The sequence below is a fragment of the Pleurodeles waltl genome, chromosome 9, assembly GCF_031143425.1.
Source record: "Pleurodeles waltl isolate 20211129_DDA chromosome 9, aPleWal1.hap1.20221129, whole genome shotgun sequence".
NCBI lineage: Eukaryota > Metazoa > Chordata > Amphibia > Caudata > Salamandridae > Pleurodeles > Pleurodeles waltl.
The window spans coordinates 933414425-933558603 of NC_090448.1; the positions used below are offsets into that span (position 1 = coordinate 933414425).

General features: G+C 46.8%; 1 long non-coding RNA gene across 1 annotated transcript; it reads left to right on the forward strand.

Annotated features, from left to right (window-relative positions):
• The first annotated feature begins 10100 nt into the window (after positions 1–10100).
• On the forward strand, positions 10101–83205 carry LOC138258744 (uncharacterized). Its single transcript, XR_011198541.1, has 3 exons — positions 10101–10254; positions 10816–10945; positions 83129–83205. It is a non-coding gene; the product is annotated as an uncharacterized lncRNA (long non-coding RNA).
• Positions 83206–144179: the final 60974 nt, after the last annotated feature.

Consider the following 144179-nt stretch of genomic DNA (forward strand, 5'->3'; position numbering starts at 1 on the left):
GCAGCAAAGATCTGTTTTTCTTGGTGTGCGCACAAGTCCACCCTCGCCCTCCATCCCGCCAACGATGGACTTCTGGTTTGCCTCCACGTGCGGGCTATATCCCTTTTGGCTACGACGCATGCCACCGCTACAAATGTCCGATCTGCTCAGAGGCCACCCATTCCTCCGGTAGCCCCAGCAACGCCAATTTGGGACTCAAGTTATAGGGTGCCCTAGTACCTCTGCTATTTCTTTGCCGACCCCCTCCTAGAGGGGCCGTAACTGAGGACATCTCCAGATCACATGGAAAAAGTCTCCCTCGGGGAGACCACACCTGGCACAAGTGGAAAGCGTCCTGGCAGACATACTTGAAAGTCTTGCTGAGGTCAAGTAAGTTGCATGAAGGTAATTAAATTGTATCATCCACAGCCTAGCTGAGATGGCAAGTTCCTTGGGCGCCAGTGATCCCTCCCGCCAGTCGTGATCATCCAGCTCCACGACCCATTGTGCCCATTTCTGTTGCAGGTGGTCAAACCCATCAGGGGCATTCGTAAGTAGTGACTTATAAATTTGGGATACTGCTTTCTTACCCAACCTCTGTGTTAATAATTTCGCCTCAAGCGGGTTATAGTCAGGGAGTTGGGTGTCTGAAGGAATATGTGCCCCCAAGGCATGTCACAGCTGCAGGTATTAAAATAACTGGGTCTTGTGCAGTGCATATTGTTCTTTCATTTCCCTGAACAATCAATCAATCAATCAATCAATCAATCACGATATTTATAAAGCGCGCTATGTACCCGTCAGGGTTTCGAGGCGCTGGGGGTAAGGGGGGGGTGGAGGGGGGGGGGGGGTTGAAAGCTGCAAGCAGTTCCTAAACAAGAATACAATGTTTCCAATTGCGATTTGCTGCTGTGAGGATGAGATAAGGAAAATATCTGCCAAGGGAACTACTGTGTTTGCAAGTAGAAGGCACAATGTTTCCAAAGAAGAGAAAGCAGGCTTGGGAAAAGTGGCCAATGGTTTCCAAACTGAGAGATACAATGTTCTCAGGTCCCAGCATCAGCATCTGTGCTCACCCGTCCTCCCAGGCAGGGACTGGGCCCTACTGGGATGCCAAGAAGCGCTTGAGGCTGTGGGGGGGGGGTGGTAAGCGGAGCCATGGACGCGTGGGCCACCTCCGGTGGGGAGGGGACAAGCACATGATGGAGAAAGCAACATACAGGATGGTGTCGGGGTTGGGAGGAATACCGCCATTGTTTTATTGCTTTTATAGTTCTGTAGCGCCACGCATTCAAATGCAGGGTTTCAGAGCACTTAAATCACACAGGCACATTATACATTGACAATAAATTGTATGTGTGTAAATCAATGTACAGGACGTGTTGCATAAGATAGTGAGGGTTACCAGGTACAGATCTCACACGCTTTATAGCTCACAGCGCTATATTAGAAGGATCTAATCTCATCTGCGCCTTACATAAAGCGCTCTTCAGGGGACATATTAACACGCTATTCTACTTTGATTTAAAACGTTTAACCATTATTAATATTCCTTGAGATTTAGTTGGCAGACTAAGATCTCAGCAGCAGGTGCCTCAACCCCAAAAGGTGCTTTAAAATGCAAAGTTTGCAACCGATTGCGTTGAACCGAGTTACTGCCAATTGACTTCCTGCTGCCAATTTCTTTCTGTTAGAGTTTTAAAAAGTAAATGTTTAAGCTGAGGCTGAGATTATGCATCGGTCGCGTCACTTCTTTGCATATCCACGATGCCAAATCTAATTTGTTAAATACTGTCCTGTGTTCAAACGTATTGATGATAGACCTACTAAACCAATGTGGGTGGTCTTAAGCTCTCCTGTCACTTCTTGTGATGTCACTTCCTGTGATGTCATGGGCTGAGATGCTACTTCCTGTGATGCCTTGTGCGACGTCAGGCCCATACTGCGTACCTTGGGTTGTCCCTCTACTTCTTTTTTTAGGACCTGTGCGCGGGATGTTATTGCAAAATTGAAACGGGGGGGCACACGAAGAGTTCTGCTGCAAGGGCATTCACATGTTCATTGTTTAAAGGAGGCCTCTGTGGGCAACTGGGGAGCAAAGAACAGATTCGCCATCCCGTTTGCCACCTGCCACAGTCTTTGGGGCAGAGTTTACAAAGTGGTAGAATCAGCTTGGCTACGAGACTCCCGCAGTGGTTGGGGTCAGGAGGTGGAGTGTCCCCATGCCCAGCGCTGCCGGTGGTCCCCAACACATCCTAAACAGAGCCCCAGGTGACGGTCCACCCTCCCCGGATCCTGCCCCCTCTCACCCCCGCCCCCCTGCACATGCTAAGCAGAGCCACATGTCACGGTCCACCCTCCCCGGATCCTGCCCCCTCTCACCCCCGTCCACCAGGACCCTCTGCCCCCTGCACATGCTAAGCAGACCCCATGTCACAGACACTCTCCCCGGATCCTGCCCCCTCTCACCCCCGCCCACCAGGACCCTCTGCCCCCTGCACATGCTAAGCAGAGCCACATGTCACAGACACTCTCCCCGGATCCTGCCCGGGAACAATAGAAGGCTACCCCCTGTGTTCACGTCCCCCAAGTAGGTGATCCCTATTCATCCCAGCAAAGAAACCCCTTCAGTGTAGTAAGTTGGTGTTGCCATTCCCCATGCCACAGTGGGGTCATTTGAGTAAAGCGCTGGTCCCATTTTATTACTCTTAGAGCCGCCCTAGAGTAACCCACGGCAACCCGGGTACATGAAGCTGTTTGGTCAGGAATCTTGCCTCCATAAAGCATACCGAATAGGCTGCCAAAGCCCACCTCATGGATTTCCCTCTGCATCCCCCCCTTACCTCCAACAGAGTTGACTTGTTGGTATTAACTAGAACCCTGGCTATCTCCCCAAACCACTCCAATAATTCCACACATCAGTGCCACTCTATCTGCCACCCCATCCCATCATATCCAGCCCCACATCAGAGGGTCTCTCCGCAACAGGCATGGCAGGGGTTCAATAGCCAGCGCAAAGAGCAGCGGGGATAAGGGACACCCCTGACGTGTTCCCTGCTGGATAGGAAATGTAGTGGAGAGCACTCCATTTACCTGGAGCTGGGCCATGGGATGCTGATACAGGATACGGATCATTCAGCGTGGCAACAGCCCCAACCAAAGGTACCAAACTATAGAGCCCTCCTCTGTCAGATGTGGTAGGGGGTCTCTAGCATATAGGTCTTGGTAGTAGGTCGCAAAGACCTGAGCCATCGCCACAAATTCCACTTGGGTGTTTCCCTCCCTATCGCGCATGGAAGACACGACCCTGGCTGCTGCCACGTGCCTTTTTCCAGCCAATAGAGCAACTTGCCTGACTTGTCACCCATCCCATACACACTGCTGGTCGACGCCTGCCAGCATTGCTTAGCCTCCTTAAGGGATATTTGGCGTAGTTCAGACCGCGCCAAATCCAGTTGATGTTGCACCACCTGTGTATCAAAGTGCCTGGCCTGTCCCTCCAGTTCTAGAATCTTGGCCTCAAGCTGAACACATTGTGCCCTCTGGCACCGCTCCTGCCCACAGATGTAGCTTTTGATAATGCCCCACATTGTCAGTTTACATGCCGCCCACAGCATTGCCCCCGAGTCCACCGGGCCCTCATTGCAGTGGAAGAAAGCCTTGAGTTCCCCTTCAACAAAACTGCCACACTCCGGGAACTTCAAGTGCCATGTGTTAAGTCTGCAGGTCAGCTGCTGTGCCTGGTGCTCGTACCTCAATCTGCCAAAATTGGTGCACGATCTGATATGCCCCTGGGGAGGATCTGAACTGATCTGAAATTAATTACGTCCGTTGCTGGGACCCACACGAGGTCTATTCAGGCCTCGGTGTGATGGGCAGCAGAACGGTGGGTGTTGGCACGTTCATGCCTGTGCCAGACCTGCCACGGATCACAAAGGCCCCACGAGGCCCCACAGGCTTTAGGGTTTGCATATCGGAGGCATCGGGTGGGACTGGGTTCTGCAGAGACATCCCCAATTGGGTCCAGCACAGCATTGAAATCTCCCACCACCAGTGTAAAACAGGCTGGGAGTGACGCAAACAGCAATCCAATCACCTCACAGGTGTGCTGCAAAAGTTGTAGGGGAATATACCAGGACACCAAATTGTACTACTTGGCCTCTATCTGACCCTCTACACCAATGTACCTCCCTAAGGGGTCCTCGTGAACCTTTGTCACTGTCAGTGGTAGCGACTTGTGCAACAGCAGGGCCACTCCCCGGCACCCACCTGTGAAACCAGAGTGGTAGACACTGTTGTATCCAAAACGCCCCAAGAAGGAGCAGCGAGCCCCATTAAATGCGTCTCCTGCAGTAAGACCACCCCGGGGCATGCCTCTTGATGTACCGAAGTACTGTGGTCCGTTTAATGCGATCTAGGAGCCCATTTACATTCCATGAAATTACTGAGATCGTAATGAGTGTAGAAATGGATGTGTGCAGCCCATGAGGCACCCCAATAGACAAAGGGCAACGCATGGGGGTGGCGGACCATAAAGGCAGAGGCCCTTAAACAAACACTTACTCTACTTCGGTGTCCCGGAACATGTGTGTGTTGAGCAACAGTGTCACACGTAGCCTTGATTTGAACTTCAAAACAGCATTCGATAATAACTACTATACTAAAAAGAACAATTCATCTTCCCCCCAATTCAACCCTACCCCACAATTCCTCCCTAGAAGCATCCGTCGCCCCCATAAACATTTGAAAACTGTGGTAACTCGTGGAGGTGCTCAGCAGCCTACATCTGGATACCTCCTGCCTAGGTGCGGATGATCCACCTGACAGCTACATTCACATTAGCAGTGAACAAATAAAGGGAGGCAAGTATCTAGCACCATCGATCCTTCCCTTGAGTGTCAACACCTCTGCCCCCCCAAGCCTTCCCAGGATGGAAATGACCGACTACTGCAACCAGTCCTCTTCAGACATATAGCAGACATAGTACAGAGACAGCATCAGGTTCTTGGGTCAAGGACGCGCCAGGGAACCAATCAAGGTGAACCCCCATCAGAGTTAAAGATCGCTGATGTTTCATCAGAGAGGAGTCCTGGGTCTCCGTCTGTGAGTGATCCACTCCATGGGCCAGGCTCGCCGAGGCCCCCCCTCCGCCTACAAGCTAGGTGCGCCGCCTTTTAGACCTCCAACTGCGCTCATTGGCCTCCCTCGCAGGCCTCAGCGGTCGGGCATCAGAAACGTCCACAAGGCCCACCGCCGATCCACTCCAGGGGCGCAATTCCCGCTGCTCTCTCGCCCATTCCATGCCTGCTGCGGTGTTCCAAAGAATATGGTAGAATCTCCGTAGATAACCTTCAACTTGGCCAGGAAATGGCGCATGTATTGCATGTTCAGCGCACGTAGTTTCTGCTTAACTTCCTCATATGATTGTCGACGTTGTCGAACAGCTCAAGTGTAGTCCGGGAAGATCAGAATTTGTGTATTGGAGTATCGTACCTCCAACTGGGAGTGGGCCTCCCACAGAATAGTGTTCCGGTCTCAGTAGTTGAGGAGCCAGACCACCATAGGCCGGGGAGGAGATCCAGGAGGGTTCCTTTTTGCTAGCACTGTGTGCCCCATTCCACCACAAAGCAACTTGATAGTCTGTCCTCAGGGACCCAGGAGCGGAACCAGGTCTCCATGAGCTCATCCATTTTGCCTCCTGTTATCTCCTCCGGCAAACCATCCAGGTGAAGATTGTTTCTGTGAGAAGGGTTCTCGGCATCTTCGGCCCTCTCCCCCAGGCCGGCCACCTTTGAGGAAAGCTGAGAGACTCTTGTCTGGAGGGTGGTCCCCTTAGGTCCTGACGCACCAGGGAGAGGTCCAAACAGACACCATCCACCTTGGACTCTACCGCCTCCCTTGACTCCTGGATCGCCTTTGGAAGGGTCGCCATGTCCAACGGGTGGGGGTTCCCCTCTACCTCTTTCGCGATGCCTCGTGCCGAGCCTGTGTCCGTCTCACTGGGCGCAGTGTATTGGTCCATTTTTGTGTGTGCCGCCTTATTATGGGGGGGCTTGTTGCGCCCCAGATCCCCAGGTACGCTCAACTGAGCGGCCGCCTGCCAGAAGGAAAACGGGCCGTGAAGGAACAGAGGCAAGTACCCTTAGGACCGATAACTGCATCACCACTCATTTTATCAGTCTCCACACACCAAGGCCGCAGCATGACACCCCCGGGCCAAGAGGCCCCTAGAAGTCTTCACTGAGCTTACCAACTAACACTTGCCTGGCTTTGCCAGGATAATTGTCTGTGGACCTGCATGAAGTGCGCCAAAGTCGTATCTGTCTGACCCCCAGGCCTCCAAGGACGTGCCCAGCCACGCTGTGTCCCTTCAGAGATTAGTCCTGGCCAGCTGCAAATGTGGCTTCAATTCTTAATTGCAGGTGTCCAAGGTAGCATTTGCAAACCCCAGGGAGGGAGGCAGCAGGCCGGCCAAACTGCCGCTCCCAGGGGCAGGAGGATTCCGTCACAACCACAGCCAGCCAGGCCACAGCCCTTCATTGTCCCCACAGCACAGCCATGTTCCTTCTGTCAATCTGGCCACCCCCAGTGCGCTGAGTCCGTAGCGCTACTCCGTTCGTAGTCTTTATTCGGGGGGAGGAAGGGGGATCAGGAAGCCTACGAGGCTGCGCTTCGGGGTCCCGGGCCTCGAGTGCAAGGCTGAGTCCGGCCCCACACTTGGTGACACCTGATCCCCACTCCGTCTCTCCCCACCCCCTTGGGCAATGCCACCTCATGGCCCAAAGCAGGCCTCACTTTGCCGCAGTCCCAGGCCTCAACGCAGCTTCTGTCCTAGGCCGCCCCTGATCGACGACCTCTGCAAAGCCCAAACCAGCCATCACGGTCGGGGGCCTCTCGCGGTCACCGCTGGGGGCCACACCGCTACCTCCTCCGCCACCCACCAAGCAGCAGGCCTGTTTCCACTCTGCGCCTTATTCCGGGCCCAGGCTTCCCTCACTCAGCCCGGCCCGCTCCACCAGCCCCTTTCACCCAGGGACCACCAGGGACTCAGTCACCTCTTACCCGGCAGCAGCTCCATTTCACGCTGCATCGGTGAGGCAGCCAGCACGTGCCAAGCTGCAACCCTTTTCCGGGCCCCGGCCACTCCAGTCTGTCGGACCTAGGACGCACCTCGTCCTCAGCTCCCCAGCAGTCCTCTCTTGCTCCGTCGATAGCCTCAGCGGGCTCCCCCCGTCGCCGGGTGTCTCCCCCACCTGTGTCGGCTGGTGGGTATGGTCCGCTGTCAGGCAGGATCGTTCCGCTGATCAGAGGAGCGGGAGCCCCTTCAGAATGTGGCTGCCATGCTGGCTCGCTTGGTCACACCCCAGAAATGACAAACTTTGTGGAATGTGGATTCGATGATACAATTATTTGTGAATTGGCCAAGCAATAGAGATGAAGTAAGTTTCAAAATTTGTAAAAGAACAAAGACGAAGGACCTGATTACGAGTTTGGCAGTCTTGAAACTGCCAAACTTGTGGTGGTGGTCAGACCGCCGCACTCCTCGCGGGCCGAATGCCAGATTACGATCCTGGTGGTCGGACGACCAGGGGACTGCCGCCACCACCAGGATCATGGATCCTGATGGGTTGGCAGCAGTCGAAGTAGTGGTCAGCCACAGCACTGCTATACTGATTTCCTTTCTGACAGCCTTTTCATGGTGGGGTGACCGCCATGAAATGGCTGGCAGAAAGGTAGTGCTGGGAGCCACAGGGGGACCCTGCACTGCCCACAACCATGTCATGAACAGTGCCGGGGCCTCCTTGCCCAGCACCATCAGAATGTGCACTGTCTGCTACGACAGACAGTGCACATTCTGAGGATGCTGGGGCACACTCTGTATGATGACATTGGCCTCAGGCCAATGCCACCATTCTGTTTCCACCGGACTGACCAGCAGAAACCTTGTAATAGGAGGTTTCCACCGGTCAGCCTGGTGGAAACATCATAATAGGGCGGGGACAAGACCTCCAGTTTTGTGCTGGTCTCCTCCTCGTGGATTTGTCGGGCAAACAGTCAGCCCATCAAACTCGTAATCAGGGACTATGTCTGAATCTATTTTTTAGCTTAGAATTGACAATTCATCTAACTTGTGTGTGAATGTAGAGTGTTGGAGCAATGATATGCTGGAATTGATCAGTTATTGCTATCATACGTTAACTACTTAAAGCAGTAATGAATGCAACTATTGCAAAATGGATGAAGGCTGTAATGAAAGAAGCTTTGTGGTTTCTAGTAAAGTATATTTTCATATTGTTTGAGTGGTTCAATGCTTGTTTTTACATTGACAGGCAGTGTGATATACAAATGAGAGAATATAGAATGTAGGAGAATTGCAGGACCGATGTAACTCTTCTGAGATGTTCCTTGTGAGTTTATGTTTAACTTGGATGCTGCATGTTATGGATGGGATTCTCTCCAACAAAGAACCTACTTAATCATCACTTTGGAGGCTATCTTTACTACACTGGCAACAAGCGGAAGAACGGAGCTCATCTCACATCTACTTCCACTGTCCAGCAACCGTTGATGCTTCTATTACGGGAAATCTCCCAAGTCAAACAGGATTACTTTAGAAGCTATCCCAGAGTCATTGGATGATCATCCAACTACCTTAGAAGTCATTTTCTCATCATCCGACATCATCAAGCTCTTGAAGTCATCAGCAGAGTTTAGAAACTTGAGCCTGATGATCTGAGGATGACGTGAAAATGACCATCTGATTACTTTAGAAACTGTGGTGTTCCTGATGGTTTCAGGATGACTTTGCAATGAGTAGCTGATGACTTGACTTGACTAGACTATGGCCCTCATTCCGACCCTGGCGGTTTCAAACCGCCAGGGTGGAGGACCGCGGGAGCACCGCCGACAGGCGGTAAAGCCGCGGTCGGACCGGCAACACTGGCGGTCTCCCGCCAGTGTACCGCCGCCCATAGGAATCCTCCAAGGCGGCGCAGCTAGCTGCGCCGCCGAGGGGATTCCGACCCCCCCTACCGCCATCCAGTTCCCGGCGGTTCTCCCGCCGGGAACCGGATGGCGGTAGGGGGGGTCGCGGGGCCCCTGGGGGCCCCTGCAGTGCCCATGCCACTGGCATGGGCACTGCAGGGGCCCCCGTAAGAGGGCCCCTAAATGTATTTCACTGTCTGCTTCGCAGACAGTGAAATACGCGACGGGTTCAACTGCACCCGTCGCACAGCTTCCACTCCGCCGCCTCGATTCCGAGCCGGCTTCATCGTGGAAGCCTCTTTCCCGCTGGGCTGGCGGGTGGCCTGAAGGCGGCCGCCCGCCAGCCCAGCGGGAAAGTCAGAATCACCGCCGCGGTCTTTCGACCGCGGAACGGTATTCTGGCGGCCCCCGACAGGCCGGCGGCGACCGCCGCCGGCCAATGTCGGAATGAGGGCCTATTTCTGATGATTTGAGGATTATTTGAAAATGAGTATCTGATTATTTCTCAAGCACTAAATTGCAATGTGGTTTAGGCATGAGGCTCCCCCTCGCTGTACTAATTTTTTAATTGGCTCAGAAACCCCTGCATGGTGTGCAGTATGCACTATGGTGTATGTGGAGAACCAATCAAAAGCAAAGTTTAAGGCCCAACAAGAAAATAGTGATATTGTTTTCACACAATCTTCCCCATTCAAAACATGCTGATGCTTGTTGAAGTCTGGGGGTTTGAGTACATAAGAGTAAAACTACAAGTTCCGGAATGCAATGTGTTGTATGTAAAATATCAGGCATGACACATATCACAATATATTTCTATGTCGCTTTCAATTTACTCAGATTTCTTGTTTTGACCTACTTCCCCATTCCTGTGTAAACCACGCATGACACAACACAATGCAAATAGTGTAGACATTTACAAAAAACAATTGAAAAAAATGAATCAGCAGCTTAACCTAAAATAACTAAGGACCTTTTAGGTGGAACACGAAAAATAAGGGAACTTTAGAGAATGTAGCATTCGGTCAGAGTTGCTGACTTTGGTTCGAGTATCTGCATCAATTTTGCAGTCAGTGATTTCAGCGGCTCTGTCTTTGAACGCACTTCCGGTGGTGCCGGAAGTGACGTCACATGCCTGCGCCGGCCAACGTTTGTGGGAACACGCTAAAATACAGGATATCAATGAGGTCCGAGACAAGGAGAATAATGGCATTAATTTACACTTTCTATTACAGCTTATATACTACTTCAAGCTCTAGTCTCACCAGTCCTTGTTGCGTGAGTTTCTACAAGGTAAATTCATCAGCGCTAAGTTGTTTTCTCGTCGAGCGTATCCAGTAATGCGATTGTGGGACACCGTACTTTTCTTTGTTTTCGGGATTGATTCCAGTTTCAAAATACTGTTTAAAATCTGAAGCATTCTCGTGCATTGTTTAATATTGGCTACAATGTAATTAGAGGCTAACTTGGGAACGTACTTTTAGAAGCTCAATAAATGTTTACCTTTCTGAAAAGTCGGGCGCTGCATTTGGTCCTTTAAAAAGTACCCATTACAGTTCGTCACAGGTTGAGCTGTTCTATTTACTTGGTCGCACACACTTTATAACATCGGCTGCTACAAACTTGAACAGTTGCTGACTGGTATCCGTATTTGTCCACGGGTAACACAGTATTGTGTGTCTTTCACTTTTTCAACCTTTATTTTCTGAAAACAGCTGTACTGTCCAAAGGAGATTGTGTGATAACTCTCAATGCCTACACAGGGCAAACCTGCCCTTGCTACCAAGTTTATAGGCAGCCTTGCTCTTCCCCACACAAACGATCATCGAAATGGAGTGCTGTGGCTTTTTCCAGGTCCTGTCTTGCAGTCGCTATTTGCAGCACAACCTTCTGGTATTAGCATGTTTCTCAACTGGCACGGGCTGTGCCCTCGGCAAAGCTCCTACTCCTGGATTGTGGCTTCAGCACTGCAAACAACAAACTGGTGAGCAACGGTGGCAAAACAGTTTATGATTTTCTATTCATTCCGTTATGCTGGTACCTAAATATTTAGTGAGCTGTGTGGAGCCCTTTTATTGGGCTGATGTAATAAATTACACAGAGGGCTTAGCACCTTGCTCCATACTCGAGACCTTTGCCTCAAAAATATGCTATTTTCCAGTCTTGCCGGGGACAGTAGGGCGAAGCGGCAGTCACCAGTTCCTGGCTATTGCTGCAGCCCCAGGTACGTTTTCACAAAATAAACCAGACAGCTGTTTGTATCTCCTAATCTTTGCCATGAAGTAATTAAAATGCCAATGTGTGCCAAAACACTTGGTTAAAAGTGTGAATGGTCCAGTGATTTAAAAAAAGTGTTGGAATATTTTTAGATTTGTACACAGTAAATATAGATCCTTTTTACATGTGTGAGCTCAACTTACTGTTCCTCATCTTCATATTTTGTTTGCGCTTTCTGTTCATGTCTGTTAAGCAACTTGTTTTAAAGATATAGTTGAGGCCACTGGAATATTGTGATTTTTTTTTTCTGCTACTTTGTTTGCTGCATAAGTATGGATTTGCCACATAATCCATAATCTTCCACAAGGGTTGTAAATTTTTACCAAAACATTTTCTTCTAGCTCAAGCAGTTCAAATGTTACTAAGAACATAGTCAGTTCTGTTGCCACACAATAGATAAGCCCTTTGCAAAGATTGAAGGCCACCTTTCTGTTGCTGATTGCTGCATTTGACAACAAACAAGTACTAATAATCTGAAACCTTTGCTCAGATAGTGCTACCATCTATAAAGTGACAAAATAATGAGATATTACAAAATGTGCTGCATTATGCCACGTAACTTGGATTTTCTTATCGCAAAACTTTGTCCTTCCCACGACTTAATTCCAGTGGCCCGAGGTATAGTATGCTTTGAAATATACAGGTTCACATGAATAGATAAGCCCATGAAACTTCTGAAAATGTCTTGTACATAAAAATAAAAAAATGTAGAGCCCGCCCATAATTTACCTTTACTTAGCATTGGCTGGCTCCCACGTCACTTTTGTTTCCTTGCTTAGTGGTGGTCAGCTCCTCCTTCTTCCTACTGGGCTTCAAGTCTTCATCCTGCAGTGGAGCCTGGCAGTTACTGTCTACAAGACATTCTTCTGTTCACTAAATGCGGAGCCCTAAGTACTCAATTGTGACCAATTCATGACGCAGAGAGTGCCCAAATACAACAGGTTTCAATCAATCAATCAATCACTGCATTTGTAAAGCACGCTACATACCCACGAGGGTCTCAAGGCGCTGGGGAGGGGGGTGCTACTAGTTGAAGAGCCAGGTCTTGAGGAGTCTTCTGAAGGCCAGAAGGTCCTGGGTCTGTCGTAGGATGATGGGGAGAGTGTTCCAGGTCTTGGCGGCGAGGTAGGAGAAGGATCTGCCGCCACCAGTGGTTTTTTGGATGCGGGGGACTGTGGCGAGGGCGAGGTTGGCTGAGCGGAGGCTTCGGGTGGGGGTGTGGAAGCTGAGTCGGTTGTTGAGGTAGGTGGGTCCGGTGTTGTGCAGTGCTTTGTGTGCGTGGATCAGGAGCTTGAAGGTGATCCTTTTGTTGACGGGGAGCCACTGCAGGCCTCTCAGGTGGAGTGTGATGTGGCTGCGGCGGGGGACATCGACGATGAGTCGGGCCGAGTCGTTCTGGATGCGTTGGAGTCGTCTAAGGAGCTTGTTTGTAATTCCTGAGTAGAGGGTGTTCCCGTAGTCGAGTCTGTTGGTGATGAGGGCCTGGGTAACAGTTTTTCTCGTGTCGAGGAGGATCCATTTGAAGATCCTGCTGAGCATACGGAGGGTGTTGAAGCAGGAGGCGGAGACGGTGTTGACTTGCCTGGTCATGGAGAGAGTGGAGTCGAGGATGACCCCCAGGTTGCGTGCGTGGTCCGTGGGTTCCAGGGCTGTGCCTAGTGACGTGGGCCACCAAGAGTCGTCCCAGGCTGATGGGGTGGGTCCGAGAATGAGGACCTCCGTCTTGTCTGAGTTCAGCTTCAGTCTGCTGTCCTTCATCCAGTCCGCTACGGCCTTCATTCCTCGGTGGAGGTTAGCTTTGGCGGTGTGGGGAACTTCAGTGAGGGATATGATCAGCTGGGTGTCGTCAGCGTAGGAGATGATATTGAGGTTGTGTTGTCGTGCGACGTGGGCGGGGGGAGCCATGTAGATATTGAACAGTGTCGGGCTGAGGGAGGATCCCTGTGGGATGCCGCAGATGATCTCGGTGGTTTTAGAGCAGGGTGCGGTGGCAGACCGTGTCAAAGGCTGCTGATAGGTCCAGGAGGATGAGGGCGGCTGTTTCTCCTTTGTCCATCAGGGTCCGGATGTCGTCAGTGGTGGCGATGAGGACGGTCTTGGTGCTGTGGTTACTGTGAAAACCGGATTGGGAAGGGTCCAGGATGTTGTTGACTTCGAGGTAGCGGGTCAGCTGTTTGTTGACAATCTTCTCGGTCACTTTTGCCGGGAAAGGGAGCAGGGAGATGGGCAGGAAGTTCTTGAGGTCCTTGGGGTCCGCTTTAGGCTTCTTCAGAAGGGCGTTGATCTCGGCGTGCTTCCAGCTTTCTGGGAAGGTTGCTGTTTCGAAGGAACAGTTGATTGTTTTCCGGAGGTGGGACGCGATGGCTGCGCTGGCTTTGTTGAAGACGTGGTGAGGGCAGGGGTCCGATGGGGATCCGGAGTGGATGGAGTTCATGGTTTTGATGGTGTCTTCGTCGCTGACGCTGGACCAGACGGTCAGGCGGCTGGTGCGAGTGGTAGTCGCAGGGGTGGTGGACTCGGTGGTGGGTGCGGGGGGGTCGGGGTTGAAGCTGTCATGGATGTCGGTGATCTTGCGGTGGAAGAAGGTGGCCAGGGAGTCGCACAGGTCTTGAGATGGCGGGATGTCGTTGGTGATGGAGCTGGGGTTGGAGAGTTCTTTCACGATGCTGAAGAGCTCTTTGGTGTTGTGTGCGTTGTTGTCTAGGCGGTCCTTGAAGGCGGTCTTCTTGGCGGTCCTGATGAGTTGGTGATGTCTGCGGATGGCGCTCTTGAGGGCTGTGTGGTTGTCTGGTGTTCGGTCGTGGAGCCATTTCTTCTCCAGCTTCCCACAGGTGTGCTTGGAGATCCGGAGGTCCTCGGTGAACCAGGCGGCTTTCTTGTTGGTGTGGTTGGTTGTAAAGGTCTTGAGAGGGGCGAGGTTTGGCCACCTCTGTAGTGATAGGATACACACAGGGACTTCTTTCAGTAGCACCTGAGACTGCACGAAAGTGCTCAGAGGCTCTAAAAGCCCCCTGCACATCTTCAGTCATGAATCTCATATATAGCATCATATAGCAGTAGGTTGGGGACAGTGGCATTAATCATAAGCCTGTCGTAACAGTGGGCGTCCTGACCCAGGACATTGGCCAGTGGTTATAGTGCTATCACAAATAATACAGATGAGAGCTGGCAGCTCCTACCAACCGCATAACAGAATTGAAACCACCAGTTTTCATTCATGCCATCAGGTTTATGTACTGCAAGTCCATTTGATGAAGCCACTTCCGCAGTTGGACAGAACTGTTATTGGGTTTAAAAAAAAAAAAAAAATTCAACTCTTTATTATTTATCAGTACATTTCTCGTTGACACTTAGGGAACCATAACATTATGACAGTTTTTTGGTAATAATTTAGGTTCCCAGTAGCACTCTATCCTCCTCTGCAAGGGAACACATATTTTGTCATGTAAGACAAAGAGAAATTAGTGATTTTTCCTTGGTGTATTATGTCAGCACCCTGAATGGTAGTATCCAAAATCATCATTTCTTTGTGTTGTGTTATTTTATTAATCACACAGTTACTCTGGAACTTCAGGAAAGTGAGTTATTGTGATGGAAACAGGTTTATGGTGTTGTGAATTCACTTCCTGACAAGATTCAGGGTCAAAGGTGATAACATATTTTTCTGTGAGGTCACTGAAATTAAAAGGTGTTGAATACTGCTTCCACTACCGATGGCATTTTGGCGATTCAAAATCCACTGCACAGTGGTGAGCAGCAGGAACAGTGGGTATAGGTGTGGAAGGGAGGCACAGGAGGCATGGAGAGAGAACTAGTGGCAGGGAGAAATAATGAAAATGGACTGGCAAGAAACAGCAAGGTGAGGCAGAGTAATCATAGGACGATCTTGAGACATCAAGGCATTAAAGCTCAATTGAAATATTAATTTAATTGCTTCATATAAATTGATACAGCTGGGATCAATTTTGGGGTGATACAGAGTATGGGTTTTGTATTGTGCCTGCACGTTATGCTTCTAAACACAGCAGACTTCAGTGAACTCTGCGTTGTGCAGCACTAGAGTATTGAGGTAAGAAAGTGGAGGTCCAGGGCTCCACTCTGATGCCAGACGTGCACAGGAAATGGCCTGTGTGCAGAAGTGCCCCAGCACTGCATGCATTACTTTAGTTTCTTTTTTGCATGAGCGAGATGTCAACCCACCTCCACAGTAATTGACACCATAAGCATCTATGCAGTATTACCTCAAGAGTCCTGGCACCTGTAAAATGTATAGCTTGAAAGCTGTGGTAAAGTTCATCTAAAAGACTTCAAAGAAACTTCTTCTCAGCTGCATCATTTTGAAGGCAGACGAGCCATGCATGTGTGTACCAACAACGTGACTCAGCTGCTTTTTTTCTTTTTAGTTACTGATCTGTGTTAGATTGTTAAAAAGGCAAAATCAATCAAAAATGTTTTTTTTAAAGTATTGGGGAGGGGCAACAGAGGGGGGGGCAAAGCAATGGAGGAAGGAGGATGAGCAGGCAGAAGTACGATGGGAAGCATAAGTGGGGGGGGCAACACAGGGGGATGCAAGCGGAAGCAAAATAGGGTAGTTCAGGAAATTTGTGTGGAAGGGCGATAGCTACATATGCACTACACTGTTCACACTTGCTGTCCACTGTGTGCATCCACTCTCTACCCTGTACATATGTCCTCTGCATCCACTCTTCAAAATATACATACACTCTCTGACACTCACATGAATTGTCCACCCTTTGTCTGCCCTCCATCCACAAGATGCACTCTCTACCCTATTCATGCACACCCTGTACACACACTCTCCATCCTGTATTTTCATTCTCTGTTGTCTACACTCTTGTGTTCTTCACACCCACACAACAAATGCAGTGCAGGCTCTACCCTGTAGATCCACTCTCAATGGTCTACGTCCTCTCTCTACATTGCACATCTACTCTCCTAACCATCTCATCAGGCTGCATAGCTGCTTTTATCCTCATTATCTGCTTAACCTTGTACTCTTGGTGTCAGCCCTATACCTACCCTCTCTATGCTGAATATCCACTTTCTAAACTTTCTCTTCACTTCCATATGTGGTCTTCACATGCACTTTCAACAATACATCTATTGTCCACTCTCTAAATCTGTTCTCCACCCTTCACATCCATTCAGAGCCATCTGCATCCACTATCCAAGTCTCACCTCAACTCTCCATGTACTTCTGCTATCTACATCCTATCCTTCCTCTCCTCAAGCACTACCTTAACTCTCCACTCTATACATTTGCTTCTTACGTTAGATTGCTCATCCATAATACTCTCCAGCCTATGCATTTGACCTCTAAATGTACTTGCACTGTGCCCTCCACATTCTGTACTCTTCCCTCCAACATCTGCATGCCAACCTGTGTATATGGCCACCACATTCCTCAAGTTCGCAGTTGCTCTCTTGTCAACCTTTGCTCCCTGCATCATACAGCCACTCTGCACTGTACATCCACTCCACTCCCTGCCCTGTACATGCACTCTACAACCTGCACTTGCCCGTTTTATCCTGTCCAAATGCTCTCCATTTCTAAGATGCACTCTCCATGTTATACACCCACTTTGTTCCACATGTATTCTCCATACCCATTTTCCTTGCAATGTAGGCACTACCATCTCTCTCCACCCTATTCACCTGCAGTCCACCTCCACTTTCCAAACCCCTTAACCACACAGTATATCAGCTCTCCACCATGATCATCTACTTCACACTGTACCTCTGCTCATCTGACTACTAACTGTGCTCCCCTCTGTATCAGCTGTCCACCCTCTAAATAATTTAAATTGACCTACCATATGCAGCCTCTACGATCCATGTCTGCTCCTTTCCCTCCATTGTGCATTCATTGTCCCTCTCTATTTCCACCCTCTAAATGTGTTCTCCATCCTATACATCCACTGTAACCCCTCTCTTATCAATTCTCTAAGTCCCACCTCTGCTGTCCATCATGTACATTGGCTCGCCATGTGCAAGATCGATTTCCTCCATCCTCTCTCTTCCCCCATCCTCTCTCTGCAAACCATATCTTCACTGCAATACATAGGCTCTTGTCCCTCTACTTCCTACACCAACACCGTACATTGGCTCTCCACCCTTGTCATACATAAACACTCTGCTTGACATATACACTCTTCACCCAGCACATTTAACCCCTACATCTGCTCTTATATAGTTCTCAGCACATGCCCTCTCCAACCTCCAGTTGTGCTTGCCACTCTGTACAAAACTCATTAGCTTCCAAATATGTTTTATACCCTCCCTGTTATCTTTCTACTCATTACTTGCTATCTTCACCATTTACATTCTCGGTACCCAGTAGTTCCCTTTCCACCCTCCTCATGCTGTTTCTACTATGCACATGTACCCTCTTCCTTCTATATGTCTGCCCATGAGTCACATCCTTCTGTCTATATTGGCTGTACAGACTCTACATCCATTTTTCACCCTATACACCTGCATTATACAGCTCGCATCTACCATCTATGTGGCATTGCCACTGTTCATATCTGCTCATCACATTAACTTACTATACGTTTTATATCAGCTTTGACACCTGCTCATCCACTCTCCTTCAGATATCTCCACTCCACATGCGTGCTACATTCTGTACATGCACTCCCCACATTCACTTTTGTTTGCATGTTTGATCTCTACTATCCACATGTGTATTCTACCCAGCACTTGCACTGCTAGTTTATACACATTGTTCACCCACTGTATCCAGTAGAAGTGTGAAGTGGAGAAGTGTGGCTCAATGGTTAGAGCAGCAGACCCTGAAGCAGAGATCTGGCTCAAGACCAGGGTTCAAGTCCTGCTTTGGCAGGTCTTGGGCTCAATTCCCCTTGACCAGATAATTCTCGCCTCGGTGCCTAATCTAATTCATGGGTCCCACTCTGCAACTCTGGGCAATAGCTTGCTTAATCTCCACAACAGCCCCAACAGTGCTTGGATGCCTGGCTTCACCCTGGGGGTGCTCAGGAGTGGGCACCTCACAGGGAAAAGGCAGGAGGGGTTCCATAGCGGTATGAGTACAGCGCCTTGATACCCTAACGGGTGAGTAGTGCGCTATACAAGTGCTAATTTACATTTTACATTTACGCTATATACATCTGTTGTTTACCTCGCATATCTGATCTAAGCTTTCTGCATCCACTCTCCAAGTTTCATGTCCTCTCTGAATCCTGTACATCTGTTCTCGACGAGCCACTCCAAACACCACTTCTACTCTCCATGCAGTACATCCACCTTTACACCACCTTATCTGTTAAATACTAAACTCACCGACTCCTAGCCCTTTTCATTCTCTCTCCCCATTACAACTGATAGTAATAGCATTTAAGTTCCCTCTTTGTGAACTTTCTAACCTTTAAATTTACCCTCTACATCCACTCTTTCCCACTATATCAGCTTTCCATCTTCACTAAACATCCATTGACACTCCACTTTTGCTCACCTATAGCTTCCAAAATAACTCTATATTTATCTCTTGAAACTGCTGTATAGCTGCTAGCTCCCACTTCAGATCTGATCTTCAGTTATGCTCTTCGCAGGAGCTCTCCTTATCCACTTTCAGCATCCACTATGTCTTGGGCTCTTTACATGCACTCTTCACATCTCCTATCCAAATCTGCTCTGCACAACACATTTCACACACCATATTCTTACTCTTCCGTCCTGTGCTCTACTGTTCTACCATCCACAAACAGGACTCAACACTTGACGTATGTGGCCTTAGCATGATATTCTTACACCTGCAGTCCCATGCTTCCCCCCACTACGTTAGTATCTTCTCTCCGCAGTCAGCCTTTGCTTTCTACATAGACTTTCCACATGAATATCCTCTTACACTGTGTAGTTGCAGAGTTCAATATCCATTTACCCTTAAAGCCCATTCTTAGTCACAACAAAAATTGTACCACTTCCAACTGTGATTTAGAACACTTCTCATTGCTTGCCTTACTAACTGTCACACATGTAACTGCCACTACTTACAACTCCACAGTCCATTACCCACACTAACTTATAGTACTCAATCATCAAAAGCAACTGAAACCATAGACTTATAAATACAGCACAACTTAAACCGCTCTCACAAGCACTTGCCAACAGATAATTATAATACCTCTTGGGACACCCTGTACTCTTTGACTACCACTGATATCAGTTATTCAAACTTCATTTGTCATAACATTATTCATAGGAAAGAGCCATTGTAAAGACCACCGTTTTCCACATTGCTCACACCTACTCAGTACTCACATTGTACCAGTCACCTACACAACATCATAAACGTGCAAACCCATACACACCAAAGCCATTCACAATAAAACTCTCAGGTGTCACCCTACTGCATAGATTATATTGCCCACTCACCCAACTCAGAACTCATATGAAGTCCACTCACAATACTTAGTAACACTCTCTCATCCTTAAATCCTCATGTGCTGCTCTACGCCTCTGTGAAATTAACATAATAGTTTCAATTTAGAGAAAATAAATGATACTATGCATCACAGAAACCTGCTGCAAATCCCTTTAAAATAGGAATGATGTATGAAAATGTGATTTTTCTGTTATTTCTAAATGTATGGTATATCAGTTAGTAGTTGCTGTGATATAGTTGCTGTGAAATTTTATTAGAATTGTAGTATTACCACTACATTGTGTCTGGATGATGTTTGATATACACTAATTGTTACACCTGCAGTCCCATGCCTCCCCCCCCAACTACATGTTAATATCTTTTTGCTTACTAGTATATTCCATTGCTATTCAAGTCTACAGGAACTACTGTGGGAGGGAAACCTATCAATCACAAAAAGTGACAGTGACGCAAACATCATGGGAATCATGTCGTAGTAACCTATTCAGAAGCACTTGGGGCGCTAAAGTAATAAAGTGACATCCAGAAGTGGTCATAAAATAATTTTGAAGTAGTACAAAGAAATCCTGAACTAATCGTGAAGTCCTCATGGAGTAATCTAACCCATCCCCTAGGTGTCGTGGAATCACCATGAAGTAATCTGCTCTTACCCCGTAGTTGTCATGGAGTCATCATGAAGTAATCTGCACTCATCCCCTAGCTGTCATTGAGTCATCTTTAAGTAATCTGCTGTCATTCTTTTGTTGTCATGGAGTCATCTTGAAGTAATCTGCTGTCATCCTCTCGTTGTCATGGAGTCATCATGAAGTAATCTGCACTCAGCACCTAGCTGTCATGGAGTCATCCTGTAGTCTTTAAAGATAATCACACATTTTTCAACGAAGTAATCAGAAGGCCATCCTGTAGTAGTTACTGTGATGACTGTGGAGGATCTTCCTTTTTGACTTGGGCTCTGGATGTATTAATTATTAAGCTGGGGACACCATATATCTAGGTCTACATTTTGCTGTACGGATATCTACTTCACTGCATCAAGATTCCTACAGAAGAGTTCAAGGGTTATTCAGTGTCACAAGAAACAAGGTCACAAAATTCAGGGATCACTACAGACTGAACGCTGTGTAAACTGCAGACTGCACATAGTGAATTTCATTATACAGCACATTCGACGTATTTACTGTTGTGGCTTATTGCGGGTCAGTATTAGTGATTTTTTAAAAGTATTTAGACATTGCCAATGCTGCGAGTTTGTATCAATCACATTATTCAACTTTAAAAACGTTACGAATTGAATTTCACTCTATGGGGCATATTTATACTCCATTTGCGCTGAATTTGCGTCGTTTTTTTCGACGCAAATTCGGCGCAAAACTAACGCCATATTTATACTTTGGCGTTAGACGCGTCTAGCGCCAAAGTATGAGGATAGAGCGTCATTTTTTTGCGTGAACGCCTTCCTTGTGTTAATGAGATGCAAGGTAGGCGTTCCCGTCTAAAAAAATGACTGCGACGCAAATGCGTCGTATTTATACTCCCGGGCAAAAATCACGCCCGGGAGTGGGCGGGGCAAAAAACCCCGCATTTGCGCCGGATTTTAGCGCCTGGGTCAGGGCAGGCGTTAAGGGACCTGCGGGCTCAAAATGAGCCCACAGCTGCCCTCCCATGCCCCCAGGGACCCCCCCTGCCACCCTTGCCCACCCCAGGAGGACACCCAAGGATGGAGGGACCCATCCCAGGGACATTCAGGTAAGTTCAGGTAAGTATAATTTTTTATATTTTTTATATATTTTTTTTGGCATAGGGGGGCCTGATTTGTGCCCCCCTACATGCCTCAATGCCGAATTACCATGCCCAGGGGACATGAGTCCCCCTGGGCATGGCCATTGGGCAAGGGGGCATGACTCCTGTCTTTACTAAGACAGGAGTCATGTAAATGGCGTCTGGGCGTCGTTAAAAATGGCGCAAATCGGGTGGAGGCGATTTTTTGGCGTCAACCTGACTTGCACCATTTTAAGACGCCCTAACGCCATTTTCCCCAACGCCGGCGCTGCCTGGTGTACGTGGTTTTTTTCCACGCACACCAGGCAGCGCCGGTCTGCTAGCGCCGGCTAACGCCATTCAATAAATACGGCGCCCGCATGGCGCTTCAGAATGGCGTTAGCCGGCGCAAAACTTTTTGACGCTAAACTGCGTTAGCGCAGTTTAGCGTCAAAAAGTATAAATACTGGCCTATGTATTTCCATTATCTTCAGGAGATTCCATCAATGTAGAGACGAGACAGACTCCACTGAACTTTAAAACCAACTTCCCTTGGAAACTGACGTCTTTGTTTAGTTGTCATGCTATGTGAGCAAGGCCTATCTCCAATTGAATCAATGTAGAACAGGTTGTGGCGGCCATTTTGCCTCTGGTTTTCAGTATTTTACAGTGCTTAATTTGTAAATAAAGAGGTGTCGGTGCTCAAAGCCCTTCTCTTAAACACCAGGCTGCTGTAATTAAATATGCCAGCACTGAATACTGAGGCAGCGTACTCCTGAAGCCGTCTCAGGCCTCTTCAATCCATTTACGGCCACCGCTGCCCTTTCAGCTCATCCTGCAACTTTCTACTTTCTCCCTCAATGACGCTTTTACGTTTTTCCTTCTTCCGTCTTTCCCATATATGTCTTTTGCTACAGCAAATTCTTGAGGCATAAGAATAAGCCCTGGCCCTCACAAATAAGTGCCAGTGCTCAGCACCGGAAACAACAAGCACAAATTAAGCACTGGTATTACAACAGCGGCGAACATGCCATTCTTGTCTGTGTCAGTTTCCAAATTTCCATCGGCAACAGGCACGCACATGCTTGTCTCTTTCTTCCTTTCATCACTGACACGCACTCCCATCATAGTTTTTACATCGGTGACAGGCACACCAGGTAATTTAACCTGCACTTTTCCATTTCTCTGCAATTCGCATGCCTTAAAAGATAACTTGTGCTATTACTGAGGGACTATTTATTCACAGAACGCTTAAACTCACACATTTCTGCAAGTAGGAAAGTAGGAGTTTTGCAACTTATCACCAGCATTTGCAAAAAACGTCCTTTTCAAACAATTTCTGTGTCTGTACCATCTAAATTTCACTATGCAAAATGTAACCGGCCACCTTTCTTTCTCACTTCTCCAGGTGAACCACCTATTTTGTGGTCTAAATAGAAGAAAATATTCTTAGATTACTCTAGAGTTTGTTGGACTAGTATTTCAAGTGAAAGAACACCTTCCCATTTGTTACACTGTTTGGGCAGTGAAGGTCAGGAGGTATTTGAAAATCTTCCAGATTTAGGTGATGAAAGTGCAGATTTGAATGAATTTGAAATGTGTCTGAAAAAGTTAGATTTACACTACCTTCCGAAGGTTAGTACTATACTTGAGAGATACCACTTTGGAATGGGAGAACAGAGATCTAATGAAAGAGTGGAAGAGTATGTGACATGCTCAAGAAAATTATCTTCCACCTGTAAATTTGGTCCTACCTTTGAGAAACGCATCAGAGATTAATTCATATTGAGATGTCGCAGTAATAAAATCAGATATGAATAGGGGGTGAAGGATGAACCTCCTTTACATGGGGTAGTTTCCTTTGCAAAACATGTTGAACGCACGTTAGCTTATGTGGAAAAATTGGAGAAGACTAAAAATGTTTCTGTCAGTAAAGTAAATGTAAAAGGAGATGAGAGCAAGATTAAAGATGATGATAAGGGTGACAACAAAGGTTCACAAAATCAACCTGCCAAATTCAAGAATGGTGTATGTTACAGATGTGGGAATACAGGGCATTTTGCCTCATTCAAAAAATGTCCTGCGTTGAATGTCCTATGCAAAATTTGTAACCAAAAGGGTAATTTTGCCAAGCGCTGTAGGTCGTCCAAAGCACTACTCAAGAACCTATGGAATTTTTAGACAACTGTATATTGACTGTATTCACTGTTGATGAGTCTGAAAAACATCCCAAGGATCTAGTGGTTATAGAAGATTTAAAAGCTGAAACATTGATTGTGGTGCATGGCTCAAGTTAATTTCAAATGACTTGTTTTGAAAAAGAACTCAGTGACAAAATCAATTTGAAGGAACCTGATAGTGTGCCAGGAGCTTATGGTGGGCAAACAATACATCTTAGAGAGTATTTTGAATCTGAGATTAACTTCAAAATGAAATCTATTGATGGAAAGATTTTTGTTCCAGTGAAAGGAGACAGTATGTTAAGTTGGCCACATCAAAGAGACTTAGGGATCATATTCGGTACGAACTCTCCCACTCCTGTAATGATCAAAGAAGAGGATATTAAAAGATTACAGTTAGATAATGTACAAGAACTTAAGATTCAAGAAGAGGATCATGCTGTCAAGTTTTGTGATGAATTCCCTGAAGCCTTTAGTGAACAAAATGGATTGCTTGAGAGGGTATATACACCAAATAAAATTAAAGCATGAAGCTCGGCCAGTTGTTGTGAAATACACTCTATTCACATTTCAATGAGGGATGCTGTAGAGAGTAAAATTAAGAAATTGTGTAGCGAGGGGGCGATTGAACCTGTTGAGAGTTCAGAATGGGTTGAACCCATGGCGGTTGTGCTGAACCATTCTGTCGAGATCTGGTGGTGTGTAAATCTAAGAGCTCTCAACAGACGTGTAATAAGTGATCACTTCCCTCTTCCCAACATATCTGAGATGGTCTCACTTCCACATGGTGTTAAGTACTTCACTACCTTGGACTTAACCGCTGGTTATCATCAGATCAAACTACATCCTGACTCCAAAGACTACACCACATTCATTACAGCCCTTAGGACTTATCATTTTGTGCAGATGCACTTTGGATTAGTATCAGCAGTTGCTGTTTTTCAGCTTGTCATGTACCGGCTGTTTGGAAGCATGTGGGGTATCAAATGTTTCCAAGACGATATTTTAATCTATGGTTACACTAAGCAAGTACATAATGAGAGAGTCAAAGACTTTCTGAGAAAATTGAGAAACAGTGGTTAACCCTCAAGTTGAGTAAGTGCTCTTTTGGGAAAACTGAAATTGTGTATTTAGGCCGCTGAATAAATGCTGAGGCCCCATCCCAAAAAGGACCTAGGGGCCAATGTAATGAATTTACATAGTCCTGAAAATAAGGATGATTTGTTGTCATTCTTAGGTATGGTGGAGTTTCATGCAAAATATTTGCCAAATTTCGCTTCGAAAACACTTGAGATGAGAACATTGCTAAAAAAAAAGGGGTTGAGTTTGTGTGGGGTGAATGCGAGAGAGAATTTTCAAGTTTTAAAAAAGAATTAGTTGAAGCTGACAATTTAGGTTGTATTGATCCCACCAAGGAATGTGTCATAAGGGCAGATGCTTGCACAAAAAGTCTTGGTGCGTATTGATGCAAAGGAAAGGAACAGAAACTGATCTTAGGCCTATTGCATATATTTCCAGGTCATTACGGGGAGACAAAGAGAAATATTCCACGAATTAGAGAGAAGCTTTGAGTGTATTCTGGTCAGTCAAGAGATTTAAGAATTTTGTATGGGGGAGAAAATTTGCCATATATACTGATCACAAACCACTGCTTGAAATGCTTACTAAGAAAGGACTAGATATATATCCATGATGATTTGTAAATGGATTGCGGGTCTTCAGGATTTTTGTTTTTAGTGTGTATTATGTTCCTGGACCATGCAATAAAATTGCAGATTGCTTTTCAAGACTCAGTTCTGTGGTTGAAAAGGAGCTTCAGGAAGAGGTGGAAGAAAGGAAAGTGAGTAGTATATCGGAAGGTTGTGTGTCACAGGAGGAATGGATCAAGGCTGTTGCTGGAGATCTAACATTACAACAAGTGAGTGAAGGGCTACACAAAGGGGGGAAATCGAAAATGAAAAATGATCACATGATAAGAAGTTACTGGAAAGTGAAAGATGAATTGTCAGTAGGCCCAGGCATAGAACTCCGCTTCACTGGGAGAGTTTGAGGAATTCGGGCACTTCTTGGAGTATAGCGGAGTTCCCAAATTCTGCACTCCGGCATGGAGTGGAGTTTGTTTGCACTTACAAGATTGGGTTTTGGCGCTCTCTCGCAACCTGCTAGCGTTTGCGGTCAAGACTTCACTTTCGCTCTCACTGCTTCGGGCCATGCCAGCAGCCAAAACCGCCGCCCGTGAGCGCAAACTAATTTCTGGAGGAGATTTTCTACTCTAGATGCCACTAAATCTAGTCAAAACCAGATTTTTGACTATAAATCTAGTCAAAAAGAGAAGAAGAATGGACCCTGAAATTTGTATTTCAGATTGAGAAGCCTTTTTTTATCAAACAGGAAGGAAGTGCGTCAAGTCTCCAGCCTACTGTTCCCGTCCAGAAGGCTCCTCCCAGTGCTTTGTCCATCTCCTGGTCACTCTTCACTTGGATTTCGAGGTGGCAGGTTCACTCCCATTGTCTCCTGGATATACCTGTGGATTTAAGGACTTTGTTTTTGTTGAATCACACACGTAAGTTAAAAAACTATTGTAGAAGGTTGTTGTTTCTTTGCTTGGACATGCACCAGTATTTCTTTGTACTTTAATTAGATTTTTACATTTTATAGTGATGGGTGGCATGGAGTTTTAGTATAGGTCTAGTTGTTGTTTATTTTGCATCTAATAGATTTTACTCCTTCTGCAAAGGAAAATGTTTGCACAGCTCAGTAACTTTTCTACATGTTTGTAACATTTGCAATATTATTTTAGTATGTAGCCTAGATTTCCAAAGGGCCATCTAGCCATTAGGAGCCAGCACTTGTCGTCATCAGTGTATGAAATAAATGTTTCAGTGGTATATGTTTTTAAAACTTTATTTAGGGCATGAATGGCATTGGATTTATTAAAAATGTTGACTATTGTTTGCATTTCATGTTTTGTTACAAAAAGTGTATATGTTCTGTTAATATTTGATGGTATAGGTGGATGTAAGTTGTTGTGAAATTTTTATAGCTCAGTTAATTTTCATGTTTTGCATTACCGAATTAATGTTGGTCACTTTTCTTCAGTGTTACCATGACCATGCCTCTTTATGCACAGTGTTTCTGTGTATGTCTGTGTTTGTCATCGTCCTCCATTTCTCTTTGTTCTCCATGCAGTGTGGCCAGGGGCCACTTTCTGTCCATAGGCTTGCATGTTTTCTTTGTTCTCCATGCCTCCTTATTCGCAGTTGTTCTATGACCATGTGACTTGCGGCCATTTTGTTCATCCAGCTAGTGTCCTTTTGCCATATGCTTGCATGTGTTCTTTGTTCCACATGCTTCCTTGTTTGCAGTTCTTGTTTGACCATGTGGCTTGCAGCCATTTTGTTTATCCAGACAGTGTCCCTTCGCCATAGGCTTGCATGTGTTCTTTGTACCCCATGCCTCCTTGCTCCTTGTTGTTTGACCATGTGGCTGGTGGCCATTTTGTCCATTAAGCCAGTGTCCCTTTGCCATTGGCTTGCATGTGTTCTTTGTACGCCATGCCTCCTTGCTCCTTGTTGTTTGACCATGTGGCTGGTGGCCATTTTATCCATTAAGCCAGTGTCCCTTTGCCATTGGCTTGCATGTATTCTTTGTACCCCATGCCTCTTTGCTCCTTGTTGTTTGACCATGTGGCTGGTGGCCAGTTTGTCCATCCAGCCAGTGTCCCTTTGCCATAGGCTTGCATGTGTTCTTTGTTCCCCATGCCTCCTTGCTGTTGTTCTTTGACCATGTGACTGTCTGGCAGCCAGTTTGTCCATTCAGCCAGTGTCCCTTTATCATAGGCTTGCATGTGCCCTTTGTTTGCCATGCCTCCTTGCTCCTTGTTGTTGTTGTTTGACCATGTGGCTGGCTGGCAGCCATTTTGTCCATCCAGCAAGTGTCCATTTACCATAGGCGTGCTTGTGTTCCTTGTTTGTCATGCCTCCTTGCTGTTGTTGTTTGATCAACCTAATCCCAAGACCACATCTGTCAGTGAGGAAGCCACTGCAATCATGGCGACGCCGATAAGCAGTGACATTGAATTGGATTTATCCCTTTCGCAAAGTAGTACCCAATCGTTTCAGGAAACACAGCAAGGTGGCCAGCAGCCAGAAATAGTAGATCTTCCCAGAGTTGGAGCAGAATAGGAGGTTGTGCTTCCTGCCGAGCAAGAACCTCTTCTTTTGGAATCAATAGCCCCCAGATCTCCAGCAAGAAAAAGAAAGGGTACTACTCCCTGCAGAATCCGGGAGATGCAAGGAGAGGAAAGGGAAAAGAAAAGTTCCAGAAAGCCTTAGAATCATGGAAGTGTATGATGATGTGGAAGATGATGACAATGAGCCCGTCATTATGGAAGCTGGCACAGAGGAGTCCGACATTACTATCCAACCTGCTCCATGAGATGTGGCACAGGTAGCATTGCTAGCTCCCATATTTGTAAGGCCCGGGCAGAGACCTGCACCAACGCGTACCTCAGTAGAAGTATGCACTGCAGAGGAAACCAACACACCCACCTACCTCTAGTTCTTCTTCAAGCATTGGCCCAAAAAGAAAGTACTCTTTCCCAGTTTGGGACTTTTTTACGATTAGCAAACAGGAGGAGAACATTGCCATATGCTTCATTTTCCACACAAGTGTTCAGCGAAGTAAGCCTGGTTTACGTTATGGTACTGGAGGCTAGCCGACCCATATGAAGAAACATCACGCAATCCAGTGGGAGGAGCACCTTAAAAAATGGCTGAACGTGGTTGTGGTGGTGAAGGTGGGAGAGCCAGGAAGCATCGGCTACAACTCATCAAATCACAGTGAAAGGTGATGAAGAAGAGGGTGACATCCTCACACAAAACAGCCCTTTCCACAGCAGTGCACCAGAATCATCCGCCTCAGTGACCTCACAATGGCACAGGAAGATTCAGAGTCAGATTGAGACACCATGGAATATGGTTACTGCACTATGACGCGCATTGAGTCTACCACCACCTACATCTCAAAAGTCGCCTGTGTCAGTGGCCCCACAAAAGAAGAAAATCAAGGCTACAATTACAGTCATATTTAGGCAGGAAGGGTCCTATGACCACAACCACCCAATGGCACATTTGTACAATGGGAAGCTGGCAAAAATGTTTGCGCTGGGCCTCTTCCCTTTTTCTCTTGTGGAAGGATTGGGATTCTTAGAGTTTGTGGCAGCCATCTGCCCAAAAAGGAAGGTTCCAAGTTGGACCTATTTTGCCAGAATTGCTGTTCCGGTGCTGCATCACGATGTGCTGCAATTGGTTGGACAAGTTTTGCATCAACGTTGTGTCCACACTATCCACCTGACGACAGACAGGTGGACCAGTTGTCAGGTGACTGATTACATGCGCATCACTGCACACTGAGGTGGTCATTATGACATTGGCAGTGAATGTTAAAGTGGCGGTAATACCGCCAACAGGCTGGTGATAATTACCGCCAAATTATGACCCTGGTGGTGATACCTCTGGCTCGATTGTCTCTGGTGGGGAGTGTAAAATCACAGTTTCTGAAGTGGGGAACATGCTCAATGGTTCTGGAGGGGGCTCCTTGCCCAATTGTCCCTGGTGGGGAGTGTAAGGCCACAGTCTCTGAAGTGGGGAACATGCCCAGTGGGTCTGGATGGGGCTCCTTGCCCAATTAGCCCTGGTGGGTGGCCTACATGTCCTCTCCTGGAGGTGGGGGCTGCTGTGCCTCTGCTGGAAGTGAGGTCTCCTTGCCCACTGCTGGTGGAGGTGTTACCCTGGCTGCCTGTGCTGGAGGTGAGGGCTCCCTGCCCACTGCTGGTGGAGGGTGCCTCTTACCTCTCTTTGGTGGTGGAGTGGGATCCTTCCCTTTCTTGGGCAGTGGTGTGGGATCCTTCCCTTTCTTGGGTGGTGAAGTGGGATCCTTCCTTTTCTTGGGTGGTGGAGTGGGATCCTTCACTTTCCCGGGTGGTGGAGTAGGACCCTTCCATTTCTTGCCTCCATGACTAGGAGGTGCCTCTACTGTCCCCGTCTCTTGTCCCTTGGTTTTCACCACCCTTGTCCTCCCTTTCTGAGGCGGAGGTGTGCTCACAGTAGGAGTGGCAGCCATCACACTCTAGGGTCCCTTTGTGCCAGCCGCTGTTGATTTGATCGGAATGGTGGCAGACTGTTTGGCTGAGGTGCCGGGCTGGGTATTTGGGACCCTGCTCTTCCGGGCAGGACGGGGGGCAAGAGGTCATGATGGGCAAGGAAAAGCTTCTTAGTGATGTTGGGATGGGATGTGGGAGGAGGGATGGGAGTGGAGTTTGAGGGAGTGGTTGTCGGAGGTGTACATCTGCTGGACTTGGGTGCAGGTGCATTGGCAGTGTCCATGTGTGAGGTGGATGGCAGTTGGGAGTCTGAGTGTGTGCTTTTGTGTCTCTTAGGAGGGGGGATAGACAGGGTGGGAGAGGACACAGGGGACGCGTGGATGGATGTTGTGGAGGTGTCTGCAAATGCGGAGTGTGTGCTGCTTGATGTGGTGAAGGTGGTGGCGGCCGTTGATGCAGTGCATGCAGGTGTGAGTGCTTATGTGACGGTGAGGGAGGAGGGGGAGAAAGTAGATGTTGTTGTGTGTGCAACTGTCTGTTGTTTGTGTGAATGCCTGTGGCCTGAAGTGTGCTGCCTGTGTTTGACTGTGCTACTCTGGTCTGATGTTTTGTTTGCATGCTTGTCTGTATGTGTGCATGGGATGGGTTGGGGTTGAGTAGACTGGAACCGGGAAGTGGTAGTTGGAGGGGGGACGGTAGGAACAAGGACACTGTCTGCCATCAGAGAGGAGTTCAGAGACTGAAATGGTCTCTGTAGGGCCGCCAACCCACTGTGGATGACCTCCAGGTACGCATTGCATTGCTGCATCTGGGATGCCAGCCCTTGGATGGCATTCCATATGGTTGACTGCCCCACAGAAATGGATCTAAGGAGGTCAATAGCCTCCTCACTGAGGGCATCAGGGCTCACTGGGGCAGGGCCTGAGGTGCCTGGGGTGAAGGAGAGTGGACACAGGCAACCTGGTGGGGGGCTACTGGGAGGGCAATGCTGGTACGGGGGTGGCGGCTGTACTTGTAGCTGGGAGGGTTCCAGAGGTGTCCACCACCACCAGGGAGCTACCATCTGAGGAGTAATCAGAGTCAGTGTTGTCACCTGTCTCTGCCGTGGTGCTCCCCTCACCCTCCGTCCCACTGGTCCGCTCGGCGTCAGTGGACTCTGCCTCCTGGGTCCTGTGGGATGCAGCTCCATCAGTCGCCGTTGCCCCGGCTCCTCCGCCAGATGATGCTAATGCACACATGGACAGGATGACAGAAGAAAATAGGGGGTGGATAGAGAAAGGGAGCACTGGGTCAATTACAGCACCAACACAACAGATGGCATACATATTACCATCACACACAGGGATCAGGATTGATCACTATGCATCGCACTGGCATTCCATTCTTAGGTCCCCCACAAGATGAGAGCCAACCACCGCCAACTGCACCCCTCTTGGGACCCACTAAGCCCTGTCTGACCTGGAATGCCACCTAGCAAGATTACAAGATTTTGCTATACACCCATTTACCTTGAGCTGGGCCACGCAGCAGTGTTTGAGCTGCCATTAAGGGGTACCCACTAACTGAAACCCACCACCAGGATCCTATGCCAGCCAACAAACATGGTTGTTATGCTCACTGTACTTACCCCCTTGTGGCTGCTATGCTACCCTCAAGCGCCCATCCAGCTCTGGGTAGGCCACCGCCATTATACGGGCCATCAGGTGGGTCTGGGTCCCATGGGCATCCCACCCTCACTGGGAGGCCATCCCCAGCTGGGCTTCCGCGGTCTTCCGGGCCCAGCGTCTCGGGTCCTCCCACCTTTTCCTACAGTGGGTGCTCCACCTACCTACCACTGCGAATGAATAGGAGGAGGAGGCAAGACCCTGTGCACAGACCCCTTGTGGACTTGGCTACACTGGAGGAATGGCACATAATTATAACCTATAGACTGGACAGGTCCACAATCACAGACCTGTGTGCTCAATTGGAGCCTGATCTGATGTCAGCTATCCATCATCCCACTGGGATCCCCCCTCTTGTGCACGTTCTATCACTGCTCCATTTCCTGGTAACTGGTTCTTTCCAAGTGACAGTGGGCTTGACAGCAGGAATGTCACAGCCAATGATCTCAATTGTGCTGGTAAGGGTTTTGTCTGCCTTGGTCAAACAGTGTGCAGCTACATCGCTTTCCCCCAGGTGGAAGATTTGGCCAATGTGAAGGCGGGATTCTATGCAATGGGACATATACCAAATATTATTGGGGCGATTGACAGAACACATATTGCATTTGTCTCCCCCCCTGCGGGCCAATGAACAGGTGTTCAGGAATGGGAAGAGTTTCCACTCACTCAATATGCAAATGGTGTGCCTGGTGGACCAGTACATCTCCCACGTCGCTGCCAAGTATCCTGGGTCGGTGCATGACACCTTCGTCCTGAGGAATAGCGGCATCCTAAATGTGATGGCACAACTACAGAGGCACAGGGTGTGGTTAATAGGTGAGCCAGAGTCCCCACCCAATGTATGCAAGTGAGTGCCTTCAGGAATCATCCCCATACCATCCCCATACCATTGTGTAAGGGTAATGTTTGTCCCTCAATACTTGCATGTGACTCTGGCCACCCAAACTTACTGTGGCTCCTAACCGATGTGAGGAATGCCAGGACAGGGGCTGAGAACCGGTATAACGATGCACATGGGCAAACCAGGCGAATCATAGAACATACCTTCGGCCTCCTGAAGGCCAGGTTCAGATGCCTCCATCTGACAGGTGGATCCCTGTGCTACTCCCCTGCGAAAGTATGCCAGATAGTAGTAACATGTTGCATGTTGCACAACCTTGCCCTCAGATGAAATGTGCCTTATCTGCAGGAGGAGGAGATTGGAAATGCCCCTGTGGCAGCAGTGGATCCTGAGGACAGTGAGGATGAAGAGGCAGAGGATGAGGATGTGGACAACAGAACATCAGTTATACGTCAATACTTCCAATGACACACAGGTGAGACAGTGGAACTGACCATTCCACTAATTATTTATGTTTTCAGTGTGGCTGTAGCAGGATGGCATTCACTTCCTTTGCATCTCAGCTGATTGTCACCTATACCTTCTCATTTTGAAGATGTTGGTGTTAGAACAACTGCGTACTGATGAGAGACGACAGACAGATTCAGGTCATTATTTGTATGCTATCACAGTGTTCAGGTCATTTGCACAAGATGTGACTGTTTCCATAATTGCACATTTTCATCACATAAAACACTAGCCCTCGAGTTGTGTTCAAGGGTGTTTATTGTAGTGAAAGTTATGGACAGAAAAGTGCAATGGAATGGGGTGATGCTAGAGGTACGTCCAGGGTATTGGTCCAGACTGCTTGTAGCACAAGTCCAGTGTCCAAGGGGCCATAGGAAGGGGAGCAAAGGCAGTTCAAAGTGGACAAGATGACAGGGTAGGACACAAGGGGAACATTCAGGTAGGCCTTATTTTCTGGCGGTGGTCTTAGTCTTGGCTAGTGTCTCTGGCTTCTGTCTGGATCATAGGGAACGTTAGTGGGGTGGTTCACCTTCTGCAGGGGGAGGGGTGCAGGTGGCCTGTGAAATCGGTGGCAGTGCCTCATGTCCACTAGCCGTAGCAGATGTGGTGGGCTGTTCAGTTGATTGTCTAGTGGAAGGGGCCCACTGGTGTGCTGTCCATTCCCTCATGATGTTGGCCATATCAGCCAGCACCCCTGCTATGGAGACCATGGTGGTGTTGAGGACCTGCAAATCTTCCCTGATCTCCTGATGGTGTACCTCCTGGAGCCGCTTGTTCTCCTGCATGTTGTTAAGGATGTGGCCCATCTTGTCCTGGGATTGTTCGTAAGCCCCCAGGACATTATTGAGTGCCTCCTGAAGAGTTGGTTCCCTGGGCCTGTGCTCCCCCTGGGGCACAGCTGTCCTCCATGTGCCCTTGTCCCCCTGTGCCTGAGTCCCCTGAACGGCCTGCCCACTACCACTGACGCTAGGACCCCGACTGTCTTGGCTGTGAGGTGTGGACTGTGATCCCCGTACAGGTGGGCACACTGCTGATTGACGTGCCCTGGGGACAGAGATGTGGGGACATTGGGTGGGTGCTGCGTTGTTGGATACTGAGGGGGGAGGCTCTGTGGTGGACTGGGAGTGGTCTGGGGTGGCCAACTGACCAGTGGTCCCTTATGGGCCAGGTAGTTCATCCAGATCCAGAAGTCCAGAGTTACTCTCACCAATGGGGGCATCTTCTGTTGTGGGACTGCATAGTCATGGCACCTCCTCGCCACTGGGATTGACTGGGGCTCCTTTGGGGATGTAAGTGATGTATTATACTTCATGTCGGTGACATTTTGTTCCTCCCTAGCTTCCCCTATATCGTTGCTGTTGCGCTGCCACCTTTGTTTGTATACGGTGATATATTGTGGGATTGTTAGTTATCCATGCTGTGCATGCTTTGGTGATGGGTGTACATGCAGGGCTAGGAGGGCTGTGCATGCATTTTTTATGGCATGCAGGGCTTGGCATTGGGGTTAGTCACATGTGTAGGTGCTCTGTGTGGGATGGAGTGGAGTGATGGGAGTCAGGGTGAGGGGTGAGGTGGCATGCTGGTATGGGGGTGATAAGTAGCATATATTAACTCACCAGTGTCCTGTCCTCCGGCTACTCTAGTGAGTCCCTCAGGATTGCCAAGACTTGCTCCTCCCATGCTGTGAGCTGTGGGGGAGTAGGAAGGGGTCCTCTGAATGGCGAGCTGGTGACTTGCTGCCACTGAATGTACCTTCTCCTATAGGTCATTCCACCTCTTCCTGATGTCGTCCCTTGTTCTTGGATGCTGTCCCATGGCGTTCACCCTTTCCACGATTCTCTGCCATAGCTCCATCATCCTGGCAATGTATATATGCTGTACCTGTGCTCCAAACAGCTGTGACTCTACCCTGACTATTTCTTCCACGTGACCCGCAACTCCTCATCTTTGAAACGGGGGTGCCTTAGTGGGGACATGGGTTTTGTGTGGTGTGTGTTGTGCAGAGGGTGTTGAGTAATGTGGTGGGTTGTGGGATGTGGGGTGCGTGGCGGATGAATGGGTGTTTGTGGTGTGTGTGTAGTTGGCTCTGTAATTTGTGTGGGTAGCTATTGCAGTCTTTTTGTGTTGGCAAAGGGTTATGGGTAATGTGGGTGAGTGTTTTATAGTGCTGTGGGTGGGTGGGTGTGGTGTGTGTATCAGTGTCAGGTATGTGATTTTAATTTTGTCCATTGTTGTGGTGTTTTCTATTTAGGTGGGCATTCTGACTGCGCCATTGTGTCCCGCGAATGGTCTACTGCCGTTGATTGTCCACCTTGGTGATTCGTGGGCCATAATGTGGTGGGCGTAGTTTTGTTGGCGTAATGGTATGGGTTACACTTTAACACTCACATTTGGTTTGGCGGATATGTGTTTGTGGTAGTATTCCGTCAGTTTAGTGTATGTGTGTCATAATATGTTGAACAGATGTTCGCCTCCGTGATGGTATGTTGGCGGCCGTCACCGCGGTGGTAAGCGGGATTTACCGCCAATGTCATAATGAGGGCTTGAATCTCTTTTGTGGGGGTAAAGCAAAGACTATCCACAGATCATGGCCCGGAAGAAATTTTTCAGAGTGTTTGGCAGTAGTCATGTTCGCCATGGGAAAATCACACACAGCTGCAAACATCTTGAATGAATTTAATAGCAAGGTGTCTGAATGACTGCAACCCAGAGGTCTTCAAATTGGATTTGTTGCCATGGACACTTGCAGTAACATAGTCAAGGCCATGGCAGATGGTGGCAATTTCAGGGTCCTGTGTTTGGTGCACAGTATCAACCTGGTTGTGCAAGACTTTTAAAAAACAAGAAGACATAGTCAGCAACATACTGACCACCTGCTGACACATATTTAAAACCTGGAAACAGTTGCAGATTATTTAGAGTGGTAACAGAGTACCAGTTAAAGCTGTGATACAGGAGGGCCAACACGTTGGAACTCAACCTATTATATGTTGCAACATCTGTTTTGAGTAGTACAAGCAGATCAATTAATATGTCATTCAAAAAGGAGGGGATGCAATTGAAATAGCTATGACCATGACCATGGATGGAGACAAACGGAGCCTAGTCAAATGCCTCACACAGATGCTGCTCCCTTTTGAGGTTTTCATGAGTGAAGATAGCAAGGAGGACATTACAGTGGGCCAAGCTATCCCGTTATTGCATCTGCTACAGGAAAAGCTAAAGAAGGTGTCTAAAAGGTTCGCATTCAGGGGTGCACACGAAAACCCAGAAGTGCAAGCCTTGGTTGGGAGCCTAAGCTATCGCTTGGCTTCTAATGCAAGGCTGCAAAATTACATTATCTCCTCCAAAGAGTATATTTGTGCCACCCTACTTGATCCACACCACAAAACAATTGTTTTCTTTTGCTGAAGGGGATGTTTCACAATACAAGAGGTGGATTGTTGAGCAAGCAGGAGAACTGGTAGAAGGATGGCTGGAACTTAGCGTCCCAATCCGCAGTTCTTTGGTGCGGCTTTCAACTTCCAAAGAGGGCAGTCTTGTCTCACATCCGCCAACCCCACCAACAAAAAAACTGGTGACAACAGCAACAGAAGAATTGGACTCTATCTCTGCATTGGCTTGGTTTCAAGTGGCAGGCGTTAAGTCTAGTGCAGCGGGTAAGGAAAAGGCGGTCGAGCAAGTGGCATCCCTTAATTGAGAGCCTGAGATATCGCTTGGCTAGTAATGCAATGCTGAAAAATTACATTATCTCCTCCAAAGACTACATCTGTGCCACCCTACTTGATCCACGCTGCAAAACAATTGTTTCCACTTTCATTCCTTTTTCTGAAAGGGATGTTTCACAATATCAGAGGTGGATTGTTGAGCAAACAGGAGAACTGGAAGAAGAACGGCTGGAACTTTTCATACCCCCTCCGCAGTTGTGGGGTGCCACCTTCGACTTCCAGAGAGGGCAGTATTGTCTCTCATCCGCCAACCCCACGAACAAGAAAACCGGCCACAACAGCAACAGAAGAATTGGATCCAACTTCTGCATTGTCTTGGTTTCAAGTGGCCGCTCTTAAGTCCAGTGCAGAGATGAAGGAAAAAGCGGTTGAGAAAGTAGCAGCACCAATGACCATTCAGAGGATGTTGCAAGAGTATCTATATGACCCAAAAGAGGTGTATGTGGATCAAAACCCATAGGTGTATTGGTATGGGAAGATGCTTCAGTTGCCAGAGCTCAGAAGGCTGGCAGTAAAGTTTCTGGCTTGTTCTGTATCCAGCGTGTCTGCTGAACATGTGTTAAAGGCAGCAGGTGCAGTTGTTACAGTGAGAAGGACTGGTCTCATGCCTTAAAACATGGAGCGATTGACCATGATCTAAGTGAACCAGCATTTGATACCACCTGATTACACCGTTCCAGAAAACACCACAGAAGACTGAAGAAGATGATTGGTCAGAATCAAGTGTGTTAGCTGACCAACCAGAGTTTGAGGACAAACTCTACCTCCTGGACAGAGTATGCCAGTGCTGCCATAGAACCTTTTAATTATTTCTCGTCTAACTTCTTTTTTTCTTTCTATATTTACAAACAAAAATGCTTGTGCAACAATATGCTTGTGTCAGATTTATGCTGCCCCACCAATTTAGAGTCACATATAAGCCCAGATTGGAGTTGGACCCATGTGGAGTGACGAAGCCCCCACATAGCCTTCAGGACATTGTAGCCGATGCCTGCCTCCCTCACATGCCATTGCCTATTTATTTTTTTACATCACCTCTCAGGGCTGCCCTAGAAGATCATTGATTGAAAGACTGCCAGTGCCAATAACAAATTCCAATGTGTTGATAACATCAAAGAGGAGATATTTTGTTCAACCATCGTGCTTGGATTAGAAGAGGTAACTACTTAGTAACTATTGCACCAATGAGTGGTGATATATTGAGTGATTGTGAATTTGATGAAAGTGGTTGCTGACAGTGAGGGAGGGAGTTCAAAAAAATTGTAAACTTGTTTCTGATAATTTGCAATGTTTGGGGGCTGATGGGTGATCATTTTATCCTGAAAGTGATTGGCCTTTCAAACTTAGTGAAATTTACCTGCAGGGTCCACTCCTATTTTTCTACTTCCTCAAAAACAGACCAGCCACTTTAGTTACTAATCGCAAATATGCACAAAATACTCCAGTAACGTTTCTCTATTTGGTCTTCAACAGCAGTGCACTTCACAGGTCTACCTTTAAAAAAAAATTAAAAAATATATTTTTCAGATTTTATTATAACAAACAACAACGGACCATAATAGTTGAGCAGCATGTTCATACAATAACTAGTTTCCCCTCAAGCATCAGGCATCTCTCATCTATCCTTCGAAGAGGAGTATTACTGAAGCATATTACACATTACAATCATATAGGTTCTGTCGACTAAAGGAAAACCTTTTCCTAATCAGTGAAATCACTGTTAGACATGCATCTTAATACTGATGTCACACTGCATCAAACCATAGGGCGAAAGGAACAAAATTAAGAAGGTGTGGAATCGGGAAGGAGAAAGGGACCACAACTCCCATTAGTGCATATCTCTTTCCTGGTGGATACATGGTACAGCGCATCTATTCAGCAGCACAATTAAAGTATTAAATCCGCATTTCAGGGGACATTGCCACATCTAATTTCATCACAATGATTCCAGAAAGGAATGTAAGGGGGCCCAGATGTCACGCGGGTGAGATCCCTCCGGGCCCAACTCCCAGTAAACAGTCAGCTGCTCCTGACAGAACACAGCGACTCTGAGCCAGTCAGACTCACACGGAGCCCCGCCGCATCCCCAGCACACTGCCACTCTGCGCTTAGCCAGAACGATTAGCAAGCCCACCAGACGTCGCATCGCTATCGGCCATCCATCCACTATTCCAAGCAGCACCATCGTAGGCGTGAGAGGCATCGCTACGCCAGTCACTTCCTCAATCACATGTTCCACCTTCATCCAGAAATCTCACACCTTTTCACAGTTCCATGCTAAATGTATAAAGTCTGCGCTTGGTGAGCAGCACCTCTCACAGTCCGCCAGGTTTCATCTGAGATGTCCTCCCCAATGTCCACCTCCCACTTCGCTCTAGCAGTCACAACTGAGGTACTTTGCTGTTCCTGTATACAGCCGTATAGTTTAGTGATGAGTTTCCGTGGAGACTGCGCTTTCCACAGTGTTTCCAGGTCTTCGGAGGCGATTCAAGTTCTGTGAATCGTGCGCGGAGCATGGCTCCAACTCGTAAGACATATAGGCGGTGCAGTGAACTATCAGTTCCCCTCCCAATCGCAGATTCCAAGGAGATCAGCCTACCTCCCTCAAGCCACTCCCCCAGGGTTGTTAATTCCGACCCGGCCAGGAATTCCCTCAACTTCCCATCTCGGGACATCCTCTCATCTGCTACAGCAAGCACCGGCATCGAGGGGGCAAATGGCTCACTCATCCCAGATCTACGCACCAGTACAGCCCAGGCTTTAAAGGTGAATGTCACTGTGTTTATATCACGGGTCCGGGGGTGGGTCGGATTCCCAATGATTCTCGGCAAATCATCCAGCCAGATCATCTCACTTTCAGGAGCAAGATGAGGTAAGTATCTCTCCGGCCGAATCCAGAAGTATGCAAACTGTGCCTGTGCACAGTAATAGTAAAGTCCCATATCTGGTGCAGATAATCCCCCCATCTCGAAGGGCAGCGTCAGCTTCTCCCAGGAGATCCTGGGCTGTCCACCCGCCCAGACCAATCTTATCATAGCTGAGCGAAGACGTCTCAAAAAACTCACCGTTAGCATCAGGGGAAGGTTCACGAACAAATACAAAAATTTTGGTAACACTATAATTTTGGCTAGTGCTATTCTTCTTATAAGTGACAGCGGCAGGGACCGCCATGCCTCAACTCTGTCCTCCAGCCAGGACATCAGTCTCCCATAATTGGCAGACCATAGCGTGTCCATCTCACAGCTTAGCCAGATGCCTAAATATCTGACCGGACCGCTGGCCCACCCAATCGGGTATTTGGAAGAGAATCTTTTTGTCTCCTCAGTGAGGGGCAATATCACTGATTTTGATCAGTTTATCCTGATGCCGGAAAAGGAGCCAAGGCGAACGATCTCATCCAGCAGAACATCTAAGTTTGCCCCCGGGTTCCGGATGTACAACGCAATGTCGTCAGCGTACATTGAGATCAAAACTGGCCGTCGCCGATACTGCAGTCCCCTCTCGCTGTGGCGCTGCCGAAGGGAGGCCACCAGGGGCTCCATCGCCACAGCGAAAAGCAGAGGGGACAGAGGGCAGCCCTGGCGGGTCCCCCGCAACACAGGGAAGGGATCAGACATGCTGCCATTCAGCTGCAATCGAGCAACCGGGTCCGTGTACAGTAATCGTATTAATTTCACAAATCGCGTAGTCATTCCCAGTCTGCTCAAAAGCGCAAATAGATATTTCCATTCCAGTGAGTCAAATGCCTTCGTAGCATCTAAAAACACCGTCGCAGCTCTCGTATCTTTGTCTATCGTGCCCATGGTCGTGAAGAAAGTTCGCAGGTTGTGCATTGTCGACCGACCAGGGATAAATCCCGCCTCGTCCGGTAGTACTAGGTTTGACATTAGTGGCTGTAATCTAGTCACTATCATTTTGGCTAAAATCTAATTGTCTATGTTAATCATTGAGAGAGGGCGATATGAATCACAGCTTTGCGGGTCCTTACCAGGCTTAAGGATAGTGACTATCAGTGCTTCCCATTCTCCATTGCTTCAGTGTAGACCTCCAACTAGAGTATTCTTTGTAGAATGCAGAAATGAGGCCATCGAGACCTGGTGACTTTTCACTAGGCAAGCTGCGAATTGCAGCCTTCACCTCTTCCAAGGTGAATGGGGCATCAAAATAGGCTCTATATGCATCGTCGAACCAGAGTAGACTGATTTCGGAAAAATAGTTTTGTGCATCGTCTTCACTCAGCTCGGTGGTTGTGGAATATAGATCAGTAAAAAAATGAGTGAAGACCTTCATAACTCCCTCTGTGCCCGTTACCCACTGACCCCTTGGTCCTTCTATTTCAGTAATATAGCAACCGGCCCACGGCCTATGTACCATGTTAGCTAGTGTGCGTCCCGCTCTATCGCTCTCCCCATAGCGTCTCGCTCTGGCGTGTTTCCCCAAAAAACAGATTTCTCGCATGGCGGCTTCCTCGTATTGAGATACTGTGGTTCGCATCGCTACCAGTGTATCCCCGACCACTCCTGAGTCAGCTCTGACTCTAATTCCACTATGGGCGCTGCTATCGGAGCCAGTTCCCCACGCAGCGAGCGCAGCACCCCATGTTGTTTTGATAAGCATACCCCATGAATTACCACCTTAAAGGCCTTCCAGAGCACTGAAGCAGAGTTCACCGACCCCCTGTTCTCAGCAAAATAGTTAACTATGGCTTTGCGCACCTCTTCGCGGAATGCCGCATCTCTGAGCGCCCCCTGCGGCAGTCGCCAAGTAAAGGCTACATTTAAGCCTCTGGGTATCGCTAACTCCAGCACCACCGGAGATTGGTCGGAAAGGGTATGCGCCATATGTTTCACCGATCGTGTCCAAAGCTCTACATCTCACGTGCCTAGCCATCGATCCAATCGTGACCAACTGTTATGTACATAATTTACACAAGTGCCTTCTCTACTATCCCAGTGTTTCGCTCTCCATATGTCAATCAGATCTCCGTCCTCCATTATCGTCGCTAGGGCCCTAGCAGCAGCAGTGTTCCGTGTCCTAGCTGCGCTCTCTTGATCTTTCTTTTGATCTAATATCACATTAAAATCTCCACCCCAGATCACAGCCCTTGAGCCTAATGTATTTATCAAACGCCATATTTCGCAGAAAATCTCAGGGTTATCTATATTAGATCCATATATCGAAACAATTCTACAGGGCCTGTCTAGTAATGTTCCACTCAGCAATACGTAGCGCCCATTCGGATCCGCTATTACCCTCTGCATTCCCCACTGCAATCCCTTTCGTATAAGGATCGCTACTCCTCGAGCATATCGCGAGAAAACCGCATTATGACATTCCCCAACCCATCCAACCTTTAAATTATTCAGAGTCTCTGTTACTAGATGGGTCTCTTGCAAGAGGCATATATCTATATTTTGGCGCCTGGCATTTGCCGACATAAGACGCACCTTGCGTCTATCATTCAGGCCGCATACGTTCCAGGTAAGGCAGCGAACCGATGTCATCCCCACCATAGCCATTTAAGTCGCCATTTCAGAGCATCGCACCCTCGTCCCACTCCCGAAAATCCAACCGCACATAGGTACAACAAACAAATAAACATAAATTGAAAAGAAACCTCAATATTTAAGCAAACTGCAAAGAACTCCTTCCCCCACCCACGCAGACCCCCCAAATGGGTCAAAGCTGAAAACCTCCCTCCCCTTCTCAAATTTCCCACTGTGAATAACCAAAAAAGATTAACAGGACTCATCCAAGGGCCGTAAGGCTAGCGACCATCCCTCCATCCAATGGTAGAGGGGAGGTGGATCGAGGGGCAAGCGCTAAATGTATAATCAGGTCGGCAATAAGAAAGGGTGTATTGTCTTGATACATCTCTGTGTCGGCCCTGGCCGCCGGCATTACAAGTCTCTAGTCATTATCGCTGAGGTCGGCGCGGGCGCCCCCTGGGCCATCCGCCCTCTTAGTCTCAGCTTTCCGCGGAATAGTCTTGACAAATTTGGCAGCCATTTTAGGGTCTGTAAAGAAATGAAGTGTACCACCATGCTGTATCCGAAGTTTAGCAGGGTAGATGAGAGAGAAACGAGCGTCCGTGAGTCCCAGCGAACGTTTGATCGGTAGGAAGGCCTTCCGCGCCGCCTGTTCGCCAGGTGTATAGTCCGGGACGAAGTTTAATTCAGTGTTCTGGCCAATCTAAGCACAGTATCCCTGTCTCGGTAGTTCAACAGGCGAAGAATTATGGGCCTAGGCAGGGTCCCGGGGGGGGGCCGGGGCCCAAGTGATCTGTGGGCTCTCTCGACCACCATCAATTGGGACAGCTCTCCCGGGAATAAATCAGTTAATAGTTGTTCTATTAAGTCCTCCATCCTATCCATATCTGTGGATTCCGGGAGGCCAATCATTCTTATGTTGTTTCTTCGTGATCTTGCCTCTAGGTCCTCATTTTTATTGCGTATCACTTCTAATACGCGCTCCATCTGTAACAATTTTTCTGGTTCTCCATTGCGTTGATCCTTCATCTCCGATGTGCGCGACTCTAATTGTTCAAAACGTGAGTCATGGTCATCTACCCTTGCCTTGATGCTGTCCATTTCTTCAGTTAGGTGGTCTAGTTTAGCATCTATGTTCGTCAGGCTGCTTTTAAGATCCAGGAACATAGCCTCGACCGATGTGTCCTCTAGGCCCTCCTCCGCAGGCGGATCCCCTGACTGGGAGGCAGTAGTACCACTCTTTTTCTGGCTCCCATCGAAGGAGATCTTTGCCTGCCTTTGTTCTGCTTTTCCCATTTTTGGGGTTCACTTATGTCATCCATTCACGCTATCAACACAGCAGGGGGCCCAGGCCGTCGCGTTTAAATTAGTATCAGCTGTGCAGTAATTTCTTTCGTGCCAAAACTTCCTTTTTAGGAACTGGGGGACAGCTAGTCGCAGTAGACAGATTTCCACTGTCAGATTTCACCCATGTGACCGTGGACTGCCCGCAGTCTGTTATAAAACTAAGAAGTACCTTGGGTGGGTCGCAACTGTCCCCTTACTTCTTCCCGGCGTGTTCCCGTATTCAGGCCTCATCCAACAGGCCTTCTCCTCCGATGCAGGGGCTTCTCCACTCCAGCCCCACCAGGTCCTCCCCAGTCACCTCGGTGTGACTGTCCGTCCGCATTCACTAGGAGGCGATCCCCCCTCTCTTCTCACCAGGCGGGTCCGAGCTGGGTGCCCGGATTCAGCTCCCTGGCCGGCCCAAAGTTGTCCGATCCGCTGTCCGCGGCTCGATCAGGAGGGACGGGCCTCCCGCAGGGCCTCCCCCCTCTCCTCGTGCTAAGGGTACCCCTCGATCAGGGGTCCCAGGTCCCAAGTACCGGGACCGCCCCGGGGGAAAGGATCACCTCTCGGCAGCCCCAGCGTGACGCGGGCGCCCGCGGTCAGGAACGCCCACCGCAGCCGCGGCCCAGGAAGGTCCGGAGCGGCCGATCCGCCCGCCGAGGCCAGGCCCGGTCCAGCACCCTGGGTCCAACTCCCAGCGATCCTGGGTCACCAGCACCCCAGGCGGCTCCGCAGTCCAGAGAATAGGATTTTCAGCGCCCGGATAAGGATAATTAAAGGATACTGCCCCTCGATCGGCAGAGCCGCACTAAAAGGCGGCCATCTTGCCGCAGGGCTAGCCACGCCCCCTTCACAGGTCTACCTTGCTCGGTTTGTGACTGGGACGGAGTTACTCAGAATCTGGAGGAGGAGGAGGATGGAAGGACTCAGGCCAGGATTTCTCAGCAGCTACAAGGAGAAAGTTATCAATCAATCAATCATAGTATTTATAAAGCGCGCTATGTACCCGTCAGGGTTTCGAGGTGCTGAGGGGGGGGGGGGGGGGGAGGGGAGTGCTGCTGGTTTATCGGTCGAAGAGCCAGGTCTTGAGGAGCCTTCTGAATGCGAGGAGGTCCTGGGTCTGGCGAAGGGATGTGGGGAGAGAGTTCCAGGTCTTGGCGGCGAGGAAGGAGAAGGATCTGCCGCCGGATGTCTTGCGCTGGATTCGGGGTACGATGGAGAGGGCGAGGTTGGCGGATCGGAGTTGACGTGTTGGGGTGTAGAAGTGAAGTCTGGTGTTGAGGTAGGAGGGTCCGGTGTTGTGAAGTGCCTTGTGAGCGTGGGTCAGGAGTTTGAAGGTGATCCTCTTGTCTACCGGGAGCCAGTGGAGTTCCTTTAGGTGAGGGGAGATGTGACTTCGGCGGGGTATGTTGAGGATCAGTCGGGCGGAGGCATTTTGGATACGTTGGAGGCGTTTGATGTCTTTGGTTGGGATGCCTGTGTAGAGTGCGTTGCCGTAGTCAAGTCTGCTGCTGACGAGGGCCTGGGTCACCGTCTTTCTGGTTTCTGTTGGAATCCACTTGAAAATTCTGCGGAGCATTCGGAGGGTGTTGAAACAGGAGGAGGAGACGGCGCTGACCTGTTTGGACATGGTGAGGGCGGAGTCCAGGATGAAGCCGAGGTTTCTTGCGTGGCTGGCAGGGGTGGGTGGGGGTCCGAGGACGGAGGGCCACCATGAGTCGTTCCAGGCCGAGGGGGTGCGTCCGAGGATGAGGACTTCCGTCTTGTCGGAGTTGAGTTTCAGGCGACTGTTGTTCATCCAATCGGCGATAGATTTTAGTCCCTCGTGGAGGTTTGTTTTGGCGGTGAGCGGGTCTTTGGTCAGGGAGAGGACGAGCTGGGTATCGTCGGCGTAGGAGATGATGCTGAGATGATGTTGGCGGGCCAGTTGAGCGAGGGGGGCCATGTAGACGTTGAACAACGTGGGGCTGAGGGAGGATCCTTGGGGGACGCCGCAGATGAGGTTGGTGGCTTTGGAGCGGAAAGGGGAGAGACGGACTCTCTGCGTTCTGTCGGAGAGGAAGGATGAGATCCAGTGGAGGGCTTTATCTTGGATGCCGGCTTCCTGGAGGCGGGTCAGTAGGGTGCGGTGGCAGACGGTGTCAAAAGCGGCTGATAGGTCGAGGAGGATGAGGGCTGAGGTTTCGCCGTTGTCCATTTGATGTCTGATGTCATCTGTGGCGGCGAGGAGGGCGGTCTCAGTGCTGTGGTTTCGTCTGAATCCGGATTGTGAGGGGTCCAGGATGGAATTGTCTTCGAGGAAGTGGGTGAGCTGAGTGTTGACGATCTTCTCGATGACTTTCGCTGGAAAAGGGAGGAGAGAGATCGGACGGAATTTTTTGAGGTCGTTGGGGTCAGCCTTGGGTTTTTTGAGGAGGGGTTGGATTTCTGCGTGTTTCCAGCTGTCCGGGAAGGTGGCAGAAGTGAAGGAGAGGTTGATGATCTTGCGGAGTTCGGGGGCGATGGTGGCGTTTGCTGAGTTGAAAACATGGTGGGGGCAGGGGTCCGTGGGGGAGCCTGAGTGGATGGTGTTCATGGTTGCTATGGTTACTGCCTCGTCCACGTGGGTCCAGGCGGTGAGGCGGCAGTCGCGGGAGGAGACGTCGGGGGTGGGGTCTGGCGGTGGACCGGTGATGAAGCTGTCGTGGATGGTGGTGATTTTCTGGTGGAAGAAGGTGGAGAGGTCATCGCAGAGTTTCTGGGAGGGCGGGATGTCGTTGGAGTTGGCTTTCGGATTGGAGAGTTCCTTCACGATGCCGAATAGTTCTTTGCAATCGTGGGCGTTGTTGTTGATGCGTTCGGTGAAGTGGGCGCGCTTGGCGGTGCGGATCCGTTGGTGGTGTTCGCGGTTGGCGTTTTTGAGGGCGGCGAGGTTGTCGGGTGTGCGTTCTTGGATCCATTTCTTTTTGAGTTTCTGGCAGTTGCTTTTGGAGGTGGTGAGATCGTCTGTGAACCAGGCTGGTTTTCTCTTTCCTTGGGTGGTGGTGGGTTTCTTGAGAGGGGCAAGGGTGTTGGCGCAGTCGAGGATCCATTGATGGAGGTTGATGGCGGCTGTGCTCGGGTCGATTGCGTCGGGTGGAAGGTTGTTGACGAGGGTGTTGGTCAGTTGTTCTTGGGTGATTTTGCCCCAGCGGCGGTGGGGAGGTAGCTGGATGCGGTGTTGCTCTGTGGTTTTCTTATAGGTGAAGTGGACACAGTGATGGTCAGTCCAGTGGAGTTCGGAGGTGTGGCTGAAGGAAATGTGGTTGCTTGAGGTGAAGAGGGGGTCAAGGGTGTGTCCGGCGATGTGGGTGGGCGTGTTGACTAGCTGGCGGAGACCGAGGTTGAGGAGGTTGGAGGTCCGTGACGCGGTGTTGACGTCGTTGGCATTTTCCAGATGGTAGTTCAGATCTCCCAGGAGGATGTAATCCGGGGAAGCGAGGGCGTGGGTGCTTGCAAGGTCGGCGATGGTGTCGTTGAAGGGGGGTCTTGGTCCTGGAGGGCGGTAAATGAGGGTTCCTCTGAGGGTCGTGTTGGGGTCCGTGTGGATCTGGAAGTGGAGGTGTTCGGCTGTCCTGAGGGTGTCGTCCGAGTGGGTGTGGATTTTGAGGGTAGCTTTGTGAGCGATGGCTATTCCGCCGCCGATTCCGTTGGTTCGATCTCGTCTGGTGATTTTGTATCCGTCCGGTATGGCGATGGCGATGTCCGGAGACGAGGAGTCGTTCCACCAGGTTTCGGTCAGGAAAGCCACGTCAGGAGCAGTGGTGTCGAGCAAATCCCAGAGCTCGATGGCGTGTTTCCGTGCGGAGCGGGTGTTGATGAGGATGAAGTTCAGGTTCTTCAAAGAGAAACCATGATTAGGGCAAATACTCTGAGGCCTAGTACACACTCAGCTCTGTGAACTGGAGAGAGTTGCTTTGATTTGGAAATGCTGCTGAGTATGTGTTGTGTGCATTGCTGTCTCAAACGTGAACCTCCTCTCTTATGTTCTTGCTCTGTGTCTGAGTCTTCTTGGTAACTCCTGACTCCTCATGAAGCTTACTTTGCTTCCTTTTGTCCTTCTCCTTCACTCTGTAATACAGCTATTGATTTTTTCAATACAAAGGCCTTCTCCTAGTCTTCTCCTGCACGAACAAAACTTGGGGAACGCTAAAGACTCTAGCTTACCTACCTAACAGGTTCAGACAGGCACCTAAGAGTGACGGACATTCCAAGAAGAATGGAGATGTATCACCCAATTTAGCAATACAGTATCATTTTTCTTTTAATAATCATCATGTTTTAAACATGGTGGGCTAAAATCAATCTTCTATAATTTGTATATTTCAAAACTAGAAGACATAACATTTAGGATATACTATCTGGGGTCTCTCTGGGACAGAAGGACTGTTTACAATGCACTTAACTGAAGTGGGTCACACTTATCCCTTCATTTCCTTCTACCACAGATTGATGATGTTGTGCTGCTCAGCTCCCCAATGAATATTGTTGTGGTTTCTTTTGTGTAGTGTTTGTCTTTTTCTGATGGATACAACTACCTGTGGATTCCTCACTTATTGAATTCTCCCCCTGCGCCAGCTTTCGACGGAAATCTTCTTCCTAGCTTCCGCACGTCGACGAGGACGTCACAATTGCCCACGTGATGCCGTCTGACGTCATACAGGCAATAAGAGGTCCTCGTCGACGTCAGTTCCCTTTTTTCCGTGCCATTCTAACGACGGTTATTCTTCGAGGGAGCTACTGTTGCTACTCTGCGTAGTTACAGTTACTGTTGCTGTTTCTTTCTTCGAAAAAAATAAAATAAAAATAAAAAAATGTCTCAAAGAAAGTCTGGTTTTAAGCCCTGCAATGAGTGCGGAGGCAAAATGTCAGTGACGTACCCGCATACAGACTGTTTGTGGTGTCTCAGCTCCGACCACGACATTGACAAATGTGACTCTTATCAACGGATGAATCCGAAGGCGTTAAAAGAGCGAGAGGCGAAGCTCTTTTTGGCGAAATCCAAGAAAAAAGAAAAGCAGCATCGACGCAAGTCATCTTCTCCGAAGTCACATCGGCGTCATCGTGACTCCCGGCGTTGTCGTGAATCTCGGCACCGGTCGAGTAGGGAGAGATCGCGTTCGAGGTCGCCTTCTGCTCGACGCCGTAAAACATGGGAAATTAGCCATACCATCTCTTCACAGCCGCAGACGCCTCTTGCATCACCGGCTTCACCATCTTCGCCGACGTCGCCTTTGAATCCACCATCTGTGTTTGAGGTTCCTCAGTGTCAGGAGTTCTCACCAGCTTCTCAGACGCCGGGGCCGGCGCCAATGTCACCTCGAGCCCAGGCTCCACAGAATCCGGCTTTCCCGGCCCCAGGTGCCGACAGTTCTGCATTTTTAAATGCGATGTTTGCTATCTTTCAACAGATGGCTCCAGGTGGTGGACCGGCTGGCCCTTCGGGTCCTTTGGCCTTCAACATGGGTGCTCCGGCTCCGTTACGACCGGCACCTTTTATGCCCTTCCTTCCTATGGGAGGTGTTGGCTCGGCGCCGGTTCCTATGGCGTCAACTTCAAAGTCGGTGACGCCAAGTAGATCTGCGGGTCCGGCGCCGGAGCGTCCTCCTGTCCATCCTTTGCCTCATACGGCACCGAAGAAGTCCACGGTGCCGATGGATCCGGCGTCAGATGGATCCGAATCTCGGCGTCAGGCTTCGACGTTGGCTGAAGCCATGTCGACGCCTAGAATTGAAGCCAGGTTGCACACCAGAAGGCTTGCTCTTCGCCTTCTTGAGGAGCAGGAATATCAGAAGCAGGCATTGGAGGAAGGAGAGATTGAGGAACCTCTGGGGGACCTCCAAGGTTTAGATACAGCTAGTGGTTTGGACACCTCTCCAGAATGGGACTTAACATCTCCTAGAGAGTATACAGAAGAGGCTGCTTCATTTCACTCTGTAATAAAGAAAGCAGCTGATTTTTTGGACCTTCCCTTGCCGGTGTCGGAGCCTAAGCCTAATATTTTAACAGAGGTTTTACATCCTGCTTCTACTGTTGCAGAGCCACCTCTGCCTTTTAATGAGGCTCTGTTAGATCCAATTCTGGAAATCTGGAAGAAGCCGGTGTCATCTTCGGCAGTTAATAGATCGGTGGCTCGCAGATATCGAGTGGCTCCTGCGGACCCAGGTTTTTTGTCCAGGCACCCAACCCCTGAGAGCCTGGTGGTTCAGGCTTCATGTTCATCCCGGTCTGCCCCAGGTTCTTTTCCGGGTGTGCCTTCAGACAGAGACTCAAAGAAGATGGATCATTCTTCCAAGAAGGCTTTTTCCTCATGCAGCATGGCTTTAAAATCTACTAATGCTACATGTATTTTGGGGAGATACATCTACGCCCTGATGGATGAGATAAAGTCGTCCCATGCTGAGGTGCCTCAGGAGGTGTTGGATCTGGTCTCCGATGCTCAAGCTGCGACAACCCAAGTGATCCAGTCTGGGCTGGATATGACTGACTCTGTGGCCAGGGCTATGGGCACTGCTGTTGCTACAAGGAGGCAGGCCTGGCTTCGTTCCCCTGGTTTCTCGTCGGATGTCCAGTCAGCCCTGCTGGATCTTCCCTTCGATGGGGATAAACTTTTTGGCTCCAAGGCGGACTCTGCCCTAGAGAGATTTAAGGAGAGTAGGGCCACAGCTAAGTCGTTAGGCTTGCAGGCCTCCTCTTCTGTTTCGTCTAGACTCTTTAGAAGATTTAGGGGGTTTGGTTGTGGTTCATCCTCTCCCTTTCGAGGCAGATTTCAACAACAGCCCGCCACTGCTCTCTCCTACAGATCGTACAGGGGGAGGGGGAGGGCCCGAACCAGGGGAGCCGCTCAGCAGCACTCTGCCTCTTCCTCTTCCTCTGGAGGGGTGCAGCATGGGAAGCAGCCTTAGTCTTCCACCAATTCCTTCTCATACCACTCCTGTAGGGGAGAGGTTATTGAACTTTGTCCGCAAGTGGGAGGATATAACATCAGACTCCTGGGTCACCAGCATTGTGGGGAAGGGCTATGCCCTTCCCTTTCGGGAATTTCCACACCCCCATCCCGCCCCGCCCTTCCTACTGTTCAGAAGAGCATTTCCTGTTACTAGAACAGGAGGTTCAAATCCTCCTTTCAAAGGGTGCGGTGGAGTTGGTTCCAGAGCAGGAGAGGGGTCAGGGTTGTTACTCAAGATACTTCCTGACCCCCAAGAAGGATGGTCGTTTGAGGCCAATTCTGGACCTGAGGATCTTGAATTGGTTCCTCAAGCAGGAAAAGTTCAAGATGCTGACCCTAGCTCAGGTGCTTTTGGTGTTGAACGAAGGAGATTGGATGGTGTCTGTCGACTTGCAGGATGCTTACTTTCATATCCTGATACTCAAGTGGATCTAAGATGGTGGATTGCGGACGGCAATCTTTCTCAAAGAAGGCCGTTTTCACAACCTCCGCCGGTGACCACATTAATAACGGATGCTTCCACTCTAGGGTGGGGAGCTCATCTGGGGGACCTGGAGGTCAAAGGTCTTTGGTCTCCAGTGGAACAGATGTTTCATATAAATCTGTTGGAGTTGCGGGCAATACGTTTGGCTCTCAAGGCCTTTCTCCCTTCCCTTCGCGGTCAGTCGGTTCAGGTCTTGACGGACAATACTACCTCGATGTGGTATATAAACAAACAGGGAGGAGTAGGGTCGTACCTTCTCTGCAGAGAAGCTCTGCGGCTATGGTCCTGGGCAAGGGACCATCGGATTTGCTTGGTAGCAAACAATCTGGCCGGAGTCCTGAACGTGCATGCAGACAGTCTCAGTCGGCACTTCTCGACCGATCACGAGTGGCGTCTTCACCCAGATCTAGTCCGACAGATCTTCCAGATGTGGGGAATCCCTCGGGTAGATCTTTTTGCGACTCGGGAGAACTCGCACTGCCCGTTGTTCTGCAGCCTCCAGTATCCGGTGCAAGGAACGTTGGGGGGGGCGCGTTTCAGATGTCCTGGTGCGACCAGTTGCTTTACGCGTTTCCCCCCATACCTTTGATTCCTCGGGTCCTGAGGAAAATTCGCCAAGACCGGGCCCAAGTCATCTTAATAGCTCCGGATTGGCAAAGGAGGGTATGGTACTCAGATCTTCTCCAACTCTCTCTGTGCCCCCCGCTCCGTCTCCCTCTCAGGGCAGACCTCCTCTCACAATCGCAGGGGCAGGTTTTACACCTACACTCCCACCTCCAGAGCCTGCACCTTCATGCCTGGAGATTGAACGGGGCAACCTGATCTCCTTTTCTCTCCCACCTGAGGTAGTGGATGTTATTTTATCGGCCAGGCGACACTCCACTAAATCTATCTACGCTAGCAGGTGTTCTAAATTTGTGTGTTGGTGTGGAGAAAGACAAATTGATCCCTTACGTGCCCACTTATCAGATGTCTTGTCTTTTGCTTTGTCCCTGGCACAGAGGGATTGTGCAGTGGATACAGTCAAGGGCTATTTGTCGGCCCTGTCAGCCTTTCTGTGTCTTCCAGACCAACCTTCCTTATTTAAATCTCCTTTAGTGTTTTAAAAAGGTCTCATCAATAAATTTCCTCCCACTCCTTTCATTATGCCTCAGTGGGATTTAAATCTAGTCTTATCTTTTCTTATGGGCTCGCTGTTTGAGCCAATGCATTCTTGCCCTATAAGGTTATTGGTGTTGAAGACTGTTTTCCTTGTTGCAATTACTTCAGCTAGAAGAGTGAGTGAGCTGCAGGCTCTTTCTGTTAAGCCCCCGTATACATCCTTCTATGTAGATAAGGTGGTATTGAGGACCAAGGCTGCTTTCTTACCGAAGGTTGTTTCACCTTTCCACATGGGCCAGTCTATTACTCTCTCCTCTTTTTATCCTCCACCTCATCCTTCGAAAGAGGAAGAAAGACTACATGATTTGGACCCGAGAAGAGCGCTGAGCTTCTTCGTGGACAGAACGAAGGAGTTTAGATTGGAGGATCAACTCTTCATCGGGTACGTGGGAAAGAGGAGAGGAAGGGCAGTCCACAAGAGAACACTCTCCAGGTGGGTCATTCTTTGCATTAAGCTGTGTTGTTATTCTCTGGCAAAGAAAGAACCCCCTGATGGAATAAGAGCCCATTCCACCAGAGCTAAATCGGCCTCTTCGGCTTTGGCTAGGGGTGTTCCTGGGGTTGACATCTGCAAGGCCGCAACTTGGTCATCCCTCCACACTTTTGCAAAACATTATTGCTTAGATTCGGAGGTTAGGAGGTATGGCCATTTTGAACATTAAGTGCTGCAGGATTTCTTGGTTTGACCATTCAGGCACCCTCCACCGAGTGCGGTACTGGTTTGGGACTCTATTCAATAAGTGAGGAATCCACAGGTAGTTGTATCCATCAGAAGAACGAGTTACTTACCTTCGGTAACGCCTTTTCTGGTGGATACATTAGCTACCTGTGGATTCCTCACGGTCCCTCCCGCCTCCCCGTTGCCTGTCTGGTCTTACCAAGCTATCCTTGGGTGTGCTCCTCTTGGTGTTTAATGACTTTCAAATAGAGAAAGGAGAGTTTGTAAGATTGCTAAGTACAGTATTGACATTTTGGAATGATGTTTTATCTTTTGGTGTAATTAAATGTGGTTATATGATTAATTATTTCAATGGCTTCTTTGTCTCAGAGGCACGTAAAAAATGTTGGTACTGACGTCGGCACGTCGGCGAGGACATCTTATTGCCTGTATGACGTCAGACGGCGTCGCGTGGGCAATTGTGACGTCCTCGTCGATGTGCGGAAGCTAGGAAGAAGATTTCCGTCGAAAGCTGGCACAGGGGGAGAATTCAATAAGTGAGGAATCCACAGGTAGCTAATGTATCCACCAGAAAAGGCGTTACCGAAGGTAAGTAACTCGTTCATCACACCTTTTCCAAAATCCCCATTCCCATCTATTAATTGAGCCCCTAGCCCTCTTCCCCCGGGCTGTGTGATCTATTGAGGTGTGACCTAATTTTACACCATATATGAATCACAAACTTGCTGGGGCGGATGTGGTGAAAGCGACACCAACTCACTGCTGGACCTTCTAACCTTCTATTACCTGAACAATATTCCTCACAAGCCCCATCAACATCATCATTAATGCCTTATCTGTGTGTCCCGTAAATGCTCAACCGGGTCCAACCACTCTTGAGTCTGAGCCCACTACTCCTGACTCCATGATTTAATTTCCTAAGTTTAGTTTATTGCTTCCTACCATTGCTCTAAAGAAAACGATATTGCTAGATTTTATTATTATATCAGGTCTACTTTGTTGTGTGTTTCTTGCTGTCGTTGTGGTAGTCTGGTCTCATTCTTCCTAAAGTTATGATGTATGACCCACTAACTCTCTGTTTTCTTTCAATCAAGTTGACAGTGATAGATAACCCTTTGATTAATCCTGTAGTTAGAGTTCGCGTAGGTGGGAGTGGCCCCTTGGTTCTTCCCTGCTAGCCTGCTACTACTAGTACTCCTACCACTCCTTAAGATGCCACCTGAGGAAAAACCCTGTAGTAAGAAGACTCCCTAGCTTCATCCATTCAGGTAAGAGAAGAACTATGGCGGTCATTCTGACCGCGGCGGGCGGCGGTTGCCGCCCGCCATGCGGTTACCGCCGAATGGCCGCTCCGCAGTCAGGAGACCGCGGCGGCCATTCTGGCTTTCCCCCTGGGCCGGCGGGCGACCGCCAAAAGGCCGCCCGCCGGCCCAGCGGGAAAGCCCCTGCAACGAGGAAGCCAGCTCCGAATGGAGCCGGCGGAGTTGCAGGGGTGCGACGGGTGCAGTGGCACCCGTCGCGATTTTCACTGTCTGCAAATCAGACAGTGAAAATCTGTATGGGGCCCTGTTAGGGGGCCCCTGCACTGCCCATGCCAGTGGCATGGGCAGTGCAGGGGCCCCACGACACCCGTTCCCGCCATCCTGGTTCTGGCAGTGAAAACCGCCAGAAACAGGCTGGCGGGAAGGGGGTCGGAATCCCCATGGCGGCGCTGCAAGCAGCGCCACCATGGAGGATTCCCTGGGCCAGGGGAAAACCGGCGGGAAAACCGGCGGGAAACCGCCGGTTCCCCTTTTCTGACCGCGGCTTTACCGCCGCGGTCAGAATAGCCCTGGACGCACCGCCAGCCTGTTGGCGGTGCTTCCGCTGCCCTCCGCCCTGGCGGTCAGAGACCGCCAGGGTTGGAATGAGGGCCTATGTTGTGAGGTGTACTTGTTTAGTTAGTAATTCGCTCCTACTGAAGAAGATGATGTTTATGTGTACTAGGTTTTTGTAGACAAAATAGGTAATGGTTGTCATCCCCAAGTGGTCAATATATAGTTGCAGAGGGCAATAGAGCAAGGGTACACTTAAATGACATACACTTTTTAAGCAGATAAAAAAAAAACAGGCTACACTAAAAGACAGCAGTGCAAGCTAAAACACCAAAATATAGATTTGAGGCATAAATGAAGTAAAACATATCCCGTTTAATTATTTGCAAATAGAAAAGCCTCCTACTCCACCCACAACCGTCCCACCCCTCTCCCCGAACAAATAATAACCTTGTCCCCAAAAAGTCCAACAAAAAGTCCAAAGTCCATCCCAACTCCTTACCTACCCTCTCCACCCACAACAAAGTCCCTCCCACCAAAACAAAAATAATTAGAAAAGGGCTTAGAAGACAGCATTGTCAATATGGGTCCGGAGCTGGTCCAGGCTCTGCATAATGCTGGCGAGCCGGCTTTCCATGCGGTCCATCCGCTGCAGGATGCAGATCAGCAATGCCCTGTTGGAGCCAGGGTGCTGCAGCAGCAGGTGCAGTAGGGGTCTGACTGCTGACAGTGGCGCTGGTGATGTACTGGCCAGGAGGCTAGGGGCTGGTGTGCTGCACTGCTAGGTTCTGGTTCTGAGGCAGCTGTTTCGGCCTCTTTTTACTCCAGGATAACCAGCTGCTAGTATTCAGGCTGGATGTTCCCGAGCCTCTGCTGCCACAGACGGGCCTCTATCTCCTACCGGGTTGGTGGTGGTCATCAAGAAAGGAGTAGCTATATTAAGAAAAGGAAGAATAAAAAAGATACATTCTAAACATTGCTCTAAAAAAACACTTCTTCAAAAGTAGTTAGTGGGTGGCACAGTAGCACTACATTGCTGGCCCCTTACAGACATTGGAATTTGATGTGATTATAATAAGAAGAGACACAGGGCCAATTGTGTTTGTTTACCTACACATGCCTTACATAAAAAGCACTGACTGTGTGGTAGAAAAGAAGTAAGGCAGAATAAGACCAGATTTTAAAAAAACAGTGATTTAATTTTCTTTTCTTTTAAATGTTTCTCCAGGAACTAAACAGACACATTTAGAAAATTAAAATGAATTACCTCTCATTTATGATGAGTAAGGCATTGTGTACTATGGAGTACAAGTTTTTATGCCCAATTATTGGAGGCATGCTAGCCAGTGCTACAAGTACTTTGCTACTTACTGCCGCTGGTGCAGCTGTAGCTGACAATTATCTATTTTTAATTCCAATGGCCCTACTTTTCCTCAAATGCCTTTCACTTAGTTTCTAACCTTACTCCAAAGAGGCAGATGAATAAATAAGATACATCACTCATGTCATGTATAGAATGCAAATTTATTTTTCCAGTCTGCCGTGAGTAGATGCTGCAGAAAATCATGCACTGTACTACAGGGAAAGAAATGGGCTATATAGATTGTATTTGGCACATTCGTCACAGAGAATTCCCTACACCAAACTTGAAATCAAATCTGACACTTACTGGTCCCACTTTACTCATTGGCCTCGCTCACTATCACCAATTCTTTCCAACAAATTAATTTACTGGTCAGTGAGGAAAGGAAAGAAACTTGAGTTACTCTACTGCAGAGTAAGGCAGATAGATTAGGCAGGTAGGTAGAGCTTTTGCCATAGAAGAATAGAGAGGTGTCACTGATCATCGATTCATCATGTGCCTAAGCTTTGGTTTATTCAGTTACTGTATAGCAAAAGTCTAAAGAGAAAATCTGAATAGGCGTAAAATAAATCTGTTATGGTAATACTGCACTTCCTCAGTTATGGGTGGCAAAATGCCATGGGCAGAGAGGGAGGTGATGAATGATGAAGGGATACATATCTTCCTCATTTCATTTAACAAATACAGTGAGTCAAGGGATTAGAACACACATTAAAATACCCCCACTTTTAACCCTATCTTTGATAACCATAAATGATAAAACACAAAAAGTAAGCAAACTAGGTGAGAAGCATGCACCTCTACAGAAGCACTCCTTTCTTTATTCATCCAAGCCATTATTCAATCATCCTTTCATTCTTCCTACTTTATTCACCCATAGCCACCATGATTTAAGCTTTACTTTCTCTCATCCAGTCTTTCACCAAAATTCACAATCCCTTATCCATCCATTCAGTACACACTATCCACGCTTTCTGTCAGTCATCCTTTCACCCATTCATTTATTCACCCAATACTCACCCACCCATCCTTTTTCGTCAACCCACGCAGCCTTCCCTTTCACTCTTTTCATCTATCCTTTTTTTACCCTTTCACGTTTCCATCAAGCCATCATTTTTGGCGCATGTTATGTGTGCTTTTGCTGAGTTTCAGATTGAAGAGGCCATAAGTAACCCAACCAGCGCTGTAGCTATAATGTGGGAGGCTCAGGAATCCGATCACAACAGCGCCTCCTTGTAGCTAGTTAGTAATGGTAATTATCAGTAAGCAAGCAATGTGACTTACCGTCACCCATCCCTGCTGCTGCACCTTCCCCTGCTCTATCTGCTCCTGCAGCGGTGAAACTTGAGCCGGCTCCACTGGTCGATGTGGCCAGAAAAAAACAGTACACAGTTTTTAGATGCTACTTACACCTCCCCTTCTTAATTTTTGTAATGAAATAAATGCAACCGCTATACATCGTTACTGTTCGGTTAGCACTGCAGTATCTTTATCAAAAATATCACTCTGGGCATTTTGTTGGAAAGAAAAGCCAACCAAAAGCTTTGCGGAATGGAGTGGCAGAGCTATGATAGCCTATGATTGATGATGATGACTCAGAATCATTGAAGTGCAGTAAAGGGGTAGAATACAAAATGGTCAATGAAAGACAGAAAAAAAAGATAATGTAGGGATAACAGGAATGAAGCAAAACTTGGATAGGGGAGTTGGCCGAAAAAAGTAAACAAGGCAAAATTAAAAGTAGTATAAAAGTGGGGAGAGGTAAAAGTTAGGGAAATAATAATAACATAAAACAATTAGGACTTACTGGGATGAGCAGAGCCATCAGCATCAGTGCTGGTGGGCGGTTCCCCCACACCTCCTGCCGGACCAGCCTGTGTAGTGCCCCTCTTCTTGCCCTTGGGTGCTGATGTAAGAAATAAAGAAGATAAAAGAAAATACATTTGTGGTACTGTTAATCTTCACCAAGTTATTAAATAACAGGCAAATGCAATAACACTTTACTTAAATCAGATCACCTATGGTACTAGTATGATCAACTATCGTTGAGTTGGCTATACTCCTAAAATCCCTATTCCAAATTTCCTTAACAAAAACGACATTTGGAACTAGTGTATTGCAATGAATGATCTTTGATTCTGTTCTCATTTCTCAACCCCCTTGATGGACCAACTCAGACTTCCTCGCATCACTGTGAAATTGCTTGAGACTGGTTGAGCTACATATAGGTGGTCATCAAACATAAGCTTTATTCGGTCAGATATAACCATCAAAGCATAGAAAAAGAAGGATCACGCCGGCCAGATTATGAACATTTCTGAGAGCCGCTGGAGCCGCCGTCAATGCCTCTGTGCGCAGGTGCAGATGCAGATGCACCCATCGTGCAGATCACTGCGCGACGGGGCACTGCACCAGGGCCCCTGCACTGCCCATGCAGAGTGCATGGGCAGTGCAGGGGCACCCCCTCCGCCAGCCTTTTCCTGGCGGGATATCCCGCCAGGAAAAGGCTGGCGGCAAATGAAACATTATTCACAGGGTAGCGCCGCTACCCTGGCAGATGGAGTTTAATCCCGCCGCCAGGCTGACGGGCGGAGGGTGACGGCTGCCGCTGGCAGCCGTCACCCTCTTCATTATAGGGCGGTTTGGCCCGCCAAGCCGGCTGGCGGCTTCAGCCGCCACTGCCGGCACGGCAGGCCGATCCGCCATGTTCATAATGACCGCAAAAGTTTTTTAAAAACAAGTACGTATATACCATGCAGCTGCAAGGAACTTGCTAACCGCACAAATTAAGAATGGGGAAGTGTCTCTCATCAGCATCCTAAGTGCAACTTCACAAAGTCTTAAGCCCAGGTTCCTGCAAACTGGACAAATCCATTCCCGCCGAGCCAGACCATAGGCTGGGCAAATAAACATAAAATGTGCTACAGTTTCGGATGCACAATTGCAACTACAGCATAAGTCATGTATAAGTGATGGTTGCCAGTTACCGGTAAAAGACTTTAACGGTAAGCACCCATATCTAAAACGGGCATACAAACTTTTGCATAATAGATCAGGGATTAAATCCAGATAAGGTTCGAACTTATACCATTTAAAATCAAGAAACTGTGTTGTCAATCGACCATGTGAGGTACATAAAAGGTAGTTATTCCTAACATGGGACCAGTAAGCTGATTTCAAGTGTTGCTTCTGAGCCCTCCCTAATTTGTGGGGATACTTCCAAAAGTCCCCAAGTCCCAAAGTATAAAACCAGTTTGACACATACTTGAGCCAAGGAATAGAAACTGCATTGGGTCTGCCTAAGATGTCTAGCAGGGATTCCTTGTAAACAGCAAGCTCAGGAGTAGTCCAAATGTGCACCCAAAAGAGTAAAGGTCTTAAAGCTATCACATCAGAGATGCGGGAAAACCCAAAGTCCAGGAAAAACGGAATCAATGGTGTACTGTGAGGGCATGCAAGAAGAGTTCTTACAAAATTATTTTCACCTACAGACAATTTGCTGACATTAGAAGGTCCTCAGACCTCAGCGCCGCACCCTGGGCCTTTCCTAAATAAGTCTTGATAGCTGGAGAAACAGCTTTCACAGTAGTGGTATTGTAGAAACGCAGGATGGCACCTGACCTATGCTGAAGAAGTGCAACGCTTTTGCCAATCTGGGCCTCCCACTGCATATTATTTGTAACTCTTACTCTCAGATAGTCTATTGAACGTACCTTGCTTAAGGGAGCCCCATCTAATGTAATAGTGCATCTCCTATCAGGGTCCATGCTTAGTATCATTAATTTAGTTTTACTGGCATTAAGTTCCAATCCATGGTCACACAAATAGCACTAAACCTGTCCACCAGGATTTGAAGACCCATAGGGGTTTTCGAAATCAAAGGGGAGTCATCAGCAAATAATAAAATAGGAATTGTTTGGTCATTCAAGGAGGGGGCATCATTTTGACAGGCAGACACAGCATGCACCACCTCGTTGATGAATAAGGTAAAAAAGGTAGGTGCAAGGACACAACTGTGTTGCACCCCCTGCCGAATATCTATGTGATCAGTTAATTCTCCCTGGCTGACCCATCTCACCTGGGCGTAAGTATTCTCATGCAGCCATTGTATTAAGTGTAGTATATATTCTGGAATGCCGATTTTATATAAAACTTCCCATAACTTCCCTCTAGGGACCAGGTCAAAGGCAGATCTTAGATCCACAAAGGCAATATATAAATTTTGTTTTGCCTAGACAACATATTTCCAGAATAGGAGGGTCAACCTGAAAACCTGATCCATCGTACTAGTTTTTGGTCAAAAACCAGCCTGGAGTGGAGATAGTACCTAATTGTCATGAACACAATCCAAAAGCCTATCCAGTAACTGATTTGCACATTTTTTTTTTAAAGTTTATCAATAAGGATCCCCATATAGGTGGTCATTTTGACATTGGCTGTGACTGTTAAAGTGGCAGTAATACCGCCAACAGGCTGGTGGTAATTTCTGCCAAACTATGACTATGGCGGTGATAACCCCCATAGACAGCCAATGTACTACACCAACCACCAGGGTGTTAACACCACTGACCACGGTGGCAACCATCAACAGCCAGACGGAAGACAAGGTACCGCCCACCATATTATGACATAGCAAACCGCCACAATTTCTGAGGCGGTACCAAGGCCATCAAAGCCTGGAGGAAACAGAACACAGAAAATGAAATACTCACCAACAGGTACACAGAGGAGACCACCACCGCCATGGAACCCAATCTAGAAGTCTTCCCGATGCTCTTCTATGCCATGCTCCACCTGGAACACCAACACCGACGAAGACGATGCCAGTGAGTACAGCTGCCTAACACACAAGGGAGGGAGGGAGGAAAAGGAGAGTGACACACACACGCACAACACACACCATTCACACACACACCATACACACAACCAGCTGCAGAGTTAAACTAATCTCACAGGACACAAGTGAAAATAATGCAAGGACTATATTTAGGCATAACTGATATCATCATTTGATGCCAATAGCCACCATATTGTCTATGTGAAAAAATAAAATTGGGGTAAATGTCCAGAAAGGGCCAACGGTCAGTACAAAGTACAAAAGGGCCACATGGCCACCGGGCACAGTCCAAGCCCAAACTTGTTTCCTGACAATGTCCGCACTACACTGTGCAGGGGCATCATGTTGGAAATGGGCAAGCACCTCAGGGGAAAGGGGGTGGGGGATCCCTCAGCTGAAGTGGGGAACTTGCCCACTGGTTCTGGAGGCGGCTCCATGCACATATCTCTTTGCTGGGGATGGCAGGGTCACAGTCTCTGAGGTGGGGAACTTGCCCACTGGTTCTGGGGGGGCTCCTTGTACAACAGTCTCTGGAGGGTGGCCTATATGCCCTCTGCTGGAGGTGAGGGCTGCTGTGTCTCAGCTGGAGGTGAGGGCTCCTTCCCACTGCTGGTGGTGGTGTTTACTTGCCTGCCTCAGCTGGAGGTGAGGGCTCCTTGCCCACTGCTGGAGGAGGTGTCTCCTTGCCTCCCTCAGCTGGAGGAGAGGGCTCCTTGCCCACTGCAGGTGGAGGTGTGCCCCTGCCTTCCTCAGCTGGAGGTGAGGGCTCCTTGCCCACTGCTGGTGGAGGGGGCATCTTGACTCTTTGCTGGTGGAGTGGGATCCTTCACTTTTTTGGGTGGTGGAGTGGGATCCTTCACTTTTCTGGGTGTTGGAGTGGGATCCTTCCCTTTTCTGGGTGATGGAGTGGGAACCTTCCCTTTCTTGCCTCCACGACTAGGAGGTGCCTCCACTGTCCCCGTCTCATTTCCCTTGGGTTTCACCACCCTAGTCCTCCCTTTCTGAGACAGAGGTGTGCTCATAGTAGGAGTGGCAGCCGTCACACTCTGAGGCCCCTTCGTGCCAGCAGCTGTTGACTTGATGGGGGCAGTGGCAGACTGTTTGGCTGAGGTGCTGGGCTGGGTCCTTGGGACCCTGCACTTACGGGCATGACAGGGGGTGGAAGGGGAGGGAAGAAGTCAAGTTGGGCAAAGAAAAGCTTCTTAGGGATGGTGGGGCGGGATGAAGGATGGGAGTGGACGTTGAGGGAGTGGTTGTTGGAGATGTACATCTGCTGGACTTGGGTGCAGGTGTATGGACAGTGTGCTGATGTGAGGTGGATGGCTGTTGGGAGTCTGAGTGCGTGCGTTTGTGTCTCTTAGGAGTGGCATTCAGGGTGGGAGAAGACACAGGGGACGCGTGCATGGATGTTGTGGAGGTGTCTGCAAGTGAGGTGTGTGTGTTGCTTGATGTGGTGATGGTGGTGGTGGCTGTTGATGCAGTGAATGTAGGTGTGAGTGCGGATATGACTGTAAGGGAGGAGGAGGAGGGGGGAGACAGTGGAGGCAGTGGATGTTGTGTGTGCAAATGTCTGTTGTTTGTGTGAGTGCTTGTGGCGTGAAGTGTGCTGCCTGTGTTTGTGCTATGTTTTGTCTGATGTTTTGTGTGCATGCTTGTCTGTATGTGTGCATGGGATGGGTTGGGGTTGAGGAGACTGGGAAGTGGTAGTTGTAGGGGGGATGGGTGGAACAGGGACACTGGCTGCCATCAGAGAGGAGGCCAGAGCCTGAAACGATCTCTGTAGGGCCGCCAACCCACCGTGGATGCCCTACAGGTACGCATTGCATTGCTGCATCTGGGATGCTAGCCCCTGGATGGCATTCACTATGGTTGACTGCCCTACAGAGATGGATCTCAGGAGGTCAATAGCCTCCTCACTGAGGGTAGCAGGGCTCACTGCGGCAGGGCCTGAGGTGCCTGGGGCATAGGAGATGCCCACCCTCCTGGGTGAGCGGGCACGGGCAACTCAGTGGGGGGCTACTGTGAGGGCGGGGCTGGAACGGGGGTGGCAGCTGTACCTGTAGCTGGGGTGGTTCCAGAGGTGTCTGCCACCACCAGGGAGCTACCATCGGAGGAGGAATCAGAGTCAGTGTTGTCACCTCCTGTCTCCGCCGTGGTGCTCCCCTCTCCCTCCGTGCCACTGGTCCCCTCAGTGTCAGTAGTCTCTGCCTCCTGGGTCCTGTGGGATACATTTCCCTCAGTCTCCAGTGCCCCTGCTCCTCCGCCAGATTATGCTAATGCACACATGGACAGGATGACAGAAGAATATAGGGGGGGGAGAGAGAGAGAGAGAGAGAGAGAAAGGGGGCACTGGATCAATTACAGCACCAGCACCACAGATGGCATACACATTATCATTACACACAGGGATCAGGATTGAGTACCAGGCATCACACTGGCATTTCATTGGCTAGGTACCACAGCAAGATGAGAGCCAACCACCGCCAACTGCACCCCTCCTGGGACCCACTAAGCCCTGTCTGACATGGAATGCAACCTAGCTAGGTTACCAGATTTTGCAATACACCAATTTCCCTTGAGTTGGATCATGATGTAATGTCTGACCTGGCATCAAGGGGCACCCACTAACTGAAACCCACCACCGGGATCCCATGCCACCTACCAACAATTGTTGTTACTCTCCCTGTACTCACCCCTTTGTGGCTTCTGCGATGCCCTTAAGCGCTCATCCAGCTCTGGGTAGGCCACCGCCAATATGCTGGCCATCAGGGGGGGTCAGGTTCCGACAGGCACCCCGCCCTCATTGGGAGGCCATCTCCAGTTGGGCCTCCTGCAGTGGGTGCTCTACCTGCTGTAGACCCCAGGGTCTGCACTTCCTTGGTGATGGCATGCCACAATCCCTTCTTCTGATGGGCGCTGACCTGCAGAGGTAATACAGACAGGGGGACACCATTACACATACAATCCAGCCTGTCACACATATGGCCCACAAATCCCATTTCCATCTCCATTGGCACACACATCACCCAGTGCACATCATGTACACTACCACCAGCCATACCTCCTCCTCAAATTACACAATGCTTGCACACACATTTCCATCCAACCTTGTCACATGCATCGTGCCCAAGGTGTACTCACCTGTTGGTCGGGAGGCCCATACAGCTGTTCATACTGGGGTAGGACCCCATCCACTAAGCGGTCCAACTCCTCCGAAATGAAGGCAGGGATAATTTCCCTGGTCACACAGGCCATGGAAGGATCCAGTCACAGGTCACAGCAGCACACACAGTGTTTGTGTTGTCCTGTGGAAAGTCAGGAATCAAGTGAGGTTATAGACAGAAAATGGCGGTCACGTCCACAGCAGTGCACACCGTCACCACCACCAGTGATCCCCATTGGCAACTGTGCTCCATAGAGCCCCATATTGGCCAATGAGGAATAGCACGGTGGTGCAAGACTGCCTTCTGCCATGACCCCCAACGCCGGCGTAGTTACCTCACTTCCACCTGTCCCTACATACAGGACACAGGACAGGTGGTCGCCATTTTATGGTGGTGGACAACATACAGATAATTGAGAACTGCGTCATTGCTAGAATTTGCACATAAATTGCCTTACCCATTGTCCCATCACATTACTGCTCTATGTACACGGAGGAGGTGGTTCCATTGTTCAAATTGTGACACCCTACTCACTCTTGTGTCCCTTTGATACCTACCACTGCGGAGGAATCGGAGGAGGAGGCAAGTCCCCGTGTACAGACCCCTTGTGGACTTGGCCACACTGGAGGACAGGCACATAATACTGACCTATAGACTAGACAGGGCCACTATCCCAGAGCTGTGTGCTCAATTGGAGCCTGATCTGATATCAGCTAACCGTCATCCCACTGGGATCCCCGCTATCCGTCATCCCACTGGGATCCCCCCTATTGTGCAGGTTCTATCAAAGCTCCATTTCCTGGCAACTGGTTCTTTCCAAGTGACAGTGGGCTTGGCAGCAGGAATGTCGCAGCCAATGTTGTCAGTCGTACTGGCAAGGGTTTTGTCTGCTTTGATCACACACATGTGCAGCTACATTGCTTTCCCGCACGTGGAAGATTTGGCTACTGTGAAGGCAGAATTCTATGCAATGGGACACATACCCAACATTATTGGGGCGATTGACGGAACACATATTGTATTTGTCCCCCCCCATGCCAATGAACAGGTGTTCAGGAATCGGAAGAGTTTCCACTCACTCAATGTCCAAATGGTGTTCCTGGCTGACCAGTATATCTCCCACGTCACTGCCAAATATCCTGGGTCGGTGCATGACGCCTTCGTCCTGAGGAATAGCAGCATCCCAAATGTGATAGCACAACTAGAGAGGCACAGGGCATGGCTAATAGGTGAGCCTGAGTCCCCACCCAATGAATGTCGGTGTATGCCTTCAGGACTTATCCCCATACCATTGTGTCAGGCTAATGTTTGTCCCTCAATGCTTGCAGGTGACTCTGGCTACCCAAACCTATTGTGGCTCCTGACACCTCTGAGGAATGCCATAACAGGTGCTGAGAATAGGTATAATGATGCTCATGGGCGAACCAGGCGTATCATCGAACATACCTTTGGCCTCCTGAAGGCCAGGTTAGATGCCTCCATCTGACAGGTGGATCCCTGTCTTACTCATCCGAGAAGGTCTGCCAGATAGAAGTAGCATGCTGCATGTGCACAACCTACTCCTCAGACGACATGTGCCTTATCTGCAGGAGGAGGAGATTGGAAATGCCCGTGTGGCAGCAATGGGCCCTGAGGACAGTGAGGATGAGGAGGCAGAGGATGAGGATGTGGACAACAGAACATCCGTTATACGTCAATACTTCCAATGACACACAGGTGAGACAGTGGAACTGACCATTCCCCTGACTATTGGTTTTTTCAATATGGCTGTAGCAGGATGGCATTCACTTCCTTTGCATCTCAACTGACTGTCTGTCTCCTGTGCCTTCTCTTTTTGCAGATGTTGGTGTTATAACAACTGTGTACTGTTGTGATGACTACAGGCAGCTACAGATCATTATTTGTATGCTATCAAAGTGTTCAGAGCATTTGCACAAGATGTGACTGTACATTATTGCACATTTTCAACACATAAAACATTATCACTCAAGTTGTGTTCAAGGGTGTTTATTTTAGTGCAAATTAGGGACAGAATAGTGCTTTGGAATGAGGTGATGGTGGAGGTAAGTCCAGGGTATTGTTCCAGTCTGTTTGAAGCACAGATCCAGTGTCCAAGGGGTCATAGGAAAGGGAGCAAAGGCAGTTCAGAGTGGACAAACTGCCGGGGTGGGACACAAAGGGTACATACAGGAGGGTCTCATTTACTGGTGCTGGTCTTGGTCTTGGCAAGTGTCTCTGGCTTCTGTCTGGGTTGCAGGGAACACTTGCGGGGTGGTTCACCTTCTGCAGGGGGATCCGTGCTGGTGGCCTGTGTGTCCTGTGGCAGGGCCTCCTGTCCACTAGCTGCAGCAGATGTGGAGGGCTGGCCAGTAGACTGGCTAGTGGTAGGGGCCCGCTGGTGTGCTGTCCACTCGCTCATGATGTTGGCCATATCAGCCAGCACTCCTGCTATGGAGACCATGATGGTGTTGAGGGCCTGCAAATCTTCCCTGATCTCCTGATGGTGTACCTCCCGCAGCCGCTTGTTGTCCTGCATGTTGGTAAGGATCTGGCCCATCTTGTCCTGGGATTGTTGGTAGACACCCAGGACATTAGGGAGTGCCTCCAGGAGAGTCGGTTCCCTGGGCCTGTCCTCCCCATGGTGCACAGCTGACCTCCGACCATCCCAGTCCCCCTGTGCCTGTCTCCCCTGAATGGTGTGCCCACTGCCACTGACCCCAGGACCCTGATTGTCTTGGCTGTGAGGTGTGGACTGGGGTCCCTGTACAAGTGGGGACACTGCTGATTGATGTGTCCTGGGAACAGAAGTGTGGGAACATTGGGTGGGTGCTGTGGTGTTGGATACTGAGGGGGGAGGCTCGGTGGTGGACTGGGAGAGGGCTGGGGTGGCCGACTGACCGGTGGTCCCTGATGGGCCAGGAAATTCATCCAGATCCGGAAGTCCAGAAGTTACTGTTGTCACTGGGAACATCTTCTGTTGGGGGACTGGCTAGTCGTGGCACCTCCTCGCCACTGGTATTGGCTGGGGCACCTATGGGGATGCATGTAATGTATTATGCATCATGTCTGTGGCATATTGTACATCCCTAGCCTCCCCTCTATCGTTGCTGTTGCCCTGCCACCTTTGTTTGTGTATGGTGATGTATTATGTGATTGTTAGTACTCCATGCTGTGCATGCTTTGGTGATGGGTGTACATGCAGGGCTGGGAGGGCTGTCCATGCATTGGTATGGCATGCAGGGCTTGGCATTGGGGCTGGTCACATGTGCAAGTGCATTGTGTGGGATGGAGTGGAGTGATGGGAGTCAGGGTGAGGGGGTGAGATGGCATCCAGGTATTGGGGTGTGATAAGTAGTAAGTATTGACTCAACAGTGTCCAGTCCTCCGGCTACTCCAGTGAGTCCCTCAGAATGCAGGATTGCCAAGACTTGCTCCTCCCATCCAGTGAGCTGTGGCGGAGGATGTGGGGGTCCAACGCCAGTCCGCTGGATAGCGAGTTGGTGCCTTGCTGCCACGGAACGTACCTTCCCCCGTAAGTCGTTCCACCTCTTCCTGATGTCATCCCTTGTTCTTGGATGCTGTCCCACGGCATACACCCTGTCCACGATCCTCCTGCAATAGCTCCATCTTCCTGGCAATGGATATCTGCTTTACCTGTGCTCCAAACAGCTGTGGCTCTACCCTGACTGTTTCCTCCACCATGAGCCGCAACTCCTCATCAGTGAAATGGGGTGCCTTAGTGGGGACATGGGTGTTGTGTAGTGTGTGTGTTGTGCAGAGGGTGTTGAGTGATGTGGTGGGGTGCGTGACTGATGAATGGGTGTTTGTGGTGTGTGTCTGTAGTTATCTCTGTGATATTCGTGTCTGTCTTATGGCAATTTTTGGTGTTCGTAAAGGGTTGTGGGTAATGTTGGTGTGTGGTTTTTATTGTGCTGTGGGTGGGTGGGTGTGGTGTGTGTATCAGTGTCAGGTGTGTGTTTCTGATATTGGCCCCTTTTGTGTGGTTTTGTACTTGGGTTGCCATTGAGACCGCACTGGTGTGTACCGCCAATGGTTTACCACAGTTGAATGTCCGCTGTGGTGATTCGTGAGTCATTATGTAGTGGATGTTGTTTTGTTGGAGTAACAGTATGGGTGGTAGTACACTGACCTTTGGTCTAGCGGAAAAGTGTTTGGTGTGTTTCATAATATGGCGAACGGATGTTCGCCTCCGCGATGGTATGTTGGCGACCCTCACTGCGGCGGTAAGCGGGATTTACCGCCAAAGTCACAATGAGGGCCAAAGTCACAGAGAACGCTAACTCACTGATATCACTAATTCATTATGGGGACAGGAGGTCAGAGGAGTCTGTGTTGCAATGGCCTCTTAACCACTTCGCTGCCAGGCCTTTTCCCCCTCCTGTGCCAGGCCTTTTTTTGCCTATTTGGGGCAGTTCGCGCTTAGGTCCTCATAACTTTTTGTCCACATAAGCTAACCAAGCCAAATTTGCGTCCTTTTTTTCCAACATCCTAGCGATTCTTAAGGTACCCAGACTTTGTGGGTTCCCCTGAAGGAGGCCAAGATATTGGCCAAAATACAGTGAAAATTTCGTTTTTTTAAAAAAAATTGGAAAAAGGGGCTGCAGAAGAAGGCTTGTGGTTTTTCCCCTGAAAATGGCATCAACAAAGGGTTTGCGGTGCTAAACTCAGCAGCTTCCCAGCTTTCAGGAACAGGCAGACTTGAATCCAAAAACCCAATTTTTCAACACAATTTTGGCATTTTACTGGGGCATACCCCATTTGTGCAATTTTTTGTGCTTTCAGCCTCCTTCCAGTCAGTGACCGGAATGGTCATGAAACCAATGCTGGATCCCAGAAACCTAAACATTTCTGAAAAGTAGACAAAATTCTGAATTCAGCAAGGGGTCATTTGTGTAGATCCTACAAGGGTTTCCTACAGAAAATAACAGCTGAAAAAGAAAAATATTGAAATTGAGGTGAAAAAAACATAAATTTTTCTCTACTTTTTACTCTGTAACTTTTCCCTGCAATGTCAGATTATCGAAAGCAATATACCGTTACGTCTGCTGGACTCCTCTGGTTGCGGGGATATATAGGGTTTGTAGGTTCATCAAGAACCCGAGGAACCCAGAGCCAATAAATGAGCTGCACCCTGCAGTGCGTTTTCATTCTATACCGGGTATACAGTAATTCATTTGCTGAAATATAAGGAGTAAAAAATAGCTATCAAGAAAACCTTTGCATTTCCAAAAAGGGCACAAGATAAGGTGTTGAGGAGCAGTGGTTATTTGCACATCTCTGAATTCCGGGGTGACCATAGTAGCACGTGAATTACATGGAATTTCTCAAATAGATGTCTTTTTTACACACACCCCTATATTTGGAAGGAATAAATGTAGAGAAAGACAAGGGGCAATAACACTTGTTTTGCTATTCTATGTTCCCCCAAGTCTCCCGATAAAAATGATACCTCACTTGTTTGGGTAGGCCTAGCGCCCGCGACAGGATATGCCCCAAAACACAACCTGGACACATCACAGAAAACAGAGCTGTTTTTAGCAAAGTGACTACCTGTAGATTTTGGCCTCTAGCTCAGCCGCCACCTAGGGAAACCTACCAAACCTGTGCATTTCTGAAAACTAGAGACCTAGGGGAATCCAAGGAGGGGTGACTTGTGTGGCTCGGACCAGGTTCGGTTACCCAGAATCCTTTGCAAACCTCAAAATTTGGCTAAAAAAACACATGTTCCTCACATTTCTGTGGCAGAAAGTTCTGGAATCTGAGAGGAGCCACAAATTTCCTTCCACCTAGCGTTCCCCCACGTCTCCCGATAAAAATGATACCTCACTTGTGTGGGTAGGCCTAGCGCCCGCGACAGGATATGCCCCAAAACACAACGTGGACATATCACAGAAAACAGAGCTGTTTTTAGCAAAGTGACTACCTGTAGATTTTGGCCTCTAGCTCAGCCGCCATCTAGGGAAACCTACCAAACCTGTGCATTTCTGAAAACTAGAGACCTAGGGGGATCCAAGGAGGGGTGACTTGCGGGGCTCGGACCAGGTTCTGTTACCCAGAATCCTTTGCAAACCTCAAAATTTGGCTAAAAAAACACATGTTCCTCACATTTCTGTGGCAGAAAGTTCTGGAATCTGAGAGGAGCCACAAATTTCCTTCCACCCAGCATTCCCCCACGTCTCCCGATAAAAATGATACCTCACTTGTGTGGGTAGGCCTAGCGCCCGCGACAGGATATGCCCCAAAACACAACGTGGACATATCACAGAAAACAGAGCTGTTTTTAGCAAAGTGACTACCTGTAGATTTTGGCCTCTAGCTCAGCCGCCACCTAGGGAAACCTACCAAACCTGTGCATTTCTGAAAACTAGAGACCTAGGGGGATCCAAGGAGGGGTGACTTGCGGGGCTCGGACCAGGTTCTGTTACCCAGAATCCTTTGCAAACCTCAAAATTTGGCTAAAAAAACACATGTTCCTCACATTTCTGTGGCAGAAAGTTCTGGAATCTGAGAGGAGCCACAAATTTCCTTCCACCCAGCGTTCCCCCACGTCTCCCGATAAAAATGATACCTCACTTGTGTGGGTAGGCCTAGCGCCCGCGACAGGATATGCCCCAAAACACAACGTGGACATATCACAGAAAACAGAGCTGTTTTTAGCAAAGTGACTACCTGTAGATTTTGGCCTCTAGCTCAGCCGCCACCTAGAGAAACCTACCAAACCTATGCATTTCTGAAAACTAGAGACCTAGGGGAATCCAAGGAGGGGTGACTTGTGTGGCTCGGACCAGGTTCTGTTACCCAGAATCCTTTGCAAACCTCAAAATTTGGCTAAAAAAACACATGTTCCTCACATTTCTGTGGCAGAAAGTTCTGGAATCTGAGAGGAGCCACAAATTTCCTTCCACCCAGCGTTCCCCCACGTCTCCCGATAAAAATGATACCTCACTTGTGTGGGTAGGCCTAGCGCCCGCGACAGGATATGCCCCAAAACACAACGTGGACATATCACAGAAAACAGAGCTGTTTTTAGCAAAGTGACTACCTGTAGATTTTGGCCTCTAGCTCAGCCGCCACCTAGGGAAACCTACCAAACCTGTGCATTTCTGAAAACTAGAGACCTAGGGGGATCCAAGGAGGGGTGACTTGCGGGGCTCGGACCAGGTTCTGTTACCCAGAATCCTTTGCAAACCTCAAAATGTGGCTAAAAAAACACATGTCCCTCACATTTCTGTGGCAGAAAGTTCTGGAATCTGAGAGGAGCTACAAATTTCCTTCCACCCAGCGTTCCCCCAAGTCTCCCGATAAAAATGATACCTCACTTGCGTGGGTAGGCCTAGCGCCGGCGACAGGAAACACCCCAAAGCGCAACGTGGACACATCCTAAATTTTGGAAAAAAACAGAGGTGTTTTTTGCGAAGTGCCTACCTGTAGATTTTGGCCTCTAGCTCAGCCGGCACCTAGGGAAACCTACCAAACCTGTGCATTTCTGAAAACTAGAGACCTAGGGGAATCCAAGGAGGGGTGACTTGCGGGGCTCGGACCAGGTTCTGTTACCCAGAATCCTTTGCAAACCTCAAAATTTGGCTAAAAAAACACATTCCTCACATTTCTGTGGCAGAAAGTTCTGGAATCTGAGAGGAGCTACAAATTTCCTTCCACCCAGCGTTCCCCCATGTCTCCCGATAAAAATGATACCTCACTTGTGTGGGTAGGCCTAGCGCCCGCGACAGGATATGCCCCAAAACACAACGTGGACATATCACAGAAAACAGAGCTGTTTTTAGCAAAGTGACTACCTGTAGATTTTGGCCTCTAGCTCAGCCGCCACCTAGGGAAACCTACCAAACCTGTGCATTTCTGAAAACTAGAGACCTAGGGGGATCCAAGGAGGGGTGACTTGCGGGGCTCGGACCAGGTTCTGTTACCCAGAATCCTTTGCAAACCTCAAAATTTGGCTAAAAAAACACATGTTCCTCACATTTCTGTGGCAGAAAGTTCTGGAATCTGAGAGGAGCCACAAATTTCCTTCCACCCAGCGTTCCCCCACGTCTCCCGATAAAAATGATACCTCACTTGTGTGGGTAGGCCTAGCGCCCGCGACAGGATATGCCCCAAAACACAACGTGGACATATCACAGAAAACAGAGCTGTTTTTAGCAAAGTGACTACCTGTAGATTTTGGCCTCTAGCTCAGCCGCCACCTAGGGAAACCTACCAAACCTATGCATTTCTGAAAACTAGAGACCTAGGGGAATCCAAGGAGGGGTGACTTGTGTGGCTCGGACCAGGTTCTGTTACCCAGAATCCTTTGCAAACCTCAAAATTTGGCTAAAACAACACATGTTCCTCACATTTCTGTGGCAGAAAGTTCTGGAATCTGAGAGGAGCCACAAATTTCCTTCCACCCAGCGTTCCCCCACGTCTCCCGATAAAAATGATACCTCACTTGTGTGGGTAGGCCTAGCGCCCGCGACAGGATATGCCCCAAAACACAACGTGGACATATCACAGAAAACAGAGCTGTTTTTAGCAAAGTGACTACCTGTAGATTTTGGCCTCTAGCTCAGCCGCCACCTAGGGAAACCTACCAAACCTGTGCATTTCTGAAAACTAGAGACCTAGGGGGATCCAAGGAGGGGTGACTCGCGGGGCTCGGACCAGGTTCTGTTACCCAGAATCCTTTGCAAACCTCAAAATTTGGCTAAAAAAACACATGTCCCTCACATTTCTGTGGCAGAAAGTTCTGGAATCTGAGAGGAGCTACAAATTTCCTTCCACCCAGCGTTCCCCCAAGTCTCCCGATAAAAATGATACCTCACTTGCGTGGGTAGGCCTAGCGCCGGCGACAGGAAACACCCCAAAGCGCAACGTGGACACATCCTAAATTTTGGAAAAAAACAGAGGTGTTTTTTGCGAAGTGCCTACCTGTAGATTTTGGCCTCTAGCTCAGCCGGCACCTAGGGAAACCTACCAAACCTGTGCATTTCTGAAAACTAGAGACCTAGGGGAATCCAAGGAGGGGTGACTTGCGGGGCTCGGACCAGGTTCTGTTACCCAGAATCCTTTGCAAACCTCAAAATTTGGCTAAAAAAACACATGTTCCTCACATTTCTGTGGCAGAAAGTTCTGGAATCTGAGAGGAGCTACAAATTTCCTTCCACCCAGCGTTCCCCCACGTCTCCCGATAAAAATGATACCTCACTTGTGTGGGTAGGCCTAGCGCCCGCGACAGGATATGCCCCAAAACACAACGTGGACATATCACAGAAAACAGAGCTGTTTTTAGCAAAGTGACTACCTGTAGATTTTGGCCTCTAGCTCAGCCGCCACCTAGGGAAACTTACCAAACCTGTGCATTTCTGAAAACTAGAGACCTAGGGGGATCCAAGGAGGGGTGACTTGCGGGGCTCGGACCAGGTTCTGTTACCCAGAATCCTTTGCAAACCTCAAAATTTGGCTAAAAAAACACATGTTCCTCACATTTCTGTGGCAGAAAGTTCTGGAATCTGAGAGGAGCTACAAATTTCCTTCCACCCAGCGTTCCCCCAAGTCTCCCGATAAAAATGATACCTCACTTGCGTGGGTAGGCCTAGCGCCTGCGACAGGAAACACCCCAAAGCGCAACGTGGACACATCCACAATTTTGGGAGAAAACAGTGCCTACCTGTGGATTTTGGCCTGTAGCTCACCCGGCGCCTAGGGAAACCTACCAAACCAGTGCATTTCTGAAAACTAGAGACCTAGGGGAATCCAAGGAGGGGTGACTTGCGGGGCTCGGACCAGGTTCTGTTACCCAGAATCCTTTGCAAACCTCAAAATTTGGCTAAAAAAACACATGTTCCTCACATTTCTGTGGCAGAAAGTTCTGGAATCTGATAGGAGCCACAAATTTCCTTCCACCCAGCGTTCCCCCAAGTCTCCCGATAAAAATGATACCTCACTTGTGTGGGTGGCCCAGGTGCCTGCAACATAATAAGGCCCAAAACCTGAAGGGATAGAAGGGATAGCACAGCAAGTTTATAAGGGCATATTCTTTTATACATCTTTAGACGGACTCTGCTTTGGGGACCCACATAAGTGAGGTGTCATTTTACTTGGGAGACTGAGGGGAAAACTGGGGAGTAGGAATTTTGTGCTGGAGCGGTGATCCTACTAAGAAAAATCAGGAAAATATGCTTTTTTATGCAAATTGTGAGGTTTACAGAGGAGTCTGGGTAAGAAAATGTTGGGGGAGCCACACAAGCCACACCTCCCTAGACTCCTTGGGGTGCCTAGTTTTAAAAAGTTTCTGGGTTTTGTAGGTTTCCCTACATGATGGCCGCACCCAGGACCAAAAACATAGGTGGGCCCTCCCCCCCAAACACAGGTATTTTTGGAATATATCACTTTGATGTGTGCACATACGTCCGTGATGTGCCAAACACTAAAATTGTGAAAAGAAACACACTTAGGTTATGTGAAGAAGACCCCTCACCCACCAACCAAGTTGGTGGCATGCTTCATCATCGGGGTCCCACCTGAGGCACCTAGCGTGTCTCAAGTGTGCTGCGACGCCTGATTACAGCGGAGCAGGTTTTGTCATTTGTACCACACATACTGGTTGGATTTGGCACGAGGGTGAGTGATGGTTCAGTAGATCAAATTTTATTAACAAGAGATTTCACAAAAGTGAAATGCACTGGTAATAACTGAAAGGCCAAAAAACTGAACCAATGACTCACAGCTCGTGAGCTGTAAAGCCACGACAAGGCACCAACCGCTTTACAGTCCATTCACACACCTTTCATACATGACATGCACTAGACCATTCACGCCGCTAGCCACGGGCCCAGCACATTACAAGACTCGCATCCACAGACAGCGCCAGTCAAGGGCCCATCACTTTCATACGCCCACATGCCTGATACAGCAATCACACCAGCTGATGAGTGTGTGGACTGGCATTTGGCCGGCACTGCCAGCCAAGCGCCACACCACCAGCCAAGCGCCACCCCACCCACACCACCAGCCAAGCGCCACCCCACACACACCGCCAGCCCAGCGCCACCCCACACACACCGCCAGCCAAGCGCCACCCCACACACACCGCCAGCCAAGCGCCACCCCACACACACCGCCAGCCAAGCGCCACCACACCCACGCCGCCAGCCAAGCGCCACTCTACACATGCCATCCCCTTTTTTTTGTTTTTAAACAACAAAGAAACCACTAATCATAAATTAGTACAAAACTACAAACACAAAAGCTCTAACTGAATACATGACTAATGCCAACCGTGAAACCGAACATATAAAAATATAAAACACCAGTTTACGCTCACGGAATTTCCCAATAATTCTTCTGTGTGTGGTAGCTCCTGAAACAGCCACCCACACACAGCCCAGGCTTTGAAGGACAATCAGGGCAGTACATCCTAGTCTCCTTCCTGATACCTCTTCGAGCACAGACTCTACATCTCTTAGCAGGAAAGTTTTTTTTGGCCGTGGGAGGAATGTGCTCAGCAAAGTGACGATCTTTCAATCTAGCCACATCCTCCACCACTGCTTCTCTAGGAACTCTTGCCTGTTCCAGCACAACAAGGCTAGCTATGATAGACTCCTGAAATTTCACAAATGTCATCCTTGACTCTGGAGAACTATCCTTAAACACAACAAAAGCATTAAAAGTTGCCAAGTGGAACAAGTGAAGCGCTAATTTCTTATACCACACATAAGACTTACGAGCAGCAGTGTAAGGTTCTAACCTCTGATCTACTCTATCAACACCACCCATGTGCTTATTATAGTCTAAGATGCACACAGGTTTGCGCACTTCGGCAACCTGACCCCAAACAGCCACAGGTGAAGTACTCTCATCATGGATGGTGCTTAGCATGTATACATCCCTCTTGTCTACAAATTTCAGAGCTAGCAGCTCATCATTCCGCAAGGCACTGCACTGTCCCTTCTCAAGTTTTTTACAGACAAGCTCTTTTGGATAGCCTTTCCGATTAGAGCGGATTGTGCCACAAGCAACAGTGTCCACTCTGAACAACTCCTTGAACAACCGAACTCCAGTGTAGAAGTTATCTACATATAAATGGTGACCTTTGTTAAACAGTCGTCTACCAAGTTCCCACACAATTTTCTCACTAACTCCAAAAGTGGGAGGACAACCAGGGGGGTCAATATTGGAATCCCTACCAGTGTAGACCCGGAAATTATAAACATATCCTGTACTACTTTCTGACAGCATATACAATTTAATTCCATACCGTGCCCTCTTGCTAGGAATGTACTGCCTAAAAACCAAACGACCCTTGAACAGGACCAAAGACTCATCTACAGATATTTCTTTCCCTGGAACATAGATCTCTGAAAACCGATCTACCAAATGATCAAGGACAGGTCTAATCTTAAAAAGACGGTCAGAATCAGGATGATCTCGTGGCAATGCTAAAGCATTATCTACAAAATGCAACATCCGAAGAAGAAGCTCATACCGGTTACGACTCATGATGGCAGGAAATATAGCAGTTGCCATCAAGGGACTAGTAGACCAATATGAAGACAGCGACGGCTTCCTTATCAGCCCCATCAAAAAAGTTAAACCCAAGAACTTTTTCAACTCTTCCAGATTTGTGGGAATCCACCGGCTAGCTCTAGAGTGTGGCCTAAGTCTGGCAGCGTTGTCCCTCAAAAACTGCTCTGCATACAAATTAGTCTGCTCAACAATCTCTTCCAAAAATATATCGTCCATAAACAACTCAAAAAAGTTGACGGGCAAAAAGTTTTCCGTATTAACTCGACACCCTGGAAAACCAGTAAACGCAGGCAACTGTGGCTGCTCCATGTTTGGTGCAACCCATGCGTCAGGTCTTCCAATGGGAAGCCTTTCAGCCGCTGGCTCCTGCACCATTGGCACATCACTGTCCTCCTCTAAAACAGGCCCTTCATCAGCACGGAGAGTGGCTTCATCATCAGATGATTCATCTCTGACAGAAAATTCACTTCCAGAATCCTGCACTTCCTCCTCTGCCTCAGATGCAGAGTCAGTCTCATATTCATGGTCAGAAGATGACTCAAAAAGCACACTAACAACCTGCTGAGCGGTCATCCTACGGCTGGCCATGATCCTTCCTACTAAAATTAACTGGACAAATACACCACCAACAACCAGCACTGTGTAAGATAAGTAACAAAGTATAGGTTTATCACTAAGAATTATAAACTCAAAAACTATACTGCTCACTTGCCTGAAAAAGCTTGACTCACCAGCAACTACTCTGCACAGCCACAGCAATCACCAACGATATCCCACTAAAAAGAGAAAAAAAAAAGCAAATTAGACATAAGACAACACAATAATCATTGTGCATAACTCTAAGGACAATTTCACACACAATCCTGCATTCAGTACACCACCTACAAACATGTCATTCATGCATTGCAACAATACTCACTTGGAGTAAATTTATTTACTTACCTAAAACATGCAACTACGCAAACCGCAGGACAACTACTGCCAAAACTGCAACAAGCCACAGCAAAGTCAGCAAAAGCTTTGAACTAAAACAAAAAGGAGAAAAACTGTTATTATCATAAAAGCAAATACTTCGCCAGTTGACAAACACTCCGCCACTAACCATTTTTTCATTTTCCCCTGTGTCTAGTCTTCTCTGCTTGGGGAAAGATGGGCCTAAAAAAAAATAGGCCAATCTACCCCCAAGGGGAGGGGGCAGAAATCGCCCAGATTACATTGCACCCTTTGGGGGGGGGGCGACCCTTGCCCAAGGGGCCACACCCCCACACAAAGCACACACACACACACACATAGTATCCCTGGCGCTATGGGGATTCTGCCCCCCTTGGGGACAGAAAGGCCTAAAAAATAGGCATATCTGCCCCCTACGGGGGCAGAACTGCCCAAAAATACATGTGGGCCCCTGGGGGCGACCCTTGCCCAAGGGGCCGCCCCCCAACACAAAAAATAAAAACCAACAATAAAATTCCTGGTGTCTAGTGGCTTTCTGCCCCCCTTGGGGGCAGATCGGCGTAAAAATAGGGCCAATCTGCCCCCAAGGGGGGCAGAAACGACGATAAATACATTGCGCCCCCGGGGGGAGCGACCCTTGCCCAAGGGGCCACCCCCCAACACAAAGCACACATACAAACATATCTTTCTGGCACTATTGGGATTCTACCCCCCTTGGGGGCAGAAAGGCCTAAAAAAAATAGGCCTCTCTGCCCCCAAGGGGGGCAGAACTGCCCAAAAATACATGTGGGCCCATGGGGGCGACCCTTGCCCAAGGGGCCACCCCCCAACACAAAAAATAAAAATCAACAATAAAATCCCTGGTGTCTAGTGGCTTTCTGCCCCCCTTGGGGGCAGATCGGCCTAAAAATAGGGCCAATCTGCCCCCAAGGGGGGCAGAAACAACAATAAATACATTGCGCCCCTGGGGGGAGCGACCCTTGCCCAAGGGGCCACCCCCCAACACAAAGCACACATACATACATACTATTTCTTGCGCTATTGGGATATAGGCCTTTCTGCCCCCAAGGGGGGCAGAACTGCCCAAAAATACATGAGGGCCCCTGGGGGCGACCCTTGCCCAAGGGGCCGCCCCCCAACACAAAAAATACACATCAACCATAAAATCCCTGGTGTCTAGTGGCTTTCTGCCCCCCTTGGGGGCAGATCGGCCTAAAAATAGGGCCAATCTGCCCCCAGGGGGGGCAGAAACGACGTAAAATACATGTGCCCCCAAAGGGGAGCGACCCTTGCCCAAGGGGCCGCCCCCAACACAAAAAATACAAAGCAACAATAAAATCCCTGGTGTCTAGTGGCTTTCTGCCCCCCTTGGGGGCAGATCGGCCTAAAAATAGGGCCAATCTGCCCCCAGGGGGGGCAGAAACGACGTAAAATGCATGTGCCCCCAAAGGGGAGCGACCCTTGCCCAAGGGGTCGCTCCCCTACACAAATATTCACACACACACACACATACTGAAATCCCTGGTGTCTAGTGGGCATTCCTGCTGCCCGATTGCATCGCGATCGGGCAGCAGGAATGCTCAAAGAGACATCGAGGGAAAGGAAAACCCTTTCCTTTCCCTCGATGCCTCTCTGAGAGCACCCCCACCCCGCACGAAGGTGAAAAACTCACCTTCTCCCTTAGACGCGCTGGAAGCAAATGGCTTCCAGCGCGTCTTTCCCCCTTTCCCTGAAATCAGCGCGCGATCGCGCGCTGACGTCATGGGGGGGGGGTGGGGGGGGGTGGGCGTGAAAGGGGAAGGGATTCCCCTTTCAGCCCTGGCCTGGGGGTGTTGGGGGGCGGCCCTCGGGGGAAGCGCTAGCGCTTCCCCTGACTGCCAGTCCCAGGACGTAATGGTTACGTCCATGGCGCCACACAGGCGCTGCCATGGACGTAACCATTACGTCCGTGGCGGGGAAGGGGTTAAACAGTCAGCCAGAGCGAGTGCCTACAAGTATGATGATGTAGTGCCGAGCACCTGCCTAGCTCTAATTGGATCACATAATAAATAATATTCTTAATATAAACTAAACATAACTTACCTCTGAGTGCAAGCCGCAAGCTATCCTTAAAAAAAGTTACCATTGTAGAACACAAACACAATAATGTAATACTCACCAAGCCCCGAAATCTTGATGCTTAGCAGGTCGAGCAGGTCCTATTCACGGTTGATTATATCCGCCTAGTGGTGTGTCAGCTGCTGGATGGTGCGCTGGATCTGGGTGGTGGCCCTGGCACACCGACGCACAATAGCCCAATGCATCCAACACTCCTGCAGAGGGTAACCTCTGCCAGGCCTGCCACCTGCTGCCAGCCTAGAGGGGAGGTGGTGCTGCACATAAAAGACCAGTGCTGTCACCTCCACCTCAGAAAATATTGGCCCAGGCTGCAGCCTTTGCCGTCGCTGACGCCCACAAGGTAGGCAGCTGCTGTATGTCCAGGGAGGGGCTGGCCCTGCCGTTCCCCTGATCGCCGGTGCCACCCTGCTCTGCCATGGTGCTGAGTGGAGAAGAAAATAATTTATAGGGAGAAGGAAGGAAAAAAAGGGAAAAATAAACAAAAATACAAAAAGTCACGAAAAAGTATGACTTTTTTTTTTTTTAATGTAAAAATATAGAGGCACAAAAAGAGGTGCTAATAAAATAAATAAAAATGAGAGGTAGATTATTAGGAGGGCGGAGGATTGCACAGATAATTTGGTGATGACAAAAACAGGCCCAGCACCATAAACAGAGTGAAAAACAAGATGGCCACAACGATGCGAGCCGCGTGGTGCAGTTTGTTCCCCATTTTGAACGCAAGTACGTACTTTGAGTTGAGTTTGATGTCAAATGCAAAGTGAACGGATGTGATGGAGAACTCCATCCACTTGCAGAACTCCACGTAGCGTGGCAGACTTTTTTTCTACTTCCCAGAGTTACGCATAGTGGGACTCCACCCAGGCCTAATTGTCAGTTTATGGTGGAATAGTTTTGCGTGTTTTGAGGCTTGTTATGCCCACTGAGTCTATAGACCAAATCATTGTTTTAGGTCATGTAGGACATCAAGGAAGGAGTAAAACGAAAGCCAAGATGTGTCTCAATTGTTGGTGGCCAGGAATGGATTTGATGATAGAGAAGTTGATCAGTGAATGCCCTGATTGTTGTAGTAGTGACAATGTGTATAAAGTGAGGAATTTCCCCATGTCTTGAATAGGTTTTCCGACTAAACCTTCGGATGTTGTGGCTGTTGATATTGTTGGGGTTGTACATAGTAGAGGAGGTTCCAATTATCTGTTAGTGATGATTGATCAATTCTCTCTCTCAGCAAAAATAGGAATTGTCAGTAGTGTTGAAAATAGGAAAATTACTGAATTTTTAAGTGAAATATTCAATAGAGAGTGTTTGCCTAACACCTTACTAGCAGACAATGGTCCTCTATTTATATCTTATGAAATGAATGAATGTTTGTGCAGGAATGGAATCAAGCATTGAAAGTGCCCATTGGACCATCTTGAAAGAAATGGTACTGTTGAGAAATTCAATAAAGGAATTAAGAAATGTAGGCAGTAGGAGATGACTGCTGGAAGGAAGGGTTGAAGAGGTTTTTGTATGTATATAGGCTCTCTCCTCACGCAAGCACTGGAGACGTTCCTTTTGAGGTATTTAGAGGAAGAACAGTGAACACAGTGTTGTCTTCAGAGTGGGTGTCCTGGGGTAAGGACTAGAATGTGTCATGGAGTCCATGAAAGGTGCTAATGAAAAGGAAAGAAATTGTGTTACAAAAGCCCAAGGAATATTTTCGGAAACTTGTGAAGAAACTGGATGTGTCACTTGATGACCTAGTACTTATAAAGAAACCAGTGTCATAAAAAAATTAACCCAGGTTCATGGGTCCACACAAAATAGTCAAACTTTTTTGCAGTGCTATAAAAGTTGAAGATGGAAAAATCTGAAACCTTAAAAGAGTTGTAAAATACAAGGCAAATAAATCATTCAATGAATTCTTCTGCAATCCCTGGTTTTGTCGCATAGGTTCTCTTTGTCCTATTGAGACTACTGGATTTGTGTGGCAGAATCACCTGGATTGGGGGTAATAAGTACAAATCCACACCATGTGACACCTTTTGGCCCAATCCGAGTCCGGCAAACTAGCAATGCCTCATCTCCACCCGAGAGCGGGGAAGATTGTGGAAACTGGGTGCATGACAGAGAGGACTCCTCAGGGGAATCATGGTCGATCAGATCTTATCCCTTTCTCTCAGTTACATTAGTCTCACACAGGCAAAGACAAACAGAAGCAGAGTATAGTTCACTAAGGTTTATTGAAGTAACTGCATCATAGATACAATGGTATGTATTGCAATAACTAGGATGATAAAGCACACTAGAAGCAAAATTGTGAAAAGGAGAGTGAAACACAAAAACAGTCCCACCATACTGTCAACAAGAATAATATATATATATATATATATATATATATATATATATATATATGAATCCTACCTAAGCTATGTTAGCGTGATGAGCCCTAATCCGCCCTTCAGGTTTCTCTCCTGGGAAGACATCATCCCCCATATCTGAGCAAGGAAGCCTGTTGTCTAGAAAGACACCGTCTCCATATTCGGCAGTATAAGCAAGCAGCTGTAGCAAAGACATTCAGCGGTCAACATGCAGTCGTGGTCATCTGGCTGGAATCTCACTCTAACGTGTATGGGACAGAGAAGTGTTTTACAACAAAAGAACTGATGTTCTAAGAAAGGGTCCCCACGTAAGGATATGTATATTTCTGAGAATGTCAGAGACACAGCGTACCACTTTTGGCGGCAACCCTATCTGACTGCAGCTGTGAAGAGGGCACAAAGTGAAATGAATGCAATGCTAAGAACATGATGCTTTCCTAGGCGAAAGAACAAACAGATAGAGAAAATAAAACAACTCCACAAATGTGGCTAACGCTACAAAAATAAAGCAATGCCGAATAAAATGTAACTTGGCCAAAGTGCACAACGGCAGGCCTAGTTTGCTAAAGTAACTTGTCTAAAACATGGCTAAAATAGCTATACAATAATTTGCCGTGTGTTTTTCCCGATTGTACATTTTCAAACTATCACCCTTTTTGAGTTATAGATACTAGGAACTTTATTTATTTTTTGTTTGTTGATTTGTGTTTTTGTTTGTAGGGGGGAAGGTGTGTGGTATCTTTCATATTGTTTGAGTGATTCAATTTTTGTTTCTGCATTGGCAGGCAGTATTTATATACAAATGAGAGAATATAGAATGTAGGAGAATTCCAGGACTGATGTAACTCTTCTGGGATGTTTTCTGTGAGTTTGTGTTTAACTTGGATTCTGCATCTTATGGATGGGATGCAATCCAATAAAGAATCTACTTTAACTTCAATTTGGAGTCTATCTTTGCTACAAGCAAGTGTAGATTTGTCAGAATGTACAGCGCACTCTGTCAGGGATACCATTGTGACTAAGGTTTGTATGATGGAGGATGAAAGGAACACATTATGAAAGCAGCAGATTAGTCAACTTCTGAGACATTCATGAGATTCTATTTCAGAGCTGTAAAACATGTTTCAAAGTGTGCTTTGAAAGACTTTGAACAGGTATAATGCTAGCCCCCGTCTTGCCATAAAATGATGATTCTTATAGGTTAACTGAATAAAGAAATCGTGATTTTATTAAAGACAAGAAGGGAAACATTTTCCCACCCACCCTTCCCTGGAGGAAGTTTTGGTGGGTAGGGAAATTGAATAGACATTAATATTTTGTTGCAATGATTAATTTGAAAGATTGTGATTGTTTAGAGTGAGTTTGCTTTAGTGAGGGATGGCACAAGAAAACATGGATATATGATTTTAGTTTTTTTTGCAGATAACTAATGGTGGATAAGAATGTGGTACAGAAGAATAACAGAATAACAGGAATGAAGAGAAGAATCAAACAAAAGAGGAAGAAGGTGGAGTACAAGGAATATTTATGGGACTGAGAGTTCTAAGTTCATTGTGCTGTTTTAAAGTTCTATTTTGATAGCTTTTAAAGGTTACTGCTCAGAAGGAGTGATTAAAAGTGCATTCATAATGCTAGCCTCTGTGTTTAGTGAAATTGTGATTCTTTATTCAGTTATCCCATGAGAATCATTATTCTAAACAACTGCATTAAGAAGAACAGGATCTTATGAGTGAAAGGGCCCATCTTACCTAAAATGACTCATATCTCTACTAGTTGCAGTTTATTGATACTAATGACATTGCATGTTTTGGGCTACTATTAATCATTTACTTGTGGAAATCATCATTGAGGACAGTTCTGTTAAACTCAGTGAAAAAAATGTATGTTTAAAAAAGGTGGAGGAACCTTTCTAGTGCTCCTGCATGTTAACTTCCTTTGGTACTCGGAATGTTACTGCCTTTCTCACTTTCTCAGGAGGTTTTGAATATAGTAGGTGTTTGAGATTCCACTGTAAACTACTTTCAAATATTTATTTTAGTCAAACAAAACTGTCTAAAAGAAGAAGACATCACTGGATTTTCCATTATCCTTCTGCACAGGAAGTGACATTGCTTGTTTCCTGCCACAATTGTCCTTTGAAGAAAAAGACAAGCAAGAAGACTTCATTTTCTATTGACCATCTGCACAGGAAGTGCCATCACTGGATTTCCAACCAACCATCGCCACAGTAAGTGACATCACTAGTTTCCTGCCCACATAACTCTGTGCTCCTCTATCCTCCCAGGACATATTTAATGGCGGCTGCAGCACGGACGCACATCGGCTCTGCTGCTGGTATTGCAAAAGCAAGCGTGTTTGCATGCATCCACAGCTGGACCATGGCCAGCAACAGTAACTCTGGTTCTTCTCTACCCCCCACTACCCTGCTGCACTCCTCCATGCTCTTAGCCCCAGCCACCACTCACCGCACTGCTACAACATTGCACCATACAACACAGGAAGAGTGGTTACACACACACCTCCTGTAAGTTGTCATGCACTGTCTCAGCACCCTACTCGCTCACACTTTCAGAAACCAGCTAACCGCTCATGCTCACACAGATCAAACACCTCCAAAACAGAACCAGACACTTGCATGCATGCTCCTCAAAACTCACTCACGCACCAAACACACCATGGAGATATGGGACCTACAGCAACACCATGTTCCAAACCAGCTCTTTCTCACTGAAATATGGCTGAACCAAACTTTGACAGCAGTTATCACTATAGCCAAACCCACCAACTACAAGATCGCCAGACAAGGCCGTCATGGAGATGCCGTCATAGTCAAAGACAGCATCAGTTGCACCACCTACACAGACACCCTTTTCGGCTACATGGAACATCTCATTTTCAAGGTACGCATCACAGTCAACTTCTGCATGTCAGACCCTTGTATTCCGACCAACAAGACCGCGCACCAATTTCACCAGCGACATCACAGACTTTGTCGCACATCTTATCATCAACGTCAGCACCTTCGTTCTCCTTTGGGACCTTAGCTTTGACCTAGAAGTATGCACCGATCCAAACTCTACAACCCTACTCGAAAACCTTGGCTTCACTCAGCATGTTAATGAACCCACCAACACTGCTGGACACCTAATGTACCTGATTTACACCTCAATCAGCAATATCACAGTCGACAAGCCAGCAACTACGACCTGGACAGACCATGCCCTATGCAGTTTCAGCATACCCATCCCACACCATCACAGACCTACCACCAATGGACCGCCTGCTGCAGCTGGAAAGCATCTCAGAAGATTGTGAGAAAAGGCCTCTTTTTGACATGGTTAGCCCCCAGTTTTTGCCTGATGTTTGATATAGCCTAGACATTGTAGTGCCCAGTGCCCCTGCTAACCATGTTCCCTGGGCCAGAGCTCTTTTCCTAAAACTGTTGTTATGCATTGGCATAATTGGATACACTCCTAACTACCACTGTAAGTTCCTAGTAAATGGGCACCTTAGGGACCCGAGCATGGGCTGCTATGGGTAGGTTACCCTCTAGAGCCATGCATTCAGATGCACCAAGCACTGCCATTGTAGGCTGAGCTTTCTGGTGCAAATCTAAAACACAGACTCGACATGGCACACTGCCTCTGTGCCTTGTCCATCATACACTGCATTTACTATGGGTAAGACACCCCTCTGGCAGGCCTTACAGCCCTAAGGCAGGGTGCACCATATTATATGTGAGGACATAGCTGCATGAGCAATATGCCCCCACTGTGTTCTTGCCAAACCTGGGACATAGTGAGTGAACAGAGCAGCCATTTTAATACATGTGCTGGAGACTGGTCAACACGTGTTTCCCAGCTACATGATAGTGACTCTGAACACTGGGTTGTTTGGTATCAAACAACTCAGAATGATAATTCCAAACTGGTACCAATATTAGATGTATCCCTAAATGTACCCAATGGGGCCACCTTAGAGGTGCTCCCTGTAAAAGCTAACTACCCTGGCACGGTTGCTGACTGGTTCTATCCAGCCTGCCAGCTCCAGACATCCAATCTATAAACCTTGGGGGAGTACCATGACTCACTGGTTTGTAAGACAATGCCCTTCCTGGGTGGAGGAGCTAGCACCCCCTCCCTCAGGAATGCGCATTGTCATGGCGGTAAGCTTTAAAGGGCTTACCGCCTTTGAAACTCGACCCGAAGGCCTGCTGCTTGCAGCAGATGGTCAGTCCCTTTGCAACTCCCCACTTTTGGCAGGCACAAAGGCAGGAAACCACACAAAAGATAGGAGGAGTGGCCCCACCTGGCATGCACCATCCCTAAGGTGTTGCCTGTGAGGTGAACACTCCATTTCTTTTTTCTCCATCTTAGATGGAAGGAAAATAGCCAATCAGGGATAGGGAAGAGATCCTTCCCACAGGAAGTGGTCACTATAGTGGGTATAGCCACCCAAAGGTAAGTTTCCCATTGAACACTACCAGGTACCCTCTAAAATGCCCACTAAATTCAGTATTTAGTAGGCATCCCTAGACCAAGAAATCAGATTCAAAGGACACAAAGAAGACCAGTAAGAAGATCCAAGGCACGAGAACTGTGGACCTGCTTCACAAGAAAAGGCGACTGACCTCAAGAAACCCAGAGGACCTCCAGGCTTCACCAGTTACCCAAAAACTCCCTCCAGAGTGGAGGTACCACTCTGCAACAAAGAAGGAACCAGTAACTCAGTGAGGGTCACTTCACTAACCAGCTGCTAATTCCTGAACCAGAAGTTGCAGCTGGACCCGACAACACACAGACAACCACAAGGACAAACCCTGCAAGTGTGACAAACTTAGTGACACTGCACCCTCCAGTGGCCAAATTGTTCCAATTCCCTGGGTACTGGTCAGCTGACATCTGACACCCAGAAAACCAGCTCACCTGGGGCTCGAAAAGGACCAGGAGGAAGCCCCAGTCGAGAGACTTCAGGAACACCCCTGACCTCCCACCAGAGTGCCCCCGTTGTTCTGCAAGCGACCCTTAAAGAAACTTACCTCCAGATCCAAAGGGCATCTTTGCACACAGCTCTTGGATCACCAATGCACTCTGCGCCAGGCTGCCCTGTGCCCTGCAACAAAAAACCTGCTGTCCCCTAAGGGTTCCTCACCCCTTGTGACCTCAACACTCCAAGAGGACCCCAAGGAACCACCTCTAAACTTACCTATGCAGTGCTTTTCCAAGTGGTCCCAATTTGTGGCCCTACACTAGCGCCACAGACTTTTCTCAGTTGCTCCCCGCTGGAACCAAGAACTACCTGAACTTCTCCAGCTTGCACAGTGTGCCCAGCGACGACTTCAACCAACCTGCAAAAGGAGAACTTGATAACTCAACTGTATGATTTTATATGTATTTTTAAAGATGACTTTCCATTGATTCCTTTGGTGTGTAATTACATACAGAAAGACTATTTTCTATAAATTTCAAAAATCCATATCTCCAAAAGTACTTAACCAATTTTGATAATCTTGGTTTTAAAATTTATATAAAAATCTGAAGTATTTTTATAAATTGGTCTTGAGTTATTCCTTCAAATGTGTGAATTACATTATTGATACTGTGAGTACAACAAATGCTTTGCACTTCTTCAAGATTGGCCTAATTGCTCGACCAAGCTACCATAAAAATTAGAGCATTATGTGATTTAGTTTTTACCCCTCTAAACCAACATGTGGTTGCCTGGACCCCCTGCACAGTGTGCCTAGCTTTGCACACTACATAGAGGGCCAGCCTCCTACAAAGATAAATGTGTTGCTGCCCTCCCCGAGCATGGGCCCGAGCACACCGTCGAATTCCCGAAAGCCATCAAGAGCCTCAACATCTGGATTACTGCATGTGCGGACACCCTGGCTCCCCTTAAGCGCAACCCAATGGCAAGAGCTCGACCAAAGGCCAGCCTCTACACAGAGGAACACAGGCAGAAGAAATTCCACTTCAAGCAACTGAAGCACAAATGGAAAACAAGTCAAGACATTGCAGATGAATACATCTACAAATCAGCCCTAAGACACTACTAGCAGCAGATACGGAACACCAAATGAACTGTTCTTGCAGATTGCATTGACACCAGCACTAACAGCAGCAAGGAAATCTTTGCCATCTTGAAAGATTTCACTGCAACTTCTTTCTCCTCCAGCAACATCACCCTCACACAAAACTTTTGCAATAAGCTCTCGGAATTTTTGTGTAACAAAATCACCTCCATATACAGAAAGTTTGATCCCCAACTGAACCCAATCACAATCGCACCTCAACTTTCCATCACACACAATTAACAAACTCTAAACTAGTGGCCTGCCATCCCCACAGTCAAGATTGCTGCTACCATGAAGACCATACACACAGTGGCTCAATCTGACCCTTGTCCCCACCACGCCTTCACCAAAGGACTCTTACCGATCAGCAAAGCACTAACACCCATTCTCAATGCCTCCATTGACTCCGCTACATTCCTGGACATCCGGAAACGTGCCACCATCATGCCACTACTCAAGAAACCATCCGCTGTCCAAGCCACGCTTTCCAACTACAGACCCATCTCTCTCCTAGTATAGTCGGCAAAGGCCTGAGAGAAACTAATCAACCTACACCTCACTAGCCACCTCAGCAACTACCAGCTCCTTAACATCACGCGTCCAGATTCAGGCCTAACAACAGTACAGGAACAGCACTCATCACTGCCACAGACGACATCTGAATGACCCTTGACAGAGGAGACATGGCAGCCCTCATTCCCCTAGATCTCTCTGCAGCGTTTGACATGGTCTCACATCAGGGGCCTGCACAAGACTGGTATCCAAGGACTAGCCCTCTGATGGATCTGATCCTTCTTAACATGTAGAACACAAGCTATTAGGTTGACACCTTACTCCTCAGAAGTCTGCAGACCTATCTGTGAAGTGCTTTAGGTCATCAGTCGGTCCCACCCTCTGCAGCTCATGCATGATCTCTGGCAAAAGTTATCCATGCACAAGAGATCAACAGCCTCATCCTCTCCTATGCCAACATCACTCAACTCATAATCTCCCTCTTCGACATGAAAACCACTGTGCTCATGACCGAAGTTGCTAACTGGATGAAAGTAAACTATCTCAAGTATAACACTAACATGACAGAAGTAGTGATTGTTGGGAAGAACACCTCACTATGGGACTCCAATGGTGGCTGGTCGAACACGGAACCACACCCAGAACCCACGCCAGGAACCTCTGTATATTCAACAGAAAACTGGACATGATCGCACAAGTCAATGCCATCAGTGCATCTTGCTATCACACCTTGAAAATACTGACTTCAAATGGCTTCCAAGCAACACTAGAAAAACTGTCAGTCAGGCCGAAGTCACCAACAAGTTGGACTATGGATACACCCTCAAAGCAAGGATCACCAAGCAGCTCACTAGAAGACTACAAATCATCCAGAGCTTTGCAGCCAGACTCATCCTTAACCTCCCACACAGAACTCACATCACACCACACCTCATGGAGCTTCATTGGCTCCCGATACACAAGTGTGCTCAATTCAAACTTCTCACACACACACACACATTCAAGGCGCTGCACAACTAAGGCCCCACCTACCTAAACAGTGTTGTCTCCTTCCACCAACCACTCAGACTCTGCCACTCCACAGGACTCCTGCATGCCATCCAGAGCCAGATCTGGATGGCAGGCATTCTCTCACATCGCTCCTAAAGCTTGAAACAGCTTCCAAACCCACTTCAGAGCCTCCTCCTCTCTTCTCAGATCCAACAAGAAGCTGACTTGGTTTTCAATTAAACAATCTACCATAGGGAGGGCTAGGCACGAACCCTGCTCAGCACTGTGATACCCTTGCTAGTGATAATGCACTATACAAATACACATAACAACACATGAGAGAGTCGTTAGTTGGACAACATGTTGCTGAAGAGGTACCCTTAAAACCTTGTGGCACAATATAAAACAAGCCTCCCAAACAAACTGCTATTTTCAGAGGTGACCTGTTAATCATAAATTAGCATCAGGATTGTGAGAATGTTTATGAAAGTATCAAACAGAAATTTGCAATTTCTAATCCTTGCAAAACTTTACCACCGGGCTACATTATGGGCAACAAAAAAACTTTGGGGGAACAGTTATAAAAAATACACATGTTTTGTGAGAATATTTTGCCCCCGAAAGTCCTACTTTTGCAAGCTTTTACAGAAAATTTGTTTTTAAAATTTGTGAATTTCTAAAAACACATAATCGAAGAAATAATCAGGGAAGCGTGCCCTTCTCCATCAGTGAGAGCTACGGGAAGCTAATGTGCATGCTGCATGCCCTCAGTGGGGTTGAGCTGTGTAAAGAGGCCCCCAGGAAGAAGTTTAAAGAACACAAAGAGATTAGAAGAGCAAACCCGAGCATGAGGAGGCTTTGCCCACGCAGGAGCTTCAGCAAATGACTAGATGGCTTGATAACATGCCTGGCCCCACAAAATAAGCCTTAATACAGTACTGTCATGCTATCAAAAGGGGCAAGCAGAGGAATGCCTCCACATCTAGGTCTTATATATATGATATATTGATCTGAATTTGGATCATGGATACAAGGGGTGAGCAATTATACCAGTTCACGTGCTGGAAAATATGCTCTTCCTCCTCCAATCTTTATGGTGGGAGTCTACCAAGTGATAATGCAAGGTACACAGCTAGGTGATCAGACACTGAAATAATGAAACTTGAGGCTGGGGCTAGCCTATTGAATTATCTTGTGAAAACATAAATTGGTACAGATCAATTAAATTGATTATTAGGATACAACTATTGCAGAGCATGGGGTGGTATTGACACAATAACGCAAATTGAGCCCACATTCTTATGTACATAGTTGTTTAGTGTTTACCTTTTATGTTTTACTTTGGATTTAGACGGCAAGAAAAATTCACATACACTTTGACTCCCTGGCATCCTGAAACACATTTTAACCTTAAGGTTAAACGTACACATCGTAGGTACAGTCCATGCTGAGAGGCAGTGACAGCTCATTCACAAAAGGCATTGGGGCTCCACCTTCCGCGTTTCGAACAAGCGATTAGAAGCACTATTACATTTTTTTTGCGATCTAAGGAAACTCCATGACATGATAATATTCGCTTCGGAGCGCTGCAGCCACAACAATGTTGTTTTTTCTGTTTTCACGTCAGAGCTCCACCATTACTGATTAATGGAGACAAGACGTTAATGCTCGATATCAGAAGTAAGAAAACAGTCCACCTACACTGAAGCCCCGGGGAAGTTCCTACACCTGCCCAGCACTAGCTCACTGTCAGCTGTGACATGTCGATCAGCAAAAGAGTGTGCTTTCCCTCCTTACTGCAGAATATGGAAGTATGTTATGGAGTAATTTCAAAATATGACTGGATTTGGGGCCCAGGCAGAGGGAACAATACCAGTGGGAATGAAAGTCCTAGCAGTGTAGAGAAAGACCAGGATAGTCCACTCTATTAATGAAAATAAATGTTGCCCAAATCTAAGGCTGAAACTCTCATTTTTGCACCTGCACGGGAGAGACAGCATTAGTGAAAGGTGAATTGATAGGGACAGATTTATGAAAAGTGGCGCTGCACATAGTACCCCCTAACGCCACCATTTATGTGCCATATTTAATATATCGCACACCATGGCGATAGATAGGGAACTAGCTTCATCATTTTTGACGCTAGTTTAGTGCTTTGAAGGATTAGCATCAAAAATATTGATGCAAAGCATCCAGAGGCCCATTGAAAAGAATGGAAGCCTCCTTTTAATGCCTGCTCTGAGCAGGCGTTGAAAATGCTGATAAAAATGATGCAAAGACATCTCTTAGATTTCTTTGCACCATTTGTTCTGCCCCTGTAACGGGGGAATGTCCCCCTTGCATACATTATGCCTGGAGCAGGAATAATGTGGCGCACGGGGTTACAAAGTGGTGCAATGCAAGCATTGCGCCACTTTGTAAATAGGACATGGCATTTTTGCCCATCTCACGCCACATTAGCATAAAAAAAATAACGCCAATGTGTCGTTAAAAATGGCACAAGGCCCTCTTAAATCTGGGCCATAGTTTGAAATCACATCTTTCTCTTTCATGAGAAGTGAACCCAGCATTGTTGAAAAGATGGGGCAGTCGATCCCCATTCATCCCTTCTATGGCGCTGATATCTCTCCTAACTCTCTTCCCCCATCTGCTCCTATCACATAGTGCCTTCTTCACACACACCTAAATGGAGATATTACAGAATAGATTTATCCTAACTTTTCTTTTCTAGGGGATATTCAAATCCACCACTGGAGCTTTTGATCTAGTTATGTTTTTACCCTTCTCAGGGAGCAGATGTTATTTACCATTATCATTCTTCTTTAATTGTATGCATCAATCTAGATGCCCTATATTGTGTTGATTCCTTTTGCGCTGGTAAATAATAAATAAATGTTAAAAAAAGATTTTACAATGAGAGATGGAAATGACAATATTTTGCATGGTATTCCCCAGATTTTTGCCCCAAATGTCTGTAGGGCATGGTTCAGGGTATTTAAAAAGTAGGACATATATACTTAAGTTTTATAAGTCCTGGCAAACTTCAACTTGGGACTAGCTAAAAAAATGATTCAAGGACTCATTGGAACAGGAATTTGAAATCCAACTTAATGGTAACAAGGATCTTAAATTACTATTTTGAAAATGGCACTTTTAGAAAGTTTGCATTGTTCTGCCTAAACCAAATACACATTTTTGCCAGTGTCCAGGGTCACCTGTTAACAGCTCATCTATAATGTGATGTGTATTGCTCCCAGACAGTAGACAAAGGACCTGTGTGTAGGGGAAGTGTGAATCATCTTGATAGGATGGCTTGGAAGAAGCGTGCCCCTACCCTAATTGCACTTCAAAAGGTACCCGGGGGTGTACCCAGAAACTTCCTGACATCGGACAAAGTGTTACTCTGTCACCAGCGGATGCAGCTTACACCTGGGCCTGCTTGCCCTTTGTTTTCACTATCCAGATTTAAGCCAAATCTAGGAGAAGGGAGGACTTGACCAAAACCAGTTTTAGAGTTAGACTAATGGGTATCTTCCATGCACAGGTTAGCACTGGACATAAAGTGGCATCCTCAGAACCTGAAATCAGAAAACTCATTTACTTGTGAAGATCAGAAAAGGGACTATCCTACTGTCTGAAGATCCTGAACGAAGACTGGGCCTGCTTGCCTTAAACCCAGGACCCCAAACGTGACACCAAATCTCCCCAGAGTCCTAAGCCCAGCAACAATTAAGTCAGCAAAACAAGAGGTGTGAAAAGTTAGGAGGAACACCACGCCAAGGATCACAGTTCTAACAGTACTCTTGTGCTTTTAGCACGATTTTAGCTGTGTATTGCAATGTATACCACCTCCGGCTTACAAACTATTCTGTGAAAATACAATTTGTTACTGATTCTCAAAATGTTTAAAATATTTTTCAAATAAAGCATTTCTGACACATACTGACCATTCCTTCAGCTCATGGCTGCATTGATTTTATTCATCAATGTTTCTTTTAAAGTTGTCATTCTAAGCTAGGTTTTAGTGGAGGACAAATCACTTTTCAAGGAGTGCTAGACCTAATGACCACAAAGATGTAGAAGTTTCTTGAATTGTTTGTTTTATTGAGCAAAAAAGTGCTGTATTTTCTGGAGACAAAGCTGTTTTCAGGCAGACCCAACAACATCCTTATATGTTTAGATATTTTTTCAAAATGATAGAAAGGCTGTATCTAGTCCTATGCCACTGGCCTCTTACCTTATAACTTTTCTTTAATAAATGTAGCTTGAGCTACACTTCTGGGTTTTCTGAAGCATCTAATTTTGTTAAAACCATACTTTGTTGTTCAAATAAGTTAAATAGCATGGTGCTGCAGTAGTCAAACAAAATCACACCATATCCCCCAATTTTATGTTCATGCCATATGGGGTCCGGTAGCTCCATAAACTAACATATTCCCACTTCTGGGAAGTGTTTTGGACCCCATGATCCCATCTTCAAGTCCACTTAGCTTGTCAACCATCTGAATTAGAAAAAATAAAGGCCTCATTTACGAGGCCCTAGCGGCACACTGCGCCACCGGAGCTTCATTTCTTTTAATGCTCCAGTGGCACAGTGTGCCAGCCCATATTTACAAGGCCACACAAAGCCACCTTGCATGGCTTTTTATGGCCTTGTGAATATGGACTCCTTTTATGCATAACACTGCGTGAAAGGGGCGTTCCATGGATGTTGCTGTGGGTGTTCCCATGCAACACCCATGGAACCCAAAGGAATCTGATGCATTCCCAGATTGACAAGTCTGGGAATGCGTCAGATTCCTACACCACCTCAGAGGTGGTGTAAGAGTGAATCAACAGGGATAAATATCTTAATTTTTTCTGGTCTTTTCCTCTTTCTATGTATGCTGCATTCTGCAAATGGGAAGACGCCTCATCCCCACAATGTAGGCATCTTTGCACCATGGAATGGGCAGAGGAAGGCAACATAGCAAGTTGTACTGCAGTGCCTTACTCCAGAATTTTGGAGCCACTCATAGTCACACACAGTGGCTTAGCGTGGCTTCAAAAATCTGACTTAGAGGTTTGCATAACACATGAACCACGTTGCATGGTCCAAACTTGAAGCAAACCTCTTATAAATATGCGCCTTAGTTTTTTGGGTGGGTTGGCAGAGGATTAAATATTTGCTGACATGTTTAAAGTGCATGATCTAAAGAATTTTTATTATCATCCAAGTAAGAATTTAAACTCAAGATGATATTCTTAATGAAACATATTTGAAGCTCTATTGCTCTTCTAAGTATGAGTGCAGCAGACTTCAAGTGCTCCCCATTTTGCCACAACATTTCACCCAGGATCTTTACCAAAGGATAAGTCGATGGAAGGAAGCTGGACAGAGGACTAGTACTCACATAGGGTGAACTCTCACCAGCTTATTCTTTTTCCTCAGTGACATTTATCACTGTATAGAACTTCTTATCAAATAAGTCAAATAGATACAGTGCCTTAAAATACTGAGTTTTGTGATTTTCAGGTAATCAGAAAGCTGCTGATAACTAGAACTTGTTCAGCAGGATATGTATAGGGGTGGTGTAATTTAGAGATAGGTGGGGTTGGTAAATGGTGTGTCTATTTTCTTGCTTTAAAGCTCCCAGCACTGCTTTGCAGACTGGGGTTTTCATTTAGAGGCTGGTGGAAAGCGAGCACCTCCATAAAATTTGGAGCACTCCTGTACTGAGAAATTTGCAGATCACCAGCTCTATTTAGAGTCAGAGTAAGTGTTGGGTTTCTGACAGCGGAGCATTATCTGGTTTGGGTGTTGGAAATCTCTGATTAGATGGCCTATCCACCACAGAGCTCTCAGTTGATAGAGATTGTCACCCTGTTCTAAAATGGGCAGGGCAACTAATGCTTAATTTTCCTACCCAAGACAGCCATGAAAGGCATAAAGGTCCCTGAATGAACAATGGCCCAATTACTGTAAGAACAATTCTTGCACATTTTTTGTTGTTGGTTTCTGAAAACAAACTTTTACTTTGGGACTTTGTTTTCAAAAGAGGAAAAAGAAGGAAGCCAAAAGGTAGTGGAAATATATTTTGTTCTTTGGGGAGTTCATATTTGAGTCACTTCTTTCTTGGAAGTTTCAATTCATTGTGACTTATTGTATTCTTTGGGATCTGGGTTTTTTTCCCTGTTTGGCTGTTGTTTTCTTGTAATCCTTCATCTTCAAGTAAATATATAGAACTTTATTGTAATAGCACATGATATTTCAAGGTATTCTTATGGCCTGACAATCTGTGAAATATTCCTTTTGAGCGGACTTTCTTCACGACTGACAGTCTACATCAGTTTGTAGACTGCAATCAGGAACTGAATTAGAGGAATAGTTGTGTAACCATCCATTGTTGTTATGTTTTCATTTTGGGTGAGATGCACTCCTACACTGTTACATAGTCATTTGAATGGACCCACTGTTTCAGGCCCGTCAGGGGTCTTTTGGGTGTTTGCCCCGCCTATAATCCCCAATTGGTTTCAGCCATGATGTCAGAGCATATGTAATAAGTAGATACTCTTTCCCCATAGGAAAGGTAGATTAGTAATACCATCACTGTGTCGGTGTCATTCATTCTAGGGCCGCCACACGCACTGTTCCAGAGCATGCCACAGCGTAACAACTGGTGATGAGGATGAGAAATCACTGTCACCGCCGCTCATGTTCAACCAGCATCTGCGGTCGCCAGGCTTGCAGAGCGTCAATGCACAGCCCGACCCCACCTGCCACCATCTGCCCATGCACCTGACCTACCTCTGCTCCTCTGTCTAGCCTGCTACAGCTAGCCCAGGTGGAGGCCCTGCTCTTCACCGCTGCACAGCCTGGCCTCAATGCACTTCCACGTGCCACTCTGAGCCGTGGGCTCTCCTTGCATCAGGCCACGCCTGGCTCCACCCGCAGGCCACGCGCATAATGTGCTCCTCACCGGGCCAGGCAGAAGAGGCTCACAGCACCCCGGCCTGCCAGCAATGCATCATTCCCACGAAAGGTTGGTCTTTTTTCTTTAAGACATTTGCTGGGCAATGCCAAACCAGACTCACAATACTACAGGGACACTTTGCCCCTACAAGTTCAGTAGTGTGGCACCTCGGAAGGATACTGTGTGTGACCATAACAACTTTTCTCTGCCACCTCGTCAAGGAAGGGTTTTGGACTGCGTCACATTATAAAAGAAAAGCAACAAAAAAAACTACACGAAACACATATGAGAGAAATAAAGACCATTACCAAGTGGGAGAAAGGCGATATCGTGCAGAACATTAAAACACACTACTGCAACAGTACCAACACAAATATTGCCTGGCAGTCTGATCACGCCTCCAGGCCAGCTTCACCTAAATGGTGTTCGTTCTCGCACTTGAGCCCTTCATATGTGATGGACCTCTGTCCTTTCTCACAGCCAAATGGAAGAGCTGATTGGATTGCTTAGAGACATACTTTGAAGCACTAGCAATTGAAAATGACAGAAAAGGTCCTTGCTCCTATTAGGAGACACGGACATACATAAGCTCGCAAAGTCTGTAGCAGAAGCAGGACCACTGCACACTTACAACACGCTAAAGAAAGCACTCACAACATACTTTGACCCACTCGCAAACCCGTATCACGAAAGGTTCCTGCTACAACAAGCTAGACCGCAGCAGGAGTCAGTGGATGCATTCTACGCTTGCCTGAAAGAACTAGGGAGCATGTACATCCTACCCGATGCAAAAGACGAGATCAGGACACAATTTATACCAGGATGTTCATCCTCCAAATTACGAGAAAGTATACTCAAGGTACCAGGAATGCCGATGACCAACATCCTGACGCTGGGTCGCTCCAAAGAAATGTCCAAGGTGTGAGCTGCACACCTGGAGGCAGCCCTCCAGCAACCAATTAAAACTAAACCAGTCCACGCTTTAGCCAGCACCCAACGGACCAGAAGAAAGTCTGCCCCAAACCAACCACAACTCCTAAAGTATGCCACTGGTGTGGGGGCCCCTATTCCCACCAAGGCACATGTCTGTCACAAGGAAAGAGGTGCTCTGCCTGCAACAAACTCAACCTCTTCACTAAGGTTTGCAAGTCTAAAACCAATAAGCCCATGCCAAAAACTAAGGTTGCACATATCAGAGAGACACCATCCACGCCGGACAGTGAGGGTGACATAGACGACGATAACATGGAAGGAACGTGGCACGTCATCCACGCCATGCAGCTCGAAGAGAGGAAAGGACGTTGCGTCCCCAAATGCATGGTCACCGTAGCAGGACATCTCGTCCCAGTGGTAATCAACACAGGCACCTCCATTAACATAATGGCAAAACCAATGTCCCAAACTCTCCCAGGTAGATCAACGCTTTGACCCACAGCCACTCACATATACGCTTTTGGAACATCCACACCATTGCCTCAAACCAGTGTCTTCACAGCTACCAACACGCATGAAGACCACGCCACCAAAGCAAGGATATACGTCACACGAGGGGGAACGGGAATGTTAATAAGCTGAAAAATGGCAGAACGTCTCCAACTGGTAAAGTTTACCTACAGTGTACATCTGTCAGCTGTGAACGCATTGGTGGGAGAGTACTCACAGCTATTTGAGGGCATAGAATGCCTGAAGGACCCTATTGTGAGTCTGCATGTTGACAAATCAATTCAGCAGTTCGCCCTTTGCCATCGCTGTGTGGCTTTCCATCTCTGCAAAAAAGTAGAGGATGAGCTACCAAAATTGGAAGAGACAGACACCATAGAGAGACTTGATGGCCCTACCCCTTGAGTGTCCCCGATCATCGTGGCCCGCAAGCCCAAACAGTCAGGCAAGGTTAGGATATGCATAGATATGAGGCTCCCAAACCAGGCAATCCGATGAGAAAGACATCTAATGCCGACGGTGGATGGCATCGTAGCTGAGTGTTTCTAAATGGTTCTCGAAAGTAGATCTCTGAGCCAGCTATCACTAACTCATGCAAACACCTGAGTCAAGACCGATCACCACCTTCTCCGCTAACATAGGTCTCTGAAAATATAAGTGCCCCAGCTTTGGAGTCTCAAGTACAGCAGAGATATTCCAAGACACAATCCGAGGACTGCTGGCAGAGCTTTCCAGTGTCCTAAATGTGAGGGGTGATATCCTAATACATGCCACAACCCTGGAAGAACACATGAACCAGTTAGGAACCACATTTCAATGGCTCCTGGACAGCGAGCTCACACTGTACCACAAGAAATGCACAGTCCTCAAGAACAAAGTCAGCTTTTTTCAGTTACAAATTCTCAAGACAAGGGGTCATGCCGGACCCAGCCAAAGTCCAGGACATCTGCTCAGTACCGGGCCCCATAAGCGTTACAGGAGTCAGGCTTTTCTTGAGAATGGTGAATTACTGTGAACGGTTCATCCCCAACCTCACGTCACTGATGCCTCCCCTTTGCAAACTGAAAAAGTTCAGCAACCTTTTAGGATTGGGGCCCGGCGCAAGAGCAAGCATTCCAAGCAACAAAAGATGCCCTGTAAGAGAACATCCCTCTAGGCTATTTTGACACAAGACTCGAATCTGAACTGTCTGTGAATGCCAGCCCCACAGTACTGGGAGCTGTACTCCCACATCGAAAAGAAGGCCATCGCCATCCACTGGGGGTGTCAAAATTTTCATCTGTACCTCTATGGACACCCTTTCAAAGCCCAATTAGATCACAAACCCCTCATCCCGCTGTTCGTAGGCTCTTCCTCCAAACCACCACCGAGAATAGAGAAGTGGAAACTGCATCATCACTGTGTCTCTGTGGTCTACAAGCGCGGGTCGCTAAACCCAGCCATTTATTTGTCCGACATGCTTGATCTTCCACAATCCGGGAGGAATCAGAGGCCGAAGAAACTGAGGAGAATGTGAAGCTAGTAGTGGAGCAGTCCCGGCCATTCCCAATCCCGCTAGATGAGATTGTGACTGAAACTCAGAGATGACTGCCTCCAACTAGCAATATCTAACATGTCCTCTGGCAAATGGGACAGAATGACTCGCAACCTGCCTCATCGCGCCCCTGAAGCAGAACAGACTCTCACTTCCCTTCGACATGTCAAGGAAGATTTGGCGATGTCCCCTGAAGGGTGCCTGCTAAGTGCACTCCAACAAAGGGTAGTGGATCTTGCGCATCAAGGCATTGTGAAGACTAAAGCAAGATTGAGGAGCAAGGTGTGGTTCCCCTCTTTAGAAAAGCTGGTGGAGAAAACCATCAGCCAATGCTCAATGTGCCAAGCAGCCAACCCTCCTGAGCCTCCGGGACCCATCATCAAGACCCCATCCTGCCGGTCCCCTGGTATCCCGCCAATGCAGATTTTGGCAGCCTGCTGGATGGTCACCACATGCTCTTCATGTTAAATGATTTCTCCAAGTACCCTGGAAAAGGGATTGTTGATACCACTTCCGCCAGTCAGACAATCCCGAACGTGGTGAACTAACAGCCTGGTGAGTTAGAATGCAGGATGAAGGGAGGGGGCCTGGTGCATGGGAGAAGCCTGAGTTACCCTGCCCTGGCAGGGAAACAGGCACCGCCAGTGATGACCCAGCACAGGTTGCCCAAAGCTCATCTCCAAACGTCAGGGCAACTGGATCCAAAGACCTTGAGTCAGTTCCTGGGACCAGTCAGCAGAACCAGAGGTCCCAGTATCTGAGGTATCACCTACGCCCCAACCCGATAACCTTGTCCCGACTCCGAGACCTCATCTGGGAGTGAAGGTAAAAAAGACTAGCACCTTCTGAGTTTTCTTTGCATTATTTGCATGCATGTTTGTCTGCCATGTGCATCTTCTGATTTCTCTCATTCTTTTCATTTTTTCTCTTACATTTTCTTGTGTTTTATTTTGGGAGGGCTGTTACATAGTCATTTGAGTGGACCCACTGTTTAAGGCCCATCAGGGTTCTTGTGGGTGCCCCACCTATAATCCCCAATTGGTTTCATCCATGACGTCACAGCATCTGGAATAAATAGATCCTCTTTCCCGCAGGAAAGGTAGATTAGTAACACCATCACTGTGTCGCTGTCATTCATTCCAGCACTGCAGCGCGCGCCATTCCGCAAGCTGCCAAAGCCATGAGCATGCCACAACGTAATTTACACATTGAGTTTGTATTCACTGTTATCATGGGTTATATATGGCACTCATTGGTTGATTTGGAACCAAATGATCAAGATCGAATATTTCAAAACGTATCATCACCCTCTGATTTGGAGATGCGATAATAAATACATTTTCAACCATGGAGAGGTCTGAGTACGTTTTCCAATGATTGGAATACTGGGGGTAGAGATACAGTGGGAGGATGGTAATTCCACTGCAGGCTCCATCCCTGCAGTGACTGTTTTCTACCAGAATTTAATGATGAGTGTATCAGTACTGACATTCCCGTCAGCCTTGCAGTCGGACTGAGAAAGCGGAGGACCCAGAGAACAAAGAGCGGAGGCAGTTTGAGCGCCACAGACTGGAGTCAGAAGACTTCAGCTCATTGGTCAGACTCCTGCCCACATACTGATAATCACTCCGCAGGCCCGAAGATCGCCGGCTGACTTCAGCAGTACAGCGCATGGTTGCAATACGGAACAGTATGGAGACGACCATATTGGAGGGAGATTTCATAGAGGGCCAAAAGCATTCGGGGGCCTCCGTGATTGATGAAACAGCGGGTACAGTGTCACGAAGAAATGGTATAAAGACAGCAGCTAATATGAACATTAAGTATAAATTGGCACAATTTCAAAAACTGTGTAGAAGTGACATTAGCAAATGGGGGAAGCTGCACCTTTGCAAAAAAATTCTAGATGTGGGGAGAATTCCAGATAATCTCAGAGTATTTACAATTCCCACATACCACAGCCCTAATCGGAAATTATTGGAGACAGGCAGAAAATTCATCAAACTGCTCAAACGGAATGCTTGGCATTCTCATTCAAACTGCCTGTCAGAATCATGAGCAACTGGTCCTGAAAATAAGAAACTTAATGGAGGAGCTAAAAAAGTAAACTGTCCAAAACCTCATAGAGGAACAATTACCCAAGATTAAAGGACTCCAGAAACATGAACAGGAAATCAAAGCCCGAAAGCAGAGGAAGTTTTAAAAGAAAAAAATGATTATGAATCCAGCAGAATACTAACCTTTGCTAGAAGAATCAATGGCAGTAGAGGTGAAGTAATACAGGATTATATTTCACAAATGATGCATAAAAGAGCATTTGTTACAATGTCAGATATCAGTTCAGTGATTCTATGGATAGTGAAAATAGTGTCAAGAGAGGAAAACGGTTGACCTTTTTCAGAGAATTATGAAATCCAGTGACAAAACACGGAAGCACAGGAAAGATGTGTTCCCAACAAAGGGAAGGCAAAAGCAAAGAAATAAATGCCTGAAACACAGGAGAAAGAGACCCAAGTTCCAAGGAAACGAGGGGACGGGGTAAAAAATGATAATGGAATCAGAAGAGAATATGATCATTAATCTCTCTGATTGGGAGTTTAATAAACATGAAACGTAGGTACTTTCTTTTGTACTTTTATTTTGTTCGGAAATGACATTTAATTACGTTGATAGCCCTACTGGCAAAAAATTAAAATTACATAAAATTCACAAACGGAAAGAAACTAAGAACAAATCTGAATTGATTGCTATTAATAATGACAATTCGTCGAATTTACTAATTTCGGACATAGTTTTTGAATTCTTTGTAAGACCTGTAATGCTACTTTGTTACTTTGGTGAAATAGACCCGTTGGGGTCAAAGGAAAGTTTACAGACAGTTGAATAGTTCGGTATTTACACTGGGGCTTTCGCAAAGACACATTTTAAGCACACATCGAGACCGGTTCCCCTCACCCTAAATTTACATTTTCTGTCAAATGGTCAACAGGGATTGTCAGATTCTTAGGCAAAAACAACAGCATCAGATACACAATTTGGCACCACGTGAGAAGAACGCTATTAAAACCAATGCTTAATTTGTAAATAGAAAAACGTGACGGTGCCCAAAGCCCTCCTCTTAAACACGCGACTTCTGCAAATAAATGTGGGAACACGTAATACTGAGACAGCGTAATCCTGAAGCCATCTCGGGCCTCTTCAAACCACTTAAAGCCACTCCCTGCCCTTTCTGCTCACTCCAGCAGCTTTCTACTTTCTCCCTTTGTGACGCTTTTTAGTTTTTCCCTTTCTCCGTCGTTACCATATGTGTCTTTTGCTCGCAGTAAATGCTTGAGGCAGAAGAATAATCCCCGGCCCTCAGCACCGGAAACAACAAGCACAAATTAGGCACTGATTAAGACACTACAAAACAATTCAAATATTGTTATCAAACCTTCCGACAAGAGATGGAAAATCATAATTCTTTCTAGAGAACGACATGGGCACGAAGCGCTCAGGCCATTAAATGACACCCAATGGTATGAGAAAATACCTAAATAGTACTATTTGGATTTGATAGCCAGATTCTTTCGGCAGATAAAGGGTTACGTTCATGGGATAAGTATTGTTTTTTGAAGAATTAGATGCCCACAACTCCGACAGATACAAAAGGATACACAAACTCCAACTTCTCCGCCCCCACCACCACAGCAGACCAATGAGCTCCTCCAGAGAGAGTTTTTTTAACACACTTAACAATGTGTTGATTCTTTTTTATTCCCATTTGTTAAATCATTACCAGCATACCTTAGCGACGCAAACTATTTCGTAGCCAGACTCCAGAATACTACACTGGAAGAAAACTCCTTCTAGCTCACCATGGACATTAATGCCCTCTACACAAGCATCAGATATTCTGATGGTCTAACGATGTGTACAAATTTTCTTAGAACGAGAGCAATGCATCTATTAGAACATACACACATGCTCTTGGAGATGGTTGGGATCCAGCAGGAAGTTAGCTCTTGGTGTGCAGGTCATGCTTTTTGTTTTTGTTGTAAATCGTTCATAATTTGGGAGAGTTTTTAAAGGTTAAAAAACGTAGATAGCTAGGGATGCAGAGGCTCCGCGGATGCCAGAGGTCTCATGTTGAGATCTGATTGGCTGTCAACACTTCAAACAGGAACTGTTGGGAGCCATTTTGGACATGGCTTCAGCTGAGTCCCAAAACATAAAAAAAAAAAAAAAAAGAAGTATAGGTAGGGTAGGCATACCCTGATCCTCTAGCCTTAGTTCTGGGGACCCCTTGGGACTCTGCCAGGAAAAAAAGCATTTTTTTTACATTTTCACCAAAAATCATGACGGATCTGAAATCCAGCAAAAATATATTTTTTAAAGTGCAGGACCGTTGCCTTTTCTTTTTAGCCCTCGGGGAGGCCAGGTCCCAGGGGCATGCAGCGTAAAAAAAGGGGTGTATAGGGCCACCCCTAGGACTCTTTGGAGCCCCAGGACCAACACCTCCAGGGCCCCCCTCCATTGGACTCTTATAAGTCCCAGGGACCACCACCTCCCTGGGGCTTCATTATTAGTAATATAGAGGGGGCCAGGAACACCCCCTCCTTTGTCAGTTTGATACCCCAGGGACTACCACCTCCCCTGGGTTAAATTTCAATTTGGTCCAGAGGGGCCGCATGGACCCATCGGTCCCCGGAGACCACCACCTCCCCTGGGGGCAGTAACATATTTAAAATTGGGAGGGGGAGCTCCCGCTTGCTTTCTAGCAGTTCCCTATGGGTGGGAGCAATGCTGGCTCCTGCAGGAGCGGTCCACATTATTGACACAGGGTGCACTATGTGGGGTCAGGGACCCAGGAAGATGTGGTCGCCCCCCCCCCCCCCCCGGAGATGGGGTCCCTGGGGCCGAAATCAGTCTACAGAGGGTCCCACTAGGCCCCTTCCCAGTTTTAAATGTTACTGCCTCTGGGGAGGTGGTGGACCTTGGGCCATGGGGGGCCATGCAGCCCCCTCCATAAATTTTTATTTTGCCCCAGGGAGGTGGTGGATCCTGGGACATTGCCAAGCACCAGGAGGGAGGTCCGTGTTGCCCCCTCCATATTAATATTAAAGCCCCTTAGGGGTAGTTGTCCCTGGGCCTCATAAGAGTCCGTGTTGCCCCGCTTCAAGATTTTAAAATAGCCCCTGGGAGGTGGTGGTACCTGGGGCTCAAAAGAGCCCTAGGAGGGGACTCCATGTTCTCCCCCTCCTTTTTTTAATATCCACGTTCCCTCAACAGCTGGCCCACCAGGGGCTATACTGAACAAGCACAGGTGACCATTATTTAGGAAATAGAATTTTAAAAAACGTAGAAATTCACTTAAAAAAAACAGAGGGTACAGGGACGTTATAGTTAGATTCACAGTTTGCTCACACAAAATGATAGAACTTCAACAGTTATAGTTATGATCATCTCAAATAACTGTAACTCACTCCCTAAGGTAACTATAACTTGTGCCCTCACCATGCACTGTTAATTACACCAGATATTACATCACTGATGACATCTTCTTTGACATCATTGATGATATCACTATAACATTTGCAGTAAAAATATTGAGGAGAAAACTGTGCATGTAATAATTATTAGATTTTAAAAAAATGTTATGAAGCACCACAGTACTAACAAAATACATAAATAAATTAATAAATACATATCTTAAAAATTGAAACAACACTGTACTACAATATAGTTCATAAATATAATGCAGTACAGTGGATTTACAATTTTAACATATTTAATTCTGTAAAAAAAAGAGCACAGATTACCACAGCAATCCCTAATACATTTCCTAAAAATACAGTACTTACTAGAAACTAGCAAGTATTCCGTACACTTATTGAAAAATAAGTAAACAAATATAAATACATTTCCACTTTAATAAACTGTTAATAGGTAGGGAACTACAATAAAACCTCCTGCTTACCTATATCTAAGGATCTAACACAGAACAGAGCCAAAGTGCAGTAAAACAAAATGGCTGCGTCTAAAAACAGCCATTACCCAATTATATACTGGTTTGTCATCGGCATGTACCACGGCAAATCACAAAGTTGCTGCGGTATGCAGTGGCCCAAAATATAACGAAAGCCTAGCTGTATTATTATATGGATGTACCCTTGCATAACTCATGGGGTCGCATGGGCGACGCAATACTTAAGTCACAGTTACAAAGCAACACAAGGTCACCTTCCTTGGCCCTGTATTGATTGGAAAATCTGGAGAAATAGAAGGCAATGCTATTCACTGTTTGTGTTACTCTGCACACCATACTCTACATTACTGCTAAATTTCACATTCATCTGCATTCCTCGCCACTGTACACCACTCCACTATACACCACTCCACTCTACAGTATTCCAGTATACGCCACTCTAGTGTATACCACTCCACTCTATGCCACTCCACTCAATGCCACACCACTATATGCTATTCCACTCTATGCCACTCCCCTCTTTGCCTCTCCACTGTATGAGACTCCATGCAACTCTATTCTATGCTATTACACTGTATGCAACTCCACACCACACCATTCTACTGGGCTCCAGTCTATGCTATTCCACTGTTTGCCACTCTGCTCTATAACACTCCACTCTGCCCTATTCGAGTATATGCCACTCAACTGTACACCACTCCACTCTTCACCACTCTAGTGTATGGCACTCTAATCTACAGCACTCCATTCTACACTATTCTACTGGACACCACTCCACTGTATGCTTTTACATTCTACCCTACTCCAGTGTACCCCACTCCAGTCAACACCACTTCACTGTGCACCACCGCACTGTATGCTACTCCATTATATGCTATTCCACTCTACACCATGCCATGCTTCGATTTTTCACTGTATGTCGCTCCACTCTACATCACTCCAGTGTAGTCCACTCAACTATGCTAGTCCATCGATGCCACTCCAATCTATGCTACTCCACTGTATGCTATTCCACTCTACCCCTTTCCACTGTAAAATCCTGCTTAGCACATCATTGAGCCATGAGCAGCAAGTACTGGCCGCAGGTCCTAGACATAGACAAGAACCAGTAACAAACCAGAAAAGGCTGCTAACACTTGTTATGCACTACCTTCAACTCTGCAAAGTATGATTTGGCCATAGGGCTTGTCCTTCAGCCAGGCCCTGTGCACAGCACGCCGTGAGTGACCAGCCCCAGCTGCATATTAACTTTAGTTGTCCCATGGCTTCAGAGCCTGACCTGTGAACAGGCAGAGTAACTAACCCATATACGGGCTGCCAACACCTGCTTGGCACACCCTTGGGTGATGGCTGCTGGAAGTAACCAAAGTCCATGCTCTGTGCCAAACCCGGAGTGAGTGCACATCCTTTACTATTCATGACTTTTGAGTTTGCACAATGGGGGTCGGTTGTACGGCCTGGCCTACAGCAATGTCATGTGATTAACCTGCCAATAGGTGCCCACCTGCCACTACCAACAAAGGCAACTGACTCTTGATACCTTAGTCTTTTGGGTATGCGCTCCAGGTCTTTCCCTCTATTTTTTATATTTCGGCAAAAAATATTTTCCCATTTTAGCAGAAAAAAGAACCCAGTTTACTGCTCACAAAAAAGTAAGATACAAGATATCAATTTCCATTAGAATCTTGATTTTATCACAGTAACCCATTTTTCGTGCCAAATTCCACGCCTCCTGGAGCCCCTCAAGCATGCTCTTGGGAATGAGCACCTATCACGGTGCCACATATGGCTGTGGATTTATTTCTACTACACGAACATCCTGGTTTTTCAAGGTTGTGGAAGAATTAAATCACCTTCCTCAGCCAAGCACATTTGATAAAAAAATTCAAATAATTATCTGAATTAAGATTTTAAATAGCAGTGATATACAAAAGTGTTAACACTTTCTGGCTCGTCCCTACTGAGCTGATGTACAACAAATCAATGAAAGAAAGCTTTCTGAGTAAAGTTCTACTTTCATGACAAGTTTACTGTAAATCTGTTCATCATTTTTATGCCATAAAAGCGAGCAAAATTTCTGATGGCATCTACAATTTGAAAATACGACTTTACTAACCCCATTATCTCCCCCCCCCCAATAGATCTTCATGACAATTGCTGTGTCTAACCTTAGATCAGTACGTCAAGTGATTGCCAGGAATGATGGAAAAATGCATTTTCACTGGATAGTGCACCTGTACCATAACTACATGCAATACAGAAAACATATATTCTATTTAATCCATGGTTTAGGAAGGGAGTAACATGATTCACTCAAGGCTTCACATCTCATGAATCACAGCACCACCATACACTCAACAATGCTAATAAATAGCAAATTACACTCTGCACATTTGCACATCTGTGTTACATATATATTTAATTCACTGAAAAAAAAGATAAAGTAACAGTGTTAGATGACATTTTCACTAATAATATAATGTTTTAAACTTTAAAAACTGTAGAAATTCATCAGTTATAGTTATAGACATCTCAAGTAATTAAACTTGTGCCCTAAGGTAACTCGCACCTCCTCCATGCACAGTTTTCTCACCAAAAATTTCACTGCAAACGTTGCAGTAATATTATCAATGATGTCATAGAAGATGTCATGAGTGATGGAATATGTGGCGTAGTTAACAGTGCATGGTGAGGGCATGAGGTATATTTACCGTAGGGCACAAGCTATAATTATTTGAGATGACTATAACTATAACAGGTGAATTTCTGTGGTTTTTAGAGTTTAAAACTTTACATTGTTACTGAACATTTTGTCTAACTATAATGTTACTTTAACCTTTTTTAGTGAATTTTGAGTTTTTTGTAACGTAAATTAATATTTAAATACCATACATAAATCCAAGCCCTCGCAGCACACGGCCATAGGACTTGGCATCCCCTCGCATGCAGTTAACTCCACGCTGTGCACATCCTTCAGCTGTGTGCACTGGAGGTTTTCCAAAAGGCCTGGCCTGTGGCCAACGCACATAAAGTCAGCCAACTCCACACTGCACAGGGCTTTCATGTCATGCATGGCGGGATTGGCCACATGGCCTGTGGCCAACTGCCCACATGCAGCCAACCCTATGCTGCACACAGCCTTCAGCCAGTCCCTGGGGTCCCTAGGGCCAGACCCTACGGCCAACACCCCCAAATGTAGCCAACACCACACTGCACACGGCCTTCGGCTGTACACAATGGGGGCTTGGCCACAGGGCTGATGCTGGGTACCCCATCCCTTTTTTTAGGGAGTGGGGCCATGTGGCCCCCTCCTCAAACCTGTTACGGTACTGGGGACCCCGTCCCCCAGGGGCATATATATTTTAAGGTGAAGAAGGGCCACATGGCTTCCTTCCCCGATCCTTATTAGCCCCTGGGTACCCCATCCCCTAGGGCCTTATTTATTTTAAGGGGTAGGTGGGCTGCATGCTCACCAAGCCGTATTGGTCCTGGAGACTGCATCCCCCAGGGAATGTATTTTTATTAAAGGGTAGACGGGCCACATGACCCCACATGACCCCCCTCCATGAGCCTTATTAGGGTCAGGGGTACCCATCCTTCAGGGCTTTTTTTAAAATTAAATGGGAGAAGGGCCATGTGGCTCCCCTCCCCAAGTTATGTTAGGCCCTGGGGACACCATTCTCTGGGCCATTAAGAGGAAGGGGCACGAATGGCCACCCTCCCTGAGCCATTATCAGCCCCAGAGACCACATCCCCCCACATCCCGGACTTTTTAAAAGTGGGTGCCCGGGGGCCCATCCAGGGTATCCCACCACACACTTGTTGGGGGCTGCGGAGGGAGCCGCAATGCCCTTGCAGCTCCAGCATGCTTACAGTGGGAGCCTGCATTTTTCATGCCCAGAGAGAGCAGCTACTAATGCTGGTTCCTCCAGGCAGGAGCAATATTCTGATCTGTTTCCTAGTCTGCATCAGAGCAGGTAGGGAAATAGATCAAACATCTGTTCCCAGCCAGCAGAAGCAATTTCAAAGCTCCTGTCGGCTGGGAGCAGACTTTGGGCCTGATTTAGATCGTGGTTGATGGGTCACCCCATCACAACGGTGACGGATATCCTTTCTGCTGACATTTAAATCCCATTAGGACTCAGGACTGAGTTCAGAGTCCTAAGACTGCTGCCACCACTTCCTGATTTAGATGTGGCAGCTTATTGAATCTCAGCTTGAGATTTGTTAGGATATGCGGAGGCTCTGTGTCCCTAGATGTACAAAGTTTTTGAGCATCAATTGCTCAAAAACATCTGAAAGGATTTACACCAAAACATAAAAAGCATTTTTCCTGGACTGAGAGCTAGCTTTCTGCCAAATGTGGTGAAAATCTGTTCAGCTGTTTAGGTTGTATCAGTGTCTAAAGTTCTTATGAGAAAATTAATTTAGAAAATATGTTTGGGGCCCCCCCCTTTTCTCTCGGCCACCACATGATGGAGCACCCCAAAACTTCCTATGTGCACACTAATTAAAAAGTAGCATATTTTTGTAAAGTTTCATGGAAATTCTTCAAGGGCACCAAAGGTATCAGCAACACAAAAAATGGATTTCCTGTGGGAGGACGATCCTAACTGTAACCTATATCAAGGACACGATTGATAGATGGCATTTTATGGGGGCAAAACTTTTTATAGATTTCTCTAGACATATCCAGCCTACACGCATGCATAACACATGAGGCAGGGCTCAGGGCAGTGGAATTATTTTTTGAGAGTAGAGCACTCAAATATCAAGAGCACAACAGGATGCTATTACAACGTACTCAGTTTTGTCTGCATACAGTTGGTGGGAGAAGCACATGGCCTGGGCAGAAAAGAATGAGTGTTGGCTGGACAATCTGGCCAAGATGATTTGTTTATAGTGTGGAAGTGTACTAGGGAGTCAGCAGAGTAGTATATAGGGAACCTGAACAGCAATTCAATTAATCTTCACTTCACTTGTTACATCAGTGAGTCCAGTTGGCATTTTTAGATTTGGCAGTGTTTGTGAAAGGCAATGGGTTGAATACTACATTATGTAGAAAGCCTATGGCAGGTAGTTCTTAATTGCTTGCCCACAGTCATCATCCACACAGTCTCATTAATAGTATCCATTATGAGGAACTGTTACGCGTTAAGCGCAACTGCTCAATGCATGAAGAGTATAGTAAAATGCAGGTGGAAACCGTGGCAAGATTCCAAAGCAGAGGATATTCCCTGTAGGAAACTGTATGGAAGGTACGACAGATGGAGCAGCAAATGTGTTACTAGATCTAGAGAAGGAACAGGGAGTAGGAAAGAATGTAGTTAGGACGATTACTGATTATTCTACCTCCTCATCACAAGTATTTGGTATCCTTAAATGCAATTGGCAGATTCTCAAAGCGGATCAGGTGACTAGTCCTAAACTTACATCAGCACACCAGATTACATACAGAAGGTGGACTTCCCTGAAGGACATTTTGATCAGGAGCCATTTTGAAGCAATACCATATAGGAACACTACTAATCAAAGGTTTTTTTCATGTACATGTTGCAAGACATGTAAATTCAGTATCAAGGTCTAGGAATATGATGTGCCGGGACAAAGTAAAAAGAAAAGGATTACTAAATTGCTGAATTGCAATTCTGACTATGTAGTTTACAGTTTGGCATGCCCATGTGGTATGTCAAATGAAAAAGAGAGTGCTTGAGCACATGCAGACTATAACTAATGAAGACCAAACCTATCCTGTAGCCAGGAATTTTGCAACACAACATGGGGGCAACCGAAATCTGTTGAATTTCTTCTATTTTGTTAGGTGTCCAGAAATGAGAGAGGAGGGTATAGAGTCAGGAGGTTGAGGCAACTGGACTCCCAACTGATTATAGAATTATACACTAAAACACCTGCAGGCCTGAATAGCAAAGAGGAACTTTGTATGCATCTAGGACAAGGATAGGTGAGTGGGCAGGGGTCTTAAATGCAGATCAATGTAGGTACATGATAGTTGTAGTTATGTAGAACGAATAGCCAATTCAGACCATTATTTGTGGAGGATGGGTTTTGTTCACTATCAACGAATGTACGAAAATTTAATTCAAGGGATGATACAACATACTTGCAGTAAGAGAAACATGTGATGGACATAGAGGATCGGCATGAATTTTAGCCAAGTAATCCTATGTATTGGCGGCCTAAGGGTGCATACAATATGAAATGAAGAATTGGTTGCCCATTCACTATAGTATTGTTGGACAATTAGTGCATTAGCCGAGTTGCGCTTTAAGCAATTTATAGATTAAAATGTAAGATTTGAAATTTTGAGCTAAAAAGCTAAAGCAGGGACACCATATATACAGCATTATTATGTAAGTTTAAATGGCTGATGTAATCCCCCTTATTACTGTTAATACATTTAAAATGGCTGCTACGTTTCAGCATGAGGTCTGGTGTATAACTCTTTTTTGATTTTAAAACATTTAAATACATGGGTATTTCATAGGTAAGATAGCGTGGCATGCTGTAACACAGAGAAAGGCGTTCAGCCGAAATGTGTTTGTTTACATGTCAATAAAATCTGTGAAACGCGGACCTCAGTGAGTGTGTATATCTTTGGTTTTGCTCACGGTTCGTGAATACGTTCTCTATGTCTACTATTTATAGTATCCCAGGTATGCCAATAATAAGGCATTATGAGATATGTAGTGCTAATATTTGAAAACATGTTGCTTCACAGGTTTAGTTCGCGAGTTGCATGCATTATTGGTAAACATATCATTTCAATGTCCTTGTTAAGCATTTCTGTCTTACATGCTGTACATAGTATACTTGCAGTGTTTATAATCATTTTTTCAATTATTATACTTGTTCATCTAGGTCTAAGTGACAATAACATCATCACAAGTCATATATGTGTATTTGTGTTGATTCAATACAACTGTCTCTAGGATGTTTTTGATTTCTACACCTCACATTCTCCTTAGTAGACAGTCTAAGATAAATATTATCTCACAATGTTGCATTACACTTATTCTTGGGCTCAGTGCCCTGTTATCCAATATAATTCAGACATACTTATACTGCAGTGTACTTTATCTGTTATTTACCTGCTTCCTCAATTCTTATATTAACCTTTATTTCACTTGGGAGAGAAAAACCTGCACTTTATTGTTACATTGCATAATTGCTGTTATAAGGGAGCAGTGTAAGGGTACCCTGTCCACTTGACCTTGTAGAGGGATCAAGAGGGGCAACCTTTTGATGCCAAATAAAAAAACAAATGTTTTTGGGTTGTTGCAATTCTGCAAGACTTTGCAGGAGCCAGCGGATCTCTCCTGCACCTATAACAGTCTCACAGGAGTGCAGGGGCCACACTGACTCCCTCAAGATTGTTGCTGGATGGGAGAACTATATAAAAAGGGATTGGGAGTGAGTGTCTGTGGTCCGTTGGCTGCAGATGGGTGGTCGGCCTTGCAGCTACCCATGCTGTGTCGAGTCATAGGCCATGCGCAGTTGAGGGTTAGCAGTCCATGGGGGTTGGCCGCCGGATCTTGCTGCAAGCCCTGCGGCCAACCCCACACTGCAAGTGGTCAAAGGCAATGTGTGGTGTGGTATTTGATGCCAATGGGGAGTTGAGCACAGGGCCAAGCTGAAAGCCAGGCTCTGTGGCCAACCCCAAACCGCCACAGCTGAAGGCCATGTGTGGCAGGGCTGGCTGGCCATAGGAGCTGGTATTGTTACGTATAGTAATAACATATCACTTTACATTAGAAACAAAACCTAGAAATTCACTGAAAAAACAAAGGTTAAAGTGCACTTTTGTTAGGTATTGTAGTACTATCTGATTTGGCATTTCAAAAATTCTGAAAAGCATTGAAAGCAACAAAGGTTAAAGTGACATTATAGTCAGTTATTATAGTTAGGTGAAACTTAGTTTAAATGTAACATTTAAACCGCCAAAGCAGTGAAATTCACAAGTTATAGTTATTTCAAATAAATAACTTGCGACCCCACCATGCACTGCTTATGACCTCACATATTACATCACTCAATGTATGTTCTTTGACATAATTGAGAGCGTCACTGATGACACCTGAAATGACATCATTGATCACAACACTGTGTATGGCCGCGGTGCAAGTTATGGTTGCTTGAAATAGCTATAACTGGTGAATTTCAGTGTTTCCTTAGTTTCAAATGTTACATTTAATATGAATGACATTTTCACCACTCTAGCAGTCATATATTTAAACTGACTGCAACAAAATAGCCATTAGATGTGTTGGAATTGTAAAAGAAAACTGGTCAGTTGGGTGCAGGTGCATCACAACATATGCGTAAACACACTAAAAAAACTGGCAGCTACCCTGCTATTCCAAGTTGGCTGCAGCGTGCATGCCTGTCTACACATACGTCGTCATATATATAAATATATATATATGTGTGTGTGTGTGTGTGTGTGTGTATATATATATGTGTGTGTATATATATATACATATATACACATATATATATATATATATATATATATATATGAATAAATTTCAACTAAAACCAAGGATTATCTGAAGATTTCCATCACCTTAGTAACTTTTTACGAAGCAGATGTCTCTGAACTAGATAGGCGTGCTGGGCATTTTGTGCGCAGATCTGCTCGTGGTTTCTATGAAACCCCAGGAAGTCAACATGTTGGAGCATAATTTGAGTGGGCGGAATTCTCGTACACTGTTTGCAGATTTGATGTATGTACATCTTTTAAACTGGAAAAAGTGAACATTTGTGACACGAGTCTCCGTTTAAGGTCAATGCTTCCTTGCCATTTTAAAAACATGTTTTTCTTATAAACCCGTGGTATCAATGTACTGCCTTGTTCTCTTCTCGGTATGCTAATGTACACCGCACCTGTTACCGAGCGCTCTTTACCAGCAGACTCTGAGCGAAATCTAAAACTCGATGTTGTATTTGCTGCAGTATTTCTCTGAAACGCGCCTGGTGTGTTGGACTTAAAATGTGCTATTTCTGGGAGGTAAAGAAGGCGGTATAATTAGGTAAAGTGTAACCGAAGTTTGGAGGTCATGTGGAATACTTACGTGGGAAATTAAGGAATTCGTGCAAAACTAAGCCCGCTGTTTTACATAAGACAGTGGTGCCTAAAGGACTATTTCCTGCTGTTCCCAAGGTGTCTTCTCAAGTGGGATTATTTTTTGTTTTTCAAGGAAGCACTGGTCCCTTTAAGGGACGCAGGCTACTTTATAAAACGTTTCCTGCTTGTGGATGGAAATGTACGGAAGGGGTCCTCACCCTAGAGGGTGCCTAACTCATATCTGTCAGGTTATTTTACGACTCCCTGCGAATGTTCAATTTTTACATAGGTTGAATCGCAAATTGTACTTCAAGGGCCAGATGTTGGAAAAATCTGGATTGCGACTCGCAAATTGCTAATCAGACCGACTCGCAATTTGCGAGTCGCAGTGCAGAATGTAGGATGGTGTCCTTGACACCATCTGCGACTCCCAAGGGGGTCACAAAGGCCCACCTCATTAATATTAATGAGGTGGGTCGCAATTTGTGACCCCCTTGCGAGTGGAGGCACTCACAGAGATGGTGGCCTGCTGGAGACAGCAGATCACCATGTCTGTGACTGCTTTGAAATAAAGCAGTTTTTTTTGGTAATGCAGCCCGTTTTTCTTAAAGGAAAACGGGATGCATTACAAAACAAAAAAATGAAACGTTTCCGTTTCATTTTTTCAGAGCAGGCAGTGGTCCATAGGACCACAGCCTGCTCTGAAAAAATGTTTTTCATGCTATTCACAAAGGGGAAGGGGTCCCATAGGGACCCCTTCCCTTTTGCGAATGGGTTACCACCAGTGTGACACTGGTGGTAACTGCGATTGCTTTGCAACCGCGTTCGCGGTCACAAAACAATACAGCATTGCGCTGCGACTCGCAATTAGGCAGGGGAACACCCCTTCCTAATTGCGACTCGCAGTCCCGTTTTGTAAGGCGATAACCAGGTTACCGACTCGCAAAACAGGGATTGGGCATCGCGATGTGCTTTTTGCTCGTCACAAACAGCTAAATGTGCTGTTTGCGACGTGCAAAAAGCCTTGAACATCTGGCCCTGAGTTCTGTTGTCAAGTGTTGCATTTACCATCGGTCATTATAGGGATCTGAATGCAGAAATAGCTCCACAAGATTTTTTAGTTTGAGACTTTACTTTTGACGCCAATATAAGCCTGCAACACATATATTACAGCAGAGGTCTACATTCTGAGTTCTGAAGTCGCCTGTCTGCAATATGGAATACAAACATTCATTTTGGCTGCTGCAACGTGGATCAAAGTATTATACCATTTACAAGTGTGTAAAATTGTTCTCAATTGCAATCCTGTTAAAAGTGCCACCAATTAAAAAATACCACCATACAGGAGAGCTCATGTAACCCCACTGATGCTGATGTTACGTTGTGTACACGTGTTCATGTGACCCTGGGTTGAATGTGCAAAAGATGGAAAGAAGCCTGAGCTCCAGAGTGCAACCTGAGATCACAGGCAGAGAGCAGCATACTACTACTGTTCAGCTTTTTTATCTTCAATTATGTGGGGTGTCATTTATCTGTGTTATTGTAATTAAAATACTCTGCTTTGTGACCACCCTCTTACGTCTGGAACAAATTATTTGTGGTGTGATGGCCCATGCTTGGTTAGCTAGCCGTGACCTGTTCATTTGAGAGCAGGCTTCTGCTAATGGAAATTTATGTAGCCTTGTCTCGATCAGGGAATGTACAGAACAAACTACATTCATCCCACCTGCCTGGTCGGAAAAGAAGTAACACTCTATTTCCGATGTACAGTACATAACTGAGTTCCTTGCAGATTCTTTACTTTAACTATTGAGGTCTCGTCCACCTGCATTTACCATTTTATTATCTTCTCTTTGCAGCATAATCGTGTGAAACCCGTACATCTTTGCATACTTTAAGAGTTATACTATTTATTTCCCTCCTTTGTTGTGTCTTATTAAAAAAATAACTATATTTATGTTTTTCAAGTGTCATAATTTTTAAGACAGCAAATATTATTAACCTGTGGTCCATGGACGCTTAACGGGTCTGCAATGCCTACTCAGGGGGCCCGAGTCTGTTTAGAAAATTTAGTAATATTAGCACAATAATAAAATACATCACATAACAAAGCAAAATACAAAACTGAAAAAATTAAAGCCCTCTGTATATGTGAAGGGATTTGAAATTGGAGGGCAAAAATGAATTTGGTATCCTTAGGTTGATTTGTTGGAGCGTACAGCAAACAGTAGTATGGACGCCCGTCAGGTTCAGTGGAAGCCAGTGTGCATAGACATAAACTAGATCCTAATACTACTTTCTCTTTTTAAAAAACACGTTTTGAAAAGCTCCAACAATCCCAATAAACATTTAGATTTTTTTTTTGTAAATTAAACAAAATATTTCATAATTTGTGTATTTGTTTGATGTTTGCTTCTTTCTGTAGTTCTGGGTGTTTGTTTGAGTTTTACGTGTTAGATATTATTTAGGTGGGTGTCCATTGCTTGCTTCCAGTAGTGATTCAGTGAGGGTCCACGGAACTCAGAACTTTAAGAATTATTGTTTTAAAACATTTTACCTACTTTTATACTGTTGTCCAGTCGGTATGCTATAGCTGTACAATTCCTGCTCATTTTATTGTAAATTAATTTCACTACTTAGACTCCATCTAACTATGCAGTTCCAACCAAGTAAGAACTCTGTCATTTTTTTTCACAAAAGCATACAGTTGTGTAAGTTTCCTTCCTAATGTATACTTCCAAGGAGAATAGAATATTGCATCCATGTAAGTTAAGCTCCAAAAATCGATTCTATCAATTGCCATTTCCTTCTGCATCTGTTCTGACATAGGGAGCCCTCCACCAGCCATCTTAAAAAGATGAGTTGGTTATCGAGGACGGGAGTGTAGGTGCAATGCCAAAGGGTATTTTTTTTAAAACGTTACCCACTTCACACTTTGCAAAACTGTCAAGTTGTAACAAAAAAGTTAGCAGAAGTGAAGCCTTGTGTGACTGGGGGAAGGTCCAGCTCAGGCCATGAGCATGACACTTGACCGCGGCTCACAGTTCCCAGAATCGACCCAGAGGTCCCATGCATCCCTTTTCCACCACTGAAAACCTCTGGCTACGACTTCAGGTAGAGGGAATGAGATAATGTACCTACTGAACTGCAGCTTTCATGTTTTGGGCCTACCAGCTACCACTCAGTTACAGCGGGAAAACATTCACTGCAGTCCGCATTCCCGTCGATTTTGGGTGGGGAAATCAGTATTCACAAAATATGGTTGAGTAAAGCTAAACATCTCCTCAGGTGGGGTAAGAAACATTGCCTGTCTCCACTAAGGACAAATATTCATGTGTTTGTGGGGAAAGTTAAATTTCTCCCACTGAGGGTTTCCAGGTGCCATCCATAGATAGGCCCATTTGTATATAACCTCGTTGTGCCCCTATTGTTATCATGACCGAAGATTTTGTATAAATTGTCAAGGCTAAATATTTGCAGATGTATTGAGTGAAAAAGTCCTTTTTACTGAAAAGTATGAATATTGTTGATATTCAGGCATAATCTTACTCCTCCTTGTGTTCTACGGTGAAATTTCCACATGGTGGTATATCCACATGAAATGGCATGGTAAAATTGTGGCAAACACATTTTTTTATTTAAATTTTTTGCTCTCTATGGGGATACAGTATCACCTATGGACAATGCCCCTCTACTATGTCACCAAGAAATATAGGGTTGTTAGTGAGTTTGCATTACCTTTGCCTCCTAAAAGCCCCCTTGGCCACACCTCTAGTAGTCACAGAATGAATGATCACATGGGACAATCGAACATGCTCGTGGTGTGTACACTTTAGCAAGTCGAGCTACTGATGGAAATACCCGTGAATCCTCATTGTGTGAACAAGGATAGGGGGATTTTTGGCAGATCTTTTTTTGCACATGTAAGTTACATTTATGTGCACACAAGTCTTGTCGAATTGGGCCCACAGAAAATAGGAGTAAATCTGGAAAGTCCAAAGTGTCAATATGATTATATGGAATCTGGCAAATGTTTGTATACACGTGGCAGGTTCAACCCTGCCGAATTTCGAATTTGCTGCTACCATCTGAATGAGGTGATGATGCCTTTTTAGGGAAACAATTATTGCACAAATATTTCCTTGTGTGCTCTGTCATCCTGTTTTGGAATGCGGTCGATATTGATCTAATTTGCTGGAGTCTCATTTTGATTCATTTTCGTAAGCAGCCAACAATGGCAAATCCCTCAATTCTGAATCATGAAAAGTAATCCTCACTCTCGGTGAGCCAATTTCACATTTGCAGGAACAATAAGGTTGTAATGAATTACAATTATTGATCTATACCTCGAAGAAATAGAGTATATAAATACACATGTGATTGGTAGAGGGGGATTCTCCAGTAATTTAATAATAATTTCAAAGTGCTGCAATGTTGTTGGGTTTTTTGCAGTCCTTATGCTGGCGACTCACACACTAGAGTTTTCAGTTTATAGCACCATGCCAGTTAATGGAAAAATGTCCTGGATATATACAGTAACGGTGCACCTCGGCATCATCTGATTTTAGCTCGTGGCTGGATTGGTCATACGTGGCACGGGGAAAACCTCTGGGATGTTGAAGGATCACGGATACTTTCAAGGCTGGAAAGGCTTCTGTTGTCTCATTCTGGGGTTGCTACTGTTCTCATGTTTACAGGTCCTTGCTTGGTAATTCGGGCTGGACTGTCGCTTTTGGACATGGATTAAGTCTGATTCACCTGTGATTGGTTTGGGAGACTAGGCAAAAACAATATTAACTGAAATGTGGCCCGAGTAATAAGTGGCCGCGATTTACTCAAGCATCCCATCCATCACTTTTTAGGGTTGAGTGCCCAAAGCGCTCTGTACCTGGTGTAATCTCTCTGTGGGCTTTTAACCATGCCCATCAGTTTGGTTGGTTTGTGTGATTTAAAATTTGCATGATTTCATTAGTGAAAGGCATGCATACGTCATGCCTTTTCCGGTGTTTAGCCCTCCTCGAGCACACTGGCCAACTACTGAAAACTTACGAGGCTCCATGTTTTCTGTATGGTTTCTGGACTATTTTTTCTCTTTATTACCTATGCAGCGCAATCTCACCGGGCAGTAACTGAGCCCTTTGCATGACATCCACCCTGTTACATAGATAATTGCACTTTTGCCGGGTACATGGATATTTTCACTTTTGCAAGTTACATGGATAATTGCACTTTTGCCTATATGTTTCACTGCAAGCGAACTTTTGTTTCCTTTTTTGTGTCTGCTTTGCACTCATGTTGGCCATCGGCTCACTTATATGAATCTGTTTTACTTTTCATTTTCAATTTATGTGGCAAGAAAACTTATGAGTTTACAACGCTAATAGCTTTAACTCGAGCAAAGGCAAATCCCCCATCCATTGGATAAGTGTGGCACAATGGTTAGAGCAGCAGACCCTAATGCAGAGATCTGGCTTGGGACCAGGGTTCAATTCCCACCTTGTGTGTTTTGGGCTCCATTCCCTTGGACCAGACAGTTCACTCCTTGGTGCCTAATCTAATTAATGGGTCCCACTCTGGCCAATGGCTTGCTTAATCTCCACAATGGCCCTTACAGTGCTTGGATGCCTGGCTGTCCAGGAGTGGGTGCCTCACAGGGAAAGGCCAGTAGGGGTTCCACAGTGGTATGCATACAGTGCCTTGAGACCCTAACAGGTGAGTAGTGTGCTATACAAGTGCAAAGTTTACTATTGCAAATGCTTGTTTCTTTTTCTGATGTTTTCTCAACACATCCAGCCGTGAAAGAAGCTATTGCGGAACAGCACAAGATTTTCTCATAGGCACATGCACAAATTATTGCTGCAGAGAATTAATGTTCCTGAGTACTCTGCTTGGCCTGGAAGTATTGGACTATTGTCACAAGTTTCAAATCAGACTAGCCCTTAAACTCTGACTTTTAAGTGAATATATTTAGAACATAGTGCTGTAAATGAACTATTAGGCAATGTTTGAAAAAGGGTGTGAGGCGAGCCATTTCAAATCTCCCTGGGAAGAGGCCAGATCACTTGCTGAGCTCGCTCATTAAAAGCTGCTTCTAGTTCCCTTCCAAGTCCTGTTTTAGCCTCTTTTCCGCCAAAGCTGATTGAGTTTAAGCTGAGTAAGACTGCGGCCCTCATTACGGCCCTGGCAGTCGGGGATAAAGTGGCAGTAATACTGCCAACAGGCTGGTGGTAACTACCGCCAAATTATGACAATGGCGGAAAGATCTCCGAAAAGACAGCCAATGTACCACACCGACAGCCAGGGCAGAAACAACAGCCACCACAGCGGTAGCCACCTACAGCCAGGCATAGGTCAATATTCCGCCCACCATATTATGACTACACAATCCACCACCTTTTCCAGGGCGGTACCAACAACATCAAAAGCCTGGCGGAAACAGAGCTCTGACGGGAAAGGACTCACAGTTGGAATCACAGGGAACAACTACACCGCCATTGAACCTGAACGGCATGTCTTCCCAATGATCTACGTTTTGATCCACCACGAACACCAAAGCTGCTGAAGACGGCGACGGTGAGTACAGCTGCCTAGCACACAAGGGAGGGGGGAGGGGGGAAGGAAAAAGAGAGTGACACACACACATACAACACACACCCCACACACACACACCATACACACAACCAGATGCGTTTTAAAAACAATTTGACCCCGTCACTCAGCTGAATAATGCAAGGACAAAACGATTTCGCAAAAGTGAATGTAATAAAATCAACACAGTATGAAAAATAAGTTAGGCAAGACAATAGATATATACATATGTAAAGAAAAAGGGACACAGCCCAGTCCACAATGTTTGTAGGCCACATGGCCACAGGCTAAAGTCCAAGGCCACACATGTCACCTGCTTCAACATGGAGAGAACACTGCAGGGGCATCAGTTTGTAAATAGGAAGGCACCTCAGGGGGATGGGGGACAGAGGACGGGGGACGAGGGGGCACCTCAGCTGGGAGATGTTGCAATACCACTGGTTCTGGAGGGGGCAACATGCCCTGTGCTTGATCCTGGGGAGTGATGGGCCACAGTCTCTCAGGTGGGTGTCATACCCACTGGTTCTGGAGGGGGCAACATGCCCTGTGCTTGATCTTGGGGAGAGATGGGCTTGTGAGTGTCTTACCCACTGCTTCTGGAGGGGGCAACATGCCCTCTGCTTGATCCTGGGGAGTGATGGGCCACAGTCCCTCAGGTGGGTGTCATACCCACTGATTCTGGAGGGGGGCAACGTGCCCTGTGCTTGATCTTGGGGAGTGATGGGCATGTGAGTGTCTTACCCACTTACTTCTGGAGGGGGCAACATGCCCTGTGCTTTATCCTGGGAAGTAATGGGCCACAGTCTCTCAGGTGGGTGTCTTACCCACTGCTTCTGGATGGGGCAGCATGCCCTGTGCTTGATCTTGGGGAGTGATGGGCCACAGTCTCTCAGGTGGGTGTCATATCCACTGGTTCTGGAGGGGGCAACATGCCCTGTGCTTGGTCCAGGGGAGTGCAAGGCCACAGTCTCTCAGGTGGGTGTCATACCCACTGGCTTTGGAGGGGGCAGGCCGCACAGCAGCCCATGGAGGCACGATTACATACCGTCCTCCGGTGGTGACGGTTGCACAGTGGTGCTGCTTGTGGGGGGAGGCTCCCGCCCATCCTCTGCAACCTCGGACGGCTGCACAGTGGTAGTGGTGCTGCTGGTGGGGGGAGGCTCCTGCCCATCCCCTGCAACCTCAGACGGCTGCACAACCATGGTTGGTGGTGGGGGCTCCGTCACAGTTCCTGACCCAGGCCCCTTGGTCTTCCTGCCTGCTGGTGCAGGCTCCTTGGTCTTCCTGGCTGCTGGAGCAGGCTCCTTTCCCTTCTTGCCTGCTGGTGCAGGCTCCTTGGTCTTCCTGGCTGCTGGGGCAGGCTCCTTTCCCTTCTTGCCTGCTGGTGCAGGCTCCTTGGTCTTCCTGCCTGCTGGGGCAGGCTCCTTGGTCTTCCTGGCTGCTGGAGCAGGCTCCTTTCCCTTCTTGCCTGCTGGTGCAGGCTCCTTGGTCTTCCTGGCTGCTGGGGCAGGCTCCTTTCCCTTCTTGCCTGCTGGTGCAGGCTCCTTGGTCTTCCTGCCTGCTGGGGCAGGCTCCTTTCCCTTGTGGCTGCCTAGTGCAGGCTCCCTCACCTACAGGACATGTGGCCTGGATCCCTTTCCACCACGAGTTGTTGTGGTGACGACTGGGCCCATGGACTGTGTGGCTGAGGTGCTTGGCTGGGTTCTTCCTACCCTGCCCATACTTGCAGGAAGGGAGGGAGGGGTAGGGAAGAGGTCAATGGTGGATAGGAACACTTTTTTAGGAACATTGGGGGGGAGAGGGAGAAGAAATGGGAATGGAGGATAAGGGAGTGGTTGTTGGAGGTGTTTGTCTGGTGCTTTTGGGTGCAGGTGCATGGGCTGTATGCTGTTGTGAGGTGGATGGCTGTTGGGTCTCTGAGTGCCTGCATTTGTGTACTTTGGGAGGGAGGGACAGACACAGTGGGAGAGGACACAGGGGACGTGTGCATGGCTGTTGTGGAGGTGTCTGCCAGTTAGGTGTGTGTTCTGCTTGGTTTGGTGATGCTGGTAGTGGATGATGATGTAGTGCATGCAGGTGTGCGTGTGGACGGAACTGGGTGGGAGGTGGTGGTGGAGGAGGAGGAGAGGGAGACAGTGGAAATAGTGGATGCTGGTGTGTCTGCAACAGGATGGTGTTTGTGTGAGTGCTTCTGGGATGAAGTGTGGTGCTTGTGTTTGCCTGTGACACTCTTGGGTGTTGTCTTGTGTGCATGCTCGTCTGCCTGTGTGCTTGGGATGGGTTGGGGTTGAGGAGAATGGGACTGGGCAGTGGAAGTTGGAAGGTGTAAACAGGGACAATGGCTGCCATCAGATAGGAGGCTAGAGCCTGAATCGATCTCTGTTGGGCTGCCAATCCAGTGTGAATGACCTCCAGGAATGCATTAGATTGTTGCATTTGAGGTGCCAGCCCCTGGACGACATTCACAATGGTTGAATGCCCTACAGAGATGGATCTCAGGAGGTCAATAGCCCCCTCACTCAGGGCAGCAGAGCTAACTGAGGCAGGGCTGGAGGTGCCTGGGGCGAAGGAGATGTCCACCCTCCTGGGTGAGCGGTCACGGGCAACTCGCTGAGGGGCTGCTGGGCGGCAGTGCTGGTATGGGGTTGGCGGATATACCTGTAGCTGGGGTGGTCACAGAAGTGTCTGCCACCACCAAGGAGCTTCCATCGGAGGAGGTATCTGTATCAGAACTGTCCCCTCCAGTCTCCGCTGTGGTGCTCCCCTCGCCCTCCAACTCACTGGTGCCCTCAGCGTCAGTGGACTCTGCCTCCTGGGTACTGTGGGATGCAGCTCCCTCCGTCGCCAGTGCCTCCGCTCCTTTAACAAATGATGCTAATGCACATAAGGACAGGATGACAAAACAAAAACGGGGGGGGAAGAGACAAAGGATACACTTGGTCAATGGCTTCACCAACACCACCGTTGGCATACACAGCACCCTCACACACAGGGAACAGGCCAACGATATATGCCATAGCACTACCAGAGAAATAGTTAGCGGCCAAGGCATGGGGAGGGGCACACACCGAAAATGCAGCACATCTGGGACCCACACTGCCCTGACCAGTAGTGGATGCCGACGAGCTAGGTAGCAATATTTTCCCTTCTGAACCCTAGCCACCAGGGGACCTATGCTGCAATGTCAGGCCTGGCCTAGGGGCACCCACTGACACACATCTCCCACCCGGATACCACCCTACCATGCGCAACTTGTAATGATGGGCACTGTACTCATCCCCTTGTGGCTGCTGTGATGCCCTCAAGCGCCCACCAGCTCAGGATAGGCCACCGCCAGTATGCAGGCCAGCAAGGGGGTCAGGGTTCGACGGGCACCCCTTCCTCGTTGGGAGGCCATCCCCAGCTGGGCCTCAGCCGTCTTCCGTACACAGCGTCTCAGGTCCCATTTGCGACAGTGGGTGCTTCGCCTGCCATAGATCCCCAGGGTCCACACCTCCTTGGCGATGGCACACCATATACCCATCTTTTGATCGGCGCTCAACTGCAGAGGCAATACACACAGGAAAATAGATTTAGACAAACAGTCCTGCCTGTTAAACATATGGGCCACCATACCCGTTTCCATCACCATTTACACACACATGGCCCAGAACACAACCTGTACGCCACCCAGAGATTCATGCCACATGCATCGTGCCCACAGAGTACTCACGTGTTGGTCTGGAGGCCGATACAGCAGTCCATACTGGGGTAGGACCCCATCCACCAGTCTCTCCAACTCCTGAAGGCTGGTGCCCTTTCCCCGGTCACACGCGCCATGGTAGGTTCCAGACACAGCTCACGGCAGCACATGCAGTGTAGGTCCTCTCCTGTGGAAGGTCAGGTAGCAAGTGAGGAATCAGATAGAAAATGGCGGTCACATCGCCGGCGGTGCATACTCTCACCTCTGGCGTAGATCACTATTGGTCACTGTAACCCATAGGGCCTAATTATAACCAATGAGGAGTTGCACAGCAGTTCCCAACCGCCTCCCGCAATGGCACACAACGTCAGCGAAATTACCTCACTTCCACCTGTCTCTCAACACAGGACAGTTGGACGCCATTTCAGGAGGGGCAGGCCCTGGAAATTGCTGCGTCACTGGTGATATTAGGACATACTGGACATATCACATTGACCCATTACAAGTTAACAGGATGCAAAGTTCTGTTGTAGCTCCATTGTTCAGTTTGTAACCGGCTCCTCACTCTTGTGTCCCTTAGATTCCTACCGCTGCAGATGAATAGGAGATGGAGACATACCCCCATGTACAGCCCCCTGGTGGACTTGGCAACACTGGAGGACATGCACATTATCCTCACCTATAGACTTGACAGGGCCACAATCACAGAGCTATGTACCCAATTGGAGCCTGACCTGATATCTGCTATCCCTCACCCCACTGGGATCCCCCCTCTTGTGCAAGTGCTATCAGTGCTCCATTTCCTGGCAAGTGGTTCTTTCCAAGTGACAGTGGGCTTGGCAGCAGGAATGTCACAGCCAATGTTCTCAAACGTGCTAACAAGAGTGTTGTCTGCCCTGATTAAACACATGTGCATCTACATTATTTTCCCCTAGTTTGACGATTTGGCCAAAGTGAAGGCCGAGTTCTATGCAATGGGACATATCCCCAACATAATTGGGGCGATTGATGGAACACATATTGCATTTGTCCCCCCGTGCCAGAATGAACATGTGTTCAGAAATCGGATGAGTTTCCACTCTATGAATGTACAGATGGTGTGTCTTGCGGACCAGTACATCTCCTACGTCAGTGCTAAGTATCCTGGGTCGGTGCATGATGCCTTTGTCCTGAGGAATAGTAGCATCCCAAATGTGATGGCCCAACTACAGAGGCACAGGGTGTGGCTAATAGGTGAACCCTGGTTCCCACCCAGTAGATGTTGGTGTATGGGTATGGTGTGGGCCGTATGGGATAGTGTGTGGCTAAATGTTCTCTCTCAATATTTCAAGTGACTCTGGTTACCCCAACCTACCATGGCTGCTGACCCATGTGAGGAATGCCAGGACAAGGGCAGAAGAACGTTATAATGAGGCCCATGGGTGAACCAGAAGGATAATTGAAAGGACCTTTGGCATCCTGAAGGCCAGGTTCCGTTTACACTTTCTGACAGGTGGATCCCTGTGCTACTCACATTGTGGTGGCATGCTGCATGTTGCATAACCAGGCCCTCAGACGCCATGTCCCATTCCAGCAGGAGGAGGAGGCTGGAGATGCCCGTGTGGCAACAGTGGACCCTGTGGACCAGGAGGATGAGGAGGCAGAGAATGAGGATGAGGACAACAGAAAATCTATGATAAGACAATACTTCCAATGACACACAGGTAGGACAGTATTACTTAGCATTTCAATGACATTTGTTTGAATTTCTGTGGCACTGGCATGCTGATATTTCCCACTTCTATGCCTACTTACTGTACCATCTGCCAATTAATTTTGCAGATGTCGGTGACCTCACATATACTCCTGGTGTGATCACTGCAGCCAGCTACAGGTCATTAATCTATGCTTGTTGAATTGCAATGTTTGTACCTGTTTCAATGAATACATAATTGATATACATGACACACTCCAAACTTCTTTTTTTCCAAGGGTGTTTATTGAAGTGTTAAAATATACAGGGGCAAGTGCAATGGGATGGGGTGATGATGGAGGAAAGTCCAGGGTATTGTTCCAGTCTATTTGTAGCACAGGTGCATTGTCCAAGGGGACATAGGAAGGGGAGCAATGGCAGTTCAAGGTGGACAGGGTGACTGAGTGGGACACAACGGTGACAATCAGGAGAGTCTCATTTCCTGACGGGGGTCTTGGCAAGTGTCTCTGGCTTCTGTCTGGATCGCATGGAACGTTTGCGGGGTGGTTCACCTTCTGCAGGGGGAGGAGTGCTGGTGACCTGTGAGTCCTGTGGCGGGGCCTCCTGTCCACTAGCGGTAGCGGAGTTGGAAGGCTGTTCAGATATCTGGCTAGTGGCAGGGGCCCACTGTTGTAAGACTGCCTCCCTCATAATATTGGCCATGTCTTCCAGCACTCCTGCTATGGAGATCAGGGTGTTGTTGATGGCCTGCAAGTCCTCCCTGATCACCTGGTACTCTCCTGCAGCTGCCTGTTCTCCTGCACATTGTCCAGGATCTAGCCCATAGTGTCCTGGGAATGTTGATAGGCTCCCAGGATCTCTGCAAGTGCCACCTGGAGAGTCGGTTGCCTGGGCCTGTCCTCACCCTGGCGCACAGCAGTCCTCCCAGTTTCCCTGTTGGCCTGTGCCTCAGTCCCCTGAACCGTGTGCCCACTGCCACTGACCCCAGGTCCTTGATTGTCTTGAGTATGAGATGTGCCCTGGGGTCCCTGTAGAGGTGGACACACTGCTGATTTACATGTCCTGGGGACAGAGGTGTGGGTACGCTAGGTGGGTGCTGTGGTGGTGTTTCCTGATGGGGGAGGCTCTGTGGTGGTGCATGACTGGGCCTGGGTAACCGGCTGTCCAGAGGTCCCTGATGGGCCAGGTGGGTCACCCAGATCCTGAAGGTCAGAGTTGCTGTCATCACTGTAGACCTCTTCAGTTGGGGGATTGGATAGAACAGGCACCTCCTCTCCACTGACATTGGCCGGGGTACCTGTGGGGATGTAAATGATGTGTTATGGTTTCTGTGTCTGACATATTGTGCATCAGTGGCTTGCCCTTTTTGGGTGTATTTGCCCTGGCAGCATTCACTTGTGTACGTTGGTGTATGGTGGAATGATTAGTTCTCTATAGTGTGCATGCTTTAGTGATGAGTGTCCATGCAGGGCTGTGAGTGGTGTCCACACACTGGTGGAGCATGCAGGGCTTGGCAATGTGATGAGTGAGATGTGATGGTGGGGTGTGTGGGATGGAGTGGAGTGATGGGAGTGAGGGTGGGAGTATGTGGTAGCATGCAGTTAGGGGGGTAGTAGTAGTAGAGAGTTGACTTACCAGAGTCCAGTCCTCCTCCTACTCCGGCCAGGCCCTCAGGATGCAGGATTGCCAAGACTTGCTCCTCCCGTGCTGTTTGTTGTGGGGAGGAGGTGGGGATCCACCACCAGTCCTCTATACAATGAGCTGGTGTCTTGCTGCAATGGAACGTACCTTCCCCCATAGGTCGTTCCACTTCTTCCTGATGTCATCCCTAGTTCTTGGGTGCTGTCCCACGGCGTTGACCCTGTCCATTATTCTCAGCCATAGCTCCATCTTCCTAGCTATCGAAATCTGCTGCACCTGTGCTCCAAATAACTGCAGCTCTACCCTGATAATTTCCTCCACCATGACCCTTAGCTCCTCCTCTGTGAAACTGGGGTGTCTTTGTGGTGCCATGAGTGTTGTGTGAGGTGTGTAGGTGAGGGTGTGTTGGGTAATGTGTTGGGATGTGTGATGTGGGGTGCGTGAGTGGTGTATTGGTGTGAATAGTGAGTGGCTCTAGTTGCGTGAGTGGTCTTGATGTCTCTCTGCTGGCAATAGTTTGAAATGATAAAGGGTTGTGGGTACTGTGGGTGTGTGTTTTATAGTGGTGTGGGTGTGGTGTGTGTATTGGTCACAGGTGTGTGTTGTTTGAATTGTCCAATGTGGTGTTGTTTTGTTTGTGTGTGTCCATTTTGAACGCGGTGGTATGTACCGCCAATGGTTTACCGCCGCTGAATGTCTGCAGTGGTGATTCGTGGGTCGTAATGTGATGGGCGTAGTTCTGTTGGTGTAACGGTGTGGGTTTTGATACCGCAAGTTGATCACTGACCTTTGGTCTGGCGGATTTGGGTATGTGGCCGAATACTGACGGATTGGTGTGTGTGTGTCATAATATGGTGAACGGATGTCCGCGGCGGCGGTAAGTTGGCGGCAGTCAGCATGGCATTAAGTGGGGTTTAGCGCCAATGTCATAATGAGGGCCTGTGCCCTTATACTGGCTCTCCTTTAAGGCAGCACAAACATTTTATTAATCTTTTCTGTGTTCTGATTAAGCGCCTGTACACCCTATTCCCCCCTTACATGATCTAATATACTGCCCTCGTGTAGGCCAGCGCTGACACTTAAGAGCTCTGGTGAATCCTTGTTTGTAATGCCTCATTATGACTCCCATATACAAGAGGACAGTCCTGCTGATTCCCGACATCTAAAGAAATACACACCCCAAGAACTGAACATCTTAAAATCTTTAAAAAGCTTCAAAAAGTGTCTTAGAACATATCTATTATAAATATAGTGCTGTTAAGTCCAGAATAGAACACATTAGTTCGCGCTAACCAGCACTTATACCTTAAGTATTAGGTGCCATGTCAGTGTAATTAGTAGTAGCTGTAATAACTCACACATAATGAATCAACCCTGCTTGCTTCCATCCATGAGAGACCTTGATATATGCATCTCCAAGCAAGCTTGTAATATCCATTCCACCATCATCGTAAGAGCTCATGATTTCATGAAGGGCTTGGACGCCACTGATGTAAAAAAAGAAACCTCATATCCTGCATATCTCATGACCATTACCCAGATTTACTAATGCTATGCTGGGTTTACTGTCCACCACAAATCAAGATTTGTTTTGGATAGTTGCCCAAAGTAACACAAAGTAATCACTATGCACTACTTTCAAATATTACCGGCCTGATTACAACTTTGGAGGAGGTGTTAATCCGTCCCAAAAGTGACGGTAAAGTGACGGATATACCACCAGCCGTATTACGAGTCCATTATATCCTATGGAACTCGTAATACGGCTGGTGGTATATCCGTCACATTTGGGACGGATTAACACCTCCTCCAAAGTTGTAATCAGGCCCTATGTGTCATAAGGGTGTTGCATGGGTGGTATTTTGGTGTTCACATGGCACCAACCATGGGATTTGACCCAAATCCCTAACTACAATCATTCTTAGGGATTTGCACCATAATCTTACACCGCCTTGAGGCATGTGTTACAAGGAGAAATGTTTTCATTTATCCTCGATGTTTCTATTTTTCATGCATGCTTCACTCTAACCCACACATCCAAAGCAGAGAAAGTGTTAAAAGAATAGTTTTTGCTCTGAAATAGTCCTTATCCAGTACAAAAACAATTCCTTACAGACTGTATACAGTCTTCCACTGTAGGAGAAATATGTATGGTTTAGCACATAGAAACCTAAAGTGCATCAGGGCTGTGAGAGAGAACAGCGCCATATAGTATTAGATATGGTGCTGCTCTGCTCTCTCCCATTGACGCAATGGAGAGCAGCAACTTTTGTTCTTCGCTGCCTTCGTGAATTTTACATAAAACTAGGCCCAAGTGTGACAGTTCCGCAGAGCCGCAAGGGTATGGCCAATATTATGTATTTTCTCTCAGATGAACAAGCCAATTAAAACACATTGCAAAACAAAAAAATAAGAAGAGATTCATACATAACTCTAGATCAAAAACACAATAAAGGTTAAAAAACTCATTGGCAAAGCCAGTAGGTTTCACCTTTGTGACCTTCTGGCTTTGTCCCTGGTGCTTACCCACGTTGCCCAGCATCCGCCATGCAGTGCAGCATGTAGGCACGAGCATAATGCATGTGCACTTCTACAAAATAACATATATGATTTGTTTCCTTTTTAGTTATGGAGGCAAGTTGGTTTGGTCGCAAAAAAGAAAATAAAACTTGCAAAAGCACTTTTTTAAGCATGTGGGTGAGGAAACGTGGGAGATATGGGAGCAAAAGCAACATAGGGATTCAGGTAAAACAACATGTTGTAATTAATCAAAATATTTCCTTATTGGATTATCTTCGTCACAATAAGGTAACTGCATTAGCTTTTGTTAATTTGGTATATCCCTTTCCCTCGCCCTCACCCCTATTCTCCCTCTCCTATGACATTGGAATGTTCCAAAGGCTGATATAGAATGTTGGACAGCTAATTTGTAATGTGGCTTGAGGAGTCGGGAGGTGTGAAGACAATAAAGCTATCAGTTTTCTGAGTGACTACTTGACTCTTTCTTGGTGACGAGGATGGGATGCTATCTGTGCAGGGGGCAGCAGACGATTACCTCACACCTCAGAGTTGCTATGGAGAGCCACCTCATCCTGAGGTCTGGTACTTTGTTCCTGAGGTGCGTGAGGCACAGTGAACTGACTGCTGGCTGATCATCATACACACCATTCTAAGACATATCATGATCATTCAGGTACTGGCTTATCATTTAATGCGGGAACATTACAATTATATCAAGGAAGTATAGATTTGAGGAAGCTTCCTGCTGGTTGTACTTATGGGTGGTGATGGTTGATGCCGTCTTTAGAAGCATATAGGGACAGATGTACAAAGCTATTTTCTTGTCGCAAATGGCCCGATTCACCGAATCGGGCCGTTTGCGACAACAAAAAAAGCATTTTGCGATGCACAGACCCAATTTTGCGATTCGGTAATCTATTTACTGAATCTCAGAAAGGGTTTGCGAGTCACAGTTAGGAAGGGGCGTTCCCTTCCTAATCGCGAGCCGCAGTACAATGTATGATTGTTTTGTCACCAAGAATGCGGTCACAAAATTAGTGCTAACCCATTTGCAAATGGGAAGAGGTCCCCACGGGACGTCTTCCCCCCTTGTGAATGGATGCAAAAATATTTTTTCAGAGCATGCAGTGGTGCCACGGACCACTGCCTGCTCTGAAAAAATTAAAAGAAAACTTTTCAGTTTTTTTAAAATGCATCTGATTTTCCTTTGAGGAAAACAGGCTGCATTAAAAAAAAAAAAAAAAAAACACCACTGCTTTATTTAAAAGCAGTCACAGTCATGGTGGTCCGCCCAGGAGCAATTCCCAATGGCCATCCCCAATGGAAGTGCAAATTGCGACCTACCTCATGAATATTTATGAGGTAGGTCATTTGCGACCCCATTGGGAATTACAAACAGTGTCATTGACACTGTTGTACATCAGGTTTTGCAACTCGCAATTTGCGAGTCGCAAAACCTGATATTTGGACATGTTCCCCATAGACCATAATAAAGCCTCAAGGGATTCTGTGCAGTGTCCACGAGGAGTAGAAGGTGAAAGGCACAAAGGTGAATTGCTGCAGATTGATCTGCTAGCACTTAGGCGGTTAAAATCTTGGAAACTGGAGGGTTCGTCCCAGTTACTACCCCCAGATTGGCTACTATGACTGGCAATAACCTTCGTTGTGGAACTAGTGATGGAGTGTAAGGGTAAGCACCCGCAGATTTGATTACGCTCTGCCTCAGTGCACCAACTATCTGAGGTGACTCGCAGCAGTGCTACTAATAGTGGTGATGCGGGCCCTGAGCACTAGCTACCTTTGAGGAGATGTATGACAAGCGTCCTCTTTAGCTCTGTTTTTTGTAGGCGCTACGGGCAAAACAGTGTGGCCTGGCTGAGGAGTGTAATGTTAGCCACGGTCTGCTGTGTCGCGAGAAAGATCCGCTTTACTGACGCAGCACAGAGACTGTCAAGAGCAGCAGCGTAGCCAACTGAGGAACTGCATTGCAGGAGCATCGTGTGAGGCCATCCATCTTCCGTTCCAGCGGTAACCACAGTTTGATTGTGTTGTGTGGAACTCCCGCTCAATGGTCGGCAGCACGAAGATCTTAGAGAGCGCAGCACAACTGTCTCTCGTGTCCCACCTGATTCTAGGTGAACTCCTTCCAGCAGGAACAATGCATGAGGCCATCTGTATTCTTCCCTGAGTGGCTTCATGTTGCCTCCGCAGGTTACATTCTGGAACTGGGCGAGGCATGGGGCACTTAAGGACTGCCTTAAGCCCCAACCTTTGACCAATTAAGTGGAGGTGTGGAGGTGCCCCAGAGGTTATTCTCCCCACTGGCAGGTTTCTCTCATCGACTGCTAGGGTGCAGAGACTTTGAGGGGCAAGATAAATAGAAGAGTTTAATTAGTAATTATTTAATCATAATAGAACTTATCAACTGTGGTATTACTTATTTTTCCTTTTACTAAGGAGACATATGCACATGAAGAATAAAACAACTATTGTAAAATTTGTTTACCTTCTAACTGAGATTATTATGTACTGTTAGTGTGGGTTAGGTGAAGCCTTTACTTGTATAGGTGAACTGTTAGCTTCTAGGATAATACAACTGTTGTAATATTTTACTCACCTTCCAGATGAAATGAATGCGTACTGTTAGTGTATGCTAGTTAACCTTTTTCTCGCGCTCACCCTCTGTTTTCCTTTATCCTGTGTCCACCGAAGGTGAAATACATACTCTGTTGCACACTATGGGCCTGATTTAAGAGCCCCTAGCACCTCCTTGCACCGTTTTTTTACACTAATGTGGCCCAATGAGACCAAAATCGCTGCACCTTATTTACAAAGTGGCCCAATGCATGCATTGTGCCATTTTGTAACCCTTTGCGCTGCTTTATGCCTGCGCTGGGGGATGAACAAATGACACAAAGAAATCTAAGGGAGCACAGAGCAGGCATTAAAAGAAGGCCCACCATTATTTATAAGAGGCCTCAATGGACTTTGCAGATTTAGCGTGAAAAATGTTGACGTTAATCCTGAAAGCTCTGGAAATTTTGATGCTAGTTTCCCTTACTACTGCCATGGTGTGCCCTATCATAGATACGGCGCACACATGGTGGTGGTAGAGGGGCGCTAAGGGGAGCAAGAAAAGTGGTGCTGCACTGGGTGCAGTGCCACTTTTCTTAAATCAGGCCCTATATGTTTCATTAAGAGCATTGATCTGCCCTACATCCTCTGTTTCCATCCCCACAATGGCAGCAGCGAGAATGACGCAACCACCTCCATTCCACAACAAGGTTGGAGAAACATTTCTAATGGAAACAATGGGTGAAATTATTCAAATCATATCTAATAGCTTATGGGGGATTCTGACCCTTGAGAAAGCAACATATCCTACTACATAATTTAGACATACATGGCAGGAAAACATATGAAAATTTGACCAAATTGGATATGGATGATAAAGAGGTGGAGGATACCTTAGATGGTTATCAAAGGTCTTTCCACAGACTGGAGAGTCACTTTTGTCACAAGGTTAATGTACTGTTGAAAAGACATACATTCTTTAGTAGAGTACAAGGAACAAATTAGAAGATATCCAGCTATTTAGCATGTCTCAGAGGATTGGCGAGCATTTGTGAATTTGGATCCTTAGGGGACTCCTTGATAAGAGACCAGTTGGTTTGTTGCACCAACAACCCCCGTAACCAAAAAAAGCTGTTGGCTCACAGCCCAGATTTAAAAGAAGCCATGGACTCTGCAAAGAGTGTCGAGCACACTGCAGAATGTATCAAATAAATGAAACTGACTACTGAATCTGACACAAAAAAGTGGCGAGGGAACACTCAAGTCATGGTGACACCATGATAAACCAAAATGAGGAACAAAATGTACATTAGGTGGATTATAAAAAAAAAAAAATCAGACCCGGATAAGAGGTAACAAAAAACAGGTGTTACTGATGTGGAAATTGCAGTCACTTGGCAAATAGTCCTAATTGTCCAGACCAGATTAGTGAATGCAGGAAATGTAATAGGAAGGGGAATTATGCTTGAGTTTGTAAGAATGTGAAAACTGAGGAAAAGTGGTTCATGTGGTTGAAGATCTCAATGACAGCATGGGAAAATGTATATTTCAGATGAAGGAAAGGAGAAACATTTACCCAACTTGTGATATTGCTCTAGATGGACTTAAGGTAACAGTAGTTGCTGATTCATGTTTCCCTGTTCACTTTTATTGATCGAAATGTTTTCAAAAGCAAATGCCAGTGTTATGTCCTCCAATCTGATGTCAAACCTGGTGGATAAAATAGGGACCCTATCCCATTAGTGGGGATGTTAACAATGCGCATCACATTCAAGGATCAGCACCATGTAGGAATGTTATACGTAACAGCGAAGGGGTCAAACCTATTAGGCTGGAGACACCAAAAGGAATTGGGGATAAAGGTAGATCCCAACAATGCAGAACAAGTCATGATAGTTGGGAGGTCTCTGACAGGAATGGAAGTTTTCAAAGAATTTCCTAGGTTGTTTAAAGACAGATTAGCACATCTGAAAAACTTCCAGCACCATTTTAATTTGAAGGAGAATGTCATACCAGTGGTGCATAAAGCAAGACCTTTACCTCATTTGATGCAGGATCTCCTGAAGCTAGAGTTAAGTAAACTTGTTGAACAAGGGGTCACTGAACCGATAGAGAGTTCCGTGTTTTTGGCTCCTATAGTAGTCACAAAGGAATGAGGCAGAAAGGGAATTAGATTGATTGTCAATCTAAGAGATTTGAACACAAACATTTGGATTGATTGGTTCCGTCATCCAAGAATAAACAAGATGATAAGTTTGATAGGTTTACGCTAGTTGCTTTAGTGTGATCGATTTATCGCCGGCATATCACCAAATATAACTACAAGCTAGCTCCAAATCTATCACATCATTCATAACCCCACAAGGTGAGTACAGATTTTGCAGAATGGGCTCTGTAAAGTATTTGGGCCACACCATTTCCAAGGATGGGGTTAAACCTAAACTGGATTGGGTAGTCACTCTCCAAGACAATCATTCACCCACTACTAAGGAGGACCTAAAATCCTTTTGGGGGAATGTATGGCCATGCTTGTCAAAAACTTTTCCAATGTGACTGCACCAACGAGGGCCCTACTAAAAAAGGTAACTCTTTTGTTTGTGATCAGGAATCTGAAGGATCTTTTGAAGCAGTGAAGCTAGCTATTGTGAATGCCCCTAATTTAGGACATTTTGATACAAAAAGGAAGACTGTACTTACTACAGATGCAAGTGGTTATGGCTTAGGGGTTACCTTGTCTCAAATAGTCGATGGCAAGGAAAGGATAGTAGCATTTGTTTTGAGGGCTCTCAGAGAAGCAGAACTTAACTGCTCTGCTATAGAAGAGGAGGCGTTGGCTTGTTTCTGGGCTATGACTGATTTCAAGTTCTTTCTATGGGGACTGCCCTTTACTCTGAGAACAGGTCACAAACCCCTCACATTCCTCTTTTCAACTTAAGGTTGAAACAACACCACTCCCCAAATAGCCAAGTGGAAGTATTTAATTTGAATTTGAATTTGTTCCAGGCAAGAAGTATTTAGCTGCAGACTATTTATCCAGGCTACCTAGGAAAGATGTAGGGGAAGAGGCACAGTTTTTCCTGACCCTGTTCTATGTGTTAACATACTGGGTCTGCTGAAGGATGAGTGGGAGGGAGAGGTTAATTAGGATCCCACCTTAAAGTTAGTCAAAGGGAAAACAATCCAAGGATGGCCACCAAAACCTAAAGATTTTCAACAAAAACTCAAGAGCTACTATGATATACGCCAGGAACTAAACATATGCAATGACATGGTAATGAGAGGGGATAGAATAGTGCCACCTGAAGAGCTATGGGACAAGTTAGTGGACATAGCTCATGAGGGTCATCTGGGAAGCAGTATCATTAAATCTAAACTCAGGGCCACTTATTGGGTCCCAGCAATGGACAAGATAGTGGAAAATTAAGTAAACAAATGTGTCAGGTGCACATTGAGTGACAAAACTAAGCACACCCACAAACCTTTGCTGTCCCAGGGGAAGTACCCCTTAAACCATGGGACAAGCTGGATTTTTACATTTCAGGTCCCTTAACTCACTACACCTGGGAGGGAAAATACATGTTGGTTTTGGTTGATTATCATTCCAACTGGGTAGTTACCAAAGTAGGCAGCCATTTGACCACACAGTATCTAATTGAGTTTTTGTTGGATGCTTTCATGACAAAAGGAATTCCTAGCATCTTGAGTACAGACAATGGGGTGCAGTTCAAAAGTAATTTCTTACTAAAATGTCTATTCAACATTATAGGACAGCTCTTTACTGTCCCAGAGCTAATGGAGTACTGGAAAGAGTAAATAGGACGATTACGGAATGTTTGCAGCTTGCCAGTAATTCAAGAATTCAAGAGAATATAGAGAGAAAGTTCTCAAGAAGATGCTGTATCAAGAAGATGCTGTGGTCGTACCACACAGCTCCTAATGCTGTTATAGGATTTCTCCATTCTTATCCTTAAAAGGGAGACTTCCAGGCACCAATAAACCCAACTTGGTTGCAGGGGGGTGAACCTAGGTGGGTACACAGAGTGGAAGCATGTGAGAAAGTCCATCATTATCAAATGAAGTACAGAGACAAGTACAACTGGAAACATGGGACCAAAAGTAGACAATGGAAGGTGGGTCAATGGGCAGTGGTCAAACTCCCTGATTCACGTCAGAAAAAAGGCCGCAAGTTTTCCAAACCTTTAAGAATAACAAAAGTGCAAAGAAATGTGGTAACGTTAGAAGGTGGTGGAATATGGACAGACTTTCTAAGTGTGACTCAGTCATGCCCCACAAACTTTATGTCCCACATGAGAAACCACTTGCTGCTTCAGAGAGGGTGAGGCTCCTTGCCCCAATAGGGATAAGACAGTGCCATCATGGAACAAAGACTACAAGTGTTATTAATGGTGGAATGGAGATGTGTTGTAATTAATCAAAATATTTAATTATTGAATAATCGTTGTTAATATAAGGCAACTGTATTAGCTTTTGTTAATTTGATATATCCCTTCCCTCTCCCTCTAACGTGACACTGGAATGTATAAAGCCTGGTATAGGATGTTGGACAGTTGATTTGTAAGAAGGCTTGAGGAGTCGTGAGGTGTGAAGACAATAAAGCTACTGACTTCCCTATCAGTTTTCTGAGTGACTACTTCACAACACAAAGGGTGCAGGAGCTGGAAAGCAATGGGGAGACACACAAGGGTGAGTAAGAAGGAAGAAGATGCTAAGAAGCAGTAGGGCAATATAGAGCAGCATAGAGGACAGGGAGAGAGACATAAACTAGGGAGACATCTTAAAAACCAAGTCTCTCAAATAGAGTGCTTCACGGGAAAGAAGATAGTAATAGTGGAAGTAGTGATGCCAGACAATCAAATAGAATGTAAAGAGGCAATGCTCCACGAGAATGACAAACACAAGACTGGTAAGCTGGGACACAAATAAGAAGCAGGCAAATGATAGCAACAATGCAAGCCAACCAATGGTAAGCAACGCATGTGTTCCAAACCCCTCAATCTTCTTGGTAAGCCATAACACATCTTGCAACAGACAGTGAATATGCTGTTTAGAAAGTTCACCCTAAAAAGAGCTGCAAATACTCTAGACATGTGTAACTTAAAGCACAAGTGCATTTCACATAAACACACTGCCCACTGCTTCCAGGGGCTGTATCATGATGAGCTGCTCCAGCTGAGCACTGAGTCAAGTTCCTATTTTTATGTATAAGGTGTCTAAAATTCATACACATAACTTGAAATTTCTGCATTTTAATGCAAGAACTTAAGATAGAACAAGTCTGAAACAGTGAGTGCAATCTCTACACACCATTACCAACGTGTTCTGTATAACATTCATAGATTAATTTGCACAAATTATGAGCTAAATGTATGAACTTTAGATGCCTCAGACTCAAAACAACTGTAGCATGGCTCTGCACTGGGCCAGTGCACCTAATTACGATACGGCCCTTTATCATGATACGGTCCCAGGTGTCTCCTCCTAATTTTATGCATTGATGGTACCTACTCGCTGGAACAGTAAATGGATTCAAACGAGATTGTGTGCACCAAAGGCACTATTTCATTCTGAACTTTGAAATGCTAATACTGATTACCTTGATATGTCCATTTCCTGGAGACTGGGAAAACATTCTCCAATTAAATATGGCTAGAAATCATCTCAACTGGACTTTGTTTGAAGCCCATTTGTAACTAGGGCCTGATATATGAAGCCGTTTTGCATTTGTAAAAGTTTTGATTCATAGTGGTCAGGGTGTCTCTTCCATATACCATATCGGACCACTTCCCCTTTGTGAATGTTGGCAAAACTATTCTTAAGAGTGTGCAGTAGTCCCATGGACCACTGCCTACTCTTTAAAAAATGTAACTTGTACTTTTTTTTAAAGCAAAATGCTTTATTTAAAAGCAGTCATAGACATAGTGGTCTGCTGACCTCAGCAGGACGATTCATTGTGGGTCACCATTTGTGAATCAACCTTATTATTATTCTTGCAGTAGGTCAAAGTGCGAACCAGTAGGAATCTGTATTTTGCCAACTAACCTATTAGTACCTAGGTTGGTTCGCAAAATACCACACTGGTTGCTACTACTATGTTGCGACTGGTACTTCGAACATTTGGCCCTAGGTTTTTCATCTGCCAAGATGTACAACTTTGGTTTTTCAAATATTTGAACTTGTTATATTTAGGGGAAACTTGCTTCCTTCAGGGACAGCTCGGTTTGAAGGCCTCATTGGGTTAAATCAAACAGGACTATATTGTTGACAATAAAAAGAACTTGGGCAGAATAAAATACCCTCTGCTTTGCTCCCCAAATCAGACAGGTAAACACAAAAGTAAAAAAAAACATGATGAGAAGCCTGCATGATACTCCATGATTGATGGGAAATTGGAGTATGTGTAGTGATTATCTTGTAAGAGATTAAAAAAAAAACTATGGCCGAATTTATGGGGATTTGGAACAGGGCAGTGCAGCAAGTCATCTTGCTGCTGCCCTGCTTCAAAGGGAAAGGTCAGTATCTAAGGCATACAGCGCATTCCTGTCCTTTCTCCCTGCGCTGGTGCTGTTTCGGCACGGTGGTGCAAGGGGGTCTGTTTGTAGCCACAATTGTTTTTGTGAAGGAAGGGGCACCTTCCTACACAAAAACAATCCCAGCAGGGTTTTTCCTCTTTCTGTTACTGTGGTAGTCCTATGCTTAAAAGCTCTGCCAGAGAAACAGAAACATTTGAGTTGAGCAGATGCAGAGTGTCGGTGGTGTTGTGACGTGCTCCATACAAAGGAGCTGCTCTCCACCTAAACTTAGGAACTACCCAGAGTTCCCTGCCTCCTTTGTTGCATAAATTATGTGACACTCAAAGCCTAAAAGACACACACACGTCAACCCCTTTTTTTTGTAGATGTCCACCACCGGCACTGGTGAATGCCAGAGCTGCCGACCACCAAGGCAGCCTAATCTTGATCCGACCTCATTTATCTTTCTTCCACTACCCCACACTTAAGGCCGACCTTTGTGAATTGGGCCCTTAGGGGCATATTTAAGGCCGACCTTTGTGAATTGGGCCCTTAGGGGCATATTTACAAGCCCCATGGTGCAGGGCAACTCAGCAAGTGTCTTTACTGTGCTGCCCTCTGCCACATGGAAAGGTCAAAATTGCACCTTATTTACAAGATTCAGTGCATTTCCGTCCCTTCCCCCTGTACTGGCGCACAAATTGCTGCCGAGCACCAATGCAGGTACGCTTTCGCCAGGGTGGAAGGGTGTCTGCATTTCTGGCAGGATTGTTTTTGTGCAGGAAGGGAAACCTTCCTGCACAAAAACAATCCTGGGAGGCATTGCCCTCTTTCTATGTGTGCTGTAGAATGCAGCACACATAGAAAGAGAAAGCAACAAGGAGAAATAAAGATATTTCTTCTCATTGTGACTGCCTTGGGGAGGTGTACTGTTCTGATGCATTCCCAAGTTTACAGATTCTTGTAAATCTGGGAATGCCTCAAAACCCATGGGTGTTGCATGGGTGTTGCATAGGAAAACCCAATACAAAGCCCGTGGAACGCCTCCCTGACATTGTGTAAGGCAATGCAGCGACTTGCACTGCATTGCCTTACACTGTATCTACAAGTCCCTGAAAATCCACGCAAAGTTGCTTTGCGATGCCTTGTAAATATGGGCCTATGTGTCACCAGGGCATCACAAAAAATGATGCACGGGTGGCACACAAGGCCAGTAAATATGCCCCTTACATTTCAGGTCTAAACTTAGACTTCAAGTCTAAATTTAGCTTTGTGAATTCGGCCCTCACTCAGTATGTTTTCCTTTTCATCGTCGTTTTCTCCCTTTTCCACTGTTTTTGTATCCGTTTTCCTACCACTGTTTTCCTATTTTTCTTCTCCACCTCATGTCTCACTTCTTTGCCTTCTTTGTATGTTTGCTCTGGATCAAAGTGGATGCTTTAGAATGAGATGGACACAGTACTTCATCAGAAATGTGATATAGTACTCTGCACCAAAAATTGATGGTCTTCATGCCCTATTAGGGTATGGATGACTGTCAGCTTTCCATCAATGGAGCCCCTGTTGGCTCCATCAATGGATATCTTTCTCTAGTGGCCCAACGGAGTGGGGGCCATCAGAGGAAGGGCATTATACCATCCGCTCTATTTAGGGTGGATGTTGAGGTGTCCTTTTAAATGTCCATCATCATCAAGTTTTTTATTGTGAAGGACTAAAAAAAAAAAAAGATCTTACCCAGAAGAAAACCTCCCTTGGTGTGGAGGTCATTACATTGGAAGTTTGTTCTTGAAAAAAAAAGTTTGGCTGTTCATCACACATTTTGTAATATTACTGGAGATCACTGCTGGGACAGTGGTATTTCATCAGGGTGGACGTAATGTCCTGTGCCACCCTCCTTTCAAATCTGACCCAAAGTATTATGATGAAAAATAAGTTGCAGTCCTCAAAAGTGGCTGCTGGTGTCCACTATTGTAAACCTTCAGAAAACTAGAAGGTGACAGGATGAGATGTGTTGGTACTATACAAAACCACTAATAAATAAATAATATCCAGATTCATAAAAGAGATCCTAGATACACATTTTGTAAACTACACACATGGAGAGTTCTAAGTGCACATGTTAGTCTGGCCGGCCTAAGATGGCCGACCAAACAGACATGCTCACCTAGAGTGCACTGACTCCTCCCTCTGCTGATGCAAAGGATGGCCCATCCATACACTCAGCATGCAGACTGGCCGAGGAAGTGAAAAATAAAATGATAATAAAATAGTTTTATTATCATTTTATTTTTGTGCTTTCAGTAATGGGCCAATGCCCCTCCACCAAAGTGGAGGAGCCGCCCCAGCATAATTAATTAAACAAACTGCGAAGATAAGAATATTTGTACATGTCATCCACTCACATCCACTCCAGATCTTTTCTTTATCCACAAAGAGCAAGAGCTGTCCAAAGCAGCACTATTTCTAATTTTCCCCTTCTCTCATTCAAAACACAGCAGCTTTGCTGAATGCAGTGAGACCTCTTTTTTTGAAGAGGGATGTAGCATCGAGCGTAAATAATATAATTATCGGCTCAGTCATTCAAATATAACATCATCAAGGTCTAGACATCAGTATGAGTGCAGAACAGAAGATGTATTTTGAGCAGCCATGGGTATTGAAACCTCTTTAGTGTTGACAGTACTTATATCAAGACAATTGAGCTGGTCGAATATTATAAGATTAAAATTTTGACTCAGTGAAATGTAAAGTCTTGCACCTAACACAGAACATTGTTATAGACAAATATACAATGAATAGCAAATGTCTGTTTTTTTGTAGCTCCCAGGAGAATAATTTATAGTTGATAAGAAATTATAATGTGCATTCAGTGCGATTCAGCTGCAAACAACTTAAATGCAATTCTAGGTTATTTGATCTCCCTTCTAATGCAATGTAAGTGCTGGACTCGCCAGCGGCGTGGTGAACTCAGTGCCGTTCACAACTGCGGTTGTCCTTGTCCTGACTCAGGTACTAGAAGCGGGATCAATTGTTGACAATAAATAATTGTGAGTGGAATTACAAAACCAGTGCGCAGGTACAGGTTTAGCACGCAGGTCAGTCGTAGTTTAGTTATTAAATTGGACCCTGTACTATGCAGGCCAACCCAACGCAGTGGTGCTATTCCTACCCTATGTAACTTACACTTTTTAGCATCTCGAGGCAACCAACACGCTGTGGCTCATGTTCCCCAAAGTGATTGGATGTATAGATGGTACACATGTTCTAATATGCCCACCCTCTGAAACAAAGTATATGTATCACAACAGAAAGAGTTATCATTCAAAAAATATCCAAGTAGTGTGCAGTACATGCCTGATCAGAGACAGTGGTTTGTTACCGAGGGAGCATTCACAATTTTTACATCCTTGGACACTGTGGATTAAGGGTCAGATATACGAACAATTTGTGACTTCCACATGAGTTGCAAATAGGTTAGCAACCGAAAAAGTGGAATTTCTGTATAGACGAACAGCATTTGCTAACCAAAAATAGCAATACGACCAATCTGCGAATCACTCTTTTTTGTGACTGATCTTTGTGAGTCGCAAATGCAGAATTGGTATTTGCAACTCACAAACCTTATGTTTGAGGCAGGTGCAATTAGCGACTAGTTGCAAATAAACCCTTTTGCACATGCAATTTTTCAATGATTGTATTCAGGTTGTAACTGTGCAAACTATAAAGACTGGCCAAGAGTGCATCAGGAGTTTACACAATGACTGTTCTCTTTGTGATTCCGAGGAGGATGCGACTATTGGCTGCTTAGCAGAGGAGGAGGAAGAGACAGGAGAGGATCTTTAGAACCAGGCTTACCATTTTCCAACAGACAGTGGAGGAAATCTTTGAAAAATACAGGCTAAGTAGTGCGGTGATATTAGATTTGATTTACTGAAATCACATCTTGAAAGCAGTGCCCTGTGCAGCAACTCCATCCCCAGTCGTGTAGTTCTGCTCACTGCACCTTATGGCCTTGTGCAGCTACAAGGGGTTAATTGCTCTTGCTGGTGGGGTGTCGCAAAGTGCGCTGTTGCATTTTTTGCAGAAGTTCCTAAATGCCATAATCCCAAAATTCAAGAGGTACATATACATACCCAGGAATGCAGAAGAAATTTAAATTACAAAATTAAACTTTTACAGGGTGGCCAAATTCTCTCGGTTCTAAGGGTGTGTAGATGGAACACGTTTCTATTTGTCTTCCAAACCACATAGAATACCTGTTTCAGAGAAGGAAAACTATACATTTCTTCAATATCCAAGTTGTATGTGATGCACATAATGTAATCACAGATATAGGGGCAAAATACCCAGGTAGCAACCATGACGCATACGTATTCAGGCACAGAGGAATACACCAACGCCTGGAAAGAGGGGGGGTTGAGAATGGTTATTTATTAGTTTATGTGAGGCTGCATTATGACTCATATGAATGTGACCATCAAATCTCAGGTTCTGCCATGCTCACACTTATGTTTTCTGTTCCAGGTTACAGTGCATATGCATTAAGGCCTTGGATACTGACCCCCATATTTAGCCTCAGTAAACTAAAATTAAAGATATTACAATGTTGCTCATCACTGCACCAAAGCAGTGATTGAACAAACCTTTGGCACTCTGAAATCACGATTTCAGTGCCTTCACAAGAGT